The following is a 144,179-nucleotide window of genomic DNA, read 5'->3' on the forward strand; positions in this document are numbered from 1 at the left end:
TTTGGTGCATCCCCTCCACTCTCAAAGGGGCTATTAGACCTTAAAACTGGCTCCTGAAGAGGGAAATGCCAGACCCAAAGTCAAAACTGTCCAAGGGGTCTTGCAGGTCTCTGCATCAGGGAGGAGAGAATCCCAGGGTGGGGCAGCCTCTTCTGAGGGGAGAAGCAAAGCGACGGCATGCCAGGGTGCCATAAAGCTCAGTCTAGCACAGCAAAGTGGCAAAAAGGAAGAATAAAACACCCATCTATTTAAAAGAGTAACGACAGGGAAAAATACATTTTCATCAGTTTGTCTTCTCATGGCTGAATCCCCGCAGCAAGCTCCAAATTCCGACGTTAGGAAATAAATCAAAATAACTTTGCTGTGTTTAGCCTCATTTTGCCGCGCCGCTCGGCTCTGAGTTAAAAAGCAACAGGTACCGTGGTGTCTCTCCCAGAAACACAGGAACGGTTTTAAAATGCAATTATGGGGGTTGGTGGAAGGGAAGGGGGAAAATGTTTTTCTTCGATTGATGTATGATTGCCCCCATGCTGTTTGGAATCGTATTTTCGCTGAGCTCTGCTAAGAAGTGCTATTTACAGGGAGCCTGACAGACGGAAGCGATTGGGTTTGGCAGGTCTAAATGTATTATTTTAGCAGGTCTCCAAGGAAAGATTCTGGGAGGGGCGCTGGCCTTTTAAAGTGCAGAGGACAATGGAGCTGCTCTGCCTCAACCCTGCTTGTCAAGACCAATCAGCCAGCCTGGAAACAGCTCCTGCTTTCTAAAGAGGCCTGCCTCCTGCCTCCTGCCTCCTGCCTCCCCGCCTCCCCCAGCCGCAGCCTATTCTCCCCTCCCCTGCAGCCCTTGGCTCCCACTTGACAAATCCCATCAGTCAGTCGTTCACCCAGCTAGGACTTCCTGAGTCAGTCTAACAGGCTTGGCTCTTTTCTAGGCACTACAGGGCTTCTGCATTAGTCCATTTTTTTAGTTACTATAAAGGTAATTTATAAAGAAGAGAGCTTTAATTGGCTCATGGTTCTGCAGGCTATACCGGAAGCATGGTGCCAACATCTGTTCCTGGTGAGGCCACAGGAAGCTTCCAATCATGACTGAAGATGAAGGGGAGCCAGTGCGTCATGTGATGAGAAAGAGAGGTGGGGGTCGGGGGCTGGGGGGAGGTCCCACACTCTTTTCTTTTCTATTTTGAGACGGAGTCTCGCTCTGTCCGTCACCAGGCTGTAGTGCAGTGGCGTGATCTTGGCTCACTGTAACCTCCGCCTCCCAGGTTCAAGAGAGTCTCCTGCCTCAGCCTCCCAAATAGCTGGGATTACAAGCGCCCACCACCACGCCTGGCTAATTTTTGTATTTTTAGTAGAGATGGGTTTTGCCATGTTGGCCAGGATGGTCTCGATCTCCTGACCTCATGATCCACCCACCTCAACCTCCCAAAGTGCTGGGATTACAGGCGTGGGCCACCGCGCCCGGCCTCTACACTCTTAAACAACCAGATCTCATGTGGACTCAAAGCAAAAACTCACTCATTGCCATGAGGAGAGCACCAAGCCATTCATAAGGAATCCACCCCCCATGACCCAAACACCTCCCACCAGATCCCCACCTCCAACACTGGGGATCACATTTCAACATGAGATTTGGAGGGGACACACATCCAAACCATATCAGCTTCTAAAAGGTCTCTGGTCAGATGCAGGACAAAGGCTCCCTGCAGGAGCCCAGGGAGGACAGCAGCTGGCTGAGAAGGGGATCAGCACAGTCTAGGAAGCCCAGAGCATTTGGCCCCAGGCCCCAGGAGATGAACGTGCAGGAGGACATCAGGGACGGAAAACAGGTGGCAGGGAATAGTGGAAGGCAGTCATGGTTCCGAGATGATGGGTCTATGAAGAAATGGGACATGGTGGGCACCCAAGGCAGGATTATGGCATGGGTAGAGAATCCTACCTGATGATCAGCAGTAACTCTGTTTGAACCCCTGCTGTGTATCAGGCACTGTTCTAAGCTGTTTCCATCTATTAGGTCATTTAATCATCATGACTATGTGATAGGTTTCATTATTGCCCCCACTTCACAGATGAAACACGGAGAGGCGAAGCATCTTGCCCTAGGTCACTCAGCTAGTGAGTTGCAGGAGCTGGATTTGAACATCCCCCACCCCTTAACTACTCTGCTGTGGGAACCCAACAGTGTGAGTCCTGGATGAGGCTGATGCAAGGCGGGAACAGCAGCCAAGAGGCAGGACGGGCTGAGCTACTGACTGAGCCTCACAAGGTGCCAGGCTGGAATACGAAGTGAATAAAACCCAGTTCCTGCTTTCACAAAGTTGATGATCATATGAAGAAAGTGATCATTTAAACAAATAACATAAAATACGATGCGGGGTGTCAGTACAGCAGCAGAGGGTTTTGCAAGAAACAGAACTATCACAGAGGGTGTGACTGGTTACATTGGTCCTCGTGGAGGATGAGACAGGGAAGGCTTCCTGGAGAAGGTGATGTCTAATCTGAGTTTTAAAGGACGAGTAGAAATTTGCTAAACGGATAGAAAGGGGCGGTGCAGGGAAGAGCAAGTGGGTGGAAGAACACTTGGGTGAGAGGTGAGATCTGGGGTGGAGGGAGATCCTGAAAGGATTTGTGAACCATGCCGAGGAACCCAGGGGTCTCAGTGATGGATGAAGTTGTGAATGAGAGAGGGAGGTTGATCCCGGCTTGAAGGGTTAGGGGTGCTGGGCTGGGAGCCCAACAGATCACTCTAGTGGGAGCAAGAAAGCAGTCTATTCTCTAGACCTGGGCTTCTCAACCTGAGCATTCCTGACAGTTTGAGCCAAATTCAACCGTTGTAGGAGGTTTCCCTGTCCATTGTGGGATGCTTAACAGCATCTTTAGCCTCCATCCACTAGATACCTATAGAAGCACCCCACCCCCACCCTTCCAATTTTGACAACCAGAAATGTCTTTAGGCATCGCCGAATGTCACCTGGGGGGGCAAAATTGCTTCCAGTTGAGAACCGCTGGTCTAGGTTTTCATCATCTGGGAGAAATGCATGAGAAACAAAACAGCCATGCAGTCGGTGGAGGCTATGGAAGAGTTCTGTTTGGCCAATGTCTTAGACGAGAGATGGCTTGTTCTAGGGAACTTGAGAGTAAAGGAGGGAGGACTGGAAGAGAATGGGTTTCAGGCCTCATGGGCAGATATTTAGATCCAGGATGGCAAATACAGACTATGTATGTCTCATCCCCTGCCCAAGGCGGACATCGCTAATCAATCACAGTGCTCTTTCTCCCTAAGTCAGGACACAGTCAGCAGTGTTCTAGGGAGGCAGCCACCACAGCTCAGGAGGGAGGGGTGCAAGAGAAAAGATCCCTTGCCCTCCTAGGTGTAAGATTCTAAGAAGACCTCTAAGAACAGGTCTTGCTATGTTACCCAGGCTGATCTCGAACTTCTGGGCTCAAGTGATCCTCCTGCCTCGGCCTCCCAAAGTGCTGGGATTACACACATGAGCCACCACGCCCGGCCAAAATTGTTTTTTCTGACCTGAGGGACTCCTGAATTCAAAATTCCCCCACCCACAACGATCCCACCCCCACCTACCCAATCTAGACAACCTTGATTCCAATAGGAGAGAGGCAGGCTGCATTTTCCTGGTGAGGCTAAGAATTGCTGCCTTCCAGCTTCCTCTTTTCAAAGGAAGAGCTGGTCCTGAGGGCCCCAAGGTCCAGGGTTAGGAAGGCATGTGGCTGCTTCCTCATGACAGGAAGGACTGGGTAGTGACACAGGACACATGGGGGCAGGGGCACAAAGCGACTTCCGTAAGACCTAGCTCAGGGAGCTGGTCATATGACCTAGCAAGGATGGCTCCATGGTGAGGAGGAGGCTGGGCTCGTGGTCTCCCATCTCACTGGGTGTCTGAGACTCAGGTATTGCTGGGTGGTTGGGGGAGCTGCAGCGTTTCCTTACCCAGGGGCCATCTGAGGGGTTCAGGCTTGAGTGCTTTTGGTCCTGCATTTCCTGAGCACCTGCCAGGTGCGAGGCACCCACACCTTCATTGCTCCCACAAACTTCCTGCAGGTAGACCTCATTGCTCTACATTGCAGGTGAGAAAAACTAAGTCTCAGAGAAGTTAACTAACTGCCCAAGGTCCACAGCCAAGCGAAAGCAGAGCAGGGTGGAAACCCTAAGTCACCATCTGTGAGCTGGTGCTCACACACGTGGTGGTCCTCCACCACGCCATGTCCCTTGGCCACCTGGGGCTCTTCTTTTAGAGGGAAAAACAGAGGGACAGAGAGGATAAATAAACCGAGGGGCCATATAACAAAGTGGTGAAGGGCTCTGGACCAGACTGGGTTCAAATCCTGGTTCTGCCACTCAGTAGCCAGTGGCCCCAGGTGAGTTATTTAACCTCTCTTTGCCTCGGTTTCCTCCTCTGTAACATGGAGACAGTGGGTCCTAACTCAGGTGCTGCCAGGACGTTAAGAGTTGCATGCTTGGCACAGTGCCAGGCACGTGGCGAGTACTTGGTGGTCGTCAGCTGCCACTGCTGCCATGACAGGTAGACAGCATGGTAGTCAGAAGCCGGGCATCCCTTGCTCCACCCCTGACTCTCCTGTCTGCACAAGATGCAGCCCTCTCCTCTCGGAGCCCTTCTTAGAGGAAGCTTGCGGGGTGGTGTGTGTTTCTCTCACTGAGTCTGAAGCCGACCTCAACCCCAGCCTGAGCCAAATGTCACCGGAAAGGCATGGCCTGTGGTTTGCTGACGCCCCCGCCTCACCAGCCCTGGAAGCCTGCTGTGCCCTTGGGGCCCCAGAGGCAGAGGGCCTGGCTGGGCCAGCTCATGAGGTTGGAGGCTCTAGAAACCAGGCGGAAGGGACGAGGGTGGCAACCAGATTGGGTCCTCAGTGAGGGGCTGGAGAGGTGAGTGGTTAGAGCAGGTCCGGCTGTGCAGAGGGCCCAGGCCGTCCGGGGTGCTGGGCCATTTGTCCATCTTTCTGGCTACTTGTTCTTCCCTCTGCCTGGGAATTCCTCACGTGTGAGTTTCTCGCTTCTAAGGCAGCTGCCACTTACTGGTTTTCCTGCTCCTCGGCAGCCAGAGCTCAGTCACGTGACCTCAGCTCTGCTAGCAGATATGCTCACGTGGGACCTCAGCCTGCAGTCAGGCGTCTGAAGAAGCAGATGCTGTGAGACCCCTGTCCAGCAGGAGTGCCAGCTGCTGGGCCCCCTCTCCCAGGGGCAGCTATGGGCGGGACTCAGGGTTGGCACCCAGTGCCCAGCGTCCATGGTAGAAAGTGTGCTGGCTGAGAGGACCGTGGTGACCCCATGGCCAGTCCTGCAGGGTGGCTTTAGGATTGGGTCCTGGTGGTGTGGCCTTTATGTTTGGGTCTCTAGTCCTCGCAGAGACTGACCAAGGGCTCAACTGAAAATCATTTAATAAATGCCTTTTTTCCTTAAACAGATGGGATTTCTGTTGTTTCTTCTGTCCTGTGTGGCTCCCCCACTCCCTATCTAATGGATTATCCTTGGGGAAATTCAAACGGGCTTCTGAAGGATAGCTCCATGCTGTGCTTTTTGTGCCTGGCATTTATACAGATGAAATCAAGTTGAAATCAACATGGAGGGCTGCCTTGACCTGGAGGTGTGTGTGTGCCCGCATGTGCACGGGTGTAGCCACAAAATGAGGATGTGCAGCTTGAGAATGGGGTGTGAGAGAGGTGGGTGCAATCTCAATGCCTGGCCGTGAGGCAGGTGGGTTTGGGACTGAGTGTGTGAAGCCACGTTCTTCCTGTACCAACTGCTGCCTCCCCATTTCTGCATCCTGGTGCAGGGCCTTGGGCTTCTAACTCTCACCATCTATCGGGACCTGAGCAGCACCAACCATGAGAGGGCAGACAGACAGACCACCCACAGGCTACCTCCAGGCCTCCTCTGGATGACCAACTCCTTTATGCCCAGGCCTGTATCAAGCACTGGGTAGGGTTGGGGTAAGGCTGGGGAAAAAAAAACAGTAGGGACTCATTGCATTATAGGATTCCAGGGAGGGAAGGTACCTGTGTGACCATGCATTGTGCTTTAGCCACAGTGCTTTGCTTTCCAGTAAAATCTATTGCAGCCCAACCAAAGCCAAGCTGTTCTGGGGGGCATCTCCCCAGCCCTTCCCAAGGACTCTGCACACCAGGACCAGACAATGATCTTTGTTTCAAAGAAAGGAAACTGCAACCTGGAGGTGGGTGGTGACTTGCTCAAGATCTCCCAGTGAGTTACCCACACAGCTCCCTCTAGTCTCCAGGGTAGAGAGTTTACGTGCATATGTGCGTGAGCGTGCAGACACACACAGGCACATATGTGCACACTCAGACAATGGACTGCGTGAAGGGTCTTAACCCTCTGTCTTCCACAAGGCCTGCTGTCCCCTCTGCTGGCCTAGACACTGACCACACTTATTCTGCTGCTGCAGTCCAGAGAGTCCTGTTCTCAGGTCCTAGGGGCTTTCACAGCCAGGCCACAACATCAGCAAAGGAGAACATTCCAGAAGTCCGGTGCGGCAGCCCTAGGGCTGGAGTTTCATGGGTTGGAAGGTTTGGTTCTAGCACAGGAGAGGGAACCAGACACTGTGAGGGAAGGAGATTAGGAAGGACCCAAGCAAGGGGAGGGAGGAGAGAGTGGGAATGAGGAAGAGAGAGAGGAGACAGAGAGAGATGTCAGGCAGGCAGAGCGTGCAAAGGATCAGTGGGGCAGGAGGCTGGGAGAGAGGGTGACGAGATGGCAAGGGTGAGGCAGGGTGCACCACAGTGCAGTCCTAGGGCCACACCCCTCCCCAAATGTAGCCTGGTGTTCGCAGCCCGGGCCTGGCCAGAGCCTTTCCAGCTGAAAGGTGAGAAAGGGAAAGGGGACCCAATGAAGGCACCCCTGCAGCGGGTCTCTGGGCTCTGTCCTTGAATGTCACTGGTGCTAATGGTGATCCACACCTCCAACAGCCTGCACAGGGCGGGAGCCTCCCAGCCCCTCCAGGGCTTTGTAAACACTGCCCCAAGCACTTGTGTGTGTGTGTGTGTGTGTGTGTGTGTGTGTGTGTGTGTGTTGTCTGTGAGGCTGTGTGCACTTGGATTTGAGGGTGTGTGTGCTTGTATGAGTGTGTCCAGGGGTGATGGTGTGACCATATGTATTTGTATGTTTGAGTGTGGATACGTATGAGTGTGTGTGGCTGCCCTGAGTCCACGTGACCTCACTGAAGCTTGTTTTGCTGTAAAGGCAGTTGGGCTGCTGGGTTGGGGCTGGGCCTAGGGACAATGGGGCTGGAGGGACAGGGAGAGGCACAGTCCTCTCCTTCTCCCAAACCGTGTAGAGAATGAGTGTGGAGCCTTCCCCAAATGAGACACCAGGAAGGAGACACCTCTACAGCGACAAGAGTACTGAGGGAAGGGAGGGCAGGGACAGGGGCTTCAATCCCAAACTTGCCATGATTCCCTAACCATCTCCTTATGGTGAACAAGTCTTCATCCAAACATGTGGTGCCCCAACCCATTCTTCTCAACCCCTCTTCTGTCCTCTCCATCTCGGTACCTGATGCCACCTCTCCAGTCCCCTGGACTAGGAGGGGGACAGCTGCTATGGGGCCTTTCCCTGGCATCCAGGCCCCATTCCCATTCCTCTGTGGTCTGTGTGGATCAATACCGGAGCATATGTGACTATTTAAATTTCAACTTAGGGTTAAATAATATTAAAAATCCAATTCCTCAATAGCACTAGCCACATTTTGAGTCCTCAATAGCCACACATGGCTGGTGGCTACTGGCCTGGGCAGTGCGGGTCTGGAACATTCTCATTATGGCAGGAAGTCCTATGGGGCATACTTGGGCTCACACACCTCTGGACCTTGGCTCATGCTGATATAACCACCAGGACTCCCGCCTCCCTTTGCCCACCTATAGAAGCCCTTCTCCAGGCTCAGCTCAGGCACCACCTTCCCTGGGAAAGCTTCCCGGTGCCACCAGGCTGGAATGCTCCACATCTGCCTTCCTACTCTGCTCTGGGCCTCCTTCTCACCTCTAGGCCATCAGCTCCTCCAAGACAGTGGCTGGGTCTTATTGATATATTTATCTTTGTACACACACCTTTCTTCTTTCCAGCCATCCCATCTCTCTCTCTGCCCACCCACTCTTGTTTTCTCTCCCCATCCCCTCGGTTTTTCTCTCACAACCTCTTGGTCTGTCTTGCAGGCTCCTGCATTTCCTCTCACTGTTTCTCTCTTCCCCTCTGTCTCCCCTCCCTCTCCCCCTGCTTTGCTGGAAAGATGTTAATTGCACCTGCAATTACCTAATTGCCATGGCAATTAGCCAGTTGCACTCTATTTTGAAGGTGCAAATGGAAAATTGCAGGCATAAGGGGTAATTTTTGGGCACAAAACTGTGCCCAGAGAACTTTGGCCTTGGCCCCGGGGGCCCAGGGGAGACTGGAGAGCTGGAGAGAGCCAGGTCTGGGGTGTGAAGCTCTTCTCCCAGGTGGGGTGGGACTTGGGGGTGGGGAATTCCCCTATAAGCAATTCACATCATCTCTAATGCAGAGCAAGACCAACCTGCCAGCTCTAATTATAGTGATTTTCATATTATCACTAGTGCTGATGAGAACTCATCATCGATACTCAGCAAGGTCATTCAAGGTGCTGAGAGAGGGTGGGAGCCCGACCTCCAAACTTTCCAGGCTGGTGTGGAGGGCTGGGTCACAAGCCTACCCCAGGAGGCCACTTCCGGGGTGCAGGACGGAGCCCCAGAGCAACAATCAGGCTGCCTGGCACTTGCTGGCTGTGAGCACCTGGTGAGCAGTGGTGCAAAGAGGCCTGAAAAGTAAATGCGCTGAATTTCGTGGGTGAAGTCCAAGGCTCAGCCCCTTTCAATCCCCTTCCTCTAGGAGTCAGCACTGCCAGGGGAGAAAGGAAGCAGGATGTCCACTTCTGTCAGGAGACATGTGACTCCCAGAGTAGCCCCTCCACATGACCAGCGCCTGGCCAGCTGCCCGCTTTGGGAGCAAGTGGTTGTGAGCCTGGACAGTGGGTGTCTGGGGACTTGGGCTTGGGTGGGGCTTGTGAGCAGTGACAAGAGATGACCCCCAGGGGTGCCCTTGTCCAGAAGCCTGCACTGGAGGTCAGAACCTGGGATCTAGTTCGGTTAGGGGAGAGGGCTCTGGGATACAGGAGAGGCCATCTTGGGGTAGGAGATGGGGGCTCCTAGGGGACTGGCATCGATGTTGCATTGACAAGGCCAGGACTCCATTTCTATATGGACTGTGTGTGTTTAGGGCAGCCTTGGGGATGCTGATGGGGAGTTGGGGGAGGTGGTGGCTGGCATTGCTTATAGTCCTTGTCTCCTTAGGAAACCTGAGACAAGGAAGTCCCCAAACAATAACTGAATCCTACCATGTGCCCAGCATTGGCCTAGGTGCTTCTAGCAATACAGAGGCGACCAATCAGTGGACGTTATCCCCACTGGCTAGACACTGGCTCCCTACTAGACAGGGAGTGTAGAGGGGTGTGTACAAGCAAACAAAGAAGGTTTGCGACAAGTGCAGGGACAATCTAGCTCAGCATTCATCTACACACTGGGGAGTTTACAAATGCTATTGAATGAAGAAATGAACCAATTAATTAATGAATGGTTGAACAAGATGCTGCCTCTCACTTGAGGAGGCTGGGTTTGAGGTCCTGGGCATTTCTCACCGACTTGAAGTCCATGCTGATGCACCCCGCTTCTCCCTGCCTTTTCTGGGAACATCCTCCAGCCTCATCTCTCTTCCCAGCCCTCCAGGGAACCCCTGCCTGTGGGATACAGCTTTCAGCCTGCGTTGCTCTGGCCCAAAGATTTTTGGAGCTTTATATCTTGGGCCCTTGCTTTCCTGCTGAGAGGAAAGGATGTACTTTTTTTTTTTTTTTTTTTGTCCTAGTACGTTGTCAAACTGGCTTTTAAAATCCCAAAGCTCCAAGGCTCTAAGCAGTGAAGCTGGGGTACATGTGACCCCTCAATCCTCCTCTGCCATGCATGGGAGTGGCTTGCGGGGGAGCTCAGAGCTGGAGTGAGGAAGACTGACTGCAGGGCTGGGGGCAGCCAGCAGCCCCGCCTTCCAGCCTACTCCACTCCTGCTACCCGCTTCCAGCACTGGCCTCCACACAGACATCCAACTAAACACAATACTGTCCAAGGCCTCAAGTACAAGTTAATTAATTCACCAGAGGGAAGGCAGGCTATAAATAACGGATGGGAGCAGAGGGGGCAGCTGGGGCAGGTTTATTCACCAGCGGTTTCGCAGTCTCTGCTCTGGCAATACAGGTTAATGAGCACAGGCCTCCTTGCCGACATAATAGCGACTAAAAATAAAAAAAGAGGAACGAGTCACCCTCCCTGGTGAATCAGACGCCTCCAATTGTAATTTCCATGCTGATACTGTAATTTTCCTGTTTCTCTTGCTCCCCCAGGGGCTGATGGAAACGGAACCCCCCCCAACCACCCCGCCGCAAAGGAGGCAGATCTCTTTCTGGTTTGTTTCCCTTCCTTTCAGGAAAGAGAGAGATGGTGGGTAGGCGGGAGGGAGGGCGACTGAAATCCAAGCCCAGACCCCAGGACATGTCAAAGTTGCAGACCCAACTCTGTCTCCTGTGACTAAATGCATGTCATTGCCCTGGTCTATTCCCTCCCTCTAGATTTGTCAGATGAAGAAACTGAGGCACAGGGAGGAAAAGCAACTTGCCAAGAGTCTCCCAGGAGTGTCCCAGGAGTGCAGGAGCCAGGCCCAGCACTCCCCAGCCAGTGCTGTCATCTCTGTTCTGTTCACTCCTCCTATCCTGGCCACGAACCTACACTCCTAGGTCCTCCCCAATGCTGGCGCCTGCCCCACCCTCACTCCACCCCACGCTCCACCCTGACCTCTCCAAGGGACCTATAGGTTGGAAATCCTCCAATTCCCAGCCCTCCTCTGGCCACTTGAGCTGCATATGCAGGTTGCCAGAAGGTTCTTGCTACAGGCCTTTGACCTGGAGGTCCCCTTGACCCACCTGGCTGAGGATAGGTGTGTGGAGCTTCCCAGGCACACGCTCCTACCTTTGGAGGAGTCAGCCAGCCTATACAGCGCCTTCGTGTGAATTAGAAAAGGCTCCTCCTCTGGGCAGACACAGCCCATACCAGGGTTTGACCAGTGGGCCTAGGGTGGGTTTCAGGTCCCACTTGACCCAGCCCCCACCAGGTGCCTTTGAGCAGTGCACACACTGCACAACCTTCTCCAACAGGCCTGCCTGCCTCTGTCTTCCTGGAGGCCAGCCAAGCCCCCAAAAGTGCTCCAAGAGAGTAGAACTTTCATGAAAACTAAATGAGTCTCCCCACCTTTGTCCTCACCCCCGACCTCAGCCCCCTCTCCCCAGCATATATTATGAAAGGAAGAAGACAGACAGGAACTGAGTTGCCCATGGGGACCACAGCAGCCCTTTCCTGAAGGGAGCAGGGGGCTTGGGGACCCAGCACCTAGGGGGCTAAGAAGCGCACCACGGGAGGTGGATACAGAAACAGCTAAAGCCAGAGGGCAGCGCCAAGCCAGACTCCAGTTGGCTGACCCCGAGGCCCAGCCCTGCCCCCTGCACATGGGGATGGTTTTGTCCCACTAGGGCTCGTGCCTTAGTGACTGTCACCTGTTGGAGGAGAGAGGCCTCATTCTGGAGAACGGAGAAGGAAGATGGGCAGGAGGAGGGTTGCTCCACCTGTTGGGGGATGCAGTGACACCCTCTGGCAATTCTCTGGGTGCTCCATGACCAGCCACTGAGGACGATGACCATCTGGCCACCAGTTCAGCCACATCATCATTCTGTGACAATTTGCATGGCAGATGTCAAGCCCAGATGAAAGGCCAGTCTGTCTTCTATATTCCTCCTCTCTTCTCACTCGCTGAAAACTCCCTGCAGAGGAAACTGGCTCTACCTTGGACCCACGGGGCCCACGGACCTGTGGAGAAATTATTTTCTGTGCCTTTTCTCCACAGCTCCTTCCTCCAGCCTGCCCAAGCCTATGCGCAGTGAACCCAGGCACTCTCCTTGCTCCCCACACCGTCAGCTTCCTGACTCCCTCACCGGCTCTCACCCCCCCACCACCCCCTGCTCCCCCGCAAGGCTAACACTGCAGCTCTGGCCTCTTCCTCCCAGGCAGCAGCCTTCTCAGGGCTTCCTTGCTTCCCCTCTCCATCTCTGCCAGTGTCACCAGCACCGTGAGGCCAAGGGGCACCAGGTGAAGGCCCTTACATCTTCCTGTCCTCTCCAGGATGTGAGGCGGGGGCAGGAGAGGGAGAGGAGAGTGAGGGGTGAATTGAGAAAGGCAGAAGGAGACAGTGGTATAGCTGGAGGCCCACCGTGACCTTCCACACAGGCCCAGCCGCCCAGACTCAGCACCCTCCACAGCACGACTCCAGAGGCCCTCAGGTCCTGCCACCCAACCTGTGGACTGACGGCTGCGCCCAGGCCTGCCTTCCGCCCTCCTCCCTGTCTCCACCGCAGCAGTTTCCCTAACCCTCAGAGACCGCTCCTTCCATCAGCCCCTATCTGCTGCATCCCCAAGCTCCCTCCCTCTCTCCTGGCTCCTGGCCAACAGTGTTGCCACAAGTTCAGCCTCTTCTGGAAAGCATCCCTTTCTTGGCCTCCTGACCCCTTCCCGCTGTGGTCCCACCCCCGCTTTTCTTTCACAGCCAAACCTCTCACCTGGGGGTGTCTACACAAGTGTTTCCCACTTCCTCACCTCCCACCTCCCTCAGTCTGGCTGCGGCCCCCTCCAGGCCGCTGAGGCTGGCCTCTGACAGCTGCCTCTGACCTCCTTGTTGCCAAATCTAGCGGACGCCCTTCCTCCCCCATCGCACGTGGGCTATGGACCGGGCCTGGCACTGCCGACACTTCCTCCTTCTTGACACACTTTCTGGCCTCAGCTGCTGGACACCCAGGCGTCCCCTCTCTCCTCCCTGATTGTGGGCAGCTCAGCTTCCTCCTAGACGTGGGTGTTGCTTAGAGGGCTGTTCTGGGCTCCCTCCTCTCTCACTCCACACCCTCCCTTTTGTTTTCACATCTTCACAGTGCCTTCTCTAAGATAATGACCCCCACATCATCAGCAGCGGCCTGGACATATTCCTTTGTGGTGGGACAAAGGCAGGCCCAGCCAGGCCCTTCGGCTCACTCTTCCCAAATGGCTTCTGGGTCAGCCCGGAGCCCAACTGGGATGAAAGGCCCCTGAGGTCAAAAGTCATATTCTCTTCCCTTCTGTATCCTCAAAGGGCCCAGAAAAGTGCTAGGCAAAGCTTTAGGCCCCTGCTCTGTTGACAAAACAGGTTCAATCCAAATAAAAACGAATTGCAATGTCAGAGACTTACCAGAGGCTAGGGTAAGTGTCCCCTTGGACAAGCCATGGACCCCCAGGCACCTCACTCTGATCTGCTTCTGCCACAGCTATAATTCTGAAGCAAACCCACATGCCACTCCCTGCATAAACCCCTCCATGGCTCCCCACTGCCTGTCCCCTCTGCCTGGGCTCTCCTGACAACCTGGCCCACTCTCCAGCCTCATCTCCCATGGCTCCTCTTTGAGCATCTTCTTTGTGTCCCAGAATGTGTGCTGTTTCCTAGACACACCCAATACTTTTTGGCCCTCTCTTTTATCTCCTGACAAACTTCTAACTATCCTTCAAGGCTTTCTCTAAAATGTCTCCTCCAGATAGCCTTCCTTGATTCCTCCAGCACACAGTGGTCTCTCTCTCCCCAGCACACTCTAAGAAGTCCATGCCCAACTAAGAGCAGGTGATGTTTGCCACCTTGAATGATAATGATCTGTCTCCCTGCTCTCCCCCATGGAGAGCTCTCTGAAAACAGACCCATGTCTTCTTTGTGCCCCCATCACTCAGTACCTGTCTTGGTTTGTCTTGGGTGAGTGGATGACGAGAATGAATGAATGAAGGGCCAGAGAGCACAGTGGTTGGGAGAGCAGGCTCTGGAGTCTGACAGACATGTGTCCAAACAGAAGCTCTGCAACGAACTGTGTACATGACTTAGGGTGAGTCATTTGCCCAAAATGGGCGTCAGTATCCTCGTCAATGCTCTGGAAGTACTAGTAGTCGCTCCTCCATAAAGCTACTGCAAGAACTCAGTAGAAGCATGCATGTAAGACTGCTTTGCACAGAGTGGGCACCTGGCAAGCATTCCACAAACACAGGCTCTTGGGGTTGTCATTAATCATTGTAGATATTCCCATTAAGAGGACGGGCAAGTGGAGGGTCCAAGGACATCTGGGGAGCTCGTCCATGGGAGATGCATGCCTCCTTATCTCAGCTCATTTCTTTCACTTCCCAAGCTCATCAGGCCATGTGCACCTGGGGTGACCCCAGCTCAGTTCATCAAAACCTGAACAAGTGCCCTCAGGGGCCAAGAGCACCACTCTCCTTGTCCTGAGACCCCAACCCTCTTTCCTTAGCATTTCTGTCTCTGCCCCAAGCCTGTATGAAGCAAAGATGGCTTTATAGTGCCTTGTAAGTCCTACAAAGGGAGCAGCAGGGGCTTCTCAGAGCTACCACCTCCTCGATCAATACCTCTTCTTCCACCCTCAAGGGCTCAATAGGACTCATTCAGCAAACTCTGGAGGGCCGACATCACCTGGACAGTGTCACTCGTGGGCCTGCTGTTTATTTTCCTCCCACTTTCTCTTGGTGCCTCCAGCTCTCACCGCTAACCTGCACCCCCATCCCCAGGTGGCAGCCAGTGTGACTGCTGGCCTCCCTGCAGCCGTGACCTCGGCAGGCATGAGGAGGAGGGCGGGCTGGGGCTCTGCCACCCTTCAGCTGGCTAATATGGAGGTCTTAATGAATATGAATCGCCTCCTTCTCCACGGAGCTGGCCCCATCAGATTCCTTCACACCTCGCCGAGCCCAGAAAGGTTACTCAGAATTAAATGTAAATCACATATTTACTGGTATGAATCAGATCATAGTGTCACTTTCTCACAACAGAGAATTTAATCACACTGCAGCCCCGAGGGCTTCTGCTCTCCTGAGGCCGTCCCCACCCCATCGCCCTTGTGGGCCGCACCTGGGAAAGAAGCTGACTGCCCTCCCATGTGGGGGTGTGCATGGGGGTGTTCCCAGAGGCTGTGAAAGGACGGTGGCCACAGCGGGAGACCTGACGCTGGTGTTCCCAGTCCTTTAGTACCCAAGTCACGGCTGCCTTCTAATATCATGTCAATCTGAAGCTGTCACGATGGGCTAGGCAGTGCTTCACATGCTGTGGACACTTAATAACTGTTGAGTACAGGAACGTCTCTCCTAAAAGGCTGCTGGCAGTCACCTCTCCTTCCTAGGCTCACTTGTGTTTCAGAAGCCAAGGGGGAAAGGAGAGAGATGCATGAAAGGTTTCACCCATGTTGCTCTGTGTTCAGAGGCTGCGGAGTGGAAGGAGAACTGGCTTTGGAGCCAGGAGGCCCAGCTCAGAGCCTGGCTTTGCCACTAGCTCTGCCAAAGGACGGCGGGCAATTCACGGTAACGGCAGCTTCTTTGTCTATAAAGCAGAGACACGATGCAGGTCCCACCAGCTCCACTGACAAGTTGCATGTGGAAGCATTTGCCTGCAGTAAAGTGCTTTGCAAATGTCAGGAGCAATGACCATGAGCCCAGTACAAAGGTCACTGGACAATAAATAAAGGGGGCCAGATCTCAGCCCCTGATTCTCCTGCCTAATGGCTACATGGTCCTTAGGGTGAAGGACCATGCAGCCATTTGAAAACAGGCTCATGTCTTCCCTGTGCCCCCATCTCCAGGGCGTGCACTGTCTGCTCAGTATCTGTCTTGATTTGTCTTGGATGAGTGGGGGATGAGAATGAATGAATGACAGGCTGGAGGGCAGAGTGGTTGGGAGAGATAGACATGGGCCCAAACTGAAGTTCTGCCACTAACTGCATGCATGACCTGGAGTGAGTCGGCTCTCCTGCGCTTCAAGTTCACATTAGCAAACAGAAGTAATGAGGTCTTTTTTTGATGGAGAAAGGCTCAAATGAATGCCACAGAGACAGATCTCTGTACAGACTATAAGGTGCGGCACACAGCTAGGGAGTTGTGCATGGCTCACTTCCCTCAGCCATGGCAGGATGCCAAGGACCTCTGCTTTCCTCAGGATGTCACAGTCCCTTCCCTTCCCAAGCCCATTTCTTTGGGGGCCAGTCTCCGGGCTAATGGCTGTGCATTTGGAGAGCTCTTTACAGTTTGCAAAGCATTGTGCACAGCAGGAGCATGCGGTGGACTTAGGAGGACACACTGTGGTGTTGGAGCTCATTGGTGGCTTCCAGCTCTTCAGGTAGAAGCTTGCTGGGGATGTTGGTGCCCACTGGTAATCCACAAACTGAACGTGCTTCTCCAGCAGACATTGTCTCGGAGTGCCCTCCCCAGAGCTGAATGGCCTGGTTGGGCTTTCTTGACTGGAGAATTTCCTAACTGGGTAACTATTTTCCGGAAAACTGAGCCCACATTGTCTGCACAGGAAGCCAGTCTACATTGTGTGTGTCTCGTGTATGTGTGTGTGTGTGTGTGTGTGTGTGTGTGTATGTGTGTATGTGTGTGTGTGTTTAACCCAAAAAACAGATGTAATTTCTTCATGTATCAGGAAGCCTCCCTTTTCACAAATGTTAAGGAACACAGCTCCCTTGGGCATAAAGTCAAGGAGGTTTCTTTTTATAGCAGTCTCAGTCGCAGCTCTGGCTTTGCTTATGAACTCGAGTTAGGGAAATTAGAATTAAAATTCCACCCCGACGAGAACACGGATTTGTCCTCCTGGGTCCTCCTACCCTCAGTGCCTCCACCGACACATATGAAGGCTCACAGAATGCCTTCTCCACCTACATGGCAGCGCCTACGTCAGTGACTCCTATCAAGGGTGGGCCCTACTGCAAAAGAGGTATGACAATGGGCACATGGCCATGGACTCCCCTAATCTTCTTGTGTACCCATTACAGAGAAGCAGTGGCCCATGACAATGGTGAAATGGCCTGTGAAAGGCTGAGCTCAGGTGCTAGCTTGGGGACCACCCCCTGTGGGACTGGAGGACTGTCTTTAGCATGTTGTCTATGCACCTAACCAACAGGCAATAAATGGTGCTGTCTTCCTACTGCTGGAATCCATGGGTCTGGGAAGCCGGGGCTGAACGTCCATTCCCTGTTGCCATCACTCCTAGTGACCCTCTAGCAGGATTTACACTTGCCACAAACCTTAGGCTCTGTGAGGTTAGGGGTCATGGTCCACAGACAGCCAATGTTTCTGTTGTGGGGCTAGTATTTCCTGCAGGTGACACTGTAAAGGTCCCACTGGATTTGAAGCTGTGACAGCTACCTGTCACTTTAGTTTCCTCGTGGACTAGCAGTGATGAAAGGAGTTACCATCCTGGCAGGATAATTCACCAGATTATTGTGAGGGCCAAGTCCTGTTGCTTTTCACAGCAGGGATTCTCTGCGAGTCTCTTGGTGTTCTTTTGCCTGATGAAAGGGACTTGTGAGTCAGCAATTGCAGCAACAACAGCTCAATAAGAACAGGACAAGCCAAGGGCTCAGACCTCTTCGGGATGATGGTCTGAGTCATCCTGCTCAGTAAGCAGCACAGAGCAGACAAATTGCCGGTTGAGGGTGAGGGACATGGAGACTGGGGAATGGAGGCGAGATCGGATGAGTACCCATAAGGGCCTCAGGACAGGTGCAGGGACTGTGTCTTGTTTTATTAACCTCTTGCCTTAGGTCATCTCAGAGATCCCAAGGAAACTCTGTAGTCATTGGACTTGTACCCACTTCTTAGAGAAAGCAGGGACATTCAGTTCACACCAAACGCAGAGGCCCCAGATTGTACGGGAGCTGGATGTGATGGAAGGGTAGATGCCTCTGTGGGTGGTACAGGGTGACACAGAGACACTTCTTACACCATCCTCAAAGCCTCTCAACCACCCATATCTCTGGGGTCTTAGACCTTTGCCCCTCACATTCCCCTGCAATGACCAACTTCATGTGACTCTGAACAACTGAATGTAGGTACAACCTCAAAGCAGTGCATCTCCTGTCTGTGCACACATCACTTCTGCTGTGGAGCTTTCCTCTTGCTGGTGACACTTGAAATGCAGCAAGACCCACTCAGCAGGCACACATGTGCAACCAGGAGACCTGGGGGAGTGAACACACCAGGGGCAATCCTTTGAGCCATAAGATACTGGAGCCCACGGGTAAATTCCTCTTCTCACCTCTTTCTGGATAGACTGTCTTAAGAAGTAGTTGCTACATAGGTTTTTTTTTTTTTTTTCTTTTTTCTTTTTTTTATAGACGGAGACTCGCTCTGTCACCTGGGCTGGAGTGCAATGGCATGATCTTGGCTCACTGCAACCTCTGCCTCCTGGGTTCAAGTGATTCTCATGCCTCAACCTCCTGAGTAGCTGGGATTACAGGCTCCGGCCACTATGCCTGGCTAATTTTTGTATTTTTAGTACAGACGGAGCTTTGCCATGTTGGCCAGGCTGGTCTTGAACTCCTGGCCTCAAGTGATCTGCTCTTCTCGGCCTCCCAAAGTGCTGGGATTACAGGCATGTGCCACCGCACCTGGCCTACATAGCCTTTTGAGAGACCTTTTCATGAGATCAAGCACTCAGTTGCTCTTGATGCCATTGGGTGGCTGAATTCTCCCGCATCCTGGCGTTGGCTTTTCCTGTCTCCAGTTTTGCCTATCGTTTCCCTCACTCCTGTGGCCCTCGCATCACACTGCTTAAAAGAGCAGTAGCACACAGGCCTTTACCTCAGGCCTTGCTTTGCAGAAAACTTTGGCTAAGACAAGATATTCAAGCCCCTTTAATCTTTGCCCCAAAGCAAGACAGTCAGTACCGTGATCCTCTCTCATTTTTGTCTTAGGAAAGTAAAGCGGAAAAAAGTTCAGTCCTTGATCCAGAACCAGATAACCAAGGCACAAAGACAGAGCTTGCGTCTGGCTCTGATTCCAAGCCTGGGGCTTGTTCCGGGGTGGGAGACTGCTGCCTCTGAGCAAGGTGGCATGTGAGAGGGTGCTGCAAAGGATGAGGGGAGGGGCTTAGGGGCTTACCCAGGAAGAGGGGAAGGGGGCAAAGGTTGGCTGCGGCAATGACACAGGGCCTGGTGAGTGTCGTTGGGGCCAGCACAGGTTTCCTGGACAAGTAGTGGTAAGGTCAAGTCCCCAAGGTGGATTTTGAGTGCCTCTGAACAAAAGCATGGTGATGTTCAGAGGAAGTGAGTGATCCAAGCTTAAGGCTAGGAGGATGCCTCTAGAGCAGCCTCCTTTATTTCTTATCTCTTGGAGTCACAGAAGTCCCAGAGTGTGACACAGAGGAGACCTAGGCCCCATGCCTGCCAGAGTTTCCCGTTCTATGCTCCTGGGAACTCTTGTGCTTCAAAGGACTTGATAAAATTGCCATGAAAAAAAAAAAAGCCTCCTCTTAGAGGGTCTGAAGGTACTCTGTTATAGGAAAGGCCCAAAGCACACATGTTGGACAATAAATAAATAATGGTAACAAAACCCTGATTAACTTGAATCCAGCAAACTCATTAGACTCTGTACACTTTCAAAAAATTGCAACCTCCAATCCACCTCCTGGGTTCAAGCGATTCTCCTGCCTCAGCCTCCCAACTAGCTGAGATTACAGCCGTGCGCCTCCATGCCCAGCTAATTTTTGTATTTTTAGTAGAGAGGGGGTTTTGCCATGTTGGCCAGGCTGGTCTCGAACTCCTGACCTCAAGTGATCTGCCCTCATCTGCCTCCCAAAGTGCTGAGATTACAGGCAGGAGCCACCCCACCTGGCCAAAAGCATTCTTTTCTGAATAGCAAATATTTTCATCTTTTTGCATACTGTATTCTACAGAGGAGTTGTAGAATCGTGTTTGGAAAAACACAGAGCTAACCCAGTCCCCTCATTTGACTGTGGAGAAAAACCACAGACCAGAGAGGTGATTCAACTTATCCAGAGACACACAGCAGGAGCTCACACACATCCTGATTCCCCAACCGGGGCTCTTTCTTTGACCTGGGAGAAATTTCCACTGCGTGATTGTTGCCAAGCTATTAATGAAAATGAGACCTAAATTAGCTTCAGAAAATGAGGTTTTAGCATTGGAAAGTTTTTGACTATTGAAATTGGGAATGCAAATGAGTCTATGTGCTAGAAATCTGTTAGCAAGTAAGAAAGAAGCTCCACAAATTCCAGCCTTTGGAACCCGTGGGGCCTTTTGGAGCCTCAGTTTACCCTTTTGTGAGGTGAGGTGGGAGGGAATAGGCCAGCCAATTACTAAGTAAGGTTCATCTCAGATGTAATGAGATTCTGAGATTTCAAAGACAAGTGTTGAATAGCAGAGAGGTCTGGGGACCAGGGGTGGGGGAACCCCCTTAAGGAGGGGGAGACCAGCTGGCCCAGCCTCTGGCCTCTGGCAGACTTCTCAGCTGCCCACTGAGGAAGGCTCTTTCCCCAGATGCAAAGTGTGCATCTCACATTAGCTTGCAAGGCAGCGCTGATTAGTAATTAAATGGTTTTTAAAAAAATAAAGCCATTAAAGCTAATGCCATCAAAATCAGAACCTCAGACGCTGGCTCATAATGATGAGTGTGCCTCACGACTCACAGGAGAGGACATTTACATTTCAACATGCACATTGCACAGGCATTAATATTTCCCCCACCCACCCCTCCTCCCATCATTATGGAACCTGCTGATGAATCCATTTGTTTTCCAGCTTTACTCTGATCCTAGAAAAAGCAGGTCATCCTGCAAGAAGTCAATGCGGAGGGATGAAAAGAGGCTCTGCATGAAGTCGGCTTTAGCCCTGCCATGCCTAGATGTATAACTTCGAACAAGTGACCTAATCACCTTGGCAAACCTCATTTTGCTCATCTTTTAAATGGGGATAAGAATGCCCATCTTGTGGTGCTGTGCCAAGGATTGAATGGATCAATGCATTCGTAAATGCAACTCATAGTCAATTCTTGTTAATGACTAGCCATTATTAGACCTGGTACTTGGCATACAGTAGGCACTTATCCAATACGTCCTTAATTGAGCACCTACAGTGTGGGCAGTCCTATTGCAGGACACTGCTGGGGACCAGGGAGGGGAATGTGAGGCCTTCGAGAAGATTCATTCTTCCTGGAAGACCAGATGAATGAACATAGAATCACTGGGCTCATCTCAGCCAGGGGCTCAGAGGCTGGCCTGCAGTGACAGGTAGTCACAGTTACAATGCTGTGGACTGGGGAAGAAAGGTTTGCAGCCCTGGAGGGATGGGTGACATTCATAGCACCTGGTACAAACCTGGCTTCATCCTGGGTGCTTTACACACTATCACTTTTAATCCTCACAACCATTGCTATTTAACAGACAAAAAGCACTGAGTCTAGGAGAAGTCAATCAGCTTGTTCAGTACCACAGAGCTGGGAGGTGGAGGAACCCTTGGTCAGCTGGGATCTGTGAGGTCAGCAGCCCATTGTCTTTTCATGGTATCAGGCTTCCTGCTAGATAGGAGGAGCGACAAGTATCTGTACTGCCCCTTGGCTGTCAGGGTTGCAGAGGCAGAAAGGGCAGGTTTCAGAGGCTCCTGACGACAGGCTGCGATGCAGACTTGGCCCAGGAGGTCTGAGAGGGAACAGTTGGCCTCCATGGCTCACCAGACCTCACAGTCTTGCCTCTGAGACATAGTGACTCCCTTCATCCAGGGATTCGTCCTCCACTGGAGGCAAACCTCCTTGTCAGTCCCCCTGGCAAGTTTCTGTTGGCTGTGGAACCTGGAGTCTCCAGGCTCTCCCTCGACTTTTGCGGGCAGCCACTTGGAGAAGGAAGCCAGCCTGGTGAATCTGGAACATAGTCCATTGCTGTGTGACTTTGGGTCAGTCACTTCCCCTCTCTGGGCCACCACTTCCTATTCTGTAAAATGAGAAGGTGGGATGAGACAAGCTCCAGGCCTAACTCTCTTATTCAACATGAGCCTCTGCATCTTCTGGATTTTTTTTTTTTTTTTTTTTTTGTAAACCAAGTACCTGCGCTTGGTGCATTGGCTCAATGAGACTTTCAACTCTCATTATTTCCCCCTAAGACTTAACTGTCCAAGGGCTAAGAAACAAAAGTTTGGGTGCCTTTTAAGAAATATATAAAATATCAGGGCCAGACAGGCCATTTTCAGACAGTCCCTGGGGCCTAGTCAGCTATTAAAGATAGAAATTATATATTCATAACACAGGATATTGCTGCTTGCTTATTTATAACTTGCTCCATTTCAAGAATATTTATTCTAGACGAGGAGGCTTGATAATTTTTTCATCTAATCTACTCCTCATAGCTCAGGGCAAAAGAAGGAAACAGCTCAATCGAAGGAGCAGCTTTCTATTACAAGCAGGTAAGGAAGGAACACACAGCTCCCTTTTCACAGGCCAGGAACCCAGCCAGGTTGCGGCTCTCAGCCCTGCTGCCCCTCAATCTGCACCAGCCCCTGGGGTGCCCCAGCCAGGACCTCACCACCCCTGGGCACAGTCCTCTCAGACAAGGCAAAACTCCACATGAGAATGGGTAAAACACATAGGCTCCAGGCCCCTCCTTTGACCCAGGAAGAGGCTGAGGCCCAGAAAAAGCATATGTGCTCGCTCAAGGTCACAGGGACCAGGATACACATACACAGAGCTGGGGTGTGAACCCACTCACCCTGGTCTCAGGCTTGGAAGTCTTGAGGAGGGAAAGGGAGCTACTGAACCTACTATGAGACAGTCTCTAGACTAGGTGACACATTAAGCAAGTCAACAAGATTTTATTGAGCACCTACTGTGCTAGACAGTGTGCTGGGGATTAAGGAAGAGGGGATGGGTGCTTCAAGGAAGGTTCCCTTGGAGAAGGCGAGAGCAAAGCACACTACGTCACCAATTTGGACACCCTTTTCCCCAGTAGGTTCATCAGGATTATTCCCACTGGACTGAGGACAATGAGGAATTGAGCCAAGGTAACAACACTGGTGAGGAAAGGATGGAGCCTGGATTTGAACCCACCCTGGTCAGATTCAGGAGCCACGCTCTTTCTGTAACCCCTGAACCCTCTCCTAGTAGAACCCCATACAACCAAGGCTCCCTCTCCCCCAGTTCCCGTGGACACTCAGGCTGTGAGCACTGCCATTCCCTGCAGGCACCTGGAGCAGGGGTCCTAATGCAGAGAGAAAAACCCAATTAGCAGAGCCACTTTGTGATTGTTGGAAAAAGGCTATGGGCCAAGAGGTCGTTAAGTTCAACCTAAATGTAATTTCTAACTCCCATACACCACACACTTGCAGCAGGCACACATGCACAAACACATGCCAGGTCTGCCTGTCATGCTCCACTATCTGAACATCCTCAGTTACACATCCCCTTGTCCATCAGTGAGGCTGTAAAATCTATTCAGGGTAAGAATCACCAAAACTGAAAAAGTATGTGTTTTGTGTCATTTATTCATTCTGCAAATATTTATTGAGCACCTATTACATGGCAGGCCCCAGGCAGACATGTGGGTTACGGGGTTGAATGGGGAGCAAAACTGACCCAGTTGCTGCCCTCCTGGAGAATGTGGTTTGGTAGAGGATCCAGATTCACGCCTGGAGCTCTGGGATCTGTGAGAGGTGGCGACTGGTGAACTGGGCCTTTGAAGGGTCAGGAGAGCTCTAAGCAGTGAGCAGGAGTTTAGCTCAGCCAAGTGGGGAGCCGAGCAGAGAGAGCTGCGCCTGCAGAGGCCCTACAGCCAGGGAGAGGGCTCAAGGCGAGGCCCCAGGCCAGACCAGACCTACAGGTCCTCCTACGCCACATTAGGGATTAACGTCTTTGTCATCAAGGCAATGAGAAGTGATTGAATGAAGAAAGGAACAAAATTAGATTGGTTTTTAAAGTATGGCTGAGGGTTGAAGAGGAGGGTGCCAGGGTTCCCTAACCATGGATGATGTTTATCCTAAAGCAGCCTATGACATGTGTGAGACTCAGGGATCCCCTCATTTCTATGTAGCCTGGCTACAAAGCCTCCCGGAGCTGGTTAAAGAAGGGCCGAGGACCACCTGCCTCGGAACCAGGAATCTTGGAGCTGATTTTAAATGTGCATTTCCAGGTCCAGGACACACCTTCAGAATCAGAAGCTCTGGGGACGTCCCCAGATCTGTATTTTAGGAGCTCAGCAGGAAACTTAGAAGTAGATTGAAAGTTGTAGACCTTTAATTTGGTCTCTATGAGATTTAGTCTGTCGAGAGAGCCTGAGATTCTCTGGCCTCTAGGGAGGAGGTTCTCAACCTACACTGTTCATTAGAACTTCGGATGGCAGAGCTTCATGCTCAGAGATTCTGATTTACTTGGTCTCGCAGGGGTCTGGGCACCATTATTTCTCCCCAGGTGATTTTGTGATGCCAGCAAGGCAGGAGAGTGAGGGAGGAAGAGAGAGAGATGTGGGGAGCTCTGAGTCTTAAATCAGGGCATGACGGGGCCAGGATGGGGATGGGGGAGTGGGGAGGCTGCAAGAGCACTGCTTCAGCTGCTTTAGCCTCACCTTTTCCACACACCCCTCCTTCTGCCCCTGCTTCCACAGCACCTGCTCCATGCCAGGCCCTGTGCTGGGCACTGGGACACTGATATACTTATTGCTGGAGTGTCCAGTCCTGAGAGGAGCTTGGTGTGTGTGTGACGGTTCCTAGACCACTTCCCAGCTCACCAGGGTCAGGAAATGTGCATGTTGAGAATGACCAAGCCAGAGGAGTCTCTCACCACCTCATTTTCCTGCCTGAGGCCCGGGGATGAGAAGGGACTCGCCCATGGTCACATGGGTGTAAGGGCGAGAGACAGCTGAGCACATGATGCAGGTGAAGGTTCCCAGCCTTTCCCAGGTGCCTGGGCAGCGGGAAGGACTGAACGCCGCACGAGGGTTTAGGGGCAGGGAGGGTGAGGAGTCAGGGGGTGAACTTGCAGCAGAGAAGGGGGAGGATGGAACCCGTCACAGCCCCAACAGCATAGCTGAGCATCCAGTGCCCTCCAGAAATGGGAGTCCACTTAGTGCTCAGCGCCTGTGTTAGCCCATTTCGCATTGCTGTAAAGGAACACTGGAGAGTGGGTAATTTATAAAGAAAAGAGGTTTGATTGGCTCATGGTTCTGCAGGCTGGACAAGAAGCATGGCACCAGCATCTGCTCAACTTCTGGGGAGGCCTCAGGGAGCTTTTACTCAGGGCACAAGGTGGAGGGCGGACAGGGGTGTCACATGGTAAAAGAGGGAGCAAGAGGGATGCCAAGCTCCTTTAAACAACCAGCTCTCACGTGAACTCATAGAGTGAGATCTCACTCATTACCATGAGGATGCACCAAGCCATTCATTAGGGATCCACACCTATAACCCAAACACCTCCTACTGGGCCCCACCTCCAACATTGGAGGCCACATTTCAACATGAGATTTGGAGGGGACACACATCCAAACCATATCACCCTCATTATACAAATGTGGGAACTGAGGCCCAGGAGCAGTGGGACATGTCCAGGGCCACATCCACACTCAGACATGCACGGATGCACATGCAACATATGCACATACACACAGGCACACAGCCACATATACATGCACACACATACAGATACACACACAGTCACACTCACATACACACAGGCACACAGCCACATATACATGCACACACATACAGATACACATGCAGTCACACTCACATACACACAGGCACACAGCCACATATACATGCACACACATACAGATACACACGCAGTCACACTCACATACACACAGGCACACAGACACATATACATGCACACACATACAGATACACACGCAGTCACACTCACATACACACAGGCACACAGACACATATACATGCACACGCTCACACAGATACACAGTTACACTCACATACACACAGACACACTCATACACACACAAATGGACACACAAATGCACACATATACATACATCATACACACATTTACACACAAGCACGCAGACACATACAACATGCACCTATTCACATATAGATACATACAGACATACATATACACAGCCACAGGCACAAATGCACACATATACACACAGACATGCATATATGTGAACACACACAAATACACACATACACCATACACACACTCACACAGCTTAGACACCTATGATCTCCAGAGTTCTTTCCACACACAGCTTTGTGTCTCAGCCTGAGTGTAGGTTATTGATTCTTTGGTATTGAAAAATTTATTTCTGCATTTTTAAACCACAGTTCTTGCTGAGGATACCCTAAACCTTAATATCAAATGAATCATCGTGATGTGAGGTTTTGGAGGGTGATCGTCTTTTCTATTTCTCTTAATCAAGAAATCATTTGTAATTGCCTTTAATAGAGATAAATGAAAACCCACCTTTACCTTATTATAAAATTGGTATTTTCAATCTTTAAATATAAAGTTTGTCAGCCCAGGAGTCTATAGATTCTGTAAAAACAGGAAGCTCCTCTTCCAGGAATTTGAAATTGCTTCAACCTCCTCATCGACTGAGATGGCCAGGCTCCTCTGTGTGCCTGGCTAAGGTTCTAGAGCCCAAGCAGGCCCGCCTCCTGCCCACTAGGGGATCTGCTGACATGCACCCCCAAAACGGCAACATGGGCTAAAGATAGCCCCTTCGCCCACAGGGATACTCTCACATATACTGACAGACATTCATCTGCATGAACACACATTTATCCACACCAGCTTACACAGAGAAACGTACACACACACACCCATGCAGATACATATGTGCCAAGACACACACACGTATGCTTCCATCACACACTGTGGGCCTCCTATACACACACTCCAAGGCTCCTTATTGCCTACAAATATAGAAAGGTGTGTGTGTGAGAGAGAGAGAGAGAATAAGAGAGACTTTATTTTATAGGAAGATGGGGAACAATAATTTGGGGCTCTATATTTTAAACTCTAAGGCCTAAGATTTAAAACAATCTATTCCTAATTCTCACCTTCTTACCCTCCCACCCTGACCGCCATGCTTCATTTTCTAGAAAATCAACAGGTGAGATGCTGAGGATCTGGGGTGACATCAGCAGGTGATACAGGGCAGAATCAGGGCCTTCCTCCATCACCTACTGTTCAGAGAGGAGCAGCCAAGGGTCTTCAAGCCAAAGGGGCTGCCTGAACAAACAGACAGGTAGAACTCAAAGCAGGTGGAGGGTTAAAAGGTGTTGCTGCTTTCTGCAAAGCCCACTGTTAACATCTCCTCCAAGGCCAAGAGCAATTCTGTAGCAGGAAGGTGCAGAGGCCTCCCAAGACAGTCTCCTGGAAAGTAACCACTCACGTGGCATCTCATGGGAGGAAAAGTTAACAGAAAAGGAATCTCACAGGAGGTGAAGGGCACAGGCTTTGCTTCTTCAGACCCCAGGGACAGGGTGCCCCTTTTGCTATGAGTCGAGCAGCAGAAACATCTTTGCTGCAGCCCTGACAAGCTGCTCTGTTTATGAGTCACTAGGGAGTCACTCTGGCTCTCCTTCACATCTAGAAGAAACCGTATTCATCTCTGATGACCTTCTACTGAATACGGCAGCAGCAGAACCCCAGAGAATGTCAGAATGTCTGACCCAACTTCAGCCTCTCTCCTGGCACAGCTGGCAGCCAATAGTGTCAGGGACTGGCCCTGGACCAGAGGCCTAAGCATTGGCTTCTAAGCCACTTGCAACCTCAGCTGCCACTTAACTTTCCTGGGTCTCAGCCTCACTTCTGTTACCATGGGGAGGCTTATTACACAGGCACACATGAGTCTCTAGGGTTCCAGAGCAAACCTATCACCCATGACAATGAAGCTTGTAGAAGTTGTTCTTATCTGAGGCTCACTGATCACAACAAAAGCAGAAGATCACTTCCTCAAAGATGTGACAAATGGACTCCCAACTTGATATATGCCCGGAACATTAGAGTTTACAAAGTTCTTTAAGAAAAGTATTTTTCTTTATGCTCCCAACACCCCTGTGAAGATTACATAAGACATTTTTATTCCACCTCTGAAGATGAGAAAATCGAGGCCCCAGAGAGAAAAAGTGTGTTTTTCTGAAGGTCACACATACAATAGATGTACAGAGGCGAGACTCCAACCCAGCACAGGCTCAGAACCTTCCAAAGGGCTTCAGAATTCAGGGTATGTCCTCACAAATCCTTTTGGGGTGGTGCAAGAAGCCTGACCCTCAGCCAGAATGCAATTACCTGCCTTTATCCAAGGGGGCCTGCAATGTCCACTCAACACACTGAGAAGGCAGTGACCATGGCCATCATTGCTCTATTCCTGGCACCTGGCATATGGTGCCTGCCACAGAACAAATGATCAGATTATATTTGTAGAATAAATGGGAGAATGGACCCTGGCTGATTGGATGGATGGATGGATGCATGGATGGATGCATGGATGGATTGATAAATGGATGAATGGGTAAATGGATGGGTGGATGGATGGATGAATAAATGGATGGATGGATGGATGGATGGATGGATGAATCAATGGATGGATGAATGGATGAATGGGTGGATGGATGGATAAATGGATGGATATATGGATGGATGGATGGATGCATGGATGGATTGATAAATGGATGAATGGGTAAATGGATGGGTGGATGGATGGATGGATGGATGGATGGATGAATCAATGGGTGGATGAATAGATGAATGGGTGGATGGATGGATAAATGGATGGATATATGGATGGATGCATGGATGGATTGATAAATGGATGAATGGGTAAATGGATGGATGGATGGATGGATGAATAAATGGATGGATGAATGGATGAATGGGTGGATGGATGGAGGCATGCATGCATAAATTGACAAAGAATGGTTACAGACTTTGGAGCTGTACAATCTTAAACTTTAATCTTGCCTCCGTGTTCCTAAATTTGTGCCTTTGAACAAACCACTTAACCCCTGTGAGTCTCAGTTCTCTCATCTGTAAATGGGTAGTGGTATCTACCTCATACATGTGGTAAAGATGACGTTAGCAACCCATGCAAAGCCCAGAGCACAGTACCTAGATGAAGCTATGCTTCCATCATCGGACTTATTTCTATCTGCTCCTGCAGGACCTGGGTTTGTCCACCATGGCACCATCTGCTTCCACTCCTGCCCATTTCTGCCCACTCCTGGTCTCTCCAGCCTGTTGGGATCCCTGGCCACGCCTGGCAGATGGTCAGTCATTACTGTGGCCCTGCCTGACCTAGGTAGCTCATGGGGGCCAAGCCCTGGCTGTGTTTCCCTGCTCTGCACCCAGCACAGTCACCTCCGTTGTCAGATACCCAGGGCCAGAACAAGTACAGCTACTGGATTCAACCTTCTAGAATTCAGACAACGGGGATATATGTGCTCTAGGGGAGACCTTCCCTGTGGCTGACATCAGGTATTAGGAGAGAAAGAGGGAAGATCCTTCCCTGTCTCCTCTTTTTCTCACTTCCAACTCTCCAGGAAAGGTGCCAGGAAATGAAAAGGACCCATCTTATCAGTCAGGATGCTTTCTCCTGCTTGAAACGGGGAACCCCTACCCAACTGGCTTGAGTAATAAGAAAGCTTGGCTGAGCACGGTGGCTCATGCCTGTAATCCCAGCACTTTGGGAGGCCAAGGCAGGTGGACCACTTGAGGTCAGGAGTTCGAGCCTAGCCTGACCAACATGGTGAAACCCCATCTCTACTAAAAATACAAAAAAATAAAATTAGCCAGGCATGGTGGTGGGCGCCTGTATTCCCAGCTACTTGGGAGGCTTAGGCAGGAGAATCACTTGAACCTGTGAGGCGGAGGTTGCAGTGGGCTCAGATTGCACCACTGCACTCCAGCCTGGATGACAAAGTTAGACTCTCTCTCAAAAAATAATAATAATAAAATAAAAATAAAGTAATAAGAAAACTGTGAGAGAACAAAAGGCCCAGAGGTAGGACAGAGCCAGCAAGATCCACACTTGGGTCGCGAGATGGCTGCTGAAACATCATCCAGGCTCCACGCATCACATGTAGATGTGAATCAGACAAGCACAGGGGTAGGCCACTCATCCGTGAGAAAAACTTTCCCCAGAGGAAACTTCCTCTTTCATTCACAAACTCAAGGTCTCGTAACCCCATGCCAGGATGGCTGGACTCCAGGAGTCTCCCTGCTTTGAAGTGTCTGCGGCCCCAGCTTGACCTGGGCTGCAGGCCTTAGGTAAGGACCTTGGAGCCCTACTCTCCTCCATAAAGGTAATGCAGTCACTTCAATATTTGCTCAATATGTCCTTTGATGGGGACGGACCTGCTGGGCTGGCCTGGAATATTAGCTGGGTTAATTGTCCCTTCAAATGAACAACCAGTTTAATCAAGGACTTAATGCCCTCAGCTATTCAATTATGCCTGCCTCTGGACATGCAGATTCCATTACCACCCAAGCACCTTGCATGGAGGGAGAATGAGATTGTCTGGTGCGTGTGTGTGTGCATGTGTGTGTGTGTGTTGTCATTGCCCACAGGCATTTGTTAAGAGCAAACTGTGGGCCTAGAGCCCAAGCTGGCAGGCAGCACCTGACCTTGGCTGTTGGCTGCATGACCTCATCAGGTAGCTCTGCCTGGTTCTGCTCAAGAGGGTTTTGCCACCACATCTCACTTGCAAATAGTGTGTGTGTGTGTGTGTGTGTGTGTGTGTGTGTGTGTGTGTGTGTGAGAGAGAGACAGAGAGAGAGAGAGACAGAGGCTTGATAAGATCTCTGTGGGCTGTGGGGTTAACCATCTCTAAATTAAATTATTTAAATCAAATTCAACCCATGAAAACCCATATTTATACACACACACACACGCACACACCCATATTCAGCCACTGTTCACTCTACCAAAAAAAAACCCTAAAGCAAACAAAAAAACCCTTAACTCTAAAAAGAAAAACAAAAAAGAAAAAAAAACCTTAACTCTAGAGTTTTTCCTAGGACTATATTGGAATCTTCATTTTCCAACACATTCATGACAAGATGTGGTTAGAAACAACCTCCATGTCCATCAAAAGGAGAGTGGCTAAATATTTTATGGCATATCTATACAATAGTATGCAGCCATTCCAGGACTGACATGTAGCTCTATTCATGAACATGCACATTACACATTGCTGAGTTTAAAAAGAAGGTTGCAGACTGCATGCTTACAGCAAGATCTGTGGATGGGAAACTATGCTTATCCAGATCTATATGAATATTGATGGACAAGGACTTATCTGAAAGAGCAGTCCTCCCCATTTTCCCACTGTTTACATCTGGGTGGTGAGATGTTAGGTTATTTTGTTTTATTTTTATTTTCTTTATATTCTGGCTATTCTACAAGAACATATACAGTCAAATGAAGACACTACAGCAATTTTTGCTTGGGGACATTTTCTCATGCCTTTCCAAAGCCCCTTCCTATAAGTAAAGATCACACCTATCTCTCCTCCTGAGAGGTCTCAAGTGTTGTGTTGGGACTCAGGAAATAGCTGTGGCCCTTATTCTGTCATCACCTGTTTTGGACACTCTGGGATTTAACTGGCTCTTTCAGAAAATTATTCTGTTATTTATTTCAACAACTTGAAAGGACTTTCATTGGCTTGTGATTACAGGCAAATACATGATCACTGGTAAAAATTTGAAAAATGCAGAAAAGCATATAGAAGTAAACACCACCCACAATCACATCAACCAAAGAGATCCACTGATACCATTTTGTTGTATTTCCTTCTAGTCTTTTTTCTGGGCAAAATGGGGGATTAGGACCTGGAGGCAGGCTTAAGCGTGGGTGCTGACTCTTCAGAGGCAGCCAGTGTTCTGGACCCAGTGCTGCCACTTACCAGCTGGGTGGCCTTGGCTGGGGACCCCACCCCCTCAGCCCGGTTCCTTATTTGTAATGTGGGAATGATCATCACAATGCCTTTCTCATACGGTATTAATGCAAATGAGGACTAGAAAGCTTCAGCACTATTCCTGGCACAGAGCAGAACATTATTGTTAGACTATAAACACTATTTTAGAACCCTTTCTCTCTTTCTGTACACCAGCCTCATATCACTTCTCCCATTGCAAGCAGTTGCCATGCGGATGACAGAAGATGAGGCAGTCGGTGGCTCCTGGCTCTGGCTTCACACCAGAATTATCTGGGAGGCTTAGAAAACACTGGTGCTTGGGTCCCACCCCAGCCTAATTAAGAATTGTGGGGGTGGGGCCCTGGCATTGGTTTTTCTGGAAAGCTCCCCAGAGGATCCTAATGTGAGCCCTGGCTGAGCACCACTGGTGCATGTCAAAGTGCTTTAGAAAGGCCAGGCTACATAAACGAAGGAGTTATTATTATTCATTAAGGATACTTCTCTGGGGGTGGAAATGAGTTCATTGACTCCTCCTCACTCTCACCTGATCCTTCTAGTGGGACACGTTGGCAGAATCACAATCTCCTGCTCAGAGTGGGGCTTTAGGGCTCATAAGGCATTCTTACCACTTCTGGAGCTGAGGGCTGCATGGTTTTCTGAAGTGTCCACGCTGTCCCAGGCACTGTGCTAAGCTGAGCACTTCACATGCAGAACAAGGGAAAAGGCACTTCTTCACATTGCACCAGCCTCTACAGAGGGCACTTGGTAACATTCATCAAAAATGTAATATGTACACACCAATGCTACTCCCAGATATAACTAATGGAAATGAGCTTTAATTAGTGTTCCCCCAAAGAATGTATATGGCAGCATTATTTATAATAGCCTAAAACTGGGAGCAACCCAAATGTCCATCAAGGGTTGAATGAATAAATAAGTTGTAATATAGTCATACAATGAAACACCAGCCAGCAATGGGGGGGGGGGAAAGCTACTGCTAAACACGACATGGGACATGGGGTGAATTTCACTAATGACATCTTTTTTTTTGTTTTGGATACAGGGTCTCACTCTGTCTGTCGCCCGGGCTGGTGGAGGGCAATGGCGCAATCTCAGCTCACTGCAACCTCCACCTCCCGGGTTCAGGAGATTCTCCTGCCTCAGCCTCCCGAGTAGCTGAGATTACAGCTGGCCACCACTACACCCCACTAATTTTTGCATTTTTTGGTACAGACAGGGTTTCACCATGTTGCCTAGGCTGGTCTCGAACTCCTGACCTCAAGTGATCTGCCTGCCTCGGCCTCCCAAAGTGCTGAGATTACAGACATGAGCCACCGTGCCCAGCCCACAGATGTCATCTTGAACAAGAGAAACCAGATACAAAGAGTACATCAATTCTTTATGATTCCATTTATACAAAATTCAGAAACAGGCAAAACCAATCCTGGTGGTAGAGGTCAGACTAATAAATTGCCTTGGTACAAATAAATTGTCCTGGATATCCACCAAGACAAGCCATGAGATGGGGCTGGAAACATTCTATGGTAACCTACACCTTCATGTGGGTGGTGATTGCACAGGTATATACACAGCCTGTGTATCACATGTATCAAATCTATTTGGCTGTACACTCTTCTTTTTGCAAGTTAAATTTCAAATCAAATTTTTAAAAATGCAAATAAAATTGCATATATCCTTGACCCTCATGGCTCCATGCCTAGAATTTCTTTTTCTGTGGATGTATTTGCACAATGAGGATACTACATAGGTACAAGATTATTTATTGTAACACTTATTGTAAGAGCAAAAAATTAGCAAGAAACAAAAATGTCCCTCAATAGGGGCAGGTTAGATAAAGTACGGCTCTTTACCATGCAGCATGACACCGCCATGCAAAAATAGAAACAATCACCAGCATATGTTCTTAAAGTGAAATAAAAAGCAATGTGCAGAGATGCATAAAGAATGGGCTATCCTTGGGGTTAAAAAATATAAAGAGAGAGAGAGAGAAAGAGCTTAGTATATGTAAGAGTAAAATGAAAAAGCTCTGGAAGGACTTATAAGAAACTAGAGATTAGTTGACCATGAAGAGGGGACCTGGGTGGCAGGATAGGGTTGAAGGAAACTTTTCACTGTATATTTTTTATGCATTTTGAATCTTGAACCTATTAAAATTTCTTTAAAAAAAATCTAAAACAGCCAGCCCCACATTCACCTTCTTCAAGGCCTATTGCTGTGATACAATTCTAACGTTCACCTTGGCTAATACAATCCCAAACCTAGCCCCATTGCCCCCGCCCTGCCATCCCTTCAATACTCTACTTCCTGATGCCTTGAACATGTGACATGACTCTCATACCTTCCCTAGGCCTTTATATCTGTCATTCTCACCTTGGGATATGCCCCATTTCTGCCAGGTGTCACCTCCTCCAGAAAGTCTTCCCAGACTTCCCCAGACACCTCCAGGCTCCTGGAGCCCGTATTTTTCATATATCATTTCTCATATGTCATTTGTCATACAGTTCACGATAATTGGTTTCCAGGCCTATGTGCCTTACTGTAATGTCAGCACCCAGCATAGTGCCTGAAAATAGGGATTATGGAATGAATGAGTGAATGGGTGGTTTTTACCAGGATGGGAGCTGAGGAACAGCTTTTGTCCTTTACACATCCTGTTGAGTTTCCAAATTCTGTATAGGCATGAGCTGTGCCTCAGTTTTCTCATCTGTAAAATGGGAATAATAACAGCTCCTACCTCACAGAATTATGTAGTGAGGATTAAATGAGTTACTATAGGTAAAGCTTGTAGCAGTTATTATTATTTCCAAATCACTGTATTGTGATAAAGGAAGAAAATATATTCCAGTGAGTCTGAATCCAGACCCCCAGGCAGTGTCTCCATGACTAACTTTTCTCTCCTGTGACTTTTCAACAGACTAGGGCAGGCATTGTAGTTGAGGGCTGGCAAGGTTGTCAAAGGCCCCTGATCCTCCAGACTTCAGAACCCCTTTTCAGGCCTCTCTCTCCCATCAGTGACTACACTGGGTGGGGTGGGGGAGAGAGGAGGATCATTTAAAAGAGAAGCCCGAGTCAGAACACAGCACAGTCTCAATGGGTGAGTTGGACAGTTATACGTCAACCTCCAAATCTGACCATGGGGAGAGAATTGGGGGCACAGACCTTTCTTTGAGTGTCTTCAAGCCACCCCCCCATAGATCCCTGCCTGGAATGAGTCAGGGGAATGTCTTCACCTTGCTAAGGTCCAGTGTCCTCATCTGCCAAGTGAGGATAGTGACTGTAAGCAGGAAAGGAAATGACAATTCAATGAAACCATGAGGAAAAGAGCTTTGGAACCGGTAATGCATTGGCAGAGGTTAGCAAACGGTCAGCCTGAGGGCCAGAACATTGATTTGCATTTGAATTACATCGGACACATCAGGACTCTCCAGTTGCCCCAGTCCCCACCACTCCCTGTTACTTACTCTAGCCTGCTCCACACTTTCACTCCTGAAGGCATGTGAGTTTGCCACCCTTGCTACACAATATTAGTTACCAAGGTGCCTGCTCTTCTGTCAACTGCCTGCCTTGAAGAGGCAGCCAGCAGGGGAGAGAGGAGGTGTGACTCTTTGAATGCCTGGGGCCACTCTGCTCCACCAGTCTTGGCACTCCACTGAGGTCCAGGCCAAAGCCCCATCAGTCTCAGCCCCAGTAGTTTTCCATGAGCTGAGAAGTCGCCAAACCTGCATGCTGCCAAGAAGACATGCCTTCCTTTAGCCTCTAGGTACAGAGAATAAATCTGCAGTCTCCTAAACTGCCAAATTCCTGGTCTGCTGGAGTCTGGGAGGCTAAATGGTGCTTACTAGTCTGGCTCCCAGATGCCCCAAATTCCACCATTATCAACACATTCCTCCATGTTAAGCATTGCGCTGTAAAGTTCAAAGATCTAGTGGGAGGGGCAGGAGAGTGAGTCCAAACTAGGCTGGAGCAGATCTTTAAGGATAAGCTTCGGAATGGGGGGAGGCAGATTCTGTAAGCTGAAGACAGAACTGGTGGAGGAAGGGGAGAGGAAGAGAGAGACGGTGAGGTGTTTGAAGAGGAAGTTCCCAACCTTTTCAAGGGCAAGGGTGAGACAGGAAGGGAAGTAGAGGAGGAGAAGAGCCAAGAAGCAGGGTGGGCACCCAGGCCAGTATGGACAACCAGTCCCATGTTGGGAGCCAGCAGAGTCCACTGTGTTGTTTGCTAAGTGAGCAAATGACCTCCTGCAGGAACAGACGTGGCTGAAACCACCCCAAATTGCTCTCCCCAACCCCTTCTCCTGCTCTCTTCCATCCAACCCCCATACAAACAAAGGAATATCAAATGTCCACTTGCTGGGAGGATTCTACTCCCACTGAGATAGAAAAAAGGATATGTCGGACCCTCGGATCAGAGCATATCATCTGCTCTCTCATCGAAGGCAGGGACAGGCTTATAGGCCCCAGGAGATCACCCCAGGTCTGAGGACCTGTAGGTCTCATCGGCAACCTCCAGCCCAGGAGGAGCCACCTTTCTTAGGGTCTGTTCTGACAGCAGACCCTGATGCATTCCCTTTTGTCCTCAGGGAGAAAGAGTCTTTGGGAGTAGAAGGGGAGTGAGGTGGAGAAATTCAGCTGCCTCCAGATTCCTTGACTTTGCTGTGTGGATCCAGGCAAGACACTTAACCTCCATCCTCAGTTCCTTCATCTGCAAAATGTGCACAGCTATAGTATTTGCTTCACAGGGCTGCTGAGGATTCAAGGAAGGGGCTCTAGGGTAGGGATTTGAGTTGAACCTGGTAGGATGGACCAGATTTTGATGGGTGTTTCAGGCAGGGAGCCAAGGCTGAGGGCAGGGGCTGAGGAATACAAGGCATGTCTGGGGCATAGCCTGTGGTCAGAGAAGAGAATTCTGGAAAGACAGGCTATGGCTTTATTACCGAGTATCTTCACTGCCCAGCTAAGGACCCTGGACTTGGTCCCATAAGCAGCAGAAAGCTGTTGAGGGGTCCTTGCACCTAATAGAGGCTATCAACTCCCGAGGGCATGATTTGTTCCAGGCCCCAGGGGACACCTGGTTGCAGTTTCATCTGTCAAATCAGTCAGAGGGAGTCCCCTCCATTAGGGTCAACGGTGACCCCCAACCCCTTCCCTTCTGCCTCTTCTATTTCTAGGACCTGACTGTGACACGAGATAGACCTGGTCTCAGACATTGGTTCTGTCACATCAGTAGGTGACTGGGCAAGACCCTTAACCATAGGAACCTCAGTTTCCTCATCAGAAATATGGGGGAATAACATTGTACTCACAGGGTTGTGAGAATGACATGAACTGGCTCATGTGGGGTCCAGGCCCAGCCACCCCCTGGCAGATGCTGGTGGTACCAGACATGTCCTTTTCCTGTCGGGCGGGCAGGGCTGCTGGCAGCAGGCAGCTTTCACACTAATTGCCCACAGCCTTCTCCTCTGTGGCTCTGCGAGCAACAAGACAGCGAATGACCCGTGACTGGAAATCTCGAGGCCAGGCTTAGGCCTATTAGAAAAATATGGAACAATTATGAATGGCAGGAAAATTGTTTTTCGTTTGCTTTGGCAGAGAGAAGAAAACCCTCCTGGAGCCTGGATTTAAGGTGGGGAGAAGACAGGGAGGAGACTGCAGTGTGTGCCAAGTGTCCTGGGAAAAGAACTCATGTTTTCTGTGGCCCTGCTAAGGCATGGTGCGAGACACCTTCATCGATGCAGCAGGGGCTCCCCAAGCACCTTCTGCACACTCAGCGCTGATCTGGGGGCAGGGACACAGCCAGACTGTCTGCCCCAAATCTGGGTTAGTCCAAAGTTGGAGCAGACAGACAAGGTCCCTGCCCCCAGGGAGGAGGAAAGGTAAGATGAATGAAAGCAAACAATAAGGAAGAATCTCAGCGATGACTGCTATGAGAAAGTGGAGCCAGGTGAGCTGTGAGGGAGGGGCATGCCCTAGGGGCTGGCGGGGGGACCTGAGAGAGGAGATCTAGCCTGCCATTCCAAATGGGAAGAGCATTTTGGGTGGCAGGAACTCTGCCAGAATGCTCACCTGCACCCTGGCCTCTTGGCCTCACCCGAAGCCTAGGCTCTGAATTTTGTTTTCCCCATTGTACAGGCAAGGAAACTGAGGCTTAGAGAGAGAAAGTGCTTTGCCCAAGGCCCAGGGCAGCGGGAAGATTAGAGCCAGCACTCTAAGGACTGCAGTCCTTTCTGCGTTCTAATCTTTGTGCCTTGGATCCAGACCAAAGGATAGGGTAATTGACACGTCACTTCTTCCCAGGCCCAGTGAAGGGGGAAAGTTGGTGTGACGTTTTCCAGATCCTCCGCAGGAATGGCCCACAAGACCCAGAGCCTGGCAAACTGCATGGGCAGTGCCCAAAATTGCCACCCCAGGAGCAGAGGCCACTGATGTGCAGCAGTTTAAATGTTGCCCTAGAAGGTGCTTCTCCAGGACTTCCCCTGCGAGCCTGTGTGGCAGGAAGCAAGACAGGATAAGGGCAGGTGTCTGTCTGCCTGAGCAGCATAAACCGGGGAACCTTCTGCCGTACACAGACCTGTCTACTGGAGGGCTCCTGGCTCGAAGACGGACTGGCCAGGATCCCAGGGGATCCCCCAGCACCTAGTCTCTGTGGTCTGAGAGGTACAGGAATATTTGGGAGTGGTGAGTTCCCCCTCCCTGGAGGTGACCAAGCCCAAGCTGAAGGGGAACCCTGCATAGTTAATGGCCACCCTCAGCCCTCCAGCCCCTTTTACGGGGTTAGTCCAGAGTTGGAAGCATGTGAGCCCACAGGGCATGGAAGTGTGCAGAGGGCTCTGCAGACCTGTGGGATTCACACTGACGATTAGGTGATGGGACCCTGGGGAAGTGCTGGGATCCACAGCCAGAGATCTCCTGACCAGTTCCTGATAACTTATTTATCCAAGGACAGCATGTCCTGTTACCACCAAAAAAAAAAAAAATTCCACCAAAAAAAAAAAAACCTTTTAACATTCCTTAGGCTAATGAAGCAAACCTAATGTATAGATAATAATTTATTTATTCAGAAACATTGTATCACTATTTTAAGTTGAATTACCACAAGAACAGTTTAACACCTAAGTGGCATCCGTGGACCAGCAGCATGGACATCACCTGGGAGCTTGCAGAAAGATCCTCAAGTCCTACTCTGGACCTTGAATCAGAATTTGTGCTTTAGCAAGATCTTCAGGTAATTTATATGTACATGGAAAAAAATCAAAAGGAGGTATAATCATGACTCTCATACAGATATAGAATGAGCCTGGATCAAAAGTTTTATTTCACTCATTCATTAATGAGGAAACCACTAAGATGTTACAATCAATTCAAAGGAGAATGCAAAAGTAGACACATAATATAGGTCATCAGGAATCTGAAGTGAATTTACAAACAGATGCAAAACTGGCAAAAAAAATCTATAGGGCAATAATCAGTTGCATTGCATTGGACGTAATTTATATTTATATGGACAAGAATCATTTGCATTACCATCAGTTTTTTACAATTTGCAGAATTGTAAAATAGCTCAGATAATGAAAGACTGAGAAAAAGCAAAACCCCCAGAAGGGTATGCTGGGACATCCAGTAGTCTATCTCTTTCCCTTTCTTTTTTCCCACCATTTTAGTCTTTTACAATTTTTCTTGACACGCATTACAGCTTGTTAAGCACCTCTTAGATCACTTCTGGTCTCTGGCATGCCTGAACACAGAGAGTTTCTCCAGACCAAGACTAGAGCAAACTTTTGAGTAAATCCCAGTGCCTGTCATGCTCTGCTTGGGAATGAGCCTGGGGGTGGGTGTGGGGCAGGGGCAGGCCAGGCCTACTGACCTGGTAAATTCTCATTTGTCTGTCTCCATTACTACTATTACTATTGCACGCTGGGCCCAGGTGGAACTTTCATTCAAGATGCTATCAGAACATCTGAAAGGACAGAGACTCAGGTCTTCACTGAGCTTATGCAGTGTGTCTGGCTGTTTGGGACTGCTTGCAGTAATTGCCAGGACATGAAACTTGATTTTGTCTGTGCTTTGATATCACAGTGCCTGGTGTTGTGCCTGTAGGGGAAGATCCAAGCTCTCAATGGCCCCTTAATTATTGGTTACCAGTATTTATCAAAAAGAACTACTAGTTGTGTGTAAGCAGAGTGGCTTAGGGGGCTGGAGAATGAGCAACTGGTTAGGACCCTCATGTCTGGTCTGGGTCGTTGCTTTTCTGGGGCAGTTCACATGGAGGTTTAGAAGCAGACCCGGTATCAGACAGGTCTGGGGTTGAATCCTGGCTCTGCTCGTCTCTGGCTGTGTAACCGGACTGCTTGTTTAACCCCTGCTGGGTGCCAAGCATGGGGCCAGGAGTTGTGAGCAACCCAGTGGACACAATGGACATGAGGCTCATAGTGTAGCAGGGAAAAGACATGAAACAAAACATCACACATGTTGTTTTGTAAGTTACCATCATAGTAAGTGCCACAGAGGAAATGTCTACTGTGCAAAGGAGCGTGCAATGGGAAGACCTTTCCTTGTCTAAAGAGTCAAAAGACATCCCAGGGAAAGCTTAGACTTAAGAGTGAGTTGCAGATGAGGTTGTTCAGCAGGCAGAGGAAACAGTAGAGGCAAAGGCCCTGGGGCGGGAAGGGTTGGCCTGCTCAAGTGATGCAAAGAAGGCTCCTGGGAGTGGTGGCTCTCAATTGTTTGTGGGCTTAAGAATATTGGTTAAAATGTACTTTCTTGAATCCTACCTCCAGAAATTCTGATTCCACAGGTCTAGGGTGCAGCCCAGGGATCTGCATTTTTAATAAGCATTCCAGGAAATTTAGAGAAAAATATTTCTTAGAGCCACATGTTGAGAAATATTGGGTTAAAGCCTAATGAGAATGGCACAAAATAAGGTGAGTCATTTAACTTCTCTAAGCAGCTCTTAGCTAAAGTATAACATAGGAGATAGGAGTTACAGGGTAGCAGGAAGATTAAAGGAGAGAAGCCACACACAGCATCTAGCATAGGGCCTAGCAGGCAGCGGGTGCTCAGCAAACCCCTGCACGTGTATTACTGCCCTTCCCAAGTCAAGCCTATGGAACCCTCGAGGTGTGAAGAAATGAGCACAAGGCGAGGAGTCAGGCAGCCCATGTTCTAGCCTCAGCCAGGGGCCACTGACTTGCCACCCCACCTTGGGCAAGACTCTTTCCCTCACTGGGCCAGTTTCCCCACTGTAAAGGGAGAGAATGTGATTAGGTGACTCCTACCCCTTACCTATCCATCCTCCCATCTTGAATTCTCACGCCTTGCCGCCCAGGGCTCCCTCACCAAATTCAGTAGTCCTCAGCCTGGCTGCCCATTAGAGCCACCAAGAGGGCTTTTTTAAACGCCAATGAAATCAGGAACTCTTGGGGGTGGATCCCAGTGTTGGTAACTTTTTTAGCCACCCAGGCAAATCTAATAAGAACCAGCACTCTCATTTCTCAAGTATCCCTTTTCTCCATAAGAGTAAAAAGGGGCTCGGAGGAAACATCCTGCTCCTCAATTCTGACCTGAAATCTCAGGAAGCATCCAAGCCAGTAGAGCCTTAAGCTCCATCCAACACCACACCCCCACACAACACTGTTTCTTCACAGACAGGGTCTTACTCTGTCACCCAGACTGGAATGCAATGGTGCAATCATAGCTCACTGCAACCTTGAACTCCTGGGCTCAAGCGATCCTCCCACCTCAGCCTCCATAGTAGCTAGGTTCATGCCACCATGCCCAGCTAGTTTATTTATTTTTATTTTTTGTAGAGACAGGGTATCTCTATGTTACCCAGGCTGGTCTGTGACTCCTGGCCTCAAGTGTTCTTCCTGCCTCAGCCTCATGAAATGTTGGGATTACAGGCGTAAGCCACCATGCCCGGCCTAAACTCTGTTTTTTAATATCGTTTTAATTTTAAAAACATTGTTAAAGTAAAAATCCGTATTTAAACAAAATCAAACAATAAAAAGTGGCTTCTCACTCACCCCTGCCATCTCTGAAGGCCACCATATTTGGATTAATCAACTTTATTGAGGAATCATTTATATACCATAAAATGCACACATTTAAATTATAGAGTTGGGTGAGTTTTGACAAATGTCTGCTGCTGTGCTCCCACCCCCGGTGAGACATCACTGTTCACAGTTTTTGTTTTTCTTCCTTTGGTGGTTTTTTCTCCTCTGGTGTTTTTTCCATGTCATGTGTTAATACTGATGTTTTTCATTTATCAACTTTAGATCAGGTAGCAGATAATTAATCCTTCAACCAGGAAACTGTTGAAAGTGAAGAGAGACAGAACTAATAATCACAGGACAACAGTATAAAATAAGCCTGTCCTGGGCAACTCAGGGTGTGCAGTCAACCTCACATCATCCATTTATGACCAGCCATGGTGGAGAAGGATTTAATTCATATGCCCCATCTCTAGCTCCCTTCCTCTTCCCAATTTGTGCTACTTTTGTACCTATTTTAATGTCTCTATTGCTTAACTTTGCAAATGTAAATAATATTTCTGGGCCTCTATTTCTGGAGCCATTCGGTAAGATAAGAATATTAGTATTCCTATTTCCCCCCCCCATCTTTGTCCACCTCTATCTCCCAGTTTCTTATTTCTTTCATCTTTGTCTTCTATTTTGTCCTTATTATTAAGCCTTTCCTATTTTGTCTATGAAAATGAGGCTTAGTGTTTATGTTGTTGATTATGTGACTTTGTTCCCCAAGGAGTGTATTATGAGTGATCATAGTTCCTTCTCTATGGTTACAATATCATTACTCCTGTGCCTCTAATAAGCAAATGCTTCCAGCATCAACAGTAAGAGAATTGTCCTTTCTTACTCTCTACCAAGTCTTCCAAATCACGTCAAATTTTAGTTTGCTTTATATTTGAACCATTAACTTCTTTTTTTTTGAGAGAGAGAGAGAGAGGTTCTCATTCTGTTGCCCAGGCTGGAGTGCAGTGGCACAATCACGGCTCACTGCAGCCTTTATCTCCGGGGCTCAAGCAATCCTCCCACCCCAGTCTCTGTAGCTGAGACTACAGGCGTGTGTCACCACTACCAGCTAATTTTTGTATTTTTTTTTAGAAACGGGGTTTCACCATGTTGCCCAGACTGCATTAACTTCTTATTAAAGGTTTTTTTCTTCCTCCTTCTCTTTTGGTGTTTCTGATTGTTTCATTTGCTTTGGAAAGAAGCATAGGCCTCTTCACCATATTCCCAATATCTTCCAGCCTCCTTTTGTATATTTCTCGGAATCTATTCCTCTCTTCTTTCCTGTCATTCTACTGGGTCCCTGATTCTCTATTCTTGTTTGTTCAAAGGGTTTCCTGGACCTGCTGCACACAGGTCATTCTGGAATTCCTTTACATTATTAGATCCTTGAGTTAATTCTACCAGTTTTTATCCTGTAACATTCTTCCTCATGGTTTCTAAGCTGAAATATACATTCAATAACTTCTCAGAAAGGAAGCATGAGAAGTAAATTTCTGAGTCCTGGAATGGCTGAATATAACTTTTTTTTTTTTTTTCCTTTACCCTTGACTGATAGTCTGGCTGTCTGTAGAATTCTAGGTTCAAAGCCATTTAGACTTAGCACTTAGAGATGGAATATAGTGATGAGGTTAAAATCCGATCTCTGGCATGAGGCTGCCAGGGTTTAAATTTTAACTTTACATTTCCTAGAACCCAGCAAGTCACTTAATCTCTCTGTGCCTCGGTTTTCTCATAAATAAGCTAAGATAAAAATAGTACCTACCTCATGGAGTTGTGATGAGGATTAACCAGTTTACATATGTAAAATGCTTAGAACAGTGCCTGCACATCGTGGGCGTCATGTTAAGTGTTGGCTATTATTCTCTGGGCCTCTATCGTTGCTATAGAGGATTATGATGTCACCCTTATTCCGGTTTATTTGTCAGAGTCAATGTTCTGGTTTTTGTGAGCTGATGTTCTAGTTTCCATAGAAATATCCAGGATCTGCTTTAATCTTTAATATTCTTAAATTGCTCAATTCTATATCTGCTTGATATTCTCTTAGCTCTTTCAATTTAAAGACTCGGTGTCCCTTTTTGGCTCTGGGGACTTTTAAAATGTAATTATTTCTGCAATAATTCCCTCCCCTCCATCTTCTTTCTTTTCTTGTTCTGGAACTCCTACTCTTAGTTGGATATTGGACCTCCTGAATTGATCCTGTTTGAATATTTTTTTCCTCCCATACTTTATGCCATTGTCTCCATGTTCTGGGAGATTTTCTTAACTTTGCATTTCAAGCTTTCAATTGATTTTTTAAAATAATTTTTAGCAATAATCATTTCCAGGAGCTCCTTCTCATTTGCTGATTGCTTCTTTTCTGTGGCACTTTCTTTGGGCTTTTGGAGCATTGCTACTCCAGCCTTCCTGTCAGCTTGTGGGGACCCCAGAGATGTTTCTGCAGAATTCTTGGGCTTTTGGAAATAAGATTTGAAAATCTCTGACCTATGCATTTGATCAAAAAACTTTATGGGTTTATTGGGCCATTACCAAGATGAATGAGTTATAATCTATAATCTCAGCCCTCAACAAACTACTCTGATGCACAGACAAACATGGAAAGAAATAATGACAATAGGACAGGTGCACAAGAGGTCCTTCCAGAGGGAAAATAACCAACAGCCTGTTGGAGATCAAGAAAGAGAAAGCCCTTGAACTCTTCTTAAAGTAGTGTGCAGGAGAAGCTCATACAGGTTCATGAACGGACTGGTAAAATTTCAGGAATTTCGTGAGCTGGTTGTCAGTTATTAAAAATTAACTTAGGCAAATTTACAATTAAATACATTATAACAAAAACAAAGCTAATGAATGCCAAAAATTCATCACTTCCTATTTATCCCATCTTTCAATTACCTATGCTGTTGAGGTTGTTTACATCTATTGTATATGTATGGCAGAAATACCATATCAAGGTGCGCTACTGAGCATCTCTGTTCAACACCTCCTGCAGTAACTCATGTTGGTGGCTTGAAATCAGTGATGGTGGGAATATTTACATCAAACAAATTGACAAGTGCTACAAATCAGAGCCTGATTATTGTTTTGTTGACAGTCTAGAGTTAAGAAAATAATGGAGAAAATGTTAATGTAGATTATACTTAAAAGTATGCTGTGCTGGTAGCCTTTAATTGTAAATAGCATGAAAAAGAATTGAGGACATATTCTTCCAATATTCAAAAACTATTCTTTAATTCAGCAAATAAGTCACTTGTGTCATTGCCAAATGAATGAAATTCATGCCTCCATTGCTCCATTCCTATCAAACTTATTAATGTAAAAGAAAACAGCAAACATTCACACAGGAACTATACTTATTTGGTAATTGTAATAATAATTTAACTATAGATACAAAAGTTTAGGAAGTATCAACAAAAGCATCCTGTGAGAATCAATTTACTAGATAAAATTGATAATAAAAAATACGTATATTTTATTATTAGTTGTAAATTGTGTGCTACAATCCTTGATGGCAATAAACTTTATATTAACTTATGTGTGTATATATGTACACATATATTTGTTTCTGGAGAACCAGTTGATAACACTTACCAGCACACCACGGAGAATAGTGGAGAGTGCCCAGGCCTGTAATCAGACAAACCTGGGATGGAGTTCCAGTGCGTTTATTTATAAGCTGTGTGACCTTGGGCAAGTTATTTTACCTTTCTAAGTCTCATCGATAAAATGAAACTGTGGATGCAATGTGCTAATATTGATTAAAAAATAGTATGTTGCAGAGGTTAAGAATCCATGCTCAGAGATTGGGCTGCCTCCATTTGAACCCTGGCTCCCCGCTTACTAATTGTGTGACACTGGCCCAGTTGCTGTTAGATGGTATATTAGTCAGTGTTCTATCTGAGAAAGAGAGCCAGTAGTAGATGATATACATCAAGGAATTGGCTTATATAATCACGCGTTCTAGCAAATCTGGTCTGTAGGGCAGGCCATCGGGCTGGAAACTCTTGAGCAGAAGCTAATGCTATGGTTCACAGGTGGAGTTTCTTCCTCCTCAGGAAAACCTCAATTTTGCTCTTAAGGCCTTTCAACTGATTGGATCAGGCCCACCTAGATTACAGATGATAAACTCTTTTACTTAAAGTCAAGTAATTGTAGGTGTTAACCATGTCTACAAAATCCTTCACAGCAACGCCTAGATTAGTGTTTGACTGAGTAACTGTGGACTGTAGCCTGGCCACGTCAACACATAACACTAGCCTCACAGATAGGAATAGTGAAAGCAAACACCTTATGGGGTTCTTACAAGGATAGAATAGAGCAGTACTCAGAAACCACTCAGATAGCACCTGGCCCGAGTAAGTGCTCATTAAGCTACAAACCTCTGTTCTCGCTAGAACTAAAGCTTGCTTCCCAGGCAGCCACGGCACAAGGAAGGGCCAGGGACCCTGCATAGGAAGGTCTGGTTGGAGCCCCAGCACATCACTGACTGGCTGTGGAGATGGCTGCCTGAGGCCTTGCCCAGAGGAAGCTGAGAGAGAAGAGATGGAAGAGAGCCCACGGCTCTGGGACCCAGCAGAGCACATTCAGATGGAAACCAGCTATGACTGGGTGACACCTCTCAGGGCTCCTTGCGGGGCAGGACTGTCTGGCTTAGTGGTGAGAGACTCATGGCCAGAAGATGAAGTGGTTACAGGTGTCAGACAGGAGGGCTTGCCGACGGCGGGTGGCTGTGGTGCATGTTTCATTAGCTGCTGACTGAGGATTTCTGTTGCTTTCATTTGCTGCCTCAGCCAGTAGCTAGGTTTAAAATAAACTTCAGGAGATCAAACTCAAATCCCCAAACCAGCATCCCTAGGCCCCAGGCAGGCCTCTGGCACAACCATACAATCTGCAGAGTTTATCTCAGGCAGCTCCAATAGATGTCACCTTAAATGTCCCACTCCCCTCCCTTTAAGCCCTCTCCTCCAGCTCTGAGACCTCTGGCTCTTCCTTAGATTCCCCCCTCAAGTCTCTGTCCCAGCAAGCCCCATTCCCTCTGGGGCCTGCTCCCAGCTGCTAGCCTTCCTTGCACCTGCTCAGCCTCTCACAGCAGAGCTGCGCAGACCTAAGAGGGCAATAGACAGAATTGACTGCTCTTGGTTCATGGCTTAAGGTGTCACCACTCCCAAGAAGATCTGGAGGCCCAGGAGAGAAGCCTGCCAGAAGAAGGGAGTCATATCACTCAGTGGGGGGATGCCTGACCCCTGAGCCTCTGTGCAAGGAAAGACTTGAGCACAAAACACACTTGCACACAAGTGTCAGTCTCCTAGGAACTACCAGAGCTGGGAAGAGCCCAGAGCCATTTTGCCTCACTCTTGTCATTTTCACAGATGAGGAAAGCAAAGCTCAGGGAAGCGAAATGACCTGCCCTCCCTCTCACAGCTAGGAAGCCACTGGGTAACTGAGCCCACATCCAATTTCCTGGGGCGTGGACCTTGCCCTGCCACAGTCAGCAAATGAGCAGGGGCAACTTCCCAAGGCAGGGAACCACCAAGAATTCCAAGCAGGCCACACAAATCTCTGATTCCTGCCTTCCCTGGGCAGCCCCACCCTGGCCCTGACCTGGTGGCCTTGGCAGCCTCCCGGCCAACCCTGCTTTCTAACTCGGAGCTGAACAGGCTGGGCCTCCAATCACTCCAGACACATGAGGACTGAGCAGTTTTACTCTAGTTTGCCAGGGCATGGGGGAGTTGGAGCCAAGCTGTGCTCCTCCAGGGACAGATGGCCAACCTGGGAGGGCACTGCTGCGGCCAGTCAGATAAGTCCTGCCTATGGTAACCTCAGGCCTCACCTGCTTTTCACCTGGCTGCCTCACCAGCCCCACCACCCACTCACTGTGTCCTCTCCAATGGGACCTACCCTATACCCCAAGCCATGCTGTGGCTTTAAACATGCAGCCATGGCTCCCTTGGTCTGCAGCCTATTATTTCACTAACCCTCCAGCTTTCCTTTTCAGGTCACTAAATTCAGTGGTGCTGCCCCCATGCCAACTCCCACCTCTAGTTCCAATAGCACTTTATCTATTCTTCATAGTAGTTTTTGGTGTATTGTTTTAGTTTATACTTTCTGTTCTTTTAGACTGTGAGCTACTAGTCTCATATGATTCTATTTATCATTGAATGCCAGAATCTAGCTGGGTGTTTCTGGTACCAGCTGTGCTCAATACTGTTTTGTGAGTAAGAAAAAGGATGGACAGAGGGTAGATGGATGTTGAATAAATGAATTGATGGATGATTGTTGGATAGCTGGATGCAAGGATAACAGAATAATGCAGAATAGATAGATGGGTGGATAGATGTTGGATCAAAGGATGGATGGATGGATGGATGGATGGATACAAAGATGAAAGTGCAGATGAGTAGATGGGTGGATATGAGATGAATGGGTAGATGAGTGGATGGATAGATAGATATGAGATGGATGGGTAGATGAGTGAATGGATGAATATGAGACGGATGGATAGATGAGTGGGTGAGTGACTATGAGATGGATGGGTAGATAAGTGGTTGGATAGATATGAGTGGTTGGAGAGTGGTTGGATAGATGAGGGGATGAGTGACTATGAGATGGATGGGCAGATGAATGGATGGATGGATATGAGATGGAGGGGTAGATGAGTGGATGAGTGAATATGAGATGGATGGGTAGATGAGTGGGTGGGTGGATATGAAGTGGATGGGTAGATAAGTGGATGAATGGATGGATGGATATAAGATGAATGGGTAGATGAGTGGAGGGGTGAATATGAGATGGACAGATAGATGAGTGGGTTGGTGGATATGAAGTGGAGGGGTAGATAAGTGGATGAATGGATGAATGGATATAAGATGAATGGGTAGATGACCATGGATATGAGATGGATGGGCAGATGAATGGATGGGTAGATATGAAATGGATAGATAAATGTGTGAATGGGTGAATATGAAGTGGATGGGTAGATGAGTGGATGAACAGATGGATGGATCTAAGATGAATGGGTAGATGAGTGGGGGGTGAATATGAGATAGATAGGCAGATGAGTGGATGGGTGAATATGAGATGGATGGATAGATGAGTGGATGGGTGGATATGAAGTGGATGGGTAGATGAGTGGCTGAATGGATGGATGGATATAAGATGAATGGGTAGATGAGTGGAGTGGTGAACATGAGATGGGTGGGCAGATGAATGGATGGGTGGATATGAGAGGGATAGATAAATGAGTGAATTGGTGGATATGAAGTGGTTGGGTAGATGAGTGGATGAGTGAATATGAGATGGATGGGTAGATGAGTGGATGGGTGGATATGAGATGGATAGATAAATGAGTGAATTGGTGGATATGAAGTGGTTGGGTAGATGAGTAGATGGGTGGATATGAGATGGATGGATAAATGAGTGAATGGGTGGATATGAAGTGGATGGGTAGATGAGTGGATGAATGGATGGATGATAAAAGATGGATGAGTAGATGAGTGGAGGGGTGAATATGAAATGGACAGATAGATGAGTGGGTGGGTGGATATGAAGTGGAGGGGTAGATAAGGGGATGAATGGATGAATGGATATAAGATGAGTGGGTAGATGAGTGGAGGGGTGAATATTAGATGGATGGGCAGATGAATGAATGGGTGGATATGAGATGGATGGATAGATGCATGAATGGGTGGATATGAAGTGGATGGGTAGATGAGTGGATGAATGGAAAGATGGATATAAGATGAACGAGTAGATGACTATAGGGTGAATATGAGATGAATGGGTAGATAAGTGAAGGGGTGAATATGAGATGGATAGGTAGATAAGTGGATAGGTGGATTAGTAAATGAGTAAGAGGACAACCAAAGTGAACTTCTACCTCTGTTGAGCTTCTGTTTTCCCTGCTCATTTGAAGGCCTAGAGTATGACTTTACCATATGACGTTTCCAGAGTACCTCCCCATTCCTCAGGCCCTACTGAGCCACCTCTAAGAGAAGGCATAGCACAAAGTATTGGTACCACTTGATGAATGAGGAAGCTGAGATCTAGAGCTGTTAAGGCTTCTTTCTGTTCATGGACACCCAGCTAGTGCAAAGCAGAGTGGAAATCAGACTGCTGGCTTCTCACCTCCACTCCACCGCAGGCCTCCATTGCCTGTCTCTGAGGACTGGACCTGGCCAAGTTGACCCCACACACCTGTCCCCACTGTGGCCCAGGCCCCCGTTTGGCACCCAGTTGGCTGCATGTGCATCATGACTTGTGAGAGAGCGGTCAGCCCCACCTTTCCACACAGGCCCTGTCTGACTGGGTTCTTTGATTCCTCCAGGAAGGAAGTGTATTGAGAGAAAAATTAGGAGAGATTAGATCCCTCCTCCCATCCCCACTGGACCGAAGCTGGCCCTGTAAGTCCATGGCTGCACTGAGGAGGCAGGCGGGGACACCACTGCACCTTTCTTCTCTATCCCTTAACCTTGATGGCCATGTCCAGGCCTCACTGTGATCCTGCATGAGGGCAGCTCTAATGAGAAAGCCAATACAAAGTCATTTTGAATTACCCATTAGAGAAGTACAGTCTATTAACTTTTTTCTATTAATTTTAATATTTTAAACTGTATAAGAAATACTTTTAGATTTACATATTTTGCAAAAATATACAAAGAAATCCCCAAATGTGAGCATTTTACCACACTTGCTTAATAATTTCCTTTATAATTCTCTTTCTACATATATATGTATATGTGTATATGTCTACCTATACAAATATGTATATATACACATATGCATGTATACATATGTGTGTATTATTTTCCTGAAGCATTTTAAAGTAAATTGCAGAAGTCTTTTTGCCTCTAAATACTTCAACATGTTTTTATTTGAAAAAGGACATTCTCTTACATAATCACAGCACAATTGTCAAAGTCAAGAAATTAACATTGCTGCAATAGTAACTACCGACTTTATTCAGATTTTACCAACTGTCCCACTAATAACCTTTTTCTAATCTGGGATCCAACCTAGGATCACACTTGCATTTGGTTTCTGTGTCTCTTTGTCCTCTTTAATTGGCAACAGTTTCTCAGCCTTCCTTTGTTTTTCATGGCCTTAATATGTTTGAAGAGAACATTTTGTAAAAAGTCTCTCAATATGGATCCGTGTGATGATGTTTCCTCTAAATTATATTCAGAATTGCAGGTTATGCAAATTTGGCAGGCTGCCACAGAAATGATGCTGTGTCCTTCTCAGTGCATCGTATCAGGAAGGGAACCATGTTGCTCTGTCCCTTGCTAGGGATGTTAACTCGGATAACTTGGTTAAGGGTATTGCCAGGTTTCTCCACTGCAGTTGCTCTCTTTCCTTTCGTAAAATAACCAGTGTCTTGTGAGAAGACACTTTGAGATTATATAAATATTCTGTTTCTTATCATACATTTGCCCACTCATTTTAGCATCCATTGATAGTTCTTGCCTGAAACAGTTATTGCTATGGTGGTTGTCAGGTGGTGATTCTTCCAATTCCAACATTCCTTCTATATTTATTAGTTGGAATCCTTCTATAGGTAAGAGCCTCCTTCCTCTCATTTATTTATGTATGTATTCATTTATATCAGTATAGACTCAAGGATTCTTCTTTCAACTGTGGATAATAATCTGATACTGTTGTTATTAATTTTAATGTTTTCTTTTTAAATAATTATAGATTGTCAAGGAGTTGCAACATTAGTGCAGAGAAGTCCTGTGTACTCTTCACCCAGTTTCATCCAATGGTTGTATCTTACATAACTATAGTGCAATATCAAAACCAGGAAAATAACATTGAGACCATGTACGTGCATAATTCTGTCCTTTAATCACCTGTGTAAATTCATGTAACCACTGCCATAAAGATACAGAACTATTCTGTTACCACAAATATCTCCCTCATGCTATTCCCACCATCCCGAATCCCTGGCAACCACTAATTTGTTCAGCATCTCTGTATTTTTGTCATTTTGAGAATGTTTTATAAATGGAATTATAAAGTATGTGACCTTTGGAGATTGGATTTTTTTGTTGTTGTTCAGTATAATGTCCGTGAGAGTCATTTGAATTCTTGTGTGTCTCAGTATTTCATTCATTAATAAAAATGAAATACTCCGCAATAAAGCTGAGTGGTATTCCGTGGTATAGATATACAAAGTTCACTTAACCTTTCACCTATTGTAAGACATTTTGAATGTTTCCAGTTTGGGACTATTACAAATAAAGCTGCTATGAATGGTCATGTACAGTTTTTTGTGTGGATATGTTTGCATTTCTCTGGGCTAAGTGCCCAGAAGTACGATTGCTGGGTCGTATGGTAAGTGTATGTTTAGACTTTTAAGAAACCACCAAACTGCTTTCCAGGGTAGCTGCACCATTTTACATTCCCATCAGCAGCATAGAGTAATCCAGTTTCTCTGCATCCTAGCCAATATTTGTATTTTCACTGTTTTTTATTTTAGCCATTCTGATAGGTGTGTAGTGATATTTCATGGTGGCTTTAATTTGCATTTCCTTTTTTAAATTTTTTTTCTTTTTAGAGACAGGGTTTTGCTCTATTGTCCAGGCTGGAGTGCAGTGGCGTGATTATAGCTCACTGCAGCCTTGGACTCCTGGGCTCAGCCAGTCCTCCCATCTCAGCCTCCCAAGTAGCTAGGACTATAGGTACGCACCACCATGCCCATAGAGATGGGGTCTCACTATGTTGCGCAGGCTGATCTTGAACTTCCTGCCTGAAGCAATTCTCGTGCCTTGGGCTCCCAAACCACTGGGATTACAGGCGTGAGCCACCATGCTGAGCTTGCATTTCCTTAACAGCTATTGATGTAGAACATCTCTTCATGTGCCTATTTGCCATCAGTATATCCTCTTTGGTAAAATATCTCTTCATGCCTTTTGCCCACTTTCTAATTGGATTGATTGCCTTCTTACTGTTGAGTTTTGAGGGTCAGATAGGTGGTCTGCAAATATTTTTCCCTCATTTAATCTAATGTTCACATTGTTACTGTTGGCCCTTAAAAGAAAGTTTTCATTTATTCATCCGACAAATAGTTTCCTAGACCCCACTCGATGCTGAGCACTTGTCTAGGAGCTGGAAATAGAAAAGACAGATGTAGCAGGGCCCTGGCCCATGGAGGCTCCCACTCTGGGGTCAAGGTGTGGAGCAGAAAAAGAAACAGATGTTTTCAACACCTTGCAGTCAATAGCAAAAAGAGGCAGAGATGGGCTGTGTGAGAACACAGGAGTGAGGAAAATTGGCCAAAGTCTGAAGGACGAGTCTGCACCTGTGAGACGGGCAAGGGAATGAGGGCATTCCAAACAGAAGCAAGAGCCCATGCAAATGTGCCTGAGTATTCAAAGTTCATGGAAGCAAAGATTTGGAGGCCACAGGGCCCGGTGTGGTGGATGCTTTGGGGGATTCCTCGAAGTTGGGTTGGAATCTTGGAAGGCACTCACTGGTTGTACAAATGCATAAATGGTTATGTTTAACCAGTACAAATATATAAATGGTTACATGGACTAGATATTTAACCTTTCTCAGACTCAGTTTCTCATGGGCAAAATGAGCTCAGTAATACCTACTTCCCAGAGACTACAGGAGGATTAGAAATAATGTACATACAGCATCTAGAACAGTACTGGGGATGGAATTACGTGCTTGACAAACACTAACTTTGGAAAATCAGGATGGAAAAACAGAGCACATTTAAAGATTGGCTTGGACCAGGCACAGTGGCTCACACCTATAATCCCAGCACTTTGGGAGGCCGAGGTGGGTGGGTCACGAGGTCAGGAGTTTGAGACCAGCCTGGCCCACATGGTGAAACCCCATCTCTACTAAAAAAATACAAAAATTGGCCAGGTGTAGTGGCACATGTCTGTAGTCCCAGCTACTCAGGAGGCTGAGGCAGGAGAATTGCTTCAACCTGGGAGGTGGAGGTTGCAGCGAGACGAGATCGTGCTACCGCACTCCAGCCTGAGTGACAGAGTAAGACTCCATCTCAAAAAAAAAAAAAAAAAAAAAAAAGATTGGCTTGTAAGAGGGAACACCCATCAAAGCTGTGCTTCTTTTCAAGGGTCTCTCTCAGGCTCATCCCTTCAATGGTTCCTCCTACCCTTGGGAGGGAATGAACCTCCTCCTATCTAGTCAAATCCATTTCCCTGTACTCTCCACCATACCCTTCCACCCTGCTGGGACCAGGGATGTTCTTCATCAATTAAAACACACTTCTTTTGCTTCCTTCCAAGCAAGGTCTAAATGTCCTTTGGCACCAGCCTACAACTCTCCTTCCTTTCTCAGGCACATTTCTTGGAAGAGTTGTTTATTTTGACTTTCTTCACTTCCTCCTCAACTCACTCTTTAACTCAGTGTGGTCTCCCCCTCCGCCCAAACCCCAACCCCAGAACTGCTCTGGTCAAGGTCACCCGTGGCCTCTGTGACACTGACGTGAGTCATTATCTCACTGATCGCTGTGCAGCATTTGAGAAGGTGACACTTCCTCCTTCTTGAGACATTCTCCTGGCTTGGCTCTCAAGGGGGGTGCCTTTGCAGGTCTTTTCCTGCTGTCCCTGGGGGCTCCTCTCGTGAGTGCTTTGGCAGGCTTCTCTTCCTGCACCCACCTCAACATGAGAGGGCCCCCAGGGTTCATTCCTGTTTTCTGTTCTTCTCACTCAGCATGCTCATGTCTTCTTCCTGGGGTATTACCTGACCCCCATCCGTGCCTTCTGTTAGTTTCTTCGGTTGGAACACTCTCAGGTCCCTATCCAAGCCACCCACAGGCCTCACTCCTGAACTGCAGATCACTGGATCCAAATGTCTACTGAATACGGATCTACATCTCAAACTCAACATGAATAAAATTGAGCTCACCCCCTCCAGAGACCAGACGCTTCTCTCTCATATCTCATCTTTCACAGAACAGTTCCTCACTCTTCCAGCTGCTGAGAGCACAATGGGAAGATACACGGAAAGTAGTTGGAGAAGTGAGTGACGAGGTCAAAGTCCACTTAAGCCCCAGGGGAAACTGAGGCACGGATGTTAGGGAGCAGCGGTCCACATGTGGCTGGAGTTCCGGAAAGGGATAAGGGCAGGAGATGTGATTTTGCTGATGCTCCAGCTGCTTCAGAGCAGACCTAAAGTCCTGGCTGGAAAACACAGCTCCTCTCCCACAAGCCCCTCGGCCAAATTGTACTTGAAGTCTCGGGCCCCCTCATCTAGGCTTGTGGGCTGCCAATGCAATGATCTACAAGGGCAGGAAATGAAGGAGAGGAGAAGGAAAGAAGGAAGGAAGGAAGTGTGAACTCTGAATATCTGAGACAAGTCTCAGTCAACTTAGGAAGTTTATTTTGCCAAAGTTAAGGACACGCACCCGTAACACAGCCTCAGGAGGTCCTGACAACAGGTGCCCAAGGTGGTCTGTGCACAGCTTGGTTTTATACATTTTAGGGAGACATGAGACATCAATCAATATATGTAAGATGAAACATTGGTTTGGTCTGGAAAGGTGGGACGACTCAAAGTGGGGAGGGTGTTCCAGGTTGCAGGTGGATAAGAGACAAATTGGGGCATTGAGTTTCTGATTAGCCTTTCCAAAGGAGGCAATCAGATGTGCATGCATAGGGATGACTTTGAATAGAATGGGAGGCAGGTTTGCCCTAAGCAGTTCCCAGCTGGACTTTTCCCTTTAGCTTAGTGATTTTGGGGCCCCAAGATTTATTTTACTTTCATGGTAGGAAGGAAGGAGGGAGGGAGGGAGCAAGGGAGGGAGCGAGGGAGGGAGGAATGATCCTGCTTGGTTCAGTGAGGGGAAAGGAGTTGGCCAAGGGAGAACTGAAAGGTCGGAAGTGAAAGTGGCCATGGGGGAGTGGGGAGGGGGATGCATGGGATTAGAGGCTAAAACAAAAAGTGACCTTGATGTGTTGATGAGGTTTGGAGAGAAAAGATTGAGTTACCCTTCTCCCCAGTCCTCACTGAGAACAAGTGAATTTGCACTTCCTGCCTTAATCTGGGTGGGGTGGGGTGGGAGAATCACTAATGACAACAGCAAGATAAACAAAAAATAAATAAACAAAAACGACCTCTCACAGATGTAGAGTGAAGAAAGGACATTTGTTGGGCAAAAAAGAGAAAGCAAACAATTGTCCTGCTTTGACTGACAGTCAGCAAACATTTATTGAGGGCACACTAGTTCTTAGCACTTTAGATACTTATCACATTTTATCTTCACAAACATCATGTGCAGTAAATGCTTTTATCCTCATTTTACAGATGAGGAAACTGAGACTCAGAGACATTCTTGTTTGTGCCCACACAGTAAGAGGTGGTGGTGTCTGATTCCGATGCCTATGCTCTTGTTGTCATTGGTTTGTTAAGTCTTTATTTTACCTTTTAAAAAAAACATAAAGTGATACAAGTATGTACTTTAACAAGTCAACCAGTTCTACAAAGTTTGTGTAAAGAAAAACAACATTTATCAGACTCCCTCATAGAGGACCACTTGCAAGTTTTTTAATGAATTCATTTAATGCTTACCTCCATATCCTTATATGTTTGTATTGCTATTTATTGATATTTCTATTTGAAGCATTGTTTATTGACTTTGTATTATGGAAGAATGAGTTTTAGCACTTTCTCTCTCTTTCTCTCTCACTCACTTGATACACACATGCACATGTCCTAATCTCCATCCTTCCAATACAGTCATATAATTAATTTTCTTAATCAGTAGTCACTGGTGGCCAGGCACGGTACCTCATGCCTGTAATCCCAGCACTTTGGGATTACAGTCAAAGTGGGTGGATCACTTAAGTCAAGGAGTTCGAGACCAGCCTAGGCAACATAGCGAGACTCTGTCTCTATTTGTTTTTAAGTAAAAAAAAAAATTATTAAAAAGAAAAAAAATCAGTCAGTGGTGACATTATTATGACTAAGTAATTACCATTCCTCAGAGCTGATTGACATAGTAAATTAGGATTCCTTTCCCTTTCCCACATACCTTTTGTTTTCTTCAGAGTTGACAACTACTTTTGTTTTTCCTGGTGTTTACATAGTTTTCTATTAACTTGTTAATTCAACATTCAAAATGGCTACCAGCTGTCTAACCAGAGTTAGACACATTAATACACAGTATTCTATCAGTTTCATTTCCATGAACAAATGTTTCACGGAGCTTTCTGCTCTTCTCCAATCGGGACTAGCCACCATCTCTGCCTGGGTCATGATTCTCATCCTGGGCTTTTCCACAGTCTTCATTTTGGGAACTCCCTTGGGATCTTTCTGTTTTGCATCTTTTCTTTTCTTTGTTCATCCCCTCGTTTTGTTTAGTATCTACATCCTTCAGGAGTTTTCCCGACAAAAGATGTGCAGGAGTGTAATTTTGAACCCTTGTGTCTCTTCCTTCCTGGGCCCATTCCCCCCAGAAAAGAGGTTTCTAGTGTCTTTCCTAGAGGGTATAAAACCAGATGCAGCCTACTGGGAGATTATGAGAGAAGATGGCTAGGGGACCTCAGCATTAACTATGAAAACGTTCTCTTACTCGTCCTGTTTTCAGCTGAACCTCATGCCCCTCATCTCCGAGCAGAGACTTCACTTTATCTCCAGGCTTTGGCCATGGTACGGACTGGGTGGTTGCCTAGCAGTATGCAGTGGAGGCAGGGATCTGGGGTTCTAAAGCCTCTGAATGAATTGCTTTCACTTACAAATCCTTATTTTTGGCCCATCCCTTCACTCACTTCCAGAAGTACCTGACGCTGCCAGCTCCTGAGGCTTCTAAGGGTTCTGCTGTGTAACTCAAGTTGGTTCTCAGCTTTTCCCAATGCCAGCTTAAGAATCCTTATTTCTCCTGCTAAGTTTGTTACCACTTGTCTATCTGCTTTCCAGGTTCCAAAATTTTGTGATAAGACTCTTATCTCTTCTCTAGTTCTCTCCATCCTTATGGCTTTGTGCCTTCTAGATGCTTGTCTTCATTATCTGTCCTTACCTAGGAATTCAAAGCCCCTGTTCCCTCCTCAATCACAGGCATTTCATGCTGAGAGTGGGCAGGCCCTATGTGCATGGGTCACTTCTCAGCCATAGAGCATCTCAGAGAGAAAGAAAATGAGCTTCTGGTGTGAAATCAACACGTTTCCAACAACAGAGTCAGGACATCTGAGACAAAGACTGACTCAGCCACAACCTCCCTGGGCAACCTTGAGCAAGTCATTTTGCCTTTGTTGCTGGATGTCAGTGTTCCCATCAGTGAAACAAAGCAAATGCCCCCTGCAACTTTCCATGAGAGTGATGAGAATCAAATGAGATGATGTGGAGTTACAGTTCTCTGCATAATTTCAGGTACCACACAGTTATCTGGATTAATATTATTGGTCTTGAATCCAGGAAGTGCCAAGTATGCACCTGTGCTAAGTCTTCAAGATTCAGAGATGGGCAAGACCTCCCTTTTCCCTTTTCTTGGTGAAGTTCATGGCATAGCAAAGGAGGCAGATGAATAAACAGAGTGAAATAAGCAAGACCGGAAATTGCATAGAGTGCACAGAAGAGAGAGACACCACTGCTGCCAGCTGGGGTAGGGGAGCAGAAGAGCTTCATAAGAATTGGACAGGAGTCCATCAGTCAGAGGAGGAGAAAAGTTTTCAAGACAGAGACTTGTATGAGCAAAAGAAAAGATATGTGCATCTGTCATGCTAGAGCAGAGTGCTGCAGCTTCATGGGTCTGGAGCTTGGCAGCCTAGGGACCACCTTGCACTTGCAAGTCAGAGATGGGGTGTGACATCGGTATGGCATGGCCAGATCTGCCTGTGGGTAGGTTGCCTCTGATGGTGAGATGAAGGGTGGCCTGGAGAAAGGCCAGTCGAATCTCACAGTTCTGTCAGGATGGTATTCCCATAGTCGGGGGGAAGTAATGTGGTCCCAAATAAAGCAAGAACAGGTAAGACAGAGAGAAGACTATGGGTCTCAAGAAGTGATTAAGAGGTCAAAGCATCAGGACTTGGTAATTAACTGGCTGTTGGGGATAAGAATAGTTGGAGGATGTAGCTTGACTCTTGGGCATCAGCTCTGATGGTTGGCTGGCTGGCTGGCTGACTAGAGGGGCTGTTTCCCAAGCCAGGGAATACAGATGAAAGTAAAGGAAGGGCAAAGAGAAAAGAGAGGAGGTCAACGGCTTGAGTGCAGGCGTGTAGAAGAGTGATAGGCCTACATGATACAACAGGAGATGACAACGGGGGAGGTGAAAGTATGAATCACGGGAGAGGCTAGAGGTAGCAGCCATTTTGGTGTCAGTCATTCAAGCATAACCACTACCACTATCACGATCACTACCATCACCATCATCATCACCATCGTCATCACCACCCCACCACCCTCATCATGACCACTACCACCACCATCACCCTTACCTCCACCACCATCTGCCATTAATACCATCACCACCACCAACCCCACCCCACCACCGCTATTCCCACCACCTCCAGCACCACTGCTGCCACCACTACCACCATCCTAATAGAGATTATTTACATTCTCTCAACTTCACAGAAATTTGTCTCTCTTCCAGGTCAGACAGAAACCACCTGGGCCCATGCCTGCCCCATGCTGGGTATTCAGAAACTATGAATATTACATCCAACTGATGATAGATATCAGTGTCAAAAACAGAGTCCCTGCCCTGCAGCCCAGCTCATCCAGCCTGCCCAAAGTTTCTCTTGAGTGGTTTGTGCACCGACCCTCACCCAGGGCCTGTGTCTGCAGACTGCAGTCTGCCCTCTTCACTTCAGCCAAGTATGCTGAGCCAGCGCCTGCCCTTCTCACAGTGGCCAGGCTCTCATGCTTCTCATCGCTGTGTGAATTGGTCAGTACTGAAGGTGCATATGCCCCCTTCTGCTATCTCTCCCCTGCCTGCTCTGAACTTCTATGCCCTCTAAAAGCCCACCTCCTACACCTTCCCTGCCAACCCTTCCCTGGTCTTCCAGACTCCCTGCTTCAGAATCAGCAACTCCTCTCCCTGTTCGTCTGAGCTCTCCTTCCACTATCAGCCTTACCAGGAACATGCTTCTTCCCTGAGGCTATGTCCTCTTACAGGGCCCTCCTATGAGAGATCCCTTGGTGGTGGCGTGTTTGTGTAGTGAGCCCTGAGTCCTACTGAAGTTTCTCCAGATTCCTGCAACTGAACTCATCCCTTCCTCATCTTGCCGTGGCAGCATGCTCTCACGCCTCCTTTGGAGTCAGGCTTCAACATGCACCAGCTGTGTGACCATGAGCAAGCCACTGGCTCCTCTGAGTCTCAACTCCTTTATCTGAAAAATGGGACTCTGTCACTAACATGAAATGACGTAGCATATATAGGTTGACTCGGAAATTGCCTTGCACATCCTAGGTGTGAGATACATTTTCATTATCTCTTTATTTCCCTAACTCACAGCCTATCACCTATAGGTTTTGTAATTGTTGTTGTTATTTATGGTCTTGCCTATTCTATCCTTATTAGGCTTTAGTTAGTTAAGTGCAGAATTGTAAACCAAAAAGTATCTGAGACAGGTCTCAATCGAGAGGTTTATTCTGCCAAGGTTAAGGACCATGGCTCATGATACATTTTCAGGAGGTCCTGAGAACACGTCTTGGTTTTATACATTTTAAGGAGACGGAAGAAGTTACAGGCAAAGAAATAAACCAATACATGTAAGGTATATATTGATTGGCCCAGAAAGGTGGGATATCTCGAAGTAGGGTGAGTGTAGGCTTCCAGGTCATAGGCGGTTTCAAAGATTTCTTGATTGGCAATTGGCTGAGAGAGTTAGACCTTGCCTGAAGAGTTGAATTCAGCATAAAGAAACCTTGAGTTTAGATAAGGCAGGATTGTGAAGCCAAGGTTCTTGTCATGTAGATGAAGCCTCCAGGATTCAGAGAGAAAAGATGGTAAATGTCTGTTAACAGGTGTCAGTCTCTCCTGAAAGAGCTAGTAAGGGAAGGAGATTTTCTACAGAATGCAAATTTCCCCAAGAGAGAGCTTTGTGGGGCCATTTCAAAATATGCCAAAGAAATATATTTTGGGGTAAAATACTTTTATCTCCTTCAAGGCCTGCTATTTGTCATGGGACCAGAGTCAGGTTGGAATTTAGTATCTCATTGCTATGAAGAGTCTGTTTTGTCAGCCTTCAGATTTCTGTTTTCATGTTAATGCTGGTCAGCTGAATCTAAACTCCAAAAAGAGGGGGCTACAATGAGGTATGTCCAATCCCTGCTTCCTGTCATTCCCAAAATTAGTTTTTCAAGTTTCTTTGGGGTCTCCTTGGCGAAGAGGGGGGCTCCATTCCGTCATTTAGGGGACTTAGAATTTTATTTTTGGTTTACAGAGACTATATCAAATATGCTGTGAATCTCTCATTGCTCTTTATCCATAATAGGTGCTCAATGAATGTTGGTTAAATGACTGAGTGAATTGATTTTGTGGCTGTCCAGCAGCTGCAAATTCTTGTTCATTTGGAAGTTAAGCTCAGAGAAATGAGAAGGTACATCCTACATCCTTCTGTGTCCTCTTCAACCAATTCACACTAATGGGGGATATTTCACCCCATCCCCCTCCAATTGTATGGGTACCTCAGGGCTGGCTGATTAGAAAAGGTGTCAGTTCCACTGGGCTCATAGATGAGCATCAGCTAATCAGAGGTGGCTTCCTGGAGAAGCTAAGATTCAACCTGCAGTTTTGCAACCCCACTGCACATAGAATCACTTGGGAGCTTAAAAACCCCAATTTCCATAGGCCACACCCCAGGCCAATGAAATAAAGATATCTGGGGCTGGGGCAGAGACATCAGCAATTGTTACAGCTCCCAGGTGATGACTGGTAGCTGAGTTTGAAAACCTCTGGGTTAGAGGCTGGTTTTGAAAGACAGGGGTGACCCACGGGAGGGGGAGGAGGGTACCTGCCCTGGGGGGAATTCTGCCACTCTTCTCGCCTAGGTGCCTGTGTTCTTTTTCTTTCTTTCTCTCTCTCTCTCTTTTTTTTTTAAACTCACTTCCAGCTCATTTTCCCTGCTGACAAGTGGGAACATCTCCTTCCAGAGCCTACATTAATAACGCCTTGTATCCCCAGGGACATTATGAGCCTCTCTCTGTTCAGAGCCCCCTTCCCTGCCCATCAAAGGCCATGGGCACCAGGAGGAGACAGGCGGGATTTACATGGTAACTCCAATTAAGACAAATGTCAGCTCCTTCTCTGCAGGCTGCCCACACTCACCCGGTCATGTAGCTCCTGCTCAGCGTGGGAGTTCAAGAATGCTTTGCTGTAGTTGTCAGACTCCCATGGAAGCAGTCAGAAGGAAGCAGGAGGAGATGGTGAGCAAGAGGGCAGGGCCGGCCCTGGCAACCCTGCTAGGAGGTGGCTCCTAAATCCCATATCTCCTTAGTATCATCCTATGGGGTCCACGCTTAGAAGCTAACTTTAAGGGCTCCTGCAGGTCCCAGTCCCAGGGGCCGCAGGGCTTGCCGTTTGTTTCTCTGAGCCTGCTCAAGGGACCCCTACCAGCTGAAGGAGACCCTCAACCAAAGTGAGGCCCCAGGACCAGCGGCTTTGACCTCCCTTGGAGGACTGCCAGAAATGCAGAGCCTCAGGCCGCCTAGCCCTCCTTAATGAGAACCTGCATGTGAACAAGATCTCCGGTAATGGAGACACATATTAACATTTGAGAAATGCTGGAAATGTGAAACTGGACCCAGTAAAGATGAACAGCTGCAGCATGCTGGGGATGGGAGCTCACCGTGGGGTCAGGGGCTCAAGGCTTAGCTCTGCTCAGTCCTTCCTGGATCACCTTGGGCAGGTAGCTTCAGTGCCCAGTTGTCCAGTCTGTAGAATGGGGACATAATGCCTCCATGTAGGATGAGGAAGTCAAGGGCACTTATGAAAACATTTACGAATGTAGATCGCTGTAACGACGGAGGTAAGAAAAATAGCGATAGGCTGGGCACGGTGGCTCATGCCTGCAATCCCAGCACTTTGGGAGACCAAGAAGGGTGAATCACTTGAGGTCAGGAGTTCGAGACCCGCCTGGACAAACTGGTGAAACCCTGTCTTTACTAAAAATACAAAAATTAGCCGGACATGGTGATGGGCACCTGTAATCCCAGCTACTAGGGAGGCTGAGGCAGGAGAATCGCTTGAACCTGGGAGGTGGAGGTTACAGTGAGCTGAGATCGTGCCACTGCACTCCATCCTGGGTGACAGACTAGGACTCTGTCTCAAAAAAAAAAAGAAATGGTAATCCAAGCCGATGTGTGTTAGGCACTGGAAATGTGCCTGGACCGTGCCGATGGCTTTGTGTAAATTATCTCTCTCAACTCAGTATTTCACTGAAGAGCTCTCATTACCCCATTTGTAAATGGCAGCTTAGGATGGCAATATAATCTACCCAACTTCACACAGGTAGTAAAGGCTGGAGCCCCTTGGAACCTGGTACTTTCTAATTCCAGAGCCTCCATGCTTAGCCATCATACAATTACTACAGTTTCCCTTCAACACCACCTGCTACCGCTACCTTCCCAAAAGCAAAAGCTTCCCCACCCGGCCATCCCTGGGCTCCCTTCCAACTATCAGGATATCAACACAGGGATAAATTGCATTGCATTACAAGTCAGAAGGCTGGTACCAGGTCCAGCTCCACCCCAGTGAACCTGTGAGCCTACTGACTGCACTTTGCCTCGGCAACAGGCAGAGTTCTGCTCATCTCAGCTTCCTATCACCCCCATAAGACTGCTTGGGTCAAAAGAGAGAATAACAGTGGGAGTTTTTGGAAAGCTACAGAAACAGGGTGGTGGGTACAGTGGACTTTGGAATCAGAGAAACCCAGAGTTCAAATTCCAGCTCTGCTATTTCTTGTGGACGCAGGCAAGTTACCGTAATCTCTGTGGGCCTCCGTTTACTCCTCTATAAAATGGGAATCATAAAAAATATGCTTCGTAAGGTTGAAAAGATTAGAGATGATTTGTTTAGAGGCTCTGGCACAATGCCTGGTGCACAGAAGGCACTCAATCAGGGGTAACTGCTCTTCTTTACCATCTTCACCATCATCATCATCAAACTCTTCCCTAGAAAGGAATCCTGGGAGTCTTGTGGGGTAAAATGGGAAGGTTCTGGTACCAAGGACATCAAAGAGGGACTGGCTATGCTCATTGTGTCCTGGAGCTGAGTGTGCTTGGCCAGATGGCTGGAGCGGGGCCTGGAGTGGACACGGAGTTTTGGAAACTCCCTAACCAATGGTTGCCTGGTTAGCACAGTACCAGAGAGTTGCCAGATTACCTGGAGAAACTTAAATGTTTGTTTTTTTTGTTATTTAAATTAATTTATATGAAAATTACTTCTAGAATTTTCCTTTTCACATTTCCCTATCATCTTGTCCTCAGCCTTTTCATAACGACTTGTAGTCATGCCCAGGAACCAGCTGGTTGCACTGTGCTGTGATACAAGATGCCCGTGGTGCCCTGGGCAGTGCAGAGATCCAGACAGCTATAGGTGGCTACCAGCAGATCCACCACAGCTCTGGACTTCCAGTTCCGACACTGAAGTCCCCTGTAAAAATGGAAACATGTGAGTGGGAAGCACATAAAGTCATCGTGGTCCATGCCTTCCTGAACCAACGAGAGAGAATTGATTTCTTGGACTGATAACAGGTATTTGGCTAGGCCCCAAAGTAGGGGTGGCCTCAGTTTGAGAAGCAACAAGAGAGAGGAGAATAGGACTGGGCCTTGGGGCTGCATGTGGTACAGACAGGAAGGGATTCAGACCTTTGCGGTGAGTTCGGTAGTTTAGAAGAGGCCACAGTTAGGGTGGCTGAGGGGTGAACTCTTGTTGTCATCAGTGAAAACACTCTGAGATCCAGGGACAACATACGAGCGTCTGTAGTGGGTATGTTCAGAAAAGGCTTAAAAACTGATTGAGGATCAAGAGCCCCTGCTTCCCACAAGATAAAATCCCCACTGCTCAGCCTGGCATACAAAGTCCCTCTTGATCTATCTAGTGGCCTATATCTCTACCTTTATTTTTATCTGTAAAATAGCTTTTTTAAGCCCGTGATCTGAAGATATGGAAAGCATATGCATTAAATTTGCAGATGACTCAAAGCTGGAGGGGATGAGAGAATTAAGGTTCAAGATGATCTCGACAGTCAAGAATGCTGGGTCAAAAGCAACCAGATGAAATGTAGCATCAATAAATCTAATGTCTTGAATGTAGTTTCCAAAAATCAGTTGCACAAGAACAGGATGAGAGAGACCTGGCTGGACTGCAATTCACATAAAAAAAGATCAGGAGGTTTTAGTCTGCCTCAAGTTCAACATGAGCCAGCTGAGTGATGCGGCGGGCTGGGGAGGGAAAAGAAACTTACAAAACACTCAAGCGAAAGCTTATGTTGCATTAACCCTTGGTGATGAGGGGAGAGAGAGAGATGATACTCTTTGTCATGGAGTGCGATACCCAGAAGGGATACTAACTTTAAGAACTGATCCTTACTGAGAACTCAACATGCACCAGGAAGTACATCAGTTCATAAAATCTTCACAACATCTCTACGAGGTTACAGGCCAGGAGAGCAGGGTGCAGAGGGTGGATTTGCTTGCTTGTCCTAGCTCACACAGCTAGTGGGTGGTGGATCCGTGCTCTTGACCACCCCACTCTGTTGCCTTTCTGTTAGACAACACCTTGTCTACTTTCTCTTCCCCATTTCACAGATGAGGAGACAGGACCGGAACTGTGAGGACAATCTGTCTATAGTTAGGCAGTGAGCTGACTGCAGACTCAGGCTCTCCTGGGACCCTCTTCAGTCCTCCTTCCCTCTGCCATGCTGGTTGGCTGCCATCCTGTTAGAGGGTTGAATACTTACGCTTAAAGATCTAAAGACTTCATTAAATTTCATGTGGCACTTACTCCACAATGCATCCCACCTTACCCTGCCTTATCACACATAGTATAATGCAGAAGATTTAGCTATTCCTCTGTCCTGCGGAGTCCCACTCAAGGACGACAATTACCATGGCTCATTGAACTCCAGTGAGATATTCACAGTACAGAGGACATTGAGACCCTCACGGTACGACCCTCTACTATGTGTCTCCAGTTATGTTTCTAGGTGTTTTAAAAAATGGTTTTCCAGTTAAACTGCTCATGGCCACCTCTCAGTCTTTGACTTCTTTCTAATTTACCATAATTAACTAGGCTTTCAAATTAAACAGAACATTAATTGTGTATCTGCTATGTGCCAGGCACATTGCCAGGTCTTCCAAATATATTATCTCAGTTAAAATTATAACAACCTCGTGAGGTGGGTTACTGTTATCCTGATATCACAAAGAGAAAATTGACTGAATAGGGTGACCAACTGTGCTAATTTGCCCAGAATGGAGTGATCTCCCAGGACATGGGATTTGCAGTTTTAAAACCAGGACAGACCAGGGCAATTTGGGATTGGTTAGTCACCTTAGACACTAACTTTCCTGAGGTCACACAGCTAGAAAGTGGCTGAGCCAGGATTTAAAATCAGTTCTCCTGATACCAAATAAAGTCTTGGCAGAAATGAATGTAAAGGAAGAGTAAATAATAGACTCTGGGTGACTTTCTGGCCTCTGTTCAGCCTCCTTAAAGACTTGTTTTGCTTACTTCCTTATTTTCAGTTCTATGTCAGAAAACCAAGTTCCTCCATATGTGAAACAAAGAGGAGAGTATCTACTTCCTGGGGCAGTTCTGAGCCCTGAGTGTTTAGAAAGAACTAGAACATTGGCTAGCATTGCAGGGGTTCAAGAAGACTTCATTCCTTCCCTCTTCTCTGGCTTACATGGCCTGGATAGCTAAGCTGAGTTTTAGAGATGAGGAATTAATGGCACAGGGCTCAGATCTTAGAAAGCAATTCAACTGTAGTGCTGTGACGAATTTGGGGGTATCATATGTTAAGACAGATATTGACCAACTAGGATGTGTTGGACATGGCAAGGAAAGGTGACCCCAGTGATGAGGGGCCAATGAATGAAGGCCCCCAAGAAAAGAACAAAGGAACTGAGGAAGAAGAGACAATGGAAGGCAGACAGGGAGGCTGAGTTGTAGCCTTTAACGTGCTGTCGTGGGAAAGAAGATACCCAAGCTGTGAGGCCCTAGAGACCCATCCAAAACCAAGGGCAAAGTTACTGGGAGGCAGTTCTGGCTCAATGTCAGAAAAACTTTCCAACGATAAGATCAACAGAAAGCACTTTCTCAGAGGAAGATGACCTTCCTTCCCATCACAGGGACCAGCAAGGGGAGGCTGGGTGACCACTGCCAAGGGCTCTGTGGAGGGCATTCCTATATTGAATATGAGGCTGGGCTAGACAAGCTCTCAGCTCCCTTCCAATTCTAGGACCCTCCAGCAGCCATTGGCTCCCTTCCCTACAACTGTAAATATTTGTGCATTCCCAAGTTATAAAGTAGAGCTCTTGGCTTACAAAGGTCAGGACGACAAGGAACAATTTGCTTAGTGTTTCTTTAGGCTGTGTTGCCAAGACTTCTTGTCAACTGTGTTTGGAGTGGACACAAGCTGCAGGAGGTAGATAGATAGATTTGGTGAAGGGAGGATTATTCAAGAGGAAAGGATGCAAATGAAGATCATTCAAGAAAGCAGAAGCCAACCCAGAAAGGCAAGGACTCTTCCTCTGTGTGGCCACAGTATGTCACAGCAGAGCCCTGGCTCTCCTGGGTAGGTTCAGCCTTGGGGGCTTTTGTCCCCTTCCATAGGGCTTCCTATGGGAGTCATAAGGGTTACCCCCACCTCAGTGCCATGAGACAACACCCTTCGGCTTTGATCTGTGGACTAATTCTCCATGCCCATCTATGGGGATGAGGATGGAAGGGAGGATCACGTACTAAGTCAGGTTTTGGTGCCCACAGAAGCAGGCCTGAGTTTCAGCTCCCTTCCTGGGAGCTGATGCAGGGTGGGGTAGGGAGATGACAGGAGCACGTGGTGATTGGAAGTTGGAAGGGAGCCTTATTTTTGTTGCTGGCCTTTTGTTCCTTCTCAGTCTGGCTCCTCCACCACTGTGCTGTCATTCTCCTAAAAACAATCTGAGCAGGTTACTTCCCCACACCTTTCAAAGGAGCCCCTCCCCATTGTCCATCAACACAACCTACTTTCCCAGGAGTGTGTCCTTTCCCACATGCCATTTCCTGGTCCAGAAAGTTTCTCTTGTCTTTGCACTTCAGCTTCCTCATCTGAAAATTGGGGTAAAAATAGCATCTGGGCTGGGTGCAGTGGCTCATGCCTATAGTCCCTGCACTTTGGGAGGCCAAGGCAGGAGGACAGCTAAAGAAAAAAGCATCTGCCTCATAAGATTGTAAGGATTCTATGAATGCGTATGTGTAGGGCCCTTAGAATAGCACCAGACATTTTGGGTTAGCTATTTCTGTTACCGTTTTGCTAGGGTGGCCAACTCCTACTCATCCTGGGAGACACCACATCACCTTCTCTGTGAAGACTTCCTTGTTCTACTCAGACAAAGCTTTGGTTTTTGGTTTGGTTTCGTTTCATTTTTCTCTTGTTGTTTTGTTTTGCTGTTTACTTGGGGATTCCATGACGTTTATTTTTCAAGACGTTTTGTTGTTGTAATTAGCCTACATGCTGGTCTTTCCCATTAGACTGGAGCTCCTTGGAGTGGGCAGAAACAGGTCTTACTCTGCCCTCAGTGGCCAGCACGACGTCTGGCACCTGGCAAGGGCTTCAGAAACTATTGTTTCCCAAAGGAATGGAAAAATGAATAGATTAGAAAGCACCTCAGTGGTCCAGGGATCTGTTCCCGGTGCTTATTAGGATGATGTTGTCCCAGTCTCAAGAGACCTGCTCCTTTCTGCATCTCCACTTCTGTCCCTCCCCTTCATCTTCACGTCATTGGAGAGACATTTCATTTTCCCACTTCCTCAAAACGTTTTGAATTTGGAAAATAGCAATCGTTTAGGAAAATGGGTAATTACCAAAGGCACAATCATGGAAAACATGTAACTCCTTGAGTCTTACTGAAATGTCAAGGACTTGATTAGAGGGAGCCCCGGCCCTGGTGATCTGAAGAAAATATGATCTGTTTGTCCTAGAGGGGAAAGAAGGATCACTCTTTATTTACAAACCAGCCAGGCTAATCCCTTCTGACAATATGGGAAGTCATTCTGCTCTGCCGAAGCACTGTTTCAGGGCTCCCTTAAGGAAGAACTATCTTCTACTCAATTAAAGCAAAGCCTGAACTCGCTTTGACCCCGTCATTCCACAGCCAGGAAAGCAGGCTCCGCTCCTTCCAGCAGGGTGGCTGCCCGGGCTCCAGGCCGAACTCTTTTTCATCAGGATGTCTCAAGCATTTACTGGGGTGAGAAACTGGGGAGTGGAAACCATCCCTCCCTGGTTCCTTCAGCCTGGCCCAGCCTTGGGTGCTAAGAAAGAGAGCTGCCGGAGAGGGAGATGGATAAAGTGTCCCTCGGGCCACCTCGGCCTGCCCAGCTCCTGGGGAGGCCCCAGCAGTCAGAATCAATGAGCAGCCACCAGCAGCAGGTAGGGGGGTCCCTGAAAGGCCTTCAATGCCCCACCTGTTTCCCCTGTTCTATGTAGGTCAGTGCCTCCAACTCAGACCTGCCTGCCAAGCCCTGCCTCTCTCTGCAGGAGTGAGCAGTACCATTATTTACTGGAGACCAAAGCAAGACAGGCCGCATAGATGATCTTACTGGAAAACCACACACTCAGCCAGTCCCCCCTCCCCTTCTCTTCCCCAAACACCACCAACCCCCAGGGAGGGAAAGAGCTTAGGCAGGCCAACTGCTGTAGGAAGGGGTACTTTAGCTGGGAAGATCATCTATATAGAAAAGCATAATTTTCATCTTGCTCCTCTCAATTACAAAATAATAAGATTGTTAAAAATCCAATAGCATGAATGTCAATATTGGCAGGGACAGCCACAGGAAATTTAATTGCACAATGGGTGCCAGTTAAAGATGGTATGTGCTCTTCTCGGCTTTTCTCAATTCTAATTAGGATAAAATTTACTGATCTTACAGACTCACAAACAGAGGCTTGTCACTCTGCCAGGAATGGATCCTAACACTCTTGGCTTCCTTTTCTGAGCCTCTTGCCTTTTTTTTCCTTCCTCAAAACATCATCCCTGATTGGGACTTTTAGCTGATTTTGAACATCAGCTCTCCGGTTTCTTTGGCATGTCAGAGGGCCAGATGTTTTTTATTTGAGAGCAAATTGACACATTAAATTACACTGTGCAAACATTAAAGCCAGCCGAGGGTAAACAGGCCGAGATTCATTGAATTTTACGGGTCACAATAATGTTTATGTAATTTAACAAATTCCTGCCCTGCTGCTGAGTCTCTCCAAGAAGTATTAATGTAAGAAAGATGAGACCTGCCCCGAGGCTGTCGTCCCATCCACCTCACTGCGGCCTCTCAGAACCCTTGCCCAGCAGGTTTTAGAGTTGAGTAACTGAGTTCCCCTATGCAGAATCACTGCTTAGTCTGGCTCTGTCTTAAAGACACAGCCTAGTTTCTTCCACATGAAGCCTGATGAAATACTCTTGGTGCTGGACATCTGCTGAGTTTGCCTGTCCGGGATGCCTCCACTCCTACTTTTGATAGTGGCCCTATGATTTTTCTCTAGGAATCATCATCCCATCCCATTTTCAGTTTCCCCAGTTCCTCTGGGGAAGATCCCACTCTCCGGCTCCAGGGATGAGCATGTGCCTCAGGCCTGGTCCATCGGGGCCTTGCATCCTGCCCGTGGCCTTGGTGATTGGTTCAGAGATGGGAACGAGATCACATCTGGGTCAATGAGCATCCACCCCAGGACTTTCACAAAACTGGCAGAATAAGGAGCTCTCTTTCCACTGGTCTTAAGTGGTAAAATGTAAGTTGGGAGCTGCTGGGCGCCATCTTGCCACGAGTTGGAAATGGCTGTTGGGAATGAGGCCAACACAGAAGAAAGCACAAACGGAGAAGGGCACATTCCCAGTGAGATTTTTTGAGCCCCTGGGTCCAATTACAGCTGAAGTCTAACCTGGAGTTTTTGATTGTGTGAGTTAACAAATCCACTGCTTTGGTTAAGCCAGTTTGAGTTGAATCTCTATCATTTTCACCTTTTATTCAACAAAACAAAAGATTCCCCTGTAGGTCTCTGTAGAGAATAGGACCTCTCCTCCACATTCCATGTGACACTGGGCTCCATGCTCGCCTCTGACTCCCTAAAGCATTCCTAAGACTTCCTCCGCCTCCTCTCCAGTCAGGCTGTTCTGTTCCTAAACACGCACTGCGTATCTCACCTTGCTGCCACTTTATTTTCCTCCTGTTGCCTGCAGTGCCATTGTCCCGTATCTACCACCCATCCTCTAGGGCCAGGCTGAATTCTCCTTTCCACAAAGACAACTCCCTACCACTCAGAACTCCCTCCTCTTAACTCCCAGAGGGCCTCAGTAAGTTCCACACCTCTTGGTCCTTAATTATATAAATTAAAAGTTATATTAATTATATTAATGTTTTGTTGCTTCTTGTATTGTATGGTTGTGTCTTCTCTTCTGTCTATTTATAGCTAGAAAAATGTCTGGCATAATTCTGGGCAAATGAAATCACAGATTATTAATATTTAAAGATACCTTACAGATCATAAAAATCACCCTGCCCCCACAATTAGACAGATGAGGAAACTGAGACTCAGAGAAGTGAATTGACTGACCCAAGGTCACACAGCTGGTTTATTGCCAGACCAGAGATAAAATCGCAGCTCAGTGTTCTTTCCACAACACGGAGCTCTATCAATTTGCTTGATCGATTTTCCAGTGAAGCATATGTAGAGTTTGAATTGGGTTGGTATCTTACCATATACTAATGGTACTAAGTCAGCACATTCAGAAGAAAGAACAGTAGACTTAAGAGAATCAAAAGGTATGTTTTCAAGTTCCAGCTGGGCTGCACGACCTTGGACAAGTCCTTTCACCCTTCTGGATCTCTATTTTCACAATGGCAAAAAATGAGGGTCTTGAACCAGGTCTGAGGACAAGTACTTTTTTTTGTGAGCCACCTCCCAGTGACTGATGGGGCAGCCCACAGCGCTGCGTGGGAAAGATCTGAAAGTGTATCTGAGCTCAGCAGGAAGAAGTGCTGTGAGTGATCAGCACTGTCTCTCTCAAGTTTGGGAGCCGGGGTCAGGGAATGTCAGGAAGCACTCCAGGTTGTGCTTCTTTAGATGATTTTTGAGGTCTTTCCTACCCTGTCATTTGAGGTCATTTAAGTTGTGGTGAAAATGCAAATACAGAGCTCAGATACAACTTCAGGACCCCCATCCTGTTCTACCAACAGTGGCCTCCCTCTCACACCATGAAACTTCTGGACTCCAGGGACCCACAGCTGCACCCAACGAATTTCACTTTGGCCTGATCTTGGATCCACTGAGCAACAGAAATTTGGGATGTGAATTTGGTGGAGCTGGTGTGGACTAGGTCAAGCAATGAGAAAGGACACAGGATCATGGAGAGAAGTGGATGAGGGGAAGTCGGGGACCTGAGAACTCACTTCTATGTTTGCAGTGTTCAGCCCCTGGTAAGAGACCTCCTCCTGACATCCAAGGGGAAGCATGGAAGTGCTACAGAGAGCCCCACAACTCTGGTCTGGGCTCCCGCAGAAGGCCAGGGGCCAGCACACAAAGGCCACTGTGAGGAGCAGACATCCGATGGACCAGCTTCTGAGGTGTCAGAGAGAGACTGACTCAAAGGCTCCATCCCACATCTGAAGGTCTGGACTTTCACCGGGAGCTCTTTCTTCCTTATTTTATGTAACCTTCAAGTGGAGATCGTAGTCCTAATACTGCAGTGCTATAATGACTGAAATAATTTATATAAAGTGCCCGACACAGAGAGCTGATAAATGCCCAACAATGCACTTTCTTCATTCACCCCAACTTTATTTTTTTTTTCTTTTCTTTTCTTTTTTTTTTTTTTTTTTTTTTTTTTGTGACTGAGTTTCACTCTTGTTGCCCAGGCTGGAGTGAAATGGCACTATCTTGGCTCACCGCAACCTCCATCTCCCGGGTTCAAGCGATTCTCCTGCCTCAGCCTCCTGAGTAGCTAGGATTACAGGCATGCACCACCATGCCTGGCTAATTTTGTATTTTTAGAAGAGACGGGGTTTCTCCATGTTAGTCAGGCTGGTCTCGAACTCCTGACCTCAGGTGATCCACCTGCCTTGGCCTCCCAAAGTGCTGGAATTACAGGCATGAGCCACCGTGCCTGGCAACTTTATTTCTTTCTAAAGACACTCAAACATTCATTGAACATGCATGCTCCTGTGTGCTGGGTGTGCTAGAGATGCAAAATTGAGTGAGACACATATTACTTGCCTCTCTTTCAGTTACAAGTGGCAGGAATAAAATCTAAAGTAGTTATAGGAAAAGAAAGGAAGGAAGGAAGGAAGGAAGGAAGAAAGGGAGGGAGGGAGGGGGGAGGGAGGGAAAGAGAAAGAAAGAAAAGAGAGAGAAAGAAAGAGAGAGAGAAGGAGGGAGGGAGGGAGGAAAGAAGGAAGGGGAGAGAGAGAGAGAAGGAAAGAAAGAGAAAGAAAAAGAAGAAAGAAAGAAAAAGAAAGAAACAAAGAAAGAAAGAAACAAAGAAAGAAAGAGAATAGAGATTATTTCTATTCGCTCGTAGAAGTAATCTACCTACCTTCAGGATAGCTGTATCCAGAAACTCAAATGATAGCATTGAAGATTGCCATCTCTCTCTCTCCCACCTCCCTTTATCTCTCCTACTGGCTCTCTACATGTCACAGGCAAGATGAGTATTGGAAGCCCTGCCACTTTAGCAAGCCCAGAGCAGAAGGAAGGAAGGCTTCTAACTGGCCTGGCCTCGGGTCATGTAGCCAGGGAGCAGGCAGGATCAGCCCTATCCAATCCTGGTGGAAAGAATTCTCTATAGGAAGGAAAGGTTCTACTCTAAGAGGCAACAAGTAAGCACAGCTCAGTGAAGTAAAACCACAGAGGTATTTACATCATTGTTTCTGGAGAGGAGGCATTTCCTCTTTTAGGAAACTCAGATGCACACTGGAGTCCCTCTGGATTTTCATACCAAGTGCGTCCTCATCCCCCCCTCCTTCTCCTCGACCCCCTCACCATCCCCGCCACCCCCTTGAGGCAGGGATGGTTACAATTCCTAGTTGACACTTAGTCCCTGCCTGTCCAGGGGCAGGGAGCCAATGGCAGTGTAACCGGCAGGTCTCTGGGTCTCTAGTTTTCTCCAGAGAGCACAATGACATGATGCTGACCGCACTGGCTGTGGACCGGGGCCCAGCAGTGCAGATGCTTCTGAGGCTTGTGGTTTAGTTCCAGCCGATGTCAACTTCTTTCTGTCTAACTTTAGAAATCCATGGTTGGCTTCCCTTGCATCAAAGAAGTCAAAGTATTCAACTCCAGAGGGTGTGTATTTTTAAAATGAAAACAATAACAACAAAATCAAAACAAAACCAGAAAGAGAGGAAAAGAAAATCCAGTGATCTTTTGGAGTCAGAGAGACTGTGCAGAGAGAGCCCTGAGCTTCACGGAAATGCTCCATGACGGTGGTGAGCCTGAATTAAACATATCTCCTCTGTTTTTAAAGCTAAAAAAAAATCCTAAATGACATTTAATTAGTAGACCTACTTCTTTCCTTCCCATCAAAGCCAAGTGTTTCATGCAGAGCTACATTTCCTAAAAAGGCCCAGGGCTGGAAGCTGAGCTCCTTCACCTTGTGCATGATTCTACCCTGCAGACAGCATTCCCTCCCCAGTCCTCACGGCTGATCTGATGAGTGTTGGTGAGAGAGCAAAGGGGGAAAAGAGTGCCCAGGGGATGTCCCCCACCCGAGGAAGAGGGGTGGCCATCAGGAAATCTGGCCAGATTCCCACTTTGTGCTTTCACTTGCTATGCCAATTTGAACAAGTGCCTGAGCTTTCTAGCCTCTGTTTCCTCATCTGTTAAAAGTGGGGAGTCCTGATACCTGGCCAGGCCACCTCATGGCATAAGATGTGGGCATTTTGAAAAACACTAAACCCTCTACAAAAGGATGAAATTGTTGCTAGTCAATCCCATGCCTTGAGAGGCCAGCAACAAAAACTTTCCCCTCTGATTCCAAAAGATCCTTTTCTTTTTGTTTAAGCATCGCTTCCCCTTTCTCCTGCCTTGTCCGTCTCCTTGGTTCTTCTCTTCCTTCCCCCCTTGTCCTGTGGGCACGTCATCTATCTGGTTTCCCAGCAATGGGAAGCTCAGAGAGGCGGTGTGAAGGCAATGCTGGCACTAGGGAGGTGGGGGTTCCCGAAAGGACTGAACTGGACTTGTGTAGGTGTCATAACTCGGAACCTCTATTTGTGTATCTTTTCCAGTTCATCTGGCCCTCCTCCCTCCCCTTGGACACGAGGGCTGTAAGAAAGCTTTAGTCCTTTTAGATCCAACCGGTGGCGTAACCCTCCAGGAAATTTTCCTCTGTTGGCTGCCCAAGTTGGCTAGACAACTTATCCTCTGATTGGCGGGGTCACATATCATTCCAAGGGAATGGTTATTTTTTCTGAAGGCCATGACAGTGAAGGAGAGGGAGGAGCCATAAAATAAAACACACATAGACTCAGAGAAGACCAGCATGTAACACTGATGGGCTTACACAGACTTCAGGATTAATTTATAGACACTTCTGAAGTTAAAGTGACTCGTTCAGGCAGCTGAGGAAAGGACAGGCCCACAGGCTTCCCAGGCACCCAATCTGCTGAGCCTTTCTTTCCATAGTTCCAGCTAATGCAGAGAAAGAAAAGCACTGACCACAGCCCCACTGTGATTAAGCCCTAGGTGTGGGCACTCAAGACTCCTGGAATCAGAGTCCTATGTTTTTGTTTTTTAACTTCGTTTTTCCTTTTAAAATTGGCTCAAAATTGACACACAGTGAAATGCACATACGTTATCTTTGGATAAACATGTATACCATGTCAACCAAGGTATAGAACACTTCCATTGCCTCAGAAAGTTCTTTTGTATCCCTTCCACTCATATCCACCTCAAAGGCAACCATTCTGATTTTTATCACCAGGGCTGAGTTTTGCCTACCCTAGGTCTTCACATAAATGGAAAGCAAACTATACTTGTTCTTTTCTGTACTTTGCTTTCATGATGTCCGTGAGATTCATTCATGTTGTTCTGTGCATTGGTGATTTATTCCAGTCTCTGCTGGGTACTGTTCCAGTACATGAAGATACCACAAATTGTTTATCCAGTAGCTCTGTTTGTGGACATTTTGGTTGTTTTTAGTTTTTGGCTATTGTGAATTAAACTGTAATAATGATCATTCATATACAAGTAGTTATGTAGACATATTTTCGTTTCTCCTGGATAAATACCTATTGATGGAATTGCTAGGTCACAAGTAGGCAAACGATTCAATTAACAAGAAACGTATAATTGAAGTGGTTGCACCATTTTACACTCACTGGCAGTGGATGAGGGTTCCAGTTGCTCCAGATCCTCACTAACATTTCATGTTGTCAGTCTTTATCCTGATGTGTGCGTAATAGTAGCTCATTGTAGTCTTAATTTGCATTCCCCTGATGATTAATGATGTTGAACACTGCTTCATGTGTTTATTGGCTATTTTTATGCCCCTAGGTCACAAATACATTCTCCTAGGTTTTCTCCAAAAATTTTTATAGTTTTAGCTCTTATCATTAGGTCTATGATATGTCTAGAATTAATGTTTGTGTGTGGTGATACATAGGGCCCTAAGTTTGTTTTTACCATAGATTTATCCAGTTGTTTGATATTTGTTGCAAAGACTTTCATTGCCCTGTTAAGTTGGTTTAGCACTTTGATTGAAAATCCATTCATGGTATATATGTGGGTCTATTTCTGGTCTTTCTATTCTGTTCCATTACATGTCTTTCCTTATACCAATACCACACTGTCTTGATTATGTGGCTTGACTGTAAATCCTGAAGTCAGGTGGTATAAATTTGTCTTTCTTTTTCAATATTGTTTGACAATTCTTTAGCTTTGTTTTTCCATATAAATTCATAATGACATGTTTCTTGTCATTTTCTACAAAAACATTTTGAGATTCTCTTTGGGATTGCTTTAATCCATAGATATATTTGGGAAGACTTGACATCTTAACAATATTGAGGTTTTCAGTTTATGAATATGGAATAGCTCCTCACTTATAAGGTCTATTTAAATGTCTTTTAGCAATATTTTGTCACTTTATGACAAATATTGTTTATATTTTGTTACATTTATTCCTAAGTATTTTGTGTTTTTTAGATATTAATGTAAAATGGCTTTAAAAATTTTAATTTTTCAATTTTTTGCTGCTAGTATACAGAAAGACAGTAGACTTTTGTATGATCTTGTATCCTGTAACCTTTAAAAATTCAGTTATTAGTTGCTTTGTTGAGTAAGTGATTTAAATTTAAGCTTTTGTGCATAAAAAATGATACTGTCTATAAAGACAGTTTTACCTCTTTTGTTCAAATTTTAATGCCTTTTATTTCTTTATTGTTCTACTATTGCACTGTCTAGTATTTCCAACACAGTGATGAATAAAAGTGGTAAGAATAGACATTCTTGCCTTATTTCCATCTTGGGGGGAAGCATTTAATATTTTATATTAAGTTATATTTATATAAAGTGTGAGTTTTTGACATATCCTTTATTAAACTGAGGAAATTATCTTCTCTTCCTAGTTTGATAAGATTTTTATTAGGATTGAATGTTGAATTTGCTGAATTATTTTTAGGGATCTATGGAGATGATCACATTTTTTTTTCCTTTCACATTTTTTTTCCTTTATTTAATCAATATTGTGAATTACATTGTTTGCCTTTTCAAATGTTAAATTAACTTTACATTCCCAGGACAAACCCCACTTGGCCATGATGTATTATCTTTTTGTGTTACTAAATTCACTTTGTGAATTTTTTATTAAGACATTTTATATCTGTGTCTGTGAAAGATGTTGGTATGTACTTTTCTTTTGTCTTTGTCAATTCTGGTATCAGGATTATGCTGGCCTCATAAAGTGAGCTGGGAAGTGCTCTCTCATTTTTTTTTCTTCTGAAAGCATTCTTTAATAAGATTAATATTATTCTTTTCTAAAGTATTTGATGAAATTAATGAGTGAGATCATCAGACACTGGAGTTTTCATGGTTAGATTTTTACATTAAAGTCCATCTTTTTAACAGATACAGAGCTGTTCAATTTTTTTGTCTCTTTTTATGTCAGTTTTGGTGAGTTGTGCTTTTCAGATAATTTGTCCATTCTACCTACGTTATAAAATTTGATAGTACTGCTGTTCATAACATCCTCTTATTATCCTTGAAGTGTTTGTAAGATCTGTAGTGATGTCACTTTTCTCTCTCTCCCTCTTTCTCCCTCTCTCTCTACATGTATATATACACACACACACACACACACGTATATATTTGCAATTTATATTTCTTTTTTCTCAACTAGTCTTACTAAAGCTTTATCAATTTTGTTCACCTTTTAAAAGAACCAGTATTTTCTTTTCTAATTTTATCCATTGTTCTTCAATTTTCTATTCATTATTATCATCTCTAATCTTTATTATTTCTTTCTAATTCTGGGTCTCTTTTTTCTTTTTGTAGCTTCTTAAAGTAGATGTTTAGATCTTTTTTTCTATTATAAGCATTTATTTATTTATTTATTTATTTATTTATTTATTTTTTTGAGATGGAGTCTAGCTCTGTTGCCCAGGCTGGAGTGCAGTGGCACGATCTCGGTTCACTGCAAGTTCTGCCTCCCAGGTTCACGCCGTTCTCCCACCTCAGCCTCCCGAGTAGCTGGGATTACAGTCGCCCGCCACCATGCCTGGCTAATTTTTTGTATTTTAGTAGAGATGGGGTTTCACCATGTAAGCCAGGATGGTCTTGATCTCCTGACCTCGTGATCCGCCCACCTCAGGTTCCCAAAGTGCTGGGATTACAGGTGTGAGCCACTGTGCCCGGCCAAGCATTTAAATACATAGTTCAAGTACTACTTTAGCTATATCCCACAAGTCTTGATATGCTGCATTTTCATTTTTGTTCTGTTTAAAATATTTTCTAATTTTTCTTACAATTGCTTTTTTATGCAAAAATGTGTTGTTAATCTCCAAATATTTGGGAGTTTTCTAAATATATAAATATCTTAATGCCATTGATTTCTTATTTCATTCCATTCTAGTCAGAGGACATACTATATATGATGTCAATCCTTTCGAATGTATTGATATGCATCTTTTGGGCCAGCACTTGGTCTGTTTTATTGATTGCTTCTTTGTACCTGAAAAGAATATGTACTCTGCAGGTGTTGGGTACAGTGATTCATAAATATCAGTAAGTTCAAGGCTGTTGGTACTGTTATTTAAATCTTTTTATGCTTACTGATTATTTTTTGTGGGGAGGTGCTGGTGGTTTTAACACGTTATGAGAGAAGAATATTAATGTCTCCAACTACGGTTGTTCACTTTTCTAGCTCTGCCTTTAGTTCTCTATGTTTTTCTTCACATATGTTTAAACTCTATTATTATATGTATCACATTACAATTACAATTTCTATGTCTTTCTAATGAATTACCCCCTATATCATTGTGAAATGATAATTCTTCTTGTCTTAATGCCAGTCAAGCTGTCTTCTGCTAATGTGTCTTTTTTATACTTCTACTTTTATTGATCTGTGTCTTCGTATTTAGAGTTTGTCCACATATTTTCCACTTCCAATGATCTCCATTTCTTTTTGCAGATTTGAGTTTTCTTTTCTTTCATCCTGAAGAACTTCGGCTGGTAACACATTCTCTCAGCCTTTACTTATTTGAAACTGTCTTTATTTTGTCCTCACTTTTGAATACTATTTTCACTTGATACAGAGTATTGAGTACATCAGTATTTTCTTTCAGTATTTTAAAGATGCCATTTCATTTTTAGTGCTTTAAATTGTCATTCTGTTGTATTTAAAAGGCATTACTATTATAGTTTCTCTTGAGTATGTGATATGTCTTCTTTCTTACGACTGTTTTCAATGTATCTCTTGATTTTTGGTTTTCAGCAGATTCACTATGATGTGCCTAGGTATAGTTATTTCTTCATATTTATTTTACTTGGGATTCACTGACCTTCTTGCATCTGTAGTTTGATGTTTTTCACCAAATCGAAAGATTTTCAGCCATTATTTTTTCATAATTTTTTCTATCCCTTTTTTCCCTGTGTTTTTCAGATTGAATTTCTATCGATATGTCATCAAGTCACTGAATCTTTCTTCTGTAATTTCCAATCTGCTATTAAATCCATCCAGTGAATTTTTTATTTCAATTATTCTTTTCAGTTTTAATAGATTCATTTTGTTATTTTTTTATTTCTCTTCTGAGATTCCCTATCCACTCATTGTGACCATACTTTCCTTAATTTTCTTGGACAAACTTAAAATAGATGCTTTAAAATTATCATCTGTTAGTTCCAACATGTGAGACATCTTGGTATCTTTTTCTATGGACTGTTTTTCCTCTTTGTCTTAAACCACATTTTCTTTTTCTTGTAATGTCTAGTAATTCTTTTAAATGTATACTGGACATCGTGGGTGATACGTCGTAAAGACTTTATATTCTGCCATCTTCTTTTGAATTTTTGTCCTGGAAGGCAGTTAAGTTGCTGGATGGTTGCTTTGAACTCATGGAGGCTTAACTTTGCACTTGGTTATACAGCATGTAATATTTGGTTTACCTTAGTTTTAGGGTGAATTCCTTGGTTCTGGAATATAAATTTTGTTCTGCTAACTTGGTAGAAATAAAACTGTGGATTTTATCTCTGCAGCTGCAGGTAAGCCACAGCTGAACTCTCTGCTCAGCTTTATGGACTTCTAGCTGATGTTTCTGCTGGGCTTCTTGATGTCATTCCCATGCAGGCACAGTTCAGGGGTCAGTCAATAATTTGTGGGTCATTTATATGCAGATTTTGAGGCTTCTTCCTCAGAGGTTCTTTTTCAGGATGTCTCCCCTTTATTCCAGGTTCTTCTGGCGCCCTTGAGCTCCAACCTCTGATACCCAAAGTCAGAAAGACCACAGTTTTCTACTTGAGTTCTAGTTACCCCATGCCATGAAAACAGGGGCACTGTGCGCTCAGGGGAAAAGCCAATTAAACATGAATTTCACCCAGTAAGGTTATTTTCTTAAGCTCACTCTAGTTTCTGCCTCATTTTGGCAGCTCTCTAATGCTTTTGAGTATTTGTTTTAATACTTTTTTGCATGCATTAAAACTGTTTTTTATGGGATAATCTAATAGAAGCTATTGTGACACTACCAGCATAGGAACTTAGCCACTTCACTATCAAAGTTTTGGAAAAGTGATGCCCAGAGGGAAACAGTGACCTGCCCAATATCACATAGTAGTTATCAGCTAAGCCAAGTCTTGAAACCAGGTTTCTTTGCTACTCTTGTTGTATCTTGCTGCTAGGCAACCTTTAATGCTTTAGAAAGGGCTACTGAATAAGATTCACATAGCGTCAGGAATCCTTATCATAAGTATGTGGAGGAAGTCAAAAAGGAACATGAGAAATTTCGATGTCTAGTAGTTTTAGATCATTCAGAGCCATCAGGGAGCCAGGTAGTAGGTTACAGAGACAGAGGCTCAGCCTGTGGGCACTAAAAGGGACCAGAAATTCCACAGTGCCATGGCTTTAAGTACCACTAAGAGGCTGGTATCTGCCCAGTTTTATATCTGTACTCCAGACCCCCAGGTACCTTAGACTCAATCCATTCAGAACTAAACCATCCCGGTTTTCCCCATCCATGATGCATCTTCTCCTATGCTCCCCAGCTCTGATCAAGGTCTTACCATGAATCTACCTGGTTGTCCAAACTAGAATCTGAGAGCTCGTTCTTGACTCCTCCCTGGTTCGTTGTAGAGATTGACACAGATTCCACATCCTAAAAAGCTCCATCTCTTCCTTTTCATCTCTCTGGGCCCTGCTTTTATTCAGGGTTTCTTTCCTACTCCCTGGTTTATCATGATATGTCCCACATCTGGTTAACTCCTACACACACCCCTGTCCAAAATTCCTCTATTGCCAGATGCAGATGTGTTGCTCCCTGATCTCTCACAGTCTACTGGGGAAAACAGGCAGATTAACATCTGGCTATAATACATAATGATAAGCCCTAATAGAAACTGTGAACTTAGAGGGCATCAAATCCCCTGCATGGAGAACCCTCCTCTCTGCCTACAGGGGAATTCTGAGCAAACATCAAAGGGAGAGGAGTTTTCTCAATTACTCCTGGGCTCTACCCCACCTTGACCAGACACCCCACCTACGCTAAGTCAGGGCGCCTAAAATTGAACATTTTAGCTTCAAGGCGGGTGGGGAGAGAAGAGAAGCTTACATTTCAGACACAAAGAGAATAAAGAACAAAAGAAGCAATCGGGTATTTAAATATTTGTATTAATTACCACCTAAAATCAGTTTCCTAAAAATAAAGGTAAAAATTCTTCCTGACCATCCTCTCCAAGTGTCTCATTCTAAAAGTGAGAGTAAGACTGACTTCCTGTTTTTAAAACTTCAGAAAGTGGAAAAGGCAGAAGCAAGACGTTGAACAAGACATAGAGCTGCTCAGCACCTTCATTTCCTCCTCCTTAAGGAAGAAGGTGATCATAATCTTCCCAGGCAGCTCACAAGGCTACTGCTTATTTCAAATAAGACAGCAAACGCCAAGGCCCTTTGAGAAATTCAAGATGCGATGACAAGAGGAATTATTATACCAGACACCTTTATGTTCCTTTTGCCTTCTCCTAAGAGAAATCTGTTGCGTCACCCCTCCAAGACTGATTGATATTCCAAAGACACAAAATAACTTGAACAATTCAGAGAGAGGCAGATCTGGAAGGTGGAAATCTTCAATATTTCCAGGAGACAATGGGAGCCATGAATAATTCTAGGAGACAAGAAGACCATACAAAAATCCTCCTACTTGGTTTCAGTGTCCTTGATAACAAATGCCAAGACAGGCTATGAGATCTGGGAGAGTGGAGACCTGTGTTCTCACCTGATTTAAGGTCAGCATCCCTGGAAAGGATCACACACCCAGATGAGAGGGGAGCATCCTGCTCTACTGCCTCCCTGCTGCACCATGTTGGGCACGTCACGTCACTGCTCTGAGCCTCAGTTTCTGACCCCCCTCCCTCCTTCCCACTCTCCCATAGTTGTTGGGAGGGCAAGAGGAGATCAGGGATGTGGAAGCTCTTTGCAAACTATAAAAGGCTTCATACATTTACATTGTTGTCATCACTATCTGCGTGACTTGTGCTTTGGTGGAATAAGTCCATCTTTGCAAGGCAGGCCTTTGAAGGTATTCAAAGGTATGCAAGGCAGGCCTCCAGCGGCCCTCAACATAAGCCAGTGGTGGAGTATGGTTTTTATCAGGAAGGCTGGCGGGAGACCAGACGCCACATAGCCTGCGGAACCTCAGGATACAGGCCGGCCCTGCCAGGGCTACTTGACCCCAAACCATCCCAGGGTCCTGCTCTGGCCTTTGCAGTCCCCAGTTTCCATGAGGTACTAGGTCTTGGCGTGGTGTGGAGAAGGAGGTGTTCTCTTTCTCTCTGTTGCAAAGGAATATTAGGAAATGCATCCGGATTTAGATTCCCAACTGGAACTCCAAGCTGTCCCCTTAATTGATTTCTTTTGCTTCCCTCAAGTCCTCAAAAACGTGTCGACATCCATTTGGAGCTGCCGTCCACCAGGCGCACACTGGCCAACTTTCTTCAATTAATGAGCTGAGACTGAAATTGAGAGCCTCACTTTCCACAGCCACGGCAGGAGATTGACCCTGCCTTGGCGATTAAACAAAATGTCAGTGCTGTGTCTGTGAAATATAAGTTATTAAAAACTGGCCACTCCAGCTAGCTCGGGCAGCACATTATCACTGATGACTATTGTCTTGGCTGTGGCTGGACATCCCCCGACACTCACCTCCAAATTTGGCCTGTTTGCTGCTTGTGCCTTTGCTCAAGTCAGTCCCCCTGCCCTGCACGCCCTCTCTATAGCTATGTGCTTGTCAAAACACAGCCAGCCTTCAGGACCCAGTTATTTGGAATTTTTATTCATTCAATAAACATGTGTTGAATGTTCACTGTGCACCAGACTCTTGTCATTTATTCATTCTATAAAAATTTATTAAATGAACAAGACAAACACCACCTTTATCCTCACAGAGCTCGGAGACTTGGAGGGACACATTTTGAAAGATGACTCTTGGCCGGGTGTGGTGGCTCACACCTGTAATCCCAGCACTTTGGGAGGCTGAGGCAGGCAGATCACTTGAGGTCAGGAGTTCAAGACCAGCTGGCCAACATGGTGAAAACCCGCCTCTACTAAAAATACAAAAATTAACCAGGCATGGCGGTGGGCGTCTGCAGTCTCAGCTATGAAGGAAGCTAAGGCAGGAGAATCACTTGAACCCAAGAGGCAGAGGTTGCAGTGAGCCAAAATCACACTACTGCACTCCAACCTGGACAACAGAGGGAGAGTCCGTCAAAAAAAAAAAATTTACTCTAAGGTGGCACAGTGGATTTAGGGCAGTGACAGATATGTATGAGTGCTATGGGGTACTGGGAAGGGGCACTGACTTCTGGAGAAAGTGCTATATTTTTTAAACATTTTTGTAATTAAAAATTTCAAATATTTATTTGGAACTGTTTGACGAACCCCTCGGTGCCCACCACCCAGCTTTAGCATCGATCATCTCACAGCCAGCCTTTTATCTCTAATCCTATCTGCCTCCCCACACTCTTGTGTTATTTTGAAGCAAATCCCAGACATCATGTTATTGTCTCCATGAGTCCACACCCCTTCTAATCTGTACTGCTCAGTGGCTTTAGGCCAGCTTTATGTCAATAAGGGAGCCACCAAAGTGTCCAAGGAGCACTGACCAGCCTTGGCGTCAGACAAATCTGAGTTCAAATCCTATTTCCCACACCGGCAAAGCTGCTGACTGTGCAAACGACTTACCTACTCTGGGCCTTGCATTCCTCATGTACAAAATAGGGATACCATTTCTGAGTTTCTAGAGTTGTTCTGATAATTAAATGATGTAAAGTATATAAAGTGCCCAGCATGGCACCTGGCCCTGAATTGGTGCTCCATAAATATTCCCTCCCTTACATCACACACCGGGGCCTGTTGTGGGGTGGGGGGAGGGGGGAGGGATAGCATTAGGAGATACACCTAATGTAAATGACGAGTTAATGGATGCAGCACACCAACATGGTGCATGTATACATATGTAACAAACCTGCACGTTGTGCACATGTACCCTAGAACTTGAAGTATAATTTAAAAATAAATTAATTTAAAAAATATATTCCCTCCCTTGTCTTGCTGTGTCCTGGGTCACTGTGAGAGTACCGTGAAGCAGCTGAGTATGTTTGACTATGATATTTCACTTAGGACATGCTAAGATGTGATTGGACATTCCCAGAGGTCAGACTCCTGACCACAGTATAGGCCCAGCCCAGACAGCTATTACAGTAAGACTTCTTTAATGTCAGCCTCTCTCACCTACTCTTTACATAGTGTGGACCAGTGGTCTGCTTAAAGAGTAGTCCACACTATGTAAAGAGTAGGTGAGAGAGGCTGACATTAAAGAAGTCTTACTGTAATAGCTGTCTGGGCTGGGCCTGAACCACCGTCACGTGAGTTCACTGCAGAGAGATGTTGCTTAGGTTTTGCAAAGTTCAAGTCGTGACATTGGCTATTCCTTTCACACTTCACAGTGCTTTGGGAAGAAGGGAGACTCTAGGCAAGGGAGAATGTGTGCACCTAAACTGAGCACTTGCAAGCTTGCTTTTCAAAGGCTCGACCTGCTTCTGGCTGCTGCGAGCACCAGCCTCCTCTCTACTCTGGGTGGCAGCTGGTGATAAAGCCCCAATAACTCAGACAAATGTGGTTGACGCCAGAGAGGAGTCAAGGGCCTGGCTGCAATGTCTGGGGCCAGCTTGGTCTTGGACCTCGCTGTATGTTTACAAGTTTCCTTTGACAATTCAGTTTTGAAGATGGGCTTCATTAAAGGGCAATTATAGGTTAAGTAACTTGTTGGCTCATTGCCTAATGTGGAAAACTCGACTGTGACAATCAGATAATTCTGAGATTAAGCAAGACAGCAATTGCTACTGAAAGAAGAAGCTTAGCAAGAGGATAAAAGACTCTCCAGCCATGACCTCATCCCAGCTGCCCGTCTGGGCAGGAAGTCTGGATTCAAGGGGCCAGCAGGCTCTGGGAACCTCTGGCATTGGGGGTGACCTCTTCTGGGAAAGGAGACCACAAAAGGCAAAGTGCTCTCCCATTGAGTGGCAAGATTCCCCTCTTCCTATAGGGCTTAATTCTCCCAGAGGGCTTCTCCTGGGTGCCAGGAGTGAGCCAAGCTGGTCTGTGCTGTGGCCTCTGTTTGTACCCGGCTGTTTTCCATCAGCCCACCCTTGCTAATACCTCCACTTTCCCTCTGCTTCCACATCTCTGACCATCCATGAAGCTTCCCTAATGCAGAAGGGGTGAATTACCTCAATATTCCTTGAGAACTTGGTGTCAGATAGGAAATTTTCTATTATGTGTCAGAAAATCCCACCCCAAACTATGACTTGTACAGAAAGGGGGATTTATATCCTCATCTACTGATGTAACTAACAGGCTCAGAGGGTGTTGACCTCAGGAGTAGCTGGATCCAGGAGCATTAAACAATGCCCTCTCCTTTGCTTGTCCCTTATAAGCCCCATTTTCAGAGCTCTTTCCACACTGTGGCAAGATGGCCACAGGAGTTCTGGTCCAGCTGGAAAAAAAGCCTTGTTTCCTGATGATTCCTGCCAAAGTTATCTTATTTGACCTGATTGGACCAGTGTAAATCATGTGACTGGGTAAACTTCACATCCTGATTGGATGTTCTTTGGTTAGGTGTATGCTCCACTCTACAGCAGGTGGGAGGCTTATTAGGAGCGCATAGCCTGAGGATAAAGGAGGGACAGACCCTCAAAAGGAAATCAGGGTGCTGTTCTCAAAAGAAGGGGAAAGAGATGCCAAGAACCAAAAATCTAACTAATATACTTCTGGCCTCTGTCATGCATTTATTTATTTATTTTTGTTAATATTATTTATCTTTTTTTTTGTTTTTTGAGACAGAGTCTAGCTCTGTCACCAAGGCTGGAGTGCAGTGGCGCAATCTCGGCTCACTGCAACCTCTGCCTCCCCAGTTCAAGTGATTCTCCTGCCTCAGCCTCCCAAGTAGCTAGGATTAGACATGCACACCACGCCCAGCTAATTTTTGTATTTTTAATAGAGACGGGTTTTCACCATGTTGCCCGGGCTGGTCTCAAACTCCTGACCTCAAGTGATCCACCGACCTCGGCCTCCCAGAGTGCTGGGATTACAGGTGTGAGCCAATACACCCTGCCTGTCATGCATTTAAATGTTAACTTTGTGATAATCCTGTCTCTCAGGTAGATTTTTAGTTCCTGTGGGGCTGCGGTTCTGAAAAAGTGGTTCCCAACAGGCAGCAACAGCATCACCTGGGAATGTGTTAGGAAGTTTCCAGCCCAATCTGGCTCTCCTTGAGCCCCTGGAGTCCCTCAGGTTGGTGGCCACATGTCCCAGGTCTCCATGCCCCTGCTGCATGGAGGGGTCAGTGCCACCCTGACTTAGCCCAGCTGATATTCACAAGGGCAGCATGGGGTGACAGCAAGAGCTGTGGATTAGCAAGGTCAGAATAAGGCTCCCAGACCTGGCCTGGGCCCTGCAGGACACATTCAACCCTCCTGCGCCTCACTTTCCTCATCTCCGAATGAGAGGCTCGGGAGTAAGGATTCTGGATCCACACTGTATGACACTTGGGTCTGCGGAGCTCTCTGCTGGACCCTGGGCAAGAGGCTGAGGTGGGTGCATGGAAAGAAGGAACGGTGGTTCCTGCCTTCGCTGACCTTATAGTTCAGTTACATGCAGAACAGTGACACTCAGGTGACTAAAAACCAAGCCAGCTGCTCCTATTTCCAGGTTCAGGAGCAGGACACAAACACACGAGGCCCTATAAGCAGCAGGATACCACTGTGGGCTTTCTGGAGAGGGTGAGCCTTGAAAAGGGAGTTTGATTAAAGAGTAAAGGGAACACCCTTGAAGGAGGTGGGGAAACTGCTGAGCAAGGGCGTGGAGACGGGGTTTTGTCGTGTGTTTGGAAGTGGGGACAAGACTCCCTGGCTCTCCCTTGCTTAATATGACACAGGCTGTGTCTTCCTCCCCGCACCTTGTAAAATCTTGCCTCTTCTGCCCCAGACAGCTGTGGACCTGTTTTTTCAGAGTATGTGCTCAGAATTACTTCTAGGTAGGCTCAGAGATTGGGTGGAGGCGGGGTGAGTGTGATGCTGTGATTAGATTCACCTTCAAGACTGAACCAGCCTCCCCACCGTTCTGATCCAGGCAGCAGCCCCATAACACAAGAGTTAAGAGGAGTTTGGAACGTGGATCTGGACTGTTGAGAGGAGGTGGAAGATGAGAAGTCCTAGGCCAGTGTAGGGAGGGAGACAGCAGAGGGCATCTCTCATCGATTTGCTCATTTGTTCAATCAACGGCCAAACATTCACTGACCATCTGCTCTGAGTTAAGGCCTATTCTGGCACTGGGACGGCAGAGGCTCCATAGTTCTGGATATCTGTTAATGCTGAGCGTTTGGAGAGTTTGTCTAAACCCCCCATTTTACAGATGGGAAAACTGAGGCTCAAACCCAAGGCACACAAGAGGTCAGTGGCCTGGCCAAGATAGGCCAGGCCCAGGTATGTTCCCGCCAGCAAAAAGGGAATGACTCCAAGAGGCTGGAGCCTGTATGGACCCAAGCGTCACCTGGCAGGAGAGGGAGAGTAAGCACAGATGCAGCCTCAGGGCCTGAGAGGGATTGAAGTGTCCAGACACAGATTCCCAAGAGTGGAATAATTAGCAACAGATGAAATTCAGACAACTGGCCCCAGGGCAAGTTCAACAAACAGCCACCACAGGGCAGAGGTTTCTGGGAGTCTGGCCCCAAGCAGGATGGGGGCAAAGAGACCAGGTACTGGGATTAAGTGCTGGAGGGGTTGGGGTTGTAGCCCCGGAGAAACTGATGTGCCTGGCCCTATGTGACAAAGGCAGGCCTGCAGGGTCCCAGAGTGAGGAGCCAGCCCCTCTGCAGCCCCTTTTGCCAGAGGCCACCGCTGATGCAGGGCTGAGCCTAGGAAAGGGCCCAGCACTAGAGCTGGGATGGAGCAAACCTGTGGCAGATCTGCTGGTGGCCCACAGCTGCAGAGCTGGAGGGCCTCAGCCAATAACAACATCAATATAGTAACAAGAAGGATGAGACAAGGCTTACCATGCAACCAGCACTGTGCTAAAACCTGTGTGCACTGTCTTGGTAAATCCCAGCAACAAGTATATCTCCATATCACAGATGAGGAAACTGAGGCACAGAAAGGTCAGGTCCTTGGTCAAGACCACACAGCTAGCAAGGAATAGAGCTGGACTTAAACACAGGGAGCTGGATTCTAGGGCCCATGTCTTGAAGGAATTCTCATCTCCTTTCTATGGTCCAGCCTTTTGATTATGTACATTTTCAAACATACATGAAAGAAGAGAAAATAGATATATGGACCCCCAGTGTATCTGTCATCCAGCGTCAGTGTCGATCCACATTTTGCAATCTTATTTCTCTACAGACCTCACTATTTTTAGGAGAGGGCTAGGGTATTTTAAAGCAAATCACAGATATCGTATCCTTTCAACCTTAAGCACTTCAGTCTGCATATGGAATAGATAAGCATATTTTTCTTTCTCATACCGATTATGCTGTTATCACACCTAACAAAATCAGCAGTGACTTCTGGATGTCAGGGGTAAGTCTCTCTGATCATCTCCAAGATGGCTTTTTACAATTGCATCCAATCAGGACACAAATTAGATCCACCCATTGCATTTTGTTGCTCTGACACTCAGGTCTCTCTGATTCTCAAGTTTCCTCTCCCCACTTTCCCATGCCAACCAGTTGAACCTCCTTTTATAGATGGGAAATGAGGCAGTGTTCGCGGTCTCTTCCAGGACTAGGCCCCAGCCAGCTCTAGTTCATTTCTGCTGCCGCCGTCGTGGCAGACCCTTCTCTTATTTATTCTTTTCTATTTGTGAACTAGCAGAGAAGTTAGCAAGAACGGGCATCCTCAAGCTCTGTGCGTTCTCAGGATATAATTCACTTTAATCTTTTAAGCATTTGACAGTATTTGCTCGAAAGAAGGAGCAACAAGTACATAATTATTGCACTAATTAAGCTGCCAAAACACAAGCGTGAGGCAAGAGCACCTTTGAAACGGGGAGCCCACGACGCATTAGCATCTGCTGTAAGCTTATTAATCACCTAACAGGCAATTAGCAAGCTGTTACTGTTTGAGGCTGCTATGTAAATAAATTCTTGGGTTAATTTCTTCCTCTGATAATAAAGAAAACATTATGAAAATTAGCTAAGCGACAATGTAAATGATCTTCACTGTTAATTATATGACAGCGTTACATATGCAAGGACCCCAGCGCTGATAAGGGACAGGCTCCCTCCTTCCCCATTGCCCATCCCCAGCCCCCACCTTGGCTCTGCCACTTTAAAAATAAAAGTGTTGACACAGGTAAGGAGGGGGAGCTTTGGGGACTGGAGTCACAGCTGTTTGCTTGCAGCTTGCCCAGAGCAACTGCCAACTCCTGCAAACTGGGATGTTTTGTCACCTGAACCTCAAGTGGCCTTGGGCTGGACCTGTGACCCCAGCTGGCAGGAAGGGAGCAAGGAAGGGGCGGAGGACCAGGCCTGGGGTTCTCCCCACCCATGGCGGCCTGCTCCCTGAGGCCTCGCAGCACTGCTGAATAGACTCCTGGGTTTATGTCATTGTCACATGGGGGAATTCCTGGGCACTACTGTGCATGTGGCATTGCTAGACAGAGGCCACCTAGCTCACCCATCTGGGTCAGGTGTGTGGCATGAGGCAGGTAGAGGCCCTGTAACTCAAGTTCAAATCCTGCCTCCACCACTCAATGTCTGTGTGACCTTGGACAAGTGACCAAACTCCCCTCAGCCTGTTTCTTCATCCGTGAAATGGAGACGATGGTACCAGAACCCGCAGAGGGTCGCTGTGAACAAATATAAGGGATAATTCTCATAAAGCCCTTAGCACAGAGCCTGCCTATGGTGAGCACTGGATACATGCTCACTGGCATTATCATCACTGATCTGGTCATTCCAAAAGACATTGATCATATGCCAAGATCTGTGCCAAGTGCAAGGAACCCAAAGAGGAAAAGGCACAGCCTTGCCATCATGAGATGGGAGAGCCAGGGCATGCATGTCAAAATAGCCAGCCCCGCCATGCAGCCAGGCCACGAGCCAGAGGAGAGGGACAGACCAGGGCCCGAGGTGTTGTGGCAAGGTGGGGAAGGGATGAAGCCAGTATCTGGCTTTCTCAGGGGCTGGGTCTTGGGCACTGTTTTGGTTCTAAGCAAGTCCTGTAGTGTAATGGAGGGAGGATGGCTTTGGATCAGATGATGGTTTGTCTTCCCTTAAGGAAGCTCACTGCTCTGAGCCTTGTTTCTCACTTGGTTATGGAAGCAGAGGTAAGTGACAGGAAACATCCAGCACAAAGCCTGACACAGTGGATGCACCATGAGGATAGGTCCCCTAAATTGTAGGATGGAGGGCAGACCAGAAAGCCCTCCAGCCAGGGTCAGCCTCTGAGAGCTTTAAGGTCCTTTGAGCAGGGCAGAGGGGTCTGTGTACTACTGTTGATGGTTGCCCAGATGCCAGCATCTTGCTTGACCAGGTCCTGATGCGTGTTCCCTTACAAAAGCAATTCCCCGAGTTAGTCCTATCAGATACTCAATGAGGAAAGGGGTTCATGGTCAGTTGAGTTAAGGAAACACCCAGTTAAAAAGGTTTCTTTGCCAGGCATGGTGGCTCATGCCTATAATCCCAGCACTTCGGGAGGCTGAGGCAGGTGGACCACAGGGTCAGGAGTTCAAGACCAGCCTGGCCAACATGGTGAAACCCCATCTCTATTAAAAATACAAAAACTAGCCGGGCAGGGTGGCGGGCGCCTGTAGTCCCAGCTACTCAGGAGGCTGAGGCAGGGAATTGCTTGAAACCAGGAGGCGGAGGTTGCAGCGAGCGGAGATCACGCCATTGCACTCCAGCCCGGGCAACAGAGTGAGACTCCGTCTCAAAAAAAAAAAAAAAAAGATTTCTTTGCTGCAGGGCTTTTCTGAGCATCTAAACACTAATATGCCCATATCACAAAGTGCAAATGCTTCCATACATGAAGAGACCCTACAATCAATAACAAGACCAGCAATCTTTTTTGTTTTTTTGAGACTAAGTCTTGCTCTGTCGCCCAGGCTGGAGTGCAGTGGCATGATCTTGGCTCACTGCACCCTCCACCTCCCAGGTTCAAGCGATTCTTGTGCTTAGCCTCCTGAGTAGCTGGGATTACAGGTGACTGCCACCACACCCAGCTAATTTTTATATTTTTAGTAGAGACGGGGTTTCACCATGTTGGCCAGGTTGGTCTCGAACTCCTGACCTCAAGTGATCCACCCACCTCAGCTTCCCAAAGTGCTGGGATTACAGGTGTGAGCCGCTGTGCCCAGCCTATATTTTTTAAATGGGCAAAAGTGTATTATCTTGTTCCCTGAAGATGCATACATCCTATGACCCAGCAATTCCAGCCCTGGCTATATATACTCTGCTTTAGAAGTTTTTGCCCATGTGCACTAGGAGATATGTACTAGAATGTTCCTAGCCACATTGTAATAACAAAAATTTGAAGGTGACCCACAAAGCCATCAACAGGAGAAAGGGTAAATTGTGGCATATTCATACAATAAAATATGTTACAGCATTGAAAATTAACAAACTGTAGCTATTGTAACATGGACACATTTCAGAAACAATGTTGAGGACTTTGAAAAATGTTGAATAAAATAATATCAGTTATAGAACTATATATATAGTTCAATACCATTTATATAAAGCCTTAAACATATACAATAATATTTTGTTTAAGGAAATATATAATCTCTTGATAGGAAGATAGATAGAAGATAGATAAAACTAAAATGTAAAACAAATGAATAAACAAAAAATTAAGAACTGTGGTTATTCCTGGGACACAAGGAACTTCAAAGGAATTATAATGGTCTATTTCTTTAGCTGGATAGTGGGTACATAGGTGTCCTTCTATTTTTATACCTTTTCTAAATATATATATATATACACACATATATAAACATACATACTAAATATATATACATGTATACATATATGTTTTTGTCTATTTGAAACATTTTAAATATTTTAAATAAAGAAGAATGAGCAAAAGTTATAGACAGTTCACAGAAAATAAAATGTAAATGGCATTATATGTAAATGTAAAAAAATGTAAATACTGGAAGAAAAAAGGCTCATTCTCACTATGACTTAACACATGAAAATTAAAATCACAGTGAAATATAATTTTCTACCTTTTACATTGGCAAAGAACAAAAGTGTGATAATGCATTGTGCTGGTAAGGACAGAGGGAAACGGGCTTGCGCCTAAATTGCTGGTGGGAGGGAATCTGGCACAACTACCCTGGAAGGCAATTTGGCAACATTGATCAAAACTGAGAATGCATATTCCCTTTGACCCAACATTCCATTTCTAGGTTTTCTGCCTTAGAGATAACCTCCTAGGATTGCAAAATGACTTGTGTACAAGAGTATTTACCGCCATGATGATTGCAACAGCAAGAGATTAGAAGCATCCTAAATGTGCATTATAGGACATTTAAATAAATTATGGTACATCAGCTGGATGAAGTGCTATATGGTCATTCAAATGCATGAGACGGCTCTATGTGTACTGATAAGGAAAGAGTGCCAAGATACATTGTTATGTAAAAAAGTGCTATGCAGTATAGTATGCTCCCATTCTATGAAAATATGTGCATATATAATTACCTATGTCATATATTTATATGTGTATAGGCTCACCCATTCATGACTGTCTCTTGAAGGCTTCCCAAGAAAACAATGTTTTCCTCTGATGCGGGGACCTGGGTGGTGGGACAGGAGAGGGAAGGAGACTTATTTTCTGCTGTATGTAAATCACAACTCATAGCAGACCTAGCCCGTCCTTTCCGCCTTACCTGTCTCTTCTTCCAGCCTCAAGCAGTGACAGCACTGTGTGAGCATCAGCCCATTTCACAGAAGTGCCATCCTGCTCTTGCACTTCCTCTTGCTTCCCCTTCAGGGCATCTCTGTGGACCTTACCACTTCAGGACCACCCCTAGTGCCCACGATTGCCCAACTCAGACACAAGGGAAAATTATCTTCCATGGAGCCAATCTTCAGCCAATTGGAGACTGGACCTGATGGAAATTTCTTCTCGCTTGTCCTTTGCTATAGCAACCCTGAAACACAGTTTAATATGGCTTCTCAGGGAACAGTCCCTTGGGATCCAGCAATCAGTTGCACTTAGCGGCAGCCAGCTCAGTGTCAAATTCTCATGTCGGCTCTTCCTCCTCTGTGGCCACTCCCTAACCCTCTCCCTAGGACTGCACTTCTAATCAAGTCATAGCATCTAAGCTCTGTTTTTTAGGGGGCTTGAGCACAGACAAGCTCTTTTGCACCTTTAGATTTCATCCCTTGTAATGTACCTACTAATACATATATATATAATATACATATTATACATTAGCATATATGTATGTGCAAGAGGGGATAGAGAATAGCATATATACATTTCCTACTCTTGGTTGACTGTGGACCCTCTTTCTTGGGTACCCGCTGTCTTCTTGGCATTCCATGGGAAACAGTTGGTAATCCACCCCACACTGCTTTGCGTCCCAGTTCTGTCCTCTGGGGCCCCCTAGACAAGCCTCTGCCTTTATTCAATGACAACCACCTCATAAACTGAAGGCCCTTATCCTTCTCCTCTTTTCCAGTTAAGGGTCTTCTGCTACCTTAATAAAGTCTCTGACAGGCTCCCCCAGACCCCTTGACAGCTCAGCCGTTCTCCTCTCTACAGTCTTCAAACCTTGATGTGCTTTTTAATCTATGACACCTAGAAATAAATAAAAATCTTGGAAAGTGGCCGATGAGCACAGACAAAAATAAGGCTGTCACTCTTCCGGCTCTGGACGCATTGGCTCTGCCCAGTCCATGGAAGAGGAGAGACTCCCCTGTTTAGTGGCTGCATCACACTCTGGCTTCTATTGATCTCGTGGCCAACAGACTCCCCCTGGTCTTTTGCACAAGACCGGCTGCGAGCCAGCCTCCCACATCCTGTACTTAGGCAATCGATTTTTCTGAACCTGAAATGCAAAGCGCACACTCACTCATCCCTGGTAGGCTGTATCCTGCTAGAATCAGCCGCCGGCCCAGGCCTGCCAGGATCATGTGAATCCTAAATTGGCCAGCACAGCACAGGGAGGTGGAGAAATTTGCCCTTAGGCTGGTCTGCCACAAACTGACTGTGTGACTTTGAACGAGTTCTGTGTCTTTGTAGAGTGGGAACGGGTGATCTCTAAGGTCTCGCCCAGCCTGACACTCTGAAACACTTGAATGATCACTCTCTCTCCCAGCTTTGTGATCAACCTGCCCTCTGTGTCTGCATCTACCAGGCTGCTGATCCAAGTGTGCTGATGAGTTCAGGGCCAAGCACAGACCTTGAAGGCAGGCTACCAGTGACCCCCTCTAGGTGGAAATGGAAACATCCATCAACCTATTTTGGCTAGGTTTGTTAAATGAGCTATGAAACCAGTAGCTGATTTATGACCAGCCTACATTTTGGTCTGTCTTCTGTTTACTATCCTGCCTTTTCTCATCCATCGGCTTGTACATGTGAAAACACCTGGCCGGGCGCGGTGGCTCACACCTGTAATCCCAGCACTTCGGGAGGCGAGGCAGGCAGATCGTGAGGTCAGGAAATTGAGACCATCCTGGCTAACACAGTGAAACCCTGTCTCTACTAAAAATTAGCCGGGCGTAGTGGCGGGCGCCTGTAGTCCCAGATGCTCGGGAGGCTGAGGCAGGAGAATCACTTGAACCCGGGAGGCAGAGGTTGCAGTGAGCCAAGATTGCGCCACTGCACTCCAGCCTGGGCAACAAAGCGAGACTCTGTCTCAACAAACAAACAAACTAAAAAAAAAAAAACACCTAACACAGTGTCTAGCCGGAAGTCTAAGCAAGGTATGTGCACATTTCTTTTTGCTTCCTTCTCAGCTCTGCTATAACTATGTTCCTGCTCTCTATCTCCTGCCTTCTTTTATACCCAACTTGCCATGTGACTCCATGGCTTTGTGAAATGGACATGGGCTTTGTGACAACGTGTTTGTCCAGCCGACCACTAGAGTTGGGCTGAGTGGTCACCAGGAGGTCCCCAGAAGACTGACCTCTGAAAAACTCCATATTAATTCCCATTGATCTTGGACCAAGGAGAGAAAACTTTACACTTGTTTTGCCTTAGTCTTGGGGTAGGAACTAGGTTTTATTTCCATTCTCTGTGTTTCTAAATCCTAACCCCATTGGAAAGATTATGGTGAGCACCTCAGGAAACTTTGCTTGCAAAGGCACATGGAACACACATCCAGGAAAATTAAATTTTACATTTAAATTTAAAAATTTATAAAATAAAAATAAAATGGAAATTCTTCCACCAATGTATTATCTAACAGGTGAAAAAATAATACAGACTAAAGAAAGAGAAAGATGGAAACACTGGTCTTTATGAAATGGACAAGATTCTCCCATTGAGTTATTGGAAAGATTGAATGCAATTCTATGTGGTCTCTCCTGGCAGATTGGTACATTGGGGGTGCTTAATGTTTTGCTTTTGTTTTTGTGTACGAGGGGTATTGGTTCTAATTATTCAGATGTTAGAGAGTTGGAGAGGTCTTTAAAGATCTGCTAATGAATCCTCTTTTTTTTTTTTTAGACAGAGTCTCACTCTGTGGCCCAGGCTGGAGTGTAGTGATGATCTTGGCTCACTGCAACCTCCACCTCCCAGGTTCAAGCAATTCTCCTGTCGCAGCCTCCTGAGTAGCTGGGACTACAGACATGGACCACCACACCCAGCTACTTTTTTTTTTTTGTATTTTTAGTAGAGACAGAGTCTCACCATGTTGGTCAGGCTGGTCTCAAACTCCTGACCTCAAATGATCTGCCCGCCTCGGCCTCCCAAAGTGCTAGGATTACAGGCCTGAGCCACTGTGCCTGGCCATGAATCCTTTCTTAGTAGATAAGGACCCTGAGGCCCAGAGAGGAGCAGAAGGAGAGGCAGCCACTTGCTAGCTCTTTGTCCTCCCACCGGGAGACCATGGTAAGTTGCTAATGATAGTATAAGGTAGTGATAACGGCTAACACGCATGGAGTACTCACTATGTCCTACCACTGTTCTCCCACCCCATCCTCACAACAACCTTACGAGAGAGGTATGATTATTTTTTCAAGTTTCTAGATGGGGAAACAGAGACACAGAAAGGTTAAGCAATTTGCTCAAGGTCACACAGCAAGTAAGTGGCAGGGCAGGGCTTCTACTCCAGCAGGCCAGCCTCAGAGGCTGCAAACCCAAAGGGCTAAAGCAATGTCTGGGAAAGAACGCTGCCTCCCTGCTTCTCCTCTTGCCACTGAGAGGGACTCTCCTCACAGCTGCAGGTCCTGTCCTCGTCAACCATTAGCTGGCCAATGCCATTCCTCCACTCAGCCCCCTGAAGGACCCCTCATTGGGTGAGAATCAAACCACACACCCGCTTTCCTCCTCGGTCCACACGTGACTCTGGCCTGTCCGAGCTCCTGCTCACTGCCCTCCAGCCACACAGGCCTCCTGGCTGTTCCTTGAACCCACTGAGTTCATTGGCTACTCAGAGACCACACACCTACTGTTTCTTCTGCCTGGAACACTCTTCCCCTGGGTTTAATTCAGGTCTCTGCACAAATGTCACCTCCTCAGAAAGGCTTTCCCTGAACCATTGAAAGTTCTCCTCTCCCTCCCTTGACTGTCATTCTCTTCCCCCTCCCTTGCTTTATTTCTCTTCCCAGTGCTTATCCTGACCTGACAGGGGTTTGCATGATCTATTTGGGCCTCCATTATTTGCCTCCCCCACTAGAAGGTGGGAGGCCGTGAGCTCCCTGCTGCATCCCTAACACCTAGCACAGTGCCTGGCACATTGCAGGCATCCAATCCATCTTTGTTAAAAGAATGACTAGATGCAATTGCCTCACTCTCCTGACATCCAGGCCAGGGCTCAGGCACCAGGATCACCTGCTGGATGAACACAATCAGCACGGGCAGGAGGCAGCTGTCTTAAACATCCCCACCCTGGACTCCTCCTCCACATGTTGAATCCTGGAGAACAGACAGGGGAGAGCTGGCTTTCTAGGGTGCAGTGGGCAAGAGCAGCCCGGGGAACTCATCTTCAGGGTCTAAAGGGCACATAAGGAACAGACTGGAGCCAGGGGCCAGGAACAGGGGAGGAAGCAGCCCCCGCAGGGCTAACCAGGCCCAAGACAGCATCATTTCCAAAGGCCCATCCACGAGGATCCTAGTATGTAGAGCCAAGGCTTGAAAGCACAGACTCCAGAGCCAGCCCACCTATTCCTGGTCAGTAACCTTGCACAACCAGTGCTCAGCTGGCCTCCTCATCTGCAAGGCTGCAGTGGAATGAGCTGCTGGACATGAAATGCCCAGCCCAGGGCCTGCAGGGCAGAGATGCTTGTCACACACACCTTTCTCCTCTCTTTGGTTCACCTTTCCCCTTTTCTCCTTCCCCTTACTCTCCAATACCTTTGCCCTTCACACTTTCCTTCAGAGTCAGGCTGGCTAAGGCTTCCAAGCTGGTGCATTGTCCATGAGGGCAGGGAAGACACTCCCCCAAAACTTATATGTACTGTATTGAGTCTTCCAGAGACCCTGCACACTTTCTCCTAAGCTCAAGAGCTCCTGGAACATGGCACTGGAGGCGCCTTGATTACATGCAAGAGGGGAGGAAGGGAGCCCACAGTACTTCCTTGTGTTTGTTTCTGTACTTGAAGTAAAATTCACGGAACATAAAATCAACCATTTTAAAGTATACAGTCCAGTGGCATTGAGCGCCTTCATGGGGTTGTGCAACCATCACCTCTATCTAGTTCCGGAACATTTTCATTGCCCCCAAAGGAAACTCCATACTCATTACACGGTCTTTCCCCATTCCCCCTCCCTGAGCCCCTGCAACCCCAAGCCCCTGCAACCCCGAGTCCTCCCCGAGCCCCTGCAACCACTAGTCTGCTTTCTGTCTCTGTGGATTTGCCTATTGCGGACATCTCATTTAGATGGAGTCATACAATGTGATCTTTGTGTCTGGCTTCTTTCACTCCATGTAATATTTTCGAGGTTCATCCACATCGTAGGAGGTATTAGTACTTCATTTCTTTTCAGGGCTGAATAATATTCCCCAGCAGCACTTCTTAATTCATAAGAAAGACAGAGGCCATTCCACATTTGGGCAGGGCTTTTCCTGGAGCTGGGCAGGGGCATGTGGAAGGAATTCAAAGAAGGAGTAAGGAGGGAAGACAGGGAGTAGGAAAGACGGAGGAAGGAGGGAGGGAAAGAGAGAGGGAGGGACGCCACCCTATAACAAGGATGAATGCAAGCAGCAGGGCTCAAGAGGATGCAGCTTCCAAGCCATGAGGGTGCATTTTGGTGATACTCAAAGATCAGCGAATGGTAAACACCTGAGCTAGGCAGCCCTGGGCTGGGCACGAAGCCCCAGAAGTTACAGCTTCTGCCCTGTGCATCTCGCCCACTCGCCGTTCTCACAACTTTCTCTTCTTGCACATGGGTCCTTTGGCAAGGCTGGCACCCCTGCCACCCTGCGAAGACAATGAACACCCCACTCTTTGGAGAGGCCTTTCCTCTCTTCCACTGCTGGGGGAACTTGGTGCGGGTCAGGGTAGCTGCAGGGGCCCACTGCACTGTCCTGGCGCCTTTGCCAGATCACAGAGGCCTGGACCCCCCACTACTTAGCTGTGGGCCAGAGCTTTGGCTTTGCACTTTGTGTCGAGGAGACATTCAGGGGACAAGCCAGGGCAGACGGGACTCCCACGTTCTTCATTTGTTCCTTCACAAGGGTGTGGGGGTGGAACTGCAGGATGGGGCTTCCCTGGGATGGTTTAATTCAGTACAGAGACCCTTGTTTTTCCTGGAGCTTGGAAAGCCAGTTCTCCACACCTGGGGCTTAGCTGTGTCATGCCAGGGAGCCCAGCCAATCGAAATATTGACTGAAGTCAGGTTTGAAGGCTTTTGATGACCCAGCTTTGTTTGTGTTTAATGGGCTTGGAAATTTAGATGCCCTTCCAATTCAAACTGGTCTGCCAAGGGTCTTTTCCCCCTCCCTGTTTTGTTTTGAATATTGGTTTGTTAAGTGGTTCACAAGAAAAATTCAGGTTTGGGTTCGGTTCAAGGATCAACAAATGTGTGCAGTTAGTTCTGGTCTGGGGTGCGCGGTTCAGACCAGTCTGAGGCTTTGGTTCAGAGAGAGAGGACAAAGCCCGCCGTTCACCGGGCAGGAGGAAGCACCGGCCCCCCTGCCCCTGCGGCCCCGCTGTGGGCCTGGGCCCGGCCTCTGCTGCATTTAGACTGGGAGCTTCAGCCCTCCAACCCCGGTGTGTCTCCGGAGGGCAGCACTGTTTGATTGATTTTGAAAGTACGACAGTAAAACAGTTAATAAAAACCCGATAGGTCTGTGCAGAGGCACTTCCCATACCACCTAAATGAGCGCTATTCATCAAGGCTGGGCACAGACGCCCGGAGCGCCTCACACAGAGGAGGGGTTGGGTAACCACTGCCCAGCGCCTCAGGGACCCCAGCTTCCCCTGTCTGCTCTCAGCCCCCAGTGAAGATGAAAACGTCTGCCTCTGGAATTCCAGCTTCCCCTTTTATTAAGGCAGCGGTTCTCAAAGTGTGGTCCCAGAACCGCCAGCAGCATGGCCCCTGGGAACAGGTTAGAAATGCATATTCCTGGACCCCACTCCTTGCTAAGCCTGAACTCTGCGGTTGGGGCCCAGCTATCTGTGTCTTTTCAGGCCCTCCAAGAATTCTGATGCAGGCTCCAATCCAAGAATCCTGCTCTATAAAGTCTCCTCCACACTCCAACTCATCACACACCTTGAGTTTTCAAACCTTGTGTTTCCTCTCTGACAAAAAATACTTGAAAAATCCAGATAACACTAAGGCTGGAAGTTTTGGAACAGAGGATGAAATAGCAACCCTCCACTCAACACTAGAGATCTGCGTGGCAGCTGACGAGAAGGAGGGTCTTTTGGGGGCTGGAGTGGGCTGAAGGAGCACTGTCTGCCCCAGCTCTTTCTGCTTTTTCAGAGTACTGGGACATGAGAGGTGGAAAAGGTTCAGGGTGTGTATCTGGAGCTGGAAGGCCTGGGCTCAGTTCTCCACTCAGACCCGTGCCTGCTGTGTGACCTTGGGCAGGTCATGTCACCCCCTGTACTTTTTAGTTCCCTCTTCTGAGAACTGGGGACAATAATAGGATGCATCTCATAGGATTGTTGTCCGTGAATAAATGGAAAGTTCTTGGGACAGGCATCTGCTCCTCTCATGGGGACCACCAGGTGTGCTCTCGAGCTCCCAGCAGCTCCCCTTGGGTCCAGGCGCCTACACCTCTGTCCACAGCCAGTAAATATATGTGAGGATGTGTGCTCTTGCTGGCCAGTGTGGGGGTGCTCCTGTCCTTGGAGAGGCAGAAACTCCACTGCATAATCTTGAGGATGGGGCAGTGGCTCCATCATCATCACTCTCACCCTGGTGGGGATAGCAGATCCCTGCACTGCTGGTCCTGTGGCTGTGGTCACCCAATGGTGGCCCCGACAAGTAGCCCTGCTGCCATATATAATTCCCCAGAGGAGACAAGAGAGGAGAGAACAGGGGTAGTGGAAAAGTAAGAATGGATATGAAGAAGGAAGAGAGAGAAGCAGATGGAGACAAAGAGAAGGATATGGGAAGAAGAAGAGGGGAGGATTGGAGGAACAAAGGCATGCAGAGATGGGGAAGATGTGGAGATGGACAAGAGAGAAAGAAGGAAGGGACGAGAAGGTGGGGCTCTGCTCCTCTGCACCAGCCCACGCTCTGCAGTCTGTGAATTAGCCAGGCTGTGTATGTGAGTAGAAGACCAGCCTCTCAGAGCACCTGACCTTTGAGAGAGGCAGGTGAATGCCTTTACCCTGATCTTGGAACCTGAATGTGGCCACACCAGCCTCACCTTGACCAAGGAGCTGGAGTGTGGCTGGTCAGCCACTGCCCGCATGTCCAGAACTGGAGGCTGAGGGGTCCCCTATGAGGAGCTGTGCCAGGATCAGGTCTCACGCAGGGTGAAGGAAGCTGGCAGCTGTCTCTCCACATCAGCCACAGGTTCCGGTGGCACCAAGTTTCCCCTCCCTACCCTACCTGGCCATCTGCCCTGCTGCACTCAGGCCCAGGCCTCTGGGCTCAGTAGAGGACCTGCTGTGTGGGTCCTGACATTGCTGCCAGTGGCTCTGAGACTCTCCTGCCTGAGACTGCCACGTGTCAGCTGTACCGTAGCTTTTGCCTGCAGTTTGTGGAGTGAGAGGTTGTGTCATTTGAACAACAGCAGGTCATGGGGAAAATGCCCAGGCATGGCAAGAATCAGGGGCGCCCTCCAGTAGGGCACAAGGAGCACACCTGCGCAGTTGTTTACATATAACAGCCCCTGCCAAGGGGCTCAGGGGGTTGCTCACCAAACAGCCATCCTGGAGTAGGCTGCATCCACCCGGGAGAGGGACCCGCTTTCTAATTGTGCAAAGGTGCCTGATGATTTGGCAGAACCCTGGATTCCAATAAGTGCTGTGCTAAATCTCCTGGAGAAAGCCCAGCCTGCCCCTCCTGGACACCACCATGCAGCACTTTACAAAACACCTATGTATTCTAGTCCACACCCTGGTTGAATCTAGCCTGTAGAGTGGTTTGTTTTTTTCCTGTTGTCATTGTTGTTTGTTTGTTTGTTTGTTTTTCCTATTCAGGTTCCATTTCTTTCATTCAGTTGAAGTGCCTTGAGAAGGGGATGCACCTTCTTGCAGGTCACAGCCGCCTCCTCTCCCTCCTGTCCCAGCCACCATCCCTGCAGGCCCTGGCCTCTGACTCATCTCCTAGAGCAACCGGATGGCCTCAGATAGGCCCACTGGTCTTTGGAAAAGTCATGAGGGACACAAGCAGATGTCCAGCTCAGCTTTGTGGTCCTGGCCTGGGCGACCCCCTGCTCCCTCAGAAGAGGCCTCTGGGGAGGAGGGGTCTGCAGGGAACAGAGGAGGGGGTGGGAAAGTGGGGTGGATGCAGGAGAAGCCAGGGAGGTTTGACTGGCTCAAGAGGTAATGGCGCTGTCTGGAGGCCAGGACGCTGAGATCTCTGGGATCTTTGACCCTCGGAGACTCTGCTCCCCAGTGTGTTCTCCCTGTTCCCCTCTGGCCATTTCCCTGGAGATGTTAGCAATCCAAGCCCTCAAAACACAAAGGCTTGTGTGTTTGCCTTCCCAGATCTGGACTGTGTTCTGTGTTGTGGGGGAGGGGATGGCTTTAGTTCAGCGCGAAAGCTCATTATAACCCCAGAAAGAAAGCAGGGGTCAGTGTGGGGGCCATCAGGGACTGAGGGGAGGCACTGGGGGATGTGTGCAGAGGGTCCCCATGCCACCCAACCCTGGGTTGAGTGGGCCCCTGCAGACCATGGGGATGCAGACTGTCGCACCCCAGACCTGTGCTCACACCACCCCTCAGACACCACTGGGCAGGCGGGCATTCTATGGGCCCCCGCTCTGTTGATCCAGGCCAGGCTGATGTGCAGACGGGTGATGGCAGTGATACCATGCCTTGTCCCCTCCCAGCTCATCTGCTCTGCCTGGTGGGGGACATAAAGCCTTACCCAGGCATAAAGATTCCTGGTGTTTGCCAGATGCTTCTCACTGTTACCTGGATGCATTTGTTTTCATTTTAGTTATACTTTTATTTTTAGTGTGCATGAGAAAAATAAAATGAATACATCAAACAGTGGTTAAATGGATTTATGGCCTAGGATGGAACTAAGTTAAATGTTAGTTGATTTAAGGAAATACATTAAGTAAATAATAGTACAGGTGGTAGACAGATAAAGTTTAAAAATGTGTTGGAACGCAAAACGCTGAAGTTTGGTGAACTCTTTGTTGTCCCAGGCAAGGGTGAGGCTCCCCAACTGCACTGTGCCTTGTCCCATCTTATCCTGCCCTGCCCAGCCCCTAACACAGGCTCAGCCCAGGAGACACTGAAGGAGACTGGCTTTCACAAACACAGAGGACACCACAAGCCCCAAACTTGCTCTGGGGCAGAGCAGCCGCTGGGGGTGGGGAGCAGTTTATGTGGCTTTTGTCCACATCTTTTCTCCAGCAGCCTTCGATCCACCCTTTCAAGGGGTGCATTTAAGAAAGCTGGATTCCTAGGGAGGCACCACAGTCTTGCTCCCCCCAAAACAGAACTGGAGACAACAGAGCTGCAAATAAAAAGAGGCTTTGGAAACACACTCACTCTGAACAACCCACTCCTTAGGAGCCAGGAGGTCCAGACAGTGGCTGGGAGACCTCCACGCAGCCCCTTCGCCTCTCCTCCTCCATCCAACACGATCACATCGCCCATTTTGTGCTGAGTGGGGAATGACCGGATGCATGAAATGCTTTGGGAAGTCCCGGGTGCATGGCAAGGGTTCCGATTTCTCCACTCCCTGCCACTGCCTGCGGGTCACCCTTGCCCACTCTGCTCCACAACCCAGGGCTCCTGGGATTCGGTGGAGGGAAAAGCCCGTGAAGGGGACAAATGGATGAGGAAACAGCCCCTACAGCCCCTCTCAGCAAGATCAGCGCCGCAAAGGTAAACTGCCCACAATGCATTAGCTGGCTTTGTCAGGGAAATTGCTTTAGCCTAGCATCATTTTTTATGTGCCTGTTCAATAAAATAATTATTGATGGCCTCATCCATTTAAGTCACAATCAAAATAGCAGCCAGGATGGGGCAGCCCTATATTATATCACCAGACCGAGAACTATTTTCTATAAATTCACAAATACATTCACATTTAGGTGAAAAATTATGCCGTCTAGGATCAAATATATCAGAGGCTGGGAGCCGGGAGGGAGAGGGCCGGGGTCTGAGGGCTTCTTCATTATTCATTAGTGAAACACGCAGGAGTGGGAGGAGCAGCCCTGTGCCTGCCAGTGGGCATCATGGATGGTAGAGAAGGGATGCTGGTCCCCACTGGAGGCGAGTGATGCTGGCCCTATCTGAAAGCCAGGCAGGCAGAGAGCACCAGCTTTTCCAAGGAGGAAGAAATGAATACGTGTGAGTTAGGAGAGAAACCCATGATTCCCCAGGTGTTAAGAGCTGTGTGCCAATTATCCAGCAATTATCACCATCCAAGATGGTGGGGCAGCTGCAGAGAGAAAAGAGCAGTAGGGGTGGGGGGTGGGAAGGTGGAACCTGAGCCAGGGTAGAGTGAGAGCGAGTGGAAAAGAACAATGGCCAAGCATTGTTGTGTACCAGGCCCTGTGCTGGGCCACCAGTCATCTCATCGATCCCTCCAATGGGCCACGGCTGAGGCGAGGGCCTGAGGCTCAGGAGGGGAATTCACTCCTCCAAATGTGCACAGCTTGTAAAGGGCAGAGCTCGGCTTTCTCATCTAATCTCTCAGATGCCAAGTTGTGTTCTGGAAGGGCCTCATTCAATAATTTATTGGTAGGTGTGGACTGGAGTTGGAGGTGTTCAGAGTAGGGGCAGAATGGGGATTGCTTGTTTATTAAGGTTTCTTGTCTGCTTGTGTGTTTGGAGAAAAAATGTGCTTGGCCAAAGCACCAGCACTACTTTCTGAAAGTGAGAAGGTAAGGGAATTGGGGAGAAATCAAGAAAACAGCTAACTTCTGCATCATGGAGGTGGTGTGGGCCTGGCTGGGTGCAGGCTGTCCAGGGCCAGGCCTAACTTATCTGCAGGGCTTTCTTCAAAACCCCATCCACTTAAGGATAACCCCAGCAAAGGTCCCTTCCTGGTCTGCCTGTCCACCCCACCTCTGTTTTTAATCGCTTTCCCTCCCACCCCCATGCCACCCCCACCTCCCACCCCAGGAAGCTCCTAGTGCTCATGTACCAGTGCAGATGGGTTCTCTCTGCCCGGAAGTCTGCATTTTAAATGATTTCTAATTATGACTTGAAAGACTCTGACTCTGGAGATGAGATTTCAGGAGTTGGCAAAGTATTCTAAGGTCTGGAGATGTCTCCCCCTTGTTCCCCCTAAAATCATACCCTATAGAGCATTGTCTTCCCACTTCTGTTCAGGGCCAGTCCTGAGCCTGTGCCTTCAGTGACACACAAAGTTCAGGGGTTCTGGTGTTGGAGGCATAGATAGGAAGACTTTGGACAGGGAAACTCTTAAAGCTTGCTTCGTGGTACTTGACCCTCCTCTTGCCTCCTTTAATTAACAAGAGCCCATTTCATTACCTGTGATCTTACCTGGCAAGGCATTTTACTTGTAGGATTTATCTTGGAAAATCCTGGCCTCATGCACAAACAAACTCAGGTCTTACCCTGGCCCTGAATACCCATCTTTCCTGTTTGGAGAACTGTCAGCAGCCTCATCAAAATGATGGGGCTCCTTTGGAAAACAGCCTGGCCGTGCCACAGATGTTAAACACAGAGTTACCACAGGATGCAGCAATTCCTCCCCTGGGCATAGATACCCAAGAGAATGGAAAACATGGGCCCACACAAAGGGTTGGAGAAGAATGTGCAGAGCGCCATTATTCATGATAACCAAAAGTGGGAACAACTCAAATGTCCATCAACAAATGAGTGGATAAACAAAACGTGGGATAGCCATACAATGAAATAGCATTCAGTAAAAAAGAATGACGTGTTGATTCATGCCACAAAATGGATAAACGTCGAAAACAAAGTGAAAGAAGCCAGTCACTAATAGACCACATATTGGATGATCCCGCTTCTGTATAATGTCCAAAATAAGCAAAGCCATACAGATAGAAAGTAGATTTACGGTTGCCTAGGGTTGAGGTGTATAGGAAGAATTGTTAGAAGGAAATGAGTAGTGAGTGCTAATGGGTATGGGGTTTCTTTTGGGGGTGATAAAAAGGTCCCCAAATTGATTGTGGTGATGGTTCCACAATTCTGAACACACAGATTGTACTCTTTAAATGGGTCAATTGTATGACATGAAATTATATCTCACTCTGTTAAAAGCAAATAAAGATTATGCCCATTACTTGGCTGCCAAGGCCTCTAAAACCTTGCTCCTCCTGATGGCAGCCCTTCCACCTGCCTTCCACTCATGCCCACAAACCTGATGCCTAGTTAGCACCCATCCTCCAATGACCCACCTTCTCAGCACCCCTGCTTCTGCCCACACCAGGGTTGGAGGGTGGTTCTCCACAAGCCTCTGCCCCCTGATATTCAGGGCCAGCAGCTTCTCTTCTTCAAGGCCTGTTGCTCACCCCAAAGGCAGCCACACGCCTCAGGATGTCCATCTTTTAGGAAAACCATGTTTAGGGACTTGTCCAGAGTCCCAGCCTTCTGCAGCAGAAGGCTGGCATTTGTGACTCTTTTTTTTTTTTTTTGAGACAGAGTCCTGCTCTGTCGCCCAGACTGGAGTGCAGTGGCTCGATCTCGGCTTACTGCAAGCTTTGCCTCCCAGGTTCACGCCATTCTCCTGCCTCAGCCTCCCGAGTAGCTGGGACTACAGGCGCCCACCACCACGCCCGGCTAATTTTTTGTATTTTTAGTAGAGATGGGGTTTCACCATGTTAGCCAGGATGGTCTCGATCTCCTGACCTCACGATCCGCCCGCCTCGGCCTCCCAAAGTGCTGGGACTACAGGCGTAAGCCACCACGCCTGGCCATTTGTGACTCTTATCTACTGGATGAGTATCCTCCCGTGGCAGGCACTGCCATGAACCACAGTCCAGAAAGAGAAGGAGACCTTCCCAGTACCACGTGGTTGGTCAGGGGATGAACCAGGGCTGGCCCTCCGTGCCTGGGCTTTCCATCGACGGTTCCCCTCTACCATCACTGGGCAAGGCCCCTAAAAGACAACCTTGCCCACCCATTGGCTCCACGACAGGCAACTTTTTACAGATACGACATGACAGCCCCTGCTGGAATTAAAGCAGGAATGTTGGGGTGGGGAGGGCAGTTCCCCCACAGGCTTTCGTTGCTAGGCCCTCTGCGGTGTAATAACTCTCCACACACCTGTCCAGCCCAGCTGTTACAGAGCACTTTCCCACCATTAACTCGTGCCTCTGGGAGATGGGCAAATGCCAGCTCGATTTGGGTGGTGGAAGGTGGGTGGGGAACTATCTGAAGCTTAGGCCTGACAGATGCAGAAGGCTCCAGGCAGGGTGGAGGTAGCCTCTGGGGAGCCTATGGGTTCCCCATAAATGTCCCAAAGTTGGGCAGATGAATAAGGGTGGCGATGCCACTGGGCTCAAGCAGGTCAGTCTCTTTTAGGGTCAAGTATTGGCCACCAAGGTCACTTGGCCAGCTTTCCCCCAAGCTGATTTGATATCCCAGGCTCCAGGTCAGATTCCAGTTCCAGAGTCTCTGCCCTTCTGAGATGCCCACAGCAGGGAGCAGCCACATTGATCCAGGAGGGCCTGACCCCAGCTGCATTCTCCATCTATCATCCAGAGGGCACACCAGGTAAATATGCCCTCCCTGAAGCCAGGAGATCCTGAGGCCTCCCGGAACAGGATGTCCATACAGTGATTGAACAAATGCCTGTTTACACAGCATCCTCGCTGCAGACATTGCTGAAACAACCACATCAGGCTGCCTGCAGCCCCCCTGGATTGAGGTCTTTGACCCTCCGGGCTTGGCTAGAAGGGTGCAGTGAAGGTACAGTGTGGCTGTGTAGGGTATGTCTCAAATCACACGGGCATGCTGGGGAGAGAGGTGGGAGTAAGGGGCTCCTCCTCCCAGGAAAGGCAAAGGGCCCAAGATGAGCCCCAGACATCCCCTGCTTGAGGATGGTCCTCTCCATCCCAACTAGGCCCAGAAGGCAGGTCCAGATTCAAAGACAGGTGTGGAAAGGAGGCGGGTCCACCTGCAGGGTCTATGGTCTTTAAGGGAAAGACCATAGATGGGTGGCCCATGATGGAGAGGGTGGACACAGCAGGGAGACCCAGGGCGTAGCGCTCCCAGCCTGGAGAAGGAGGAGAGGAAGGGAATCTTCCCCCACCATGTGGCCATGTTGGGCTGCTGCACCTCCTGGCCCACCAGCTGGGCAAACGCTGGGGCTGGCCTACCACGCCGGGAGCCAGCCTCTTCCTGGTGTAGGTCACCTGTGTACAGAGTGGCTGGGGCCTGGATGCACATTAGGGACATCCCCTGCATTGGGGTGGGGCTCACTCCATCATAGGAACACGGGTGTGCATCCACACATGCTCACAAAAACACATTCATTCAAGAAATATTTATCAATTAAAAGCTTTCTAGAGACAAATGAGAATGAGAACACAATTTACCAAAACCTATGAGAGACAGCAAAAGCAGTCCTAAGATGGAAGCTTATAGCAATGAACGCCTATATCAAAAAAGTAGAAAGATCTCAAATAACAACCTTACTTTATTCCTCAAAAAACTAGAAAAACAAAGACAATCTAAGCCAAAAACAAGTAGAAGGAAAGAAATAATAAAGATCAGAGCAGAAATAAATAAAATAGAGATGAGGAAAATGATGCAAAACGTCAACAAAATAAAAAGCTGATTTTTTAAAAAGACAACAAATCGTTAGCTAGACTAAGAAAAAAAACTCAAAATAAATTAGAAATGAGAAAGGAGACATTACAACTAATACCACAGAAATACAAAATATGACTACCACAGTAGTTGCAACAGATTACCACGAACAACTATGCACCAACAAATTGAAAAACCTAAATGGATAAATTCCTATACACATACAACCTACCATGAATGATTCATGAAGAAGCAGAAAACCTGAACAGACCAATAAATAATGAGTAATGAGATTGAAGCAGTAATAAAAAGCTCCCATCAAAGTAAAGCCAAGGGCCTGATGGCTCCACTGCTAAATTCTACTAAACATATAAAGAAGAGTTAATACCATTTTTTCTACTCAAACTATATGTATTAGTCTGTTCTCACACTGCAAATAAAGACATACCCGAGACTGGGTGATTTATAAAGAAAAAGAGGTTTAATGGACTCACAGTTCCATGTGGCTGGGGAGGCCTCACACTCATGGTAGAAGGAGAAAGGCGTATCTTACACTGTGGCAGGCAAGAAAGAACGAGAGCCGAGTGAAAGGGGAAACCCCTTATAAAATCATCAGCTCTTGTGAGACTTATTCACTATCACAAGAGCAGTAGGGGGAAACCACCCCCATAACTCAGTATCTCCCACTGGCTCCCTCCCACAACACCTGGGAATTATGGGAGCTACAATTCAAGATGAGATTTGGGTGGGACACAGCCAAACCATATGAAAGAAAGAAAAGAAAGGAAGGAAGGAAGGAAGGAAGGAAGGAAGGAAGGAAGGAAGGAAGGAAGGAAGGAAGGGAGAGAGAGGGAGAGAGAGGGAGGGAGGGAAGGAGGGAGGGAGGGAGGGAGAGAGAGAGAGAAAGAAAGAAAGGAGAGAGGGAGAGAGAGAGAGAGAGAGAAAGAAAGAAAGAAAGAAAGAAAGAAAGAAAGAAAGAAAGAAAGAAAGAAAGAAAGGAGAGAGGGAGAGAGAAAGAAAGAAAGAAAGAAAGAAAGAAAGAAAGAAAGAAAGAAAGAGAGAAAGAAAGAGAAAAAATGAAGAGGAGGGAATACTTTCACATTTATTCTACAAGACCAGCATTACTCTGATACCAAAACCACACAAAGATACAACGACAACAAAAGAAAACTACAGGATAATATCCCTCATGAACACTCATGCAAAAATCCTCAACAAAATACTAGCAAATCAAATTTAATAACACATTGAAAAGATCATTCACCATGATCAAGTAGGATTCATCCCAGTGACACAAAAATGGTTCAACATACACAAATCAGTAAATGTGATACATCACATTAACAGAATCAAGGACAAAAACCATATAATTATTTCAATAGATGCTGAAAAAGCATTCATTAAAATTCAAAATCCTTCATGATAGAAACTCTCAACAAACTAGGAATATATAATACCTCACCACAATAAAGGCCATATATGGCAAATCCACAGCTAACATTATACTGAATGGGGAAAAGTTGAAAGTTTTTCCTCTGAAGTCTGGAATAAAAAGGGATGCCCACTTTCACCACTTTTATTCAACATAGTACTGGAAGTTCTAGCCAGAGTAATTAGACAAGAGAAAGAAATAAAGGGCATCCAAATTGGAAAGGAGGAAGTCAAATTATCCCTGTTTATAGATGGCATGATTTTATATATAGAAAACTCTAAAGATTCCACACACAAAAATGTTAGAACTAATAAAGTAACTTAGTAAATTTAAGGATAAAAATATCAACATACAAAAATCAGTAGTATTTCTATACACTAATAGCTAGCTATCTGAAAAAGAAATCAAGAAAGGAAATACATTTACAATACCTACAAAAAAAAATACCTAGGAATCAACTTGACCAAGGAGGTGAAAGATCTCTACAATGAAAATTCTAAAACATTGATGAAAGAAATTGAAGTGACAAGTAAATGGAAAGATATTCATGAATTAGAATAACTAATATTGTTAAAAAGTCTATATTACTAAAACTAATCAATGGATTCAATGCAATTCTTATCAAAATATCAATAACATTCTTCACCAAAGTAGAAAAAAACAAAGTTGTTTTTTTCTTTAAGACAGAGTCTGACTCTGTCACCAGGATGGAGTTCAGTGGCGTGATCTCAGCTCACTGCAACCTCTGCCTCCTGGGTTCAAGCAATTCTCCTCCCTCAGCCTCCTGAGTAGCTGGGACTACAGCTGCATGCCACCAAGCCAAGCTAATTTTTGTATTTTTAGTAGAGATAGAGTTTCACCATGTTGGCCAGGATGGTCTCGATCTCTTAACCTCGTGATCTGCCCACCTCGGCCTCCCAAAGTGCTGGGATTACAGGTGTGAGCCACCGTGCCCAGCCAAAAAAACAATCTTAAAATTCATATGGAAAGGCAAAGACCCCAAATAGCCAAAGCAATCTTCAACAAAAAGGATAAAACTGGAGGCATCACACTACCTAACTTCAAAATATACTACAAAGCTATAGTAACCAAAACAGCATGATACTGGCATAAAAACAGATGCATAGACCAGTAGAACAGAATAGAGAACTCAGAAATAAATCCCTGCATTTTCAACCAACTGATTTTTGACAAAGACACTAAGAACACACATTGGGGAAAGGATGGTCTCTTCAATGCATAATGCTGGGAAAACTAGATATCCACAGGCAGAAGAATGAAACTAGAGCCCTATCTCTCACCATATACAAAAATCAATTCTAAATTGATTAAAGACTTAAATGTAAGATTCAAAACTATGAAAATTCTAGAAGAAAATATGGGAGAAATGCTTCATAAAATTGGGCTGGGCAAGGATTTTTTGAATAAGACCTAAAAGGCATAAAAGCAAAAATAGACAAATGAGATTACATCAAGCTAAAAAGCTTCAACAGCAAAGGAAACAATCAATAAACTGAGCAGGTAATCCACAGAATGGGAGAGATTATTGAAAACTATGCAGCTGACAATGGGTTAATATTTAGCATATGTAAATAACTCAAAACAACTCAATAGCAGAAAAACAAATAATCCAATTAAACATGGGCAAAGACCTTCTCAAAATAAGACATACAAATGGTCAACAGATATATGAAAAAAAGTTCAACATCACTAATCATCAGAGAAATGCAAATGGAAACCACAGTGCAATATTACCTCACCCCAGCTAGAATGGCTATAATCAAAAAGACAAAAAAAAATAACAAATGCTGGCAAGGATGCAGAGAAAAGGGAATTTTTATATTCTGTTTGTGGGAATGTAAATTAGTATAATCATTATAAAAAACAGTATGGAGGCTCTTCAAAAAATTAAAAATAAAACTACAATATAATCCAGCAATCCCATTCCTGGGTATACATCCAAAGGAAATAAAAATCAGTATGTCTAAGAGATATCTGCACTCCCTTGTTTATTGTGGCATTATTCACAATAGCCAAGATACGGAATCAACCTAAGTGTCCATCTAATGATAAACAGATAAAGAAAATGTGGTATGTATACACAATAGAATACTATGCAGTCATAAAACAAAATGAAATCCTATCATTTGTGACAACACAGATGAACCTGGAGGACATTATGTTAAGTGAAAAAAGCCAAGCACAGAAAGACAAACCCTGCACGATCTCAATCATATGTGGATTCCAAAGAAGTTGATTTCATAGAAATACAGAGTAGAATGGTGGCCACCAGAGGCTGGGGAGTCTCTTCAATAAATGGTCTCTTCAATAAATGATGCTGGGAAAACTAAACATCCACAAGCAGAAGAATGAAACTAGAGGCCTTTCACTACATACAAAAATCAACTCTAAATGGATTAAAGACTCAAATGTAAGATTCAAAACTATGAAACTTCTCCCAGTGGAGAGACCGGGAGAGGTTGGTTAACAGGTTCACAGTTATAGTTAGACGGGACAAATAAGTTCTGGTGTTCTATTGCACCAAAGAGTGATCACAGCAAATAACAATGTAGTGTAGATTTCAAGATAGCTAGAAGATTTTGAATGTTATCACCATAAAAAAAGATAAATGTTTTAATTGATGGATATGATAATTACCACAACTTTTTCATATGTATGCATGCATTGAAACATCACATTGTCCTCCTAAAATACATATTATTATGTGTCAATTATAAATAAGAATTAAATATGATAAAAGAAATATTTATTAAGCACTTACTTTGCACCAGAGCTTCTTCCAAGTTTTGAGAATACAGCAATGAACAAAACCATCTCTGCCCTCATAGAACTCACATTATTGGCAAAAGGGTGCCAATTAGAAAGGAGACCCTACTGCAGCCCATGGAGGGCGAGCCATAGCAGGGTGGGGTGTTGCCTCACCCGGGAAGCACAAGGGGTCAGGGATTTCCCTTTCCTAGCCAAGAGAAGCCGTGACAGACTGTACCTGGAGGAATGGTACACTCTCGTCTACATACTGTGCTTTTCCCAAGGTCTTACCAATCGGCAGACCAGGAGATTCTCTCCCGTGCCTGGCTCGGGGGTCCCACGCCTACGGAGACTTGCTCACTGCTAGCGCAGCAGTCTGAGATCGACCTACGACACTGCAGCCTGGTGGCATGAGGGGTGTCAGCCAATGCTGAGGCTTGAATAGCTAAACAAAGTAGGTAGGGAAGCTCAAACTGGGCAGAGCCCACCGCAGCTCAGCAAGGCCTACCACCTCTCTAGACTCCACTTCTGTGGGCAGGGCATAGCTGAACAAAAGGCAGCAGACAACTTCTGCAGACTTAAACGTCCCTGTCTGACAGCTCTGAAGAGAGCAGTGGTTCTCCCAGCACAGTGTTCAAGCTCTGAGAACGGACAGGCTGCCTCCTCAAGTGGGTCGCTGACCCCCATGTAGGTTGACTGGAAGATACCTCCCAGTAGGGGCTGACAGACACCTCATACAGGTGGGTGCCCCTCTGGGACGAAGCTTCCAGAGGAAGGATCAGACAGCAATATTTACTGTTCTGCAATATTTGCTGTTCTGCAATATTTGCTGTTCTGCAGCCTCCACTGTTGATACCCAGGCAAACAGGATCTGGAGTGGACCTCCAGCACACTCCAACACACCTGCAGCTGAGGGGCCTACTGTTAGAAGGAAAACTAACAAACAGAAAGGAATAGTATCAACATCAACAAAAAGGAAATCCACATCAAAACCCCAACATCAAAGACCAAATGTAGATAAAACCACAAAGATGGGGAGAAACCAGAGCAGAAAAACTGAAAATTCCAAAAACCAGAGCACCTCTTCTCCTCCAAAAGATCGCAGCTCCTTGCCAGCAACGGATCAAAACTGTACAGAGAAGGAATTTGACGAGTTGACAGAAGTAGGCTTCAGAAGGTTGGTAATAACAAACTACTCTGAGCTAAAGGAGCATGTTCTAACCCATCGCAAGGAAGCTAGAAACATTGAAAAAAGGTTAAATGAATGGTTAACTAGAATAAACAGTGTCAAGAAGTGCTTAAATGACCTGATGGAGCTGAAAACCACAGCATGAGAACTTCGTGATGCACGCATAAGCTTCAATAGACGATTCGATCAAGTGGACGAAAGGACAAAAGGATATCAGTGATTGAAGATCAAATTAATGAAATAAAGTGAGAAGACAAGATTAGAGAAAAAAGCACGAAAAGAAACCACAAAGCCTCCAAGAAATATGGGACTATGAGAAGAGACCAAATCTACAATTGATTGGTGTACCTGAAAGTGACGGGAAGAATGGAACCAAGTTAGAAAACACTCCTCAGGATGGTATCCAGGAGAACTTCCCCAACCTAGCAAGGCAGGCCAACATTCAAATTCAGGAAATACAGAGAACACCACAAAGATACTCCTCAAGAAGAGCAGTCCCAAGGCACATAATTGTCAGATTCACCAAGGTTGAAATGGAGGAAAAAATGTTAAGGGCAGCCAGAGAGAAAGGTTGGGTTACTCACTAAGGGAAGCCCATCAGAACTAACAGCAGATCTCTCAGCAGAAACCCTACAAGCCAGAAGAGAGTGGGGGACAATATTCAACATTCTTAAAGAAAAGAATTTTAGGCCCAGAATTTCATATCCAGCCAAACTAAGCTTCATAAGCGAAGGAGAAATAAAATCCTTTACAGACAAGAAAATGCTGAGAGATTTTGTCACCACCAGGCCTACCTTACAAGAGCTCCTGAAGGAAGCACTAAACATGGAAAGGAACAACCAGTACCAGCCACTGCAAAAACATGCCAAATTGTAAAGACCATTGATACTATGAAGAAACCGCAACAATTAATGAGCAAAATAACCAGCTAACATCATAATGACAGGGTCAAATTCACACATAGCAATATTAACCTTAAATGTAAACAGGCTAAATGTCCCAATTAAAAGACACAGACTGGCAAATTGAATAAAGAGTCAAGACCCATCAATGCGCTGTATTCAGGAGACCCATCTCACATGCAGAGACACACATAGGCTCAAAATAAAGGGATGGAGGAAGATCTACCAAGCAAATGGAAGCAAATAAAAAAAAATAAAAGCAGGGGTTGCAATCCTAGTCTCTGATAAAACAGACTTTAAACCAACAAAGATCAAAAGAGACAAAGAAGGCCATTACATAATGGTAAAGGGATCAATTCCACAAGAAGTGCTAACTGTCCTAAATATATATGCACCCAATACAGGAGCACCCAGATTCATAAAGCAAATCCTTAGAGACCTACAAAGAGACTTGGACTCCCACACAATAATAATGAGAGACTTTAATACCCCACTGTCAATATTACACAGATCAGTGAGACAAAAGGTTAACAAGGATATCCAGGACTTGAACTCAACTCTGCACCAAGTGGACCTAACAGACATCTACAAAACTCTCCACCCCAAATCAACAGAATATACATTCTTCTCAGCACCACATCACACTTATTCTAAAATTGACCACATAATTGGAAGTAAAACACTCCTCAGCAAATGTAAAGGAACAGAAATCACAACAAACTGTCTCTCAGACCACAGTGCAATCAAATTAGAACTCACAATTAAGAAACTCACTCAAAACCGCACAACTACATGGAAACTGAACAACTTGCTCCTGAATGACTACTGGGTAAATAATGAAATGAAGACAGAAATAAAGATGTTCTTTGAAACCAATGAGAACAAAGACACAACGTACCAGAATCTCTGGGACACATTTAAAGCAGTGTGTAGAGGGAAATTTATAGCACTAAATGCCCACAAGAGAAAGCAGGAAAGATCTAAAATCAACACCCTAACATCACAATTAAAAGAACTAGAGAATCAAGAGCAAACAAATTCAAAAGCTAGCAGAAGGCAAGAAATAACTAAGATCAGAGCAGAACTGAAGGAGATAGACACACACACACACACACACACACACACACACACACACACACACACACACAAACCCTTCAAAAAATCAATGAATCCAGGAGCTGGTTTTTTTAAAATATCAACAACAAAATAGACTGCTAGCAAGACTAATAAAGAAGAAAAGAGAGAAGAATCAGATAGACACAATAAAAAATGATAAAGGAGATATCACAGAAATGCAAACTACCATCAGAGAATACTATAAACACCTCTACACAAATAAACTAGAAAATCTAGAAGAAATGGATAAATTCCTGGACACATACACCCTCCCAATACTAAACCAGGAAGAAGTTGAATCTCTGAATAGACCAATAGCAGGTTCTGAAATTGAGGCAATAATTAATAGCCTACCAACCAAAAAAAGCCCAGGACCAGATGGATTCACAGCCGAATTCTACCAGAGGTACAAAGAGGAGCTGATACCATTCCTTTTGAAACTATTCCAATCAATAGAAAAAGAGGGAATCCTCCTAACTCATTTTATGAGACCAGCATCATCCTGATAACAAAGCCTGGCAGAGACACAACAAAAAAAAGAATTTTAGACCAATATCCCTGATGAACATTGATGCAAAAATCCTCAATAAAATACTGGCAAACCGAATCCAGCAGCACATAAAAAGCTTATCCACCGCGATCAAGTCGGCTTCATCCCTGGGATGCAAGGCTGGTTTAACATACGCAAATCAATAAACATAATCCATCACATAAACAGAACCAACGACAAAAACCACATGATTATCTCAATAGATGCAGAAAAGGCCTTTGACAAAATTCAACAGCCCTTCATGCTTAAAACTCTCAATAAACTAAGTATTGATGGAACATATCTCAAAATAATAAGAGCTATGTATGACAACCCTACAGCCAATATCATACTGAATGGGCAAAACTGGAAGCATTCCCTTTGAAAACTGGCACAAGAAAAGGATGCCCTCTCTCACCACTCCTATTCAACATAGTGTTGGAAGTTCTGGCCAGGGCAATCAGGCAAGAGAAAGGAATAAAGGGTATTCAATTAGGAAAAGAGGAAGTCAAATTGTCCCTGTTTGCAGATGACATGACTGTATATTTAGAAAACCCCATCGTCTCAGCCCAAAATCTCCTTAAGCTGATAAGCAACTTCAGCAAAGTCTCAGGATACAAAATCAATGAGCAAAAATCATAAGCATTCCTACACACCAATAACAGATGAACAGAGAGCCAAATCATGAGTGAACTCCCATTCACAATTGCTTCAAAGAGAATAAAATACCTAGGAATTCAACTTACAAGGGATGTGAAGGACCTCTTCAAGGAGAACTACAAACCACTGCTCAACGAAATAAAAGAGGACACAAACAAATGGAAGAACATTCCATGCTCATGGATAGGAAGAATCAATATTGTGAAAATGGCCATACTGCCCAAGGTAATTTATAGATTCAGTGCTATCCCCATCAAGCTACCACTGACTTCCTTCACAGAATTGGAAAAAACTACTTTAAAGTTCATATGGAACCAAAAAAGAACCCACATAGCCAAGACAATCCTAAGCCAAAAGAACAAAACTGGAGGCATCACGTTACCTGACTTCAAACTATACTACAAGGCTACAGTAACCAAAACAGCATGCTACTGGTACCAAAACAGATAGCCTCAGAAATAACACCACACATCTACAACCATCTGATCTTTGATGAACCTGACAAAAACAAACAATGGGGAAAGGATTCGCTATTTAATAAATGGTGCTGGGAAAACTGGCTAGCCCTATGTAGAAAGCTGAAACTGGATCCCTTCCTTACACCTTATACAAAAATTAATTCAAGATGGATTAAAGACTTAAATGTAAGACCTAAAACCATAAAAACCCTAGAAGAAAACCCAGGCAATACCATTCAGGCCATACGCATGGGTAAAGACTTCATGACTAAAACACAAAAAGCAATGGCAACAAAAGCCAAAATGGACAAATGTGATCTAATTAAACTAAAGAACTTCTGCACAGCAAAAGAAACTATCATCAGAGTGAACAGGCAACCTACAGAATGGGAGAAAATTTTTGCAATCTACCCATCTGACAAAGGGCTAATATCCAGAATCTACATAGAACTTAAACAAATTTACAAGAAAAAAAACAAACAACCCCATCAAAAAGTGAGCAAAGGATATGAACAGACACTTCTCAAAATAAGACATTTATGCAGCCAACAGACACATGAAAAAATGCTCATCATCACTGGTCATCATAGAAATGCCAATCAAAACCAGAATGAGATACCATCACCAGTTAGAATGGCGATCATTAAAAAGTCAGGAAACAACAGATTCTGGAGAGGATGTGGAGAAATAGGAACACTTTTACACTGTTGGTGGGAGTGTAAATTAGTTCAGCCATTGTGGAAGACAGTGTGGCGATTCCTCAAGGATCTAGAACCAGAAATACCATTTGACTCAGTGATCCCATTACTGGGTATATACCCAAAGGATTATAAATCACCCTACTATAAAGACACACGCACCTGTATGTTCATTGTGGCACTCCTCACAACAGCAAAAACTTGGAACCAACCCAAATGTCCATCAGTGATAGACTGGATTAAGAAAATGTGGCACATATACACCATGGAATAGTATGCAGCCATAAAAAAGGATGAGTTCATGTCCTTTGCAGGGACATGGATGAAGCTGGAAACCATCATTCTCAGCAAACTATCACAAGGACAGAAAACCAAACACTGCATGCCCTCACGCATAGGTGGGAGTTGAGCAATGGGAACACATGGACACAGGGCAGGGAACATCACACACTGGGGTCTATCGGTTGGTGGGGAGAGCTGGGGGAGGTGTAGTATTAGGAGAAATACCTAATGTAAATGTCAAGTTGATGTGTGCAGCAAACCAACATGGCACATGTATACCTATGGAACAATCCTGCACGTTGTGCGCATGCACCCTAGTACTTAAAGTATAATTTTAAAAAAGCAAAAGAAGAAAGGAGACCCTATCTAGTCATATGCTGTCCACCAATTAGAGTCAGTCCCACGGACCACTGATTTCTTATGTGCTCTTCTTTCTGTTCAGAACCCATCTGCAGAGCCTCTGGAGCCTTGAAGGCAGTGGCCGGCAGTTCCCACCACAGCCCTCTCTCCTGTCTCCTCCCAGATTCTCTTTGCTTTTAACATTTCTGTTCCCTCTCCGAATTCCCTGCTCTGTTATCTGCCCCCCACCTCTCCATCCCCTCCACCACCTTGAGGTCTCTCCCCAGAACTTTCTCTCTCTTAGCAGTGGAAGCTGAGCACAGGGGAACCCTGGTCTGCAGGAGCTGAACTGGCCTTGGCACCCACACCTGCCTGGGGACAGCCAGGAGGAGCTCCACCCACTGCTAGCCAAGCTGTCCCTAATGACCGTCATGGGGCAAGGGCTGGCCACCTATGGAGTCAGCCAAGTGGGTTTCTTGTGCCTCTAGGAACATCCAGTAAAATCTCTTGGTTCCCAAATTAAAGCAGCCACCATTTCGTGAGTGCTTCCTATGGGCCAGGCTCTGGGCTCAGCCCCTAGAAGCATTACCTATTTTAATGCTCCAACAACAGCAGGCACAGTTATTGTAACTTAATTCCCCGGAGAGCACACAGAGCATGAGGGGACTTCTCAAGGTCCCAGAACAGGAGAAAGGCAAGGCCAGGCTTAGACCCCCCGACATGCCTGCTGTTGGCCCCTGTCTCTGCTGCCTCCCCCATACTCTGTCCCTAGACTTTCCTCCATGAAAACTGCTTTTCAATTTAATTTTTGTTTAACTTTTATTTTATTGGGCAACACTTTATCCTATAAAATAGACTGAGTGTTCCCTACACGAGAACTGCTTTTGTCCTCGAGTGGGGTCCAATGAAACCCACTGAATTTGTCACTGATAACAGCTGAAGGTGTGCCCTTGCCAGGGCCATTCGCGTGTCCTATACTATATTTTTCTAGGCCCAGACAATACATCTGTGATGGCAGAATTTCAAACAGACAGGGAGTGGAGCAGATCACTTTGATTTGGGAATGGGGCAGCCCAGAGGTCCCGCAACACCCCCTCCAGGAGGCTGCCTCCTCTGCTGTCTCATAAAGCTGCCCCATCCGCCTGCCACAGTGAAGCAATCAGACCCTCTGTTCCCTTGTTCACTGCTCACCTAGCTTGGCTCCGAGACCAGTGTTGTAGACCTATTAATTATCAGGATAATTACGGATGGGGAAATCCAGACACAGATACAATCAGTGCCCTCCTCCACCTCCCCGCACACTCCCCTCCCGGTCTCCCTGACATCCTGGTATGCACTGTGTTCCCCTGTCATCTCCACGCTGCGGCTCCTACTAGACCCACCCCTGCCAGTGCCAAAATGCCCAAAGGAAGGCTGAGTCATGCTCTGGCCTGCCCAGCTGCAATAGTCATGCTGCAACTCCCATGGAAAACCTCCTTTCACCCACTCCAGAGGTCTGAGACACCCTAATGGGCCAAGTCCTTGCCCCTCACCCACAGAGCTCAAACTGCCTCTCACCTTGCCCCCTTCCAACTCAGGCTGTAGAAAACACTGGATAAAGTAAGGCTTACTAACCAAGCATCCCTGCACCTAAAAATGGACCACTTAATTTCAGGACCCCCTGAAATTGTCAGCAAAAGTTTCTCTGTGCACATCTGTACATTTAGCTGGGAAGGCTCCACAGCTTATATCAGATCGTCACAGAGTCCCAAGCCCCAACGGGGTAAGAATCTCTGAATCTAACATGTCACAGACACCACCCCCTATAACACTTTACCAAGAACTTAAGCCTCCATGAGCTCACCTAATGCCTGCTCCTCTGTGGAAAGGCAAGCCATCACTTGGGTTGGGAGCACCAGCCTGCAGCCAGACTACCTGGGTTTTTCATTCCAATACTGCTACTTTCTAGCTATGTCACCTCGGTTTCCCTGTCAGAAAAAAATGAGATCACATGGCATCTTGGTTTCCTCCTTGGATCACTACAGGGAGTGGCAGCAGCCTGGCTGCTCCAATTGGAACTTAAAAATCACTAGGGATCATGCAGGTCATAATCAAAAGGAAGAAGCACTACTATGGACTCAGGCTGCAGTTACAGTCAACAACCCTCCCTCCACCAAGATCAGCACAGAGAGTCTCTCCCCAACATCCTCATATCACAGCACGCTCCAGGACTGGGGAATCCCTGAGGATGGCTCAGGGCAGCCCAGCCTCCTTTCTGAAAACAGGATTCAGAGCTCATAGAAGCCTCCCTGCCCTGGGAGTCTCAAGAGACCACTTAAGCACAGACACCTGGTTTGGCTTGGTAGGCACCCCTAGCCTGCGGAGCTTACCCCCGCCGCACACATCTGGAGAGTCAACCATTACAAAGAGAAATAGCAGGACTGGTCCTGCCCCTCCAGGATGGTGCTGCCAGTCTAGAGTAAAATGCCAAGCATGGGCTCAAGACTCCTGCCGAGGCCAATGGTAAGCCAGGCTGCTTCAGGAAGGGAGGGAGGAGAAGGGAGGGAAGAAGAGAGGGAAGAGGAAGGAGGGAGAAAGGGATGAAGGAGGGAAGAGAATCAGAGAGGGAGGGGAGGAGGAAGAGAGAGAAGGCGGGAGGAAGGAAGAGAGGGAGGGGGAGGCAGAAGGGAGGAGAGGGAGGGAAGGAAGGAGGCTCTTCAAGCCTCTCCAAGCCTCTCCATCCCTCCCTCTTCAAGGCAAAATATACTTTCTCTTAAAAAAAAAAAAAAAATCCCCCCCCTTCATCCTTTTCCTTTCTGAACAAGAGCTTTGTAACACTAGATGGTTGATCCGAAAATAACTATTTAGCCCTTAGACAGAGGTGTTTTTTAACAGGAGAAGCTGAGATATTTTGAAAGCCACCCCTGAGGCGAGAAAGTTGTGCAGAAGGCACTAATTGTCAACGCTCCCCAAGGACAGCCTGCCTGTTCCAAGGCAGGAGGAAAGGGCTGAGCTGTCAGCGCCCGATTCCTGGGGGAGTCTGCCTCGCCCGCGCTCAGCCAGCCAGGCCAGCTTCCTGCCCGGCATGGAGGAGATAAAACACAGGAACACAGACGATCTTACATAACCGAAGCGGGACTGAACATTTTCAGCAAATTACCTCTGTTATGAGCTCTGCCATAAAATCGCCTCACAAGTGAATTTAGTTTTTCTTCCCTCCGTGCCCAATCAATTAGCACATGAGTAATACCAAGCCCATTAGGACAAACTGATGCCGGGGGAGTTATGTCATCTGCTATAGAAATGATTGCTTAATATACCAGTTGGCTCCGAGGAGCTCTTAGCCACACACAATCTTGCCATAATCAATAGCAACAGTCAAACAACGCTGTTTCCAACGAGAACACTGCTGGGCAGAGCCTGAGCCAGAGCCAGTGTTGGGGACACAGAAGCTGAGTGGGCCCCAAATACCAGCTCCCTCCCTCCACCTTCCTCCTCCAACATCCCCTCCCTGCTGCTGCCCTTCAAAGCCAACAGGAGAAGCCTAATGGTGGCTCAGAGAAATAGAACCCCGGGCAGGTGGGGTGGGGGCAGCGACGGTGAGAGGGAGTGTCACTGTAGGGGCAGGGGGGTGTGCAGAGAAAGCCTGGAAGACAGGGCTTGCCAGAGCCTGGGAGTTGTGGGAATTCCTATCCAAGAGAAAAAGGAAAGGCATGGAACTCTTTCTGCCTCCATATTTCCTAGCAACTGCAGAATGGGCTTTCAAAAGGAACATTGAAAGATGTGTGAGATTAAACCCTCCGTGGAGCTGAGCATATGTGCATGCTCAAGGCATGTGTATGTGTGCACGTGTGTGGGCACATTCACACACATGAGCGTAAACAAGGATAGGTGCCCGCACCTACAAGTATATGTTTACATGTATGCATGTACAGTCGGTGGGGTCAGCATGGAGGGCTGTGTGTGTGTGTGTGTGTGTGTGTGTAGCTGCTGGAGTACTGCATACATGTGTGCATATGAGTATACATTTGTGTGCAGGTATGTGCATGTGTTCCTATTATTCTAGAATGCAGCCGTCCTGCAAGATTAGCCGGCCTCCCCTATCACGTTGTTCAATCACAATTCTGGGCTGCAGAAACCAAAGGTAAAAGCTAAAAGCCTTTTCCCCAAGATGATAGGGAAGAGAGACAGCGAACTGCAGCTGGCAGCCACCTGAGCGTGGCATCATGGAAAAGCACCAGCTTGGTTTTGGAGCTAGATCGCCCTTGGATCTGGGCCCTGCCCTGCCATCTAGAAGGGCAAGTTCTTTAATTTCCCTGGGCCTCAGTTGCCTCATCTGTAAAACAGAGATGTCAGCGTGACCCCGAGAAGGCTAGGCTAAGGGTTGGTGCACAGAAAGCACTTAGCAGAGCCTGCCAGAGGAAGCATGCACTCAACTCAGCTATTGTGATTCACTGCTGTGCTCCTGCCATCTTGGTTGCCCAGACAAGGACCCAGATCTCCTGCTCCAGGCGAGGCTGAGGGAGCCACTCCATTTCCCTCCTAGCACCTCAGAGAAGAGTTGCCATATCTCAGAGTGTGAGCACATCTCACTAGCAGTGTTTGCAGCCTTAGTCTCCACCCATCTCCTCTGGGCAGGCCCCTCGCCCCCTGGCTAGCTGGATGTCTCGCTGGCAAAGTAATTCTTGGCCTCCATAGTCAGGCAGAGCTGCTTTCAACTAGCTACAAGCCCATGGCCCGGGGGCAGAGAGGGTGAGGGCCCAGGTTACATGGGTGAACCCAGGAGTCTGGCATCTCACACACAGCAAAAGAGACACTGGCCTTGCAAACCTTAAATCCTTTACAGATGAGGAAACAAGTTCCCAAGGTCAGCCAGTGAGTTAGAGCCAGGGCCCGCATCAGACCCAGAGATGTGGGTGTGGAGGTGGGATTTTGTTCCCATGTCAGTGGCAGGGTTGGGGGTAGGGGAGGCTGGACCACAAAGCATGCTGGGAGGGAAAATGGACCTGTGGCTATGAGGAAGGGCAAATTAATAACTGGGTATTGTGGGGAGCAGAGGAATGGGTGCAGAAATGAGTGTCCAGTCCTCTGAAATGTTCCATGTTTAGAAGCAAGTTGAGTGCCCTCTTTTCCTCCCTAGCCTCATTTTACCCATTCATAAAATGGAAGAATGGACTCTCTAAGCCTACTCTCTCTCCCATGTTTGATGCTCTGGGACTGGGCTGTCGGGTCCCTGGGACGTGGTTGCATGAGCTATAATCTTGCTAGCAGCCGTGGATGGAGAGGTGGGAGTGGAGAGATTCTGGGGTGGTGCAGCTGTGCTCCTGCCCTCCGCATCTGTTGTAGTGTGGAAAAAAGTCTTCTTCCTACTTTCCGAATCACACATAGGCAACTGTAGAGAGGCAACTTGGTAGGGAGACAGGACGTATCCTCCAGCCCCTTCCCTCACTGACTGTGCAGCCGTGGGTGTTGTGTGGTCCCTCTACCCCTCTGCCCATCCTAGAGGGCATTAAGGGTCGCACCTACACCAGGGTGGTTAGGAAGATTCAGAGAGATTGTTGCATCAAGGGCCTTTTAAGTACCGGTCTATATGGCACAGACACAGCAGTGAACCAACAAAACAAACATCTCTGCCCTCTTGGAATTGACATTGGAAATTAGACATAGTGACAAATTAAATAAAAAAATAGAAAGAATATCAGGGGTGGTAAGTGTCACAGATAAAAATCAAACAGGGAAAGGGGAGTGCAGGAGGGGGCACAGGGAAGGCATGGGTGCAGTTCAGTGAACAAGGCTGCAAGAAAAGAGATCTGTTTCTGCGCCTCGATTTCCTCATCTGTAATGTGGGCACAATACGACCCACCTTATCTATCTCCCAGGTTCCTTCTAGGGAATAATTATGGTCTAAGAGGCTTTATGGGGTTTAAAGTCTAGGGGGTGAAAGAGGACCTGGGGGGCACTGGCATGAAATGGGCAAAGATCATGTTAACGATTGTTAGTCTGGGTCAGGACCATGGCTCAGGGCAGCGATGTCCCCAAACTGACCCACGCCCTGTTACTATTGAGCCAGGCCATCCTGGGCCTCCTTGTTGGGCCCTGTCCCTCCACTCTCCTCCAAGCCTCAGGAAGCACATGGCTTCCCGGCTCAGAGCCCTCTCAGCCCCAGGCACCCCATCTGACACTGACTCCCCACAACCCCCCTCTAGCAGACAGAGCTGGGGGGACTTGGGTCCTGGACCTGCTGGGCTCTCCGGCCCTGTGACTCCTGGGGAGCCATCTCCTCCTCAGGGCCTCTTCTTTCTCAGCTATAAGACAGGAGTCCCTGTGCGGGTGGAACAGATGATGTGTGTCAGGCACCTCATCCCACACATGCTGGCAGATATCGGGTGTCCAAGGTTCCCCTCCTCATGTGTATACACAACTTCTTCTCTCAGGAAGTGGCAAAGAATAAATGAGATGCAATCATTAGTTAACTCAAGCATTTACTAGGTGTCAACCACCTGAATACCTTTCATTTGTATTTCATTTAACCCTAAAAACAATCCCACCATGGTGTAGGCACACTCACAGTTCTGCAGGTGCCATGAAGTCACTGAACTCTTGGAGCTTCTGTTTCCTTATCTCTAGACCCCTGAGAGGGCGAGACCTTTCCCAGGCCACACAGGAAGTAGGGGCCCAGGGTGCCTATTTCCAGGGCCCTGAGAGTGACCACTCTGCAGTTCCTCCTCAAGATTGTGAATGTGGAGAATGCTTTGTGGACTGGGAAGTATTCAGTGAATGGCAGTTACCACCCAGCTTCATCTGCATCCAGAGAAAGGAAGGCAAGGAAGCTGGGTGGTGCCTTGGATGAGAGCCACAAGCTAGGTTTCCCTCCTGGTCCCCAGACAAAATGAAATTCCTCTGATGAAGAGCAGCTCATAGTCACCTCCAGAAGAGCTGTGGAAATACTTTGGTCTCCAGCTGCCTAACTCTTTTCTGTCTCAATGAGTCCTAGACTCAAGGTGTCTTGGTTAGGGTCCCTGCAAGCCCCAAGATGTGTGATGTCCTGGCTTCTGTCTCCTCTTCCATAAAATGAGAGACTTAGAAGAAAACAGCCTCATATCGCTTCACTGAGAGGCAGCATTTTTGGTGAGCGGAGCTTTAGACTGAAAAACAGGAGTGCTGAGTTCCAGCTCTAGCTCTGCTACAAGGTGCCGTGAAGTCACTGAATGCTTGGGGACTCAGTTTCCTTATCTCTAAATCAAGCATAATACCACACACCCTACCTATAACACAGAATTCTCATCAGGGAAGAATCAACCCTTAGCTCAAGGTAGGCGGCTTGATGAAATAGAGAGAGCATGCTCTACCAAGAGAGAAAGGAGACCGCCTGGGTTCTAATTCTGGTTCAGCAGCTTCTGCACTGCTGGATCTTGAGTAAGCCCTTTTCTGAGCCTGCTTTTTCATCTGGGAAGGAAAAAAAACTTCCCTAAGCCTGTTGTAAAGGTTAAATAAGCCAAAGAGGTGTTTAATTATTATCCCTCCCTTTATGGAGCATCTACCATGAGCGATATCAGATGTAGCCAGCCTCTGAGATGGTCCCCAGTGCCTGCTGGGACTGATGTCCTTAAGCAGCCTCCTCCACCCTGAATAGGCTGACTTTTGTTAAGAGACAGAATTTGCAGAAAAGATGGAATGTGACCTCTGAGGCTAGGTGGGACAAGACAGTGCTGCTTTCTCCTTCTCCCTTGGATCCCTCACTGTGGGGGAAGGTAGCTGCCATGCTGTGAGGACACTCAAGCAGCCCTATGGCGTGTGGTTCCACGTGACAAGGAACTGAGGCCTCCTGCCAACAGCCAGCATCAGCTTCCCTGCTGTGTAAGAGAGCCATCTTGGAAACAAATCTTCCAGCTCAGTCAAGTTTCCGATGACTGCAGTCCCAGCTGACATCATGACTGCAACTTCTTGAGGGCCTTGAACAAGAACCCCCAGCTAAATCATTCCTGAATACCACTATACTGATGGTAACTCATCATCAGTAACTCACATGCCTAGCTCTATTACACAGTTTCAACATTTACCATTGAAGAAAATGCTACACACACCACACTGTTAAACACAGCATTTCACACAGATGTCTCTACACTGAGGCACTCATTCATGCACCAACCTCCATTAAACACAGAGTGTCAGGACTCCTGACCCACAGAAACTGTGTGAGATATAAATGTTTATTGTTGCTTTAAACTATGACATTCAGGGATAATTTGTTACGCAGCAATCAATAACAAATACAGATGTGGTCTCTGCTCTCTTTAACCTGGATTTAGAGGAGAGAAAAACACATGGGGAGATGGTAACATAAGGTGTGTGTGGTGAGAGCCAACCTTCAGCATCACAGGCTTCTCCTAGGCCAGGGCACAGATGACCTCTGCTATCATTCCTTTCAGAGGATGTCTGGGAGGCCATGGGGGAGAAGTTGCCCTGAAAAGCAGACCATACTTTCTGCTCAGATGTGAAGGGTTGTTATTAAAAGAAGGGAAATGTCTGGGAAATGTTCCAAGCCTGACAGTTTGACCCCCGAGCCCAGCCACTGAGGGGAGGGTGAACCAGCACAGTAGCCCACATCTGAAGGGCACTATCTAATGTCAGGCACTGGTGGGCTCCATGCTGGCCTGGCACTCAGAGTCACAACCGCGAGTCTTACAGAAAGGGCTCCTTTACTGTGACGTGAAAAAGAGGAGGAAAAGGACTCCTTAGCTCTCCTAACGGGCCTGGCCACTCTCTGATTTTCACACGTAATGGGGCAGGAAATTGCCTGTGGTGAATGAGCGAGACCTTCTACCTGTGGGTGGAAATGGGTAATGAGAACTTAAATCCAGGCACATCACCGGATCACATTAGGGAGTCAGCTTGCAAAAATGATTAGGAGGGTTTTAATATCCAGCGATTGGATGGATACCCATCTCCCGCAGCGACCTCGGACTCATTAACCTAGCGGTCCTGCGTGAGCAATCAATCATTTGTGCTTGTGGAGTGGCCTCCATCCCAGATCTCTTATGGGGCCTTCCAGAACCCAGAGATTTGAAATAATTAAAATCCTCCTTGACATGATGCAACCAGCTCCCCTTAAGTGCAACTCGGATCCTCCTTCAGACCTTGCCTTAGCGAAGAGCTCTGAGCTTAAAGCCCCATCTGGGAGAGTGAGTAGAGGAGGCAAACTGCTGGGCTCACCTCCCGCTTCCTTGTCTCTGTACAGGTGATGTCAAGAGGCAGTGCGGCCTAGTGGTAGAAGCACTAAGCCCATGGTGGGAGTGCCAGGGCCCTGGGGCTGCTTCACTGCCAGTGATCATGTTATCAAATCATGTCCCTTCCCAGACGTGTGACCCACCTGGTCCAGTTCTCTTCATGAGCTCTGTCACTGATCACCCATAGACCCTCTCCTCATGACTCCCCAGAGTCAGTTCCTCATGTTTCCTCACCCAAAACTCCCCATCTCCTCCCCAGCCACTGTTTTTCTTTCTGCACTCACTTTGGTACTTCCTTCTTTAGATTTCTTCAGGAAATTCTATCATCTCATCTCTGGAAATACTTACCCCAGCTCTACCCCTAGGCCACACCTAAACACATCAGCCGAAGGCTTCCTCCGTAGCTTTCCTATCCCTGGCCTCTTCATTCCAGTAAGTCTTGTCTTGGACATTGCTTTCAACACATCATCCTTCTGCTCCAAGACAAGCAGGGGCTCCACTGAGCATCGCAGCTCTCCATAAATCCCCCAGCCTGGCCCAACCCACCGCTCACCCAACACATGCTCAGTGTACCGTTGGTGGAGTGGCCTCTATTCCAGACCTCTTATGGGGCCTTAGAACCCAGAGATTTGAAATAATTAAAATTCTCCTTGGTGTGGTGCAACCAGCTTCCCTTAAGTGAAAGTTGGTTCATCCTTCAGACCTTGCCTTAGCAAATTGCTCTAAGCTTGTGGCCCCTCCTGCGAGAGTGAGTGGTGCATGCGCTCAGTATCCCACTCACCATGCCTTCCCTCTCTCTCTGTCTAGCAGACCCTGCCATCTCAGCATCTTACTCAGCCTCTCTTCCTCCCAGAAGCTGGCCCTGCCAGCTCTGGCTCCTGTGGGTCTCTCCCCAACTGGGAACTCCTGCAGCACTTGCGGCCCTGACCCTGCAGCTTCACACCGACTCCTGCCAGCTGGAGGGCCCTCACCTATCTACTTTAGGCTTTCTGCAGACTGACAAGACCTTTGAGAATTCTGTCATCCACATCCCCTTGCAGGGCCTGGAGCGGGGCTTGTTCAAGGTAAATGTACAGCAAATGTTTCTTTTCATAATGACTTAAGATAGGGTCTCTGCCATTGAGAATATTCCTTGAGGAATATTCTGCTACATTTGTATTCATAGAATTTAGAGCTCAAAGGAGCCCAGGAGACCCCTGTTCTATCCCCTACAGATGAAGAACTAAGCCCTGCCCGGCCCCACACCTCCATGCGGGGCCAGATTGTACAGTAAAAAGCAGCATTTATTTTTTTCTGGATCTCAAACACTAGATAGGAGAAAAAACACCCTAAAATATTATTATCTAGGTATCAGGAGAGCTGGTTTTCGGTCTAAGGTGTGCCATTTATTTTCTGTGTGACTTTGGGCAAGTCACTTAACCTCTCTAGATCTCAAGAATGGATTATGCTTTATAGTCTGTGTGTGTGTGTGTGTGTGTGTGTGTGAAGCTTTTACATATATAGGTACCTATATATGTGTATATGGGTGCCTATATATGTGTATATGGGTGCCTATATATGTGTATATGGGTGCCTATATGTACCTATATATGTGTATATAGGTACCTATGTGTACCTATATATGTGTATATAGGTACCTATATATGTGTATATAGGTACCTATATATGTACCTATGTATGTGTGTATATAGGTACATATATGTGTGTATATATGTATATATGTACCTATATATGTGTATATATAGGTACATATGTGTGTATATATAGGTACATATACGTGTGTATATATAGGTACATATATGTACATATATGTGTGTATATAGGTACATATATGTACATATGTGTGTATAGGTACATATATGTACATATGTGTATATAGGTACATATATGTACATATATGTGTGTGTATAGGTACATATATATGTACATATATGTGTGTGGGTACATATATGTACATATATATGTGTGTATATAGGTACATGTATATGTACATATATATGTGTGTATATAGGTACATATATAGGTACATATATGTGTGTATATAGGTACATATACATGTGTATATATGTACATATATGTACCTATATATGTGTATATATAGGTACATATATGTGTATATATAGGTACATATATATGCGTGTATATATATATATAGGTACATATATATATATAAAAGAGGAGCTTGCAGAACTTCTAGGCTGAAGCAAGAGGGGTGGAGGAATGTCACCTTGCTGATAACCAGCAAGCGCCCCCAAATCCAAACTGCTCAGAAGCGGCACTGACCCATCTGCAGCCTCTTGTTCCCACACACCATCACTGCCAGCTGCCCTTTTCCCACCTCCTCTTCCTTACCACGATGCCCCCGAGCTGGCCAGGTCAGACCGCCCACACCAGGCCAGGCACCTCAGCAAACCCAGGCTGTTCCAGATCTTCCTGAAACCTGCCAGGGGCAAGGATCCTTTCCAGATAGGATCCCTGTGGAGAACTAACTGGGGCTGACAGCTTGGAGGCTTTGTAATCATCTAGAGAGGGAGCAGATGATTGAAAGTTTTCCACAGCCAGACAGAGGGCAACCTCGCCTGGCCAGACCCCCCCTTAGAGGTAGCCTCAGGGCTTGCAGGCCAAGATCCTTCTTGGAGTCCTACCAGCCTAGCTCTCTGACACTACGTAGTTCCTAAACCAATCCCAGGGGATTGCAGGGTTGCATGCATGATGCCCTATTTGCAGGTAATAGGAGGAACAAAGGTTCCTGTGATTGTACAGTGAAAGGAGGTTCTAGGGAACATGACGCCCAGCCCCAAGTCACTCACCCAGGGGCTCCTCGAGAGCATTCCTGGGACGGGCTGCAAAGTGGGCCCACCAGAGAGAAGAACACTCAGGTTCCGCAGCTCTGCATTTTGATAAAAATGGCTGGCCATGATTAATGCACGGAGCGCTATAGAGCAGGAGGCCACTGGATACTTTCTGAAGCAGCGCCCAACTTCCAGAAATATGGAAGGCCATTAATTATTGATTCTCAGGCAGGAGATGTGCCTCCCTGGGCAGAAGCAGCTCTGAGATGATTTCCTATGTAAATCTGCAAGAACCCACTGGGAACACCAATGCTTGGTGGGCAAGAGGGGGCCAATCGCAGGTGGCCAGTGTCCCCATAGGCCCCTCGCTTCCCGGGCCATTCCCGTCGGGCAAGGGGTCAGGCCCAGAGGCAGAGACCCACCCCCAAAGCCAAATTATTATTATCATTACCATTATCATCTATTAAAAGGAGCCCCCACCAAGTCAGCTGACCCTCCTAACAGAGGCGCCTCATTAAATTCCTGTTGTGACAAGGCCAGAGCTTCGAGATCAAGAAAAACTGGGTGCTGAGAAAGGAACAGACGCCACCATGTCCTTATTTATGACACAGAGTGTTTTATATATATGAAAAGCCAGCCATAATTTGCTTATAAATAATTGACTTCTCCTAGATTAAAATCTCTAGAGGGAGTCTCAGTTTATTCACAAGGTGCTTCTGCCTACAGTGCAAATTAGGCCCTTTCAAATCTGTCTTATCTCAACCCCGAACGTTATGAAGAGTGATTTTTTTTCCTTCATCCCCTGTAATAACCTTCAACTAACCTTTAAACCAGAGTGAATAATTTAAATCTTATTTTCATATCAATGGAGGAGTCAAGCCAAGCAATTATCTTTTATCTGTATACTCTGTCGTCAGAGCGGCAGGCATAATCAAGTTTTCCCAAGCGAGCCAGATGAGAGAGAGAAAGAGTGAGGAAGTGAGAGATGGTATCTGAAGACATTAACGCAACAATGAATTATTCAATAATGAGTACAAGATCTGTCATAACACACACACACACACACACACACACACACACACACACGGGAAGCTCTACATCTGCCCAATGTTCCAGGCAGGCCAAGGCTGGCAGTATGGGGGAGGGGGTGCCAGGAAGGGGGTCTGGGCTAAGCATGACAAATCGGCAGATCATCTGCTCAATTAGGACAGAGAGCAGGTGCATGGGGCACGTTTGCAGCACAGGACGACACTGTTGTGGGCCAAACAACAGGCTGAGGGAAAACACCTAATTTGTGTGACAGTGATTTAGAACAGCTCTAGCTATGATTTTGCTAAAGGGGAGGGGCTCGGGCAAGAAAAAGATTTCAGAGAGGGGCGTGGAAGGAAGAAGGGAAGATTTTTTAAAAAATAAAAACAAAAAGCGAGAAAAGGTTGAAATTCCCCACGGTGCTCATTAAAATTCTACCGCACGCATTTCTTCCCTGGGTCCCCCTGGACTGCCCGTGATCATTTTTATTAATTCATAAAATATCGCACCAGTGATTGAGGCTGATGATTAGTGGAGCCGACAAACACAAGAGCTGGTGAAATATTGCAGCAGCTCCTGTCGGGTCTCTCCAAGTGAAAACACAGACGTCGCATGAAAATTCATCCTTCAAAGGCCTTGAGCAGCCAGGCCGTGCGGAGGGGCAGGCGGAGGGACCAGTGTGGCTACTGCGGCTCCTGCCACCCCAGGGGTCTCCCTTGTTAAGACACCCAGTGGCACCAGCAGACATTTCTCATCCCTATCTCTTGGATTATGGGAAATGCCTGCTTGAGACAGAGATGTCCTTTAACCTCCCTTGGGAAATGGACTGTCAGGCATTAGCAAGAAGCGGGTCAGAGGTTTCCACTAGAAACTCAGCTCCTGGCTTGGCAGATGCAATGGCTTAGAAACCAGCACCCACAAGAGCCCGGGTGCTCCCACACTCATCCCGGGCTCTTTTCAAAATGTCCTCATCCTCTGTCCCTTCCCAGAAACTCAATCAGTGGCTATGGAGAAACTCCATTTCTGTGCATCATGTATTAGAACTCTCATTTTACCAGTGAGGAAACTTGTGTCTGGCAATGTTAAATAGTAAGAACAAGGCCTCAGGGCCAGCAGAGACGGAGGTCCTGGTTGCAGGAAAAGCGGAGTAAAATTCTGTGTTCAGTTATAATGACTGTGCTTGCAGGTTTCTACTGTGATTGTCTTTTTCCTTTTGGTTTCTGATGCCCTTTTCCTTTTTTTACTGATTATTCTATTCCACACTTGCTTCTACATTTGAAGATGTAGCACCTACTTTGTGATACTAGGTGGAAAGAAAGACTAGGTCAGTTGCTCTCAACACTGACCTGACCTGCAGAGACTTACTAAATGAGAATATTGAGGAAGGGGATGAGGCCCAGGAATCTGCATTTCAACCAGCTTGCCAAGTGAGTCTCATGCACTAGAGGTGCAGAACCACTGGCCCAGAGACATCAGAGCTCAAGGCCTTGACTGTACCCTAGAATCACTGGAAGACCTTTTGAACAAAAATAATCCCCTAGGCCCCACCCCAGAGATTCAGATGCAATTGTCCTGGGGTGAGACAAAGGCATGGTATTGTTCAAAGATTTCCAGGTGTTTACAGTGAGCACCCAGCCAAGTTGAGAAACACTCAGATGTTACAACACTAGAGCAGAGTCTCCCTGATTCCACCCTCAGTTCCCATCAACTAAATATGATCCCACTCCCCAGACCCCTCCATTTATACGGCACCAGTAACTAGACAGGAACAAAAAAGAGGTAGAATACATTCCTTTAAAAATATTCATGATTCCATTTGTTTTATGCCTTGGGCACAGAGTCCAGACTAATTTGCATGCATAGATGAAATATTTCAGTTTCTACTTAGAAAATAGCAGTGCTATCTATAATGTGGGAAGAAAGATATACTAAGTGCTTATGTGCTAAACTCAAAATCTTTTCTCCTCTCAATTAGCTCATATAGATATCAAGCTTGTGCTATACGCATTTTGCATTTAATGTATTTGTATAGCTTCTACTGGGATCATTTTAGAATCCTGAGCTCCCAAGTCTAGAGAAAGTATGCAAAGGCAGTTTTCATCTTAGGAGCTTGTTTTCAAAGTAAAGCTTGTTTCTCTTGAGAAAATACTTCAATTTTAGACTTACTGACAATGTAAATTGTAAAACTGATTGGGTTGCCTTCTTTGATTTAGCCACTGGGAAGCTCAGAGCCAAATTAGCCACTTCCCTCAAACAGGGTTATGACTTACACTGTTTATACTCACCTTCATGTCCCTCTTCTGCCCTAGGGTGTAAGTACATAAATATGGATAAAAAAAATAAAGGAAGTAGGAGCTCATTTTGGTGCCTCTTGAACACTCATCTATCACCTCCTGCACCAGAAGTCCTGTAGGGATCAGGCAAGTACCATAAATGTGTGGGATAGGGCAGGGGTACCCCAGTGAGGGGCTATGAAGACTGTGGAGAACTGGAGAGCACATCCCCCAGTTAAAGGCTCAAAAGTTTTAAAAACAAACAAACAAAAACGGTAATCACCGTGCTGTCAAAATGCACCTGCGGGCCACATCTGCCCACTGGCAGCCCCCTTGCCTAAGCAACAGAGAGGAGGCCCAGGACCTGCTTCAAGTCAAGTGACTCTAGGAGAGATATGTGAGAAACACTTCCATTTTGGAGAGATTGTTTACACCAGCAGTCAATCTCCATCCTTTAATTTTCACTTTGGAATAACTATTCCAGCCTGAATAGGAGGAAAAGTGTTAAATTCCTGATTGAAGAGAAGTGGATGCTAAGGAAATGTTTGGTAAATGAGCTATTGAATGAGGCTCATTCTTTCCGCTCCCAAAATCTGCTTGAGTGTTGGGAGTTATCACTGAAGCAATCCATGCTCATTGTAGGCAAGATAAACATATGGACACAAACCAGAAAGAAAACACAAATGCATATAGGCAGGACGCAGAGGTGACATAGCCACTTGGCACCTCAGTGTATGTATTCCAGGCACGTGTGTGTGCTTGTGTGAGTATAGTGCATATGCCTACTTTTATTCCCAACTTGCGTTTTTCTAGGAACTTCTTTCTTCCAGGGAAAAATTTATTATTTCCCTAAATTATTTTCCTAAACTTTTAGGAAATATGGCACAGAAGATATGGCAATCACAAAATCTCTTCCAAAACTGCATTAATTAAAAAACAAAGATGACTAAAAAGAGCAAAAGCAATCAGAAAAATACTCTACAAATGTTAGAAGAAAACTTTCCTGAGATTAAAAATAATAAATCTATATTAATAAAAGTGCAGATCAAATAATATAGCTTGATATATCTTGATTAAGTAACTGAACCTTCAAGAATAATAAAAAAAGTCTTTCAGTTATTCAGGCTAAATATGTAAATTACATTTAAGACGCAAAATCAGGATGGCCTCAAAATTCACAGAAACATTCCATGCAAAAAAATTGTAAAAATATCTAAAGTTTGGGAATGGGAAAGTAACTCCCAAATTTTATACTCAGCAAAATTTTCATTCACATATAAAGAAAAGAAAGGCCAGATGTGGTGGCTCATGCCTATAATCCCAGCACTTTGGGAGGCTGAGGCAGGAGGATTGCTTGAGCTCAGGAGTGCAAGACCAGCCTGGGTAACATGGTGAGACCTCATCTCTATGAAAATAAAAATAAAATAAAGAAAGATACATCCAAACCAGAGTTAACAAACAATGGATTAAAGACCTAAAGATAAGAACTAAAACTATAAAAGTTAATATATACATATATCTATACATATATATGTATATATGTACATACAAATATATATATATAATATATACACCAGAAAATCTTTGCAATATCATTGCAAAGTTTTCTTACATAGGAGTAAACAAAAATTTATTAGCTGCTTTACAAAAGCAGAAATCATAAAGGAAAAAATTGATGAAGTTTATAAAAATTAAGAGCTTTTGCTCTTCAAAAGTCAGCATTTAAAAAATGAAAAGGGCAGACCCAGAATGGGAGAAAATATTCACAGTATGAATATCTGACAAAGGGTTTGTCTCCAGAGTATAAAAAGGACACTTATGACAACTCAATTTAAAATAAGCAAAATATTTGAACAGACCCTTTACCATAAAAGATATATGAAAGCTCAATAAGCACATGAAGAAATGCTCATACTTGTTAGTCATAGACAAATGCAAATTAAAACCACAATGAGATAGCACTCTATACCCCTAGAATGGCTAAAATTAAAAAGACTGATAATACCAAGTGTTGGCAAGGATATGGACCAATCGGAACTCTATGCACTGTAGGTGGGCAGATAAAATGGTACAATCACTTTGGAAAACATCCTGGCAGTTTCTTATAAAGCTAAACATAAATCAGTCATATAATCCATTCTACCACTTGGCATTTACCCAAGAGAAATGAAAACATAGGTCTACATAAAGATTTTGTAAAAGCAACTTCATAGCAACTTTATTTGCAATAACCCGAAGCTGGAAAGAACCCAACTATCCATTAACATATGGGCAGTTATATAATCTATGCAACAGCAATAAAAAGGAATGAAATCCTGATAAATGTAACAACACGGATGACTCTCAGAAGACATTATGCTGAGCAAAAGAAGTCATTTACAGAAGAGTACATATTTTATTACTCTTTAAATATTGAATTTTAGAACAGATTAAACTAATTACAGTGATGGAAACCACATTAGTATTTGCCTGGGGTAGGGAGTTCAGGGAGACTGATAGTAAAGGGGCATGGGGAAGCTTTGGGGTTAATGGAAATGTTTTATATCTTGGTTGTGGTCACAAAAGTTACATAGATGTATACAGAATATATATTTGTCAAAAGTCAATAACTATTTAGAATTGTAAATTTTATGTACAGAAAGTATACTTTGGCCAGGTGTGGTGGCTCATGTCTATAACCTCAGCACTTTGGGAGGCCGAGGTGGGTGGATCACCTGAGGTCAGGAGACCGAGACCAGCCTGGCCAATGTGGCGAAAACCCATCTCTACTAAAAATACAAAAATTAGCCAGGTGTGGGGGCTCAGGCTTGTGCGCCAGCTACTCGAGAGGCTGAGGCAGGAGAATCACTTGAACCAGGGAGGCAGAGGTTGCAGTGAGCTGAGACTGTGCCAGTGCACTCCAGCCTGGGCAGCAGAGTGAGACCCTATCTCAAAATAAATAAATAAATAAATATACTTTAATAAAGGCATAATCTAATTTCATTAAAGTCCAAATAACAATGATAATACATATGGTGGATAATAAGAATTCACTCAGTTAAAATAAAGATATCTTAAGAATTTTTAAAAACATCAGCTTAATAGATAAATGGGTGATGGATGTGAACAAGTAAATAAAAACAAGTCAATGAAGTACAAATGAATATTTGAAAAGATGGTCATTTACTTACATTAAAAGCATAAAATAACAGTCAGACATTATTTCTTGTCCATTAGATTTTTAAATATTAACACGATTTGGAATGTATTGTGTTTTCCAGGACTTGCGGAAGCAGGAACTCTTCCACACTGTTTGTGGAGGTACACATTAGTACAGCCTTTTGGGGGGCAATCTGGCAAAATCTGAAAGTGTGTAAACCCTTTCAACTGGAAAATTCATTGCTGAAAATTTACCATACAGTTATACTCAGTGTGTGCTCAAAGGTTTAAAAGAAAATGTTGGAGTTTTGCTTGCCAGATTTAAAAGAAAGGAAACAAAATAATGTCCATAAGTATGGAAATAAGTAAATTCTGTTATATCCATACATTATACCTATACATAGCAAAAAAGAAGACAAATTTATATGCACCCATATGAAAAATAGCCATTCACTAAGTAGAAAAGTAAGCTAATAGACATTTAATGTAATTTTATTTTTGTGAAAAATGTATATGTTTATAAGTGCAAAATAAGTGTATAAATGAGTACCCACCAAACTGTTCAGGGGCTTTCTTGGGATGGGAATAGGATTGCAGAGATGAGGACATGGTGAGGACTTTATTCTGTTTTCTTCAAGCAATTCTATATTTTTTTACAAGTCTGATTTATTTTTATAATTAAAAATTTCAAAACAAAATCAGTTCATCCCACTCTTTTTTCCCAAACCACTTCATGACTCATCATTGCTTTTGAAAGTACACAGGCCTTAGCTTGGCAGTCAAACCCTCCGTGCTCAGATCTAATTTATCATTATTTTTTTTTTTTTTTTGAGACAGAGTCTCACTCTGTCTCCCAGGCTGGAGTGCAGTGGTGTGATCTCAGCTCACTGCAACCTCTGCCTCCAAGGTTCAAGAGATTCTCCTACCTCAGCCTCCCAAGTAGCTGGCATGATTACAGGTGCCCACCACCATGCCTGGCTAATTTTTGTATTTTTAGTAGAGATGGGGTCTCACCATGTTGGCTAAGGTGGTCTCAAACTCCTGATCTCAAAGGATCCACTCGCCTCAGCCTCCCAAAATGCTGGAATTACAGGAGTTAGCCACCACACCCAGCCTCAGATCCAATTTAACAGCCTCGGCAGTGTTTACTGATACACATATTCTCTCAGTTAATCTTCACAGCAGCCCTACGACATTGGGTCTGCATAATACCTGGCTGGACTCTGAGGACCTAGCATCATGTCTGGTACATGGTGGGTGCTCCAATAAATATTCATAGAAAGTGACCTGAATACCCTCCCTCACTTTCTTCTACTGCCAACCTGAAATCCCAGTGCCTCTCCCCTTTGTGATGTGTCTACTCTGTGCACAGTGCTGTCTCGATGAAGGAGTGAGGAGAAAGAATGGGACACAAAGATGAATAAGACATGGTCCGAACCAGGTGCAGTGGCTCACGCCTGTAATCCCAACACTTTGGGAAGCCTAGGCAGGTGGATCCCTTGAGCCCAGGAGTTCGAGACCAGCCTGGGCAACATGGCAAAACTCTGTCTTTACAAAAAAAAAAATTGTTTTTAGTTAGCTGGGTGTGGTGGCGCATGCCCGTAGTCCCAGCTACTGGGGAAGCTGAGGTGGAAGGATGGCTTAAGCCCAGGAGGTGGAGGTTGGAGTGAGCCAAGATTTCACAACTGCACTCCGGCCTGGGCAACAAAGCCAGACCCTGCCCCCAAAATAAATAAATAAATATATTTTTTAAAAGACATGGTCCTTGCTCTTGTGGCTGTGGACAACAAAAATCTCAGCTATAGGTAGTCTCACAATTGGATCACACTACCTCGACCATCTGCCAAGTATGGTCAGGTCACCAAAGGTAGCAACCCAAGATGATCTGGAGCAAATAAGCAGAACTTTCTCGAGTTTCTCTCATCTCTGAAGACATTTTCCCAGCCCTTGTAGCCATCGGGGCCTCTGGATGTTTGCTGAAGCATCACCCTGTTCTCCTTAAATACAAGGAACCTCCAAAACCTTATTTTTCTCTACTCCAAAGCCTGCTACCAAATCTGCGTTCCAGGAGAGAGGTTGTTAACCCAGGCACCTCTTTGACTAATAGAATGAGTCTCCCCTGATGGTGGTGGTGGGAGATGGGGTATCTTTGCATAAAAAGAACCTTCTTTCTCCTGTATTTTCCAGGGACACAAGGTTTATCTGAACACAGCAGCTTATGCTGCTCAGAATCAGGATTTAGTCAACTAAACTAGTTGGCTGGACAGCTGTCCCCACCTCCCACATCGCTCCCTGAGCATTGAGCCCAAAGGTTGATGAATGGAAGAGGACAAACCCTCCAGAGGGCAGAGAACCCATCCTCAGTCAAAAGGCTGTAAACACTTTGGGAGGCTGAGGCAGGAGGATTGCTTGAGCCCAGAAAGTTTGAGACCAGCCTGGGCAACATACCAAGACCCTGTCTCTACAAAAAAATTAAACATTAGCCAGGCATGGTGGCACTCACATGTTGTCCCAGCCACTTGGGAGACTGAGACAGGAGGATTGCTTGAGCCCAAGAGATTGAGGCTGCAGTGAGCTGTGATTGCACCACTGCACTCCAGCCTAGGCAAGAGTGAGACACTGTCTCCAAAAAAAAAAAAAAAAAAAAAAAAGCTGTGTGTAACTGGACAGATCTACTAAATATGTCACTGCAGTGCTGCTCTCAGATCAGCCATCAGTTGAAAGTCCCCAGCTGAGAATGGTATCCTGAGCTGTGGGCCACCAACTTCTCCCAGACCCTCTCAAGCGTGTTTGGGAAGCTCTCCTGGGAATACAAAGAAGCAGACTAAAGGGAGCATGAAGTAAGTCTCTAGACAGAGGCAGGAGTGAATAAGCAGTTTCAGAAACTGGTGGCTTATGAGCACTGAAATCCGGAAGCCCAGGAGGAAGGCTTTTGAGGAATACATGTCTCTCAAATGCCACCCAGGTTTCATTTAAAGAAGTGATTCCTTCAGAAGTGCAGGCAGGGGGCTCCTGGGGTCCAGGTTGCTTGGGGCCAATTGAAGAGAAGCCTAAGGCTGGAGGCACAATGGAAGGAATCAGAGGGGAGGTGGAATTCCTGGGAGAAGGAAAGAGGTACTGGCAGCAGGGCTGGCACCGACTCAGCCGCAGGAAACGAACAGCACAATCCGAACCCTCCAGATGAGGTGGGAACAGACAGAAGGACACAGGGAGATACAAAAATGTATCCATTTGAAAGCAGTTCTCTCTGGAAGCCCACTCTCCTCCCAGAAGACACGTGCACCCATGCCCGCAGAAGCACTCCCTGCTTGAGGTTGAGGTCCCATACACCAGCCAGACTCGGTGCCCACTCTCACCGGGCACCAGGCTGAGCAGGCACGGACACTTGTTTTGTCATTTCACGCTCCTGATGACATGCAGGGTGAGGACCATTATCGTCCCCATTTGCTGGTTGTGACACAGGGCTCACAATGTTTAACAATTTGTCTGAGGTCATGTGTCCAGGGAGTAGAGGCGTGAACCGAGATGTGTTCAGGCATGTCAGGTGCATGCTCCTCCTGGAACCCTGTCTGAGAGGGCCCCGGGTGAGGGGCTGTAAAGCCCACATGGCTCCTTCCCTCCACGGAGACAAATGAGAAGGTTAACAATCCAGCTACCCTCCTGCGAGATTTGAGGGACACAACATCAACGTACTTAGAATGCGTGTAACGACGGCACTTCATTAGGATGAAAACAGCAGCGCAGAACAGCATCACCTTTACTCTCAGATCAGCTTCTCATGACAGGAGCAGAAGTTCAGAAAGTTACAGGTTGAGGTAGGGAATTCTTTTTCAACAGAATTTCAGAAGCAGTGAGTTCTAGTCCTAATTCTGCCCCAACCTGTTTTTGGGGTAAGAGAAGGTGAAATTTAAGCTGGGCCTTGGAAGATGGGGAGGATGGGGGTAGGGCTGATAAAAGCAAGATCTGAAGGTGGGTGGGCCTCTCCGTTGAGAGCGAGGGTCTCTATTAGCAGAGGGAGATGGGCTCTGCCCACAGTGCTGTCTTCAATGTTGCTGTTTCTCCCAAGAATTTACCCTCTCCACCCAAGATGTTTAGTCTGTCTCTTGTTGACATACCTGTTGTACCTACCATGATGCACAATGTTTTTCCATTACACCTCCCAACCTCAAGCAAATTGGAGAGCATAGCATAAAAAGCTGTCACCATAGATGCATGGTGACCATTGTATTAAATGCATTGGATGCAGAGGAAGTTATTCATGTTCACCCAGGAGTCTCTCTCGAAGCCCTCCACATCTGAGTGGAGGCTGGGGAGCAATAGACACCCGCAGCATGCAGAGAGATGGGGGCTCATAACCTTCCTGACAGTTACAGTATGATGTCAGACCTTGGGTGCTGCCTCACACTTTCAAACAACATCAAACTTGGACTCTCCGAGTACACAGACCTAGAAGGAAGAAACTGCTCTCTCATCCTAAAGAACACTCCCAGTCTCCCAGACCTTCCTTCCCAATTTCTTAAAGAATGGTCTCGGTGCCAACTTAAATATTGCATTTGGTTGGGAGAGGAGGAACCGCGAGCCCAGAATGGAAGTCAAATTATTCCACAAATATTGCTTATTTAAATAACATTTAAAAAATACATCATGTTCAGTGGTGAAGAACTACTAAATTATTGAATTCCCCAAAGCATCCTATAAGCTTTAAAGTGGCTCATGAAGCCCTATAAAAGAATATAATAAATAGACAAAAAGGAACGCCGGGCTCCATGTCAGAATGCCTGTGTGCGCCAACGCTAAACATCTTCATGTAATCTTTCCACTTAAACCAATGATTAAACAGATTAAACAGATGATTAAACAAATAAAGATTAATGAAACAAGTAAAGTAATCAAATCTGTATGGGTGTATAAACGCATGATTCCAGACAATATTAGAACAAATTGTCTAAAACTAATAGCGAATGCGTCAGTTCAGCTCCAACAGCTTTTGTTGGGCTCTCACTTGGATGTAATCAAAACATTTGTTTAAACTAAGATGGATATGAGGCGCTAAGATGTCAGTTTTTTGAAAGAGAAAAATAAAACAAAAGCAATGTCTTTGGTGAGGAGATTGGCACCGCCAATAGGGCTGCATTACTGAGGAATCTGGGAATGTTGCGTTAAGGGATACCCTGAAATTTAATATCTCTCTATTTTTGAAAATAGGCTCTGCCCAAATTATAAATATAAGCAAGCCAAAAGAAGACGGTGATATCTAAAGTACTTGAGAATTTGAGAGGGAGAGAAAAACTGTTCAACCACCCCTCCACCCCCAGTGCTTTAGAAACCCCTTTTTAATTATTGGTCATTGATATGCTAATTACAACACATGCTTATCATTTTCTTCTTTCCTTGAGAAGCAAACTATTCCCTGTGTGCTCTTGCAAGGAATAAAATGGGATTTCTTAGCAAGAATGTTCTATTCAGATTTTTTTTTAATTAATTAAAACTAGTGAATTTTTTTTGTCCTACTTAGGAGTTACTTGGTTTCAACCTGCTGACGGGTACTGGGGTTTTAATTGCAATTTGTTTGTGATTCCTGGCAGAGGAAGTC

Source organism: Pan paniscus, chromosome 16, assembly GCF_029289425.2.
Source record: "Pan paniscus chromosome 16, NHGRI_mPanPan1-v2.0_pri, whole genome shotgun sequence".
NCBI classification, from domain to species: Eukaryota; Metazoa; Chordata; class Mammalia; order Primates; family Hominidae; genus Pan; species Pan paniscus.